Source organism: Petromyzon marinus, chromosome 11 (assembly GCF_048934315.1).
Source record: "Petromyzon marinus isolate PM22_M1 ecotype Great Lakes invasive population chromosome 11, UKy_Petmar_22M1.pri1.0, whole genome shotgun sequence".
NCBI lineage: Eukaryota > Metazoa > Chordata > Hyperoartia > Petromyzontiformes > Petromyzontidae > Petromyzon > Petromyzon marinus.
In genome coordinates, this window is record NC_133677.1 from 5,882,874 (window position 1) to 6,027,052 (window position 144,179).

The following is a 144,179-nucleotide window of genomic DNA, read 5'->3' on the forward strand; positions in this document are numbered from 1 at the left end:
CACCATTAACTCTGGCATTCTGCAAGGATACAACTAAAGCTCTCTTTTTATTTTACCAGGTAAGGCCCACTGAGATGTATAACTCTTTCTCAGAAACGACCTGGCCGCAAATGAAAGCCCAATAAAGTGGCTTTTCTCGTGGAAATGTATAGTAGCCAAATATATACGCATGTTGATTCTACATTTTAGAGGGAAAAACTTAAGGACCCGGAAAAAATCCACAAGGCCACAGAGAGAACAAATACATACACACATCGTAAGGCAAGGCCGTAGCCATGGAATCAACATTGGGGGAGACCAAATCTTCCAGAGGGTCTGGGGATTCCCCCCCCCCCCCCAGAAAAAAATTAAAATTTGAAAACGAATTTTCCTGCCTAAAATATAAAAAAATCACTAACACGTAGGACGGACTTTTATTGTTTACAATAATGTCTAATAGTTTATTGTATTACATTGCTCTGTTTTTTCTTTTTTACCTGTTCTTGTTTCATTGTATGTAATGGCAGAGATTGGGGATTAATAAAGTACAACTATAACCACAATAATATAAACAGAAATCTATTTTATAGCAATATATTGGGAGGACATTTTGAGCATTTTGATTATGGGGGGGGGGGGGGATGTGTCCCACCCCCCCCCCCCCCCCCCCAATATATTATAATTACGGCCTTGTCGTAAGGAACGGTTTGGAACCCACAAACACTTGAATACCGGGCAAGGTAGTTAAGATCTCGCCACCACGACGCACCAGGATGTATTTGGTATCCAGCATTATGTATTCTCTACTTTAACGATTGCTTATTTTTCACTCACAATATGATCCACTCATTTGCAGATGACGGTACACTTCATGTATCAAACCCAATTCAATCACAAGCATAAAGCAGTACACATGTATCTGCCCAACGTGCAGATACTGCACCATCAATCACAAATTCTTGATTGGGGTAACAAAAGAGCTGGTCACAGACAACTAAAAGAAAAACACAGTTAATGATGATATCACATAAGACTAGCAATTCCACTGGTCCTCCCAAATTTAACGATTATATTATTCATAGTAAACCCATTAACCTGCTTGGCACGACCATCTACAGTGAGGGAAAAAAGTATTTGATCCCCTGTTGATTTTGTACGTTTGCCCACTGACAAAGAAATTATCAGTCTATAATTTTAATGGTAGGTTTATTTGAACAGTGAGAGACAGAATAACAACAAGAAAATCCAGAAAAACGCATGTCAAAAATTGTATAAATTGATTTGCATTTTAATGAGGGAAATAAGTATTTGACCCCCTCTCAATCAGAAAGATTTCTGGCTTCCAGGTGTCTTTTATACAGGTAACGAGCTGAGATTAGGAGCACACTCTTAAAGGAAGTGCTCCTAATCTCAGCTTGTTACCTGTATAAGACACCTGTCCACAGAAGCAATCAATCAATCAGATACCAAACTCTCCACCATGGCCAAGACCAAAGAGCTCTCCAAGGATGTCAGGGACAAGATTGTAGACCTACACAAGGCTGGAATGGGCTACAAGACCATTGCCAAGCAGCTTGGTGAGAAGGTGACAACAGTTGGTGCGATTATTCGCAAATTGAAGAAACACAAAATAACTGTCAATCTCCCTCGGCTTGGGGCTCCATGCAAGATCTCACTTCGTGGAGTTGCAATGATCATGAGAACGGTGAGGAATCAGCCCAGAACTACACAGGAGGATCTTGTCAATGATCTCAAGGCAGCTGGGACCATAGTCACCAAGGAAACAATTGATAACACACTACGCCTTGAAGGACTGAAATCCTGCAGTGCCCGCAAGGTCCCCCTGCTCAAGAAAGCGCATATACATGCCCGTCTGAAGTTTGCCAATGAACATCTGAATGATTCAGAGGACAGCTGGGTGAAAGTGTTGTTGTCAGATGAGACCAAAATGGAGCTATTTGGCATCAACTCAACGCGCCGTGTTTGGAGGAGGAGGAATGCTGCCTATGACCCCAAGAACACCATCCCCACCGTAAATGGTGGTGGAAACATTATGCTTTGGGGGTGTTTTTCTGCTAAGGGGACAGGACAACTTCACCGCATCAAAGGGACGATGGACGGGGCCATGTACCGTCAAATCTTGGGTGAGAACCTCCTTCCCTCAGCCAAGGCATTGAAAATGGGTCGTGGATGGGTATTTCAGCATGACAATGACCCAAAACACACGGCCAAGGCAACAAAGTAGTGGCTCAAGAAGAAGCACATTAAGGTCCTGGAGTGGCCTAGCCAGTCTCCAGACCTTAATCCCATAGAAAATCTGTGGAAGGAGCTGAAGGTTCGAGTTGCCAAACGTCAGCCTCGAAACCTTAATGACTTGGAGAAGATCTGCAAAGAGGAGTGGGACAAAATCCCTCCTGAGATGTGTGCAAACCTGGTGACCAACTACAATAAACGTCTGACCTCTGTGATTTCCAACAAGGGTTTTGCCACCAAGTACCAAGTCATGTTTTGCAGAGGGTCAAATTCTTTTTTCCCTCATTAAAATGCAAATCAATTTATAACATTTTTGACATGCGTTTTTCTGGATTTTGTTGTTGTTATTCTGTCTCTCACTGTTCAAATAAACCTACCATTAAAACTATAGACTGATCATTTCTTTGTTAGTGGGCAAACGTACAAAATCAGCAGGCGATCAAATACATTTTTCCCTCACTGTATGTGGATTCTCAAAACCTGTTATTACTGCATTTCTGCCTTTATACTTGGGGCATCTTTTCAGAAGCTTCACCAATGTTAACGTCATTTTCAAAATCACATCATATTGCCAAAGGTTGCTTTTTCAGGCCAAATCGTCACATCGTGGTAACAAGCACTGCTTTAGCAAAAAAAACTGTTTATGGAGAAAGGCAAGTCACCATAGTAAATCCATCAACAATTTAGAAATGCTCCTTGAAGTGGTGCTATGGGAAATACACAAATACAACTGCAGTCTAAATAGGTTCACATAAATACACACTTGTCTAATTATGCACAATTTACTAATTTGGATACTAATGTGAGCAGATATATGGAATTGAATTTGAGTTTTTTTGCACGCACCAAGAAAGTGATATTTTAGACTTATTTATATAAAATGCAATTCATTTTCATGGGGAAAAACAGAATGTGCAACATGAAGCAAAGTACCATTGATGTAACTTTGCAGCGTTGAATATTGTGTCATGCTGACGCTATGCTATATTATTATTGTTAGCAATTCCGCCTCCGATCTGTGTGTTATTCGTAGCTTTGGAACGGAAAGATGATTTTCCTTCCCTGCGATCGAGAATGAGAGATTGCTTTCTATTAGCATAGAAATGACCAAAAGACCACATGGTAAAATACATGACTAATACGGATGCCAAAATTGCAACATGCAGCTGCCGCTATTTTGTTTGGTCAAGCTCAGTTATTTTAATTTGAGTGCCACCAGATTGCATTCGGATTAAACTCCAATTTTAAATAAACCAACGGGTAATTCTCAGAACCATTCTTCCTCGCAGCCTGGATGCTTGTTAGTGTTGTTAGTGTACTGTGAGGGGAGCCTGACAATAGAGACACGGGAGTATACATGATCTGCCTTTGGGTGGGGAGGAAGGTGGATGGGGAGCTGGGTGAGTGGAAGAGTAAAAAGAAAATTGGCATGAAAGATAGAGGTGAACCTCACATTGGGGGGAGTTATGCAGTGGGCTATTGTTGCCATGTCCCCTGCTAAGCACAATTTCTCTGGCCAGGATCAATGTTTTGATCCCACAGGAGCACATTTATACACCCGCTTCGATGTGGTTTGCAGGCTCGACTGGTTATCTGTTCTCTTTGGTTCTATTGGGTAAAGTCACGTAGGCGAAAATTAAATAACAAAAAATCACGACGTTTCGGCCACAACACAAGCGGCCTTCATCAGGTGAAGGGACGAGACTGTCTGGAGGACAGCACTGGAGTGGGAGAAGCCACGCTTAGATCACGACCTTTAAGCTGTGTGAGAAGAAAAACACAAAGCGCCTTGACAAAGGAATTAGCATATAATTTAGCATTGAAATGGCTCATTGAAATAGCTAAGTTAAAGTATACACATCCGCAGAGGTACCCCTTGACAAAGGAATTAGCGTAGAATTTAGCATTGAAATAGCTGAGTGATTAGCTTGTAACTGGTCACAGAAATAGCTATGTTATTTTATTTTCACCTACGTGACTTTACCCAATAGAACCAAAGAGTATGGATCCTACCAGTCACGAAAGCTTTAAATCTAGAATTGGTTATCTGTTGCCATTGCACAAGAGTCACTGGCAATCGGGATTAACCGGCCTGAGAGAGAATTGCAGGTCCACAACGAAGTATGCTGAAAAAAATATATTCTAATATAAGCTTAACGCGTTGTATATAAATTGCTACACTGTGTGAATTGTTGTTCAACTTACCGGCGAGCTGAAACAACAACAACAATAATAATTTGTGCGTTAAAAGCTTGTAAAAGTGACAATATAATTTGTTTGGCCATGTCGGTTGGTGAAGGGTTTCACAACATCGGTTATGTGGGATCGTTACATGGTCTAACCCAAAAATCAATTATGAATCGTGACATAAAATGTTCTCTCTCTGAAGAAATTGAGTATTCTGTGTGGATTTTCTCCTGGCGCTCGACTTTTCTAGCACACAGAAGCGTACGGCACTTACAAATTACACATTTCTCATTCAGTGTCAGTGCAAAGAATACTAATAATAAGACAAACAACGCCTCATTCCCACATTTGTGTCTCCATGTAAAACAAACCATCAGCCACGTGGCCTTCTAAGACTGCGCCTTGGCCACATTGGTTCAATACAAGCAAACCGGAGAGACAAACAAATGACGGTGCTATTTACTTCGAAGTAAACTTGGCCAAACATGCGAAGCGGAAACCTCCTTGAGTCTCAGTGAGGCTCTTTCCAGCAAAACAAAGAAAATGCTATGATTCATAATTTGATTGGTGATGATTCCTTGATGCTTGATAAATTATGCATTTAATTTGTGTGCTATGTAGTACAAGGAAATGTGAAACTTTCAGTGTGCAGAATGCCAACTCCAAGAATATTCTGGGTGAGCGCACTCGCATGCTTAAATATATTTATAACCTCATTGTCAAAAATAATAACGTATTCATTGGAGCTGCAAAATAGTGTAAATGTTGTGAATATAAAACACATTTCCAGTAATGTGGAAAATGTTCAAAGGTTTTGTTATAAGCACATATGACTATCATGTCAATGTGAGTAAATATGTAGTGTTCGATTTTGACTCGGACAACTTTTGTCTTTCTTCGAACACCGCTTTATTTACAACTCTCCGCATGTCCTCAATATTCCACAGTATCCTGGTCGCCACGGCTCGCTCGCCGTGCTTCACTCGACTCGCTCGCCACCTTTGTCTCTCCACTCCCCACTATCACTGCGCTTACTCCACCGCTAACTTCTTCGTCTCCGCTCTCCGCTATCACCGTCACTATGCTCTCTCCACTGCTAACTACTTCGTCTCTGTTCACTGCTATCACAGTCACTACGCTCACTCCACTGCTAACTGCTTCGTCTCTGTTCAGCTCCACTATCGCTACACTCTCTCCACTGCTGGATGCTTCTCTTCTTCAGCTCCGCTATAGCTACGCTGTTTCCAAGCTCCGTCTCCAACTCTGTCTCTCCAACTCTGTCCCTCCAACTCTGACTTCAAGCTCTCCAACTTCAACAACCTTCTGCAAGCTCTCCACCCTTCAACTCCTCGCTGTTGACTCCAACTCCTGCTCTTATGCCCGCTCTCATTACCCCCTCAATTAATTAACCCGCGTCCCAACGGCACTCCGCGTGACCGTACACCTGTTACCTCGCCAGACTTCAAGACGCCCCTCCAGCCTTGGCAACAGCACCAACCAATCACAGCCGTCCGTGGCTCTCCCAGCTTAATTGCCCTAACGTAACCTGTACTGTATTCGCCTTCGCTACAGGCTGACCCAACATAACCCGTAATGACTTTGTTTACATGCAATCACGCAGTTTGCACTACGCACCTTCCTACTCCACTACAAATACAAGCAGTGCTAATTATATACATGTTCTATGGTTTTCTTTGGTTCTTTCGGTAAAGTCACGTAGAATGAGAATTAAATAATAAATTGCTAAATAAAATAACACAATAATATTCTCACGACGCACTGTCCTCCAGTCAGTCTCGTCCCTTCACCTGATGAAGGCCGCTTGTGTTGTGGCCAAAACGTCGTGAGAATATTATTGTGTTATTTTATTTTCTCAATTTATTATTTTATTCTCATTCTACGTGACTTTACCGAAAGAACCAAAGAAGGTGAATCCTTGCAGTCACGAAAGCTTTAAATCGAAATGGTCTTTGGTTCTTTCGGTAAAGTGACGTAGATAGAAAAAATTACAATGAAATAATAAAAATAAAGTGAATATTATTCAATTGCATTGTTATCTTTTTCTATCTACGTGACGTTACCGAAGAACCATAGAATATGTATTTTTTGCAGTCACGAAAGTTTTAAGTCAAGATTATTTATATTTTTTACAATTATTTACCCAGGGAAGTCTCACCGAGTCTCGAGACTTTTGCAGGAGGGTCCTGCCAAGTTTTAGAGTCCAATAGGGGGGCAATGTTGCTACGTGAAATCCCACCTGAGTAATGTTTCAGCAAAGGTGCTCGAAATAAATCCATGGAAAACAGTGGGAGAAAAAACTCCCCGTAGAATCGGAAATCAAAACGAAGGCCCTTCTTTGCCGTGAAGCACAAGAGTCACCGCTGCACCACCTTGCCATCCAAATAATTATCGTCTCGTATTCGGAGTGATAATATAACAACCTGGCAGCGTTCAATAGCCTCTGGCTTTCATGGATATTCCAGAGCATCAGTGTCACTGCTGCTGGGAATATCAACTAAAGCATAATTTTCGGCAGTTATCCCACAATTAACATTTTAAAATTCACGATCATTTCTGCAGGCAACAAATTAGTGGCTTTTCTCTCTCTCTCTCCACATTGCTTTGTTTCTGTGCCCCTTTTTTCAGCGCAGAAAAGACCAATTTTTCTGTCTTTTAATAAATGTGATGAAGTTTTAGTTTTTTGTTGGTGTCTTTTTTTAACTAGTTATTATATATGCAGCATCCCAATGCTGCAAGTAAATAAATAACCATCCACTACTAGCCATGTGCATCACGTGTGCATATTATCCCCATTTATGAATAACCCAGGGGGATCATTCACACCAGACCTTTTGCTCAACCAATGCATTGCTTGAGAATATTAATTGCACATTTTCATGCTGAACAATTTTGAGCAAATTATGTTTCTACAGTCAGTAAACTGTAATAGCCAATTTATGTACAAGTGATATTCAATTAATGCACATTGAGGGCAAATTTATTTTGTGTTAAATAGCATAAACAAGTGGTTTGAGTTCAACAGCTTGAAATATGGGTTTCTGAAAGCCCGTGTTATTATGAAAAAAAGGACACGCTAACGTTAAACAATTTCACCATTTGCCAGTTATAAAAATATTGCATTCAATTAAGAATGACAATTATGTACCCAAGGGAATCCTCACTGAGTCTCTAGACTCTCTTTCAGGGAAGTCCTGTATTGGAATGTTTGGCCAGTACCCTTAATAAATATTTGACATCTGGAAGGAAAACCAGTGTGCCAAGAGAAAGCTTATGCTTACAACACTCAGCACTGCCATCTTCTGACTACACATCGGAGCCCCATGCCTACAACACCTGGCAAGCGCTGGTAGTGGTCACCCATCCAAGGACTAGCCAGGCTCAACTTTGTTTAGCTTCTGAGATTGATTTCATTGAGCACATTCGGTCTGCTTGAACTTCTTTTTCACTGCACGTACCAACCCTCCTAATCGTGCAATGGTGCCAATGTGATTGATATAAGAATTATAAAATGCATTTTTCAATTACACTCATACAAGATGCATCTGGTGTACAATTCCATTACTATCTTTAAAACCTCTCCACTCCCTTCACAACTGTGTGCTCTGACGGTAAAACATGCGTCATTTCCAGCCCCATTCGCCACGTCTGCTCGTCCTTTGATTTCACTGCGAGTCTTCATCTGCATCCTAATATGAAAGGTGCACCTGTAACTCAGCAGTAACCTTCTCAATTTGGTTATTTAAATTAGTAAAAAAAGGGGTCAACATTTTCCCATGCACATGCTATTTGAACCATCTGGCAGGAGCCGTGCAAACAGGGCCTTGTCCTCCCGGTGGGCTGACATTCAACAAAGCATCGCGTGTCTCGGGGCGCTCTGCGCCAAGAGGGTTTAACTGTCGATCCATTTCTTGAAAGAAAGAAAAAAACAGACATTAAATAACGATTGCCTCCATTGAGCAGCGGTAACACTCGCGCCTCACGAGCAAGAAGGCCCTGGGTTCGATTGCCGACTCGGGCGCCTCTCTGTTCCTGCAAGTGTTACCTCTGGGATTCCCAGGATTTTTTCCATAGCAAAAAAAAACACCCATTGTAAATAGTGTTGGCCAAACATCTCAATGCTGAACATTTCCCTTTGCAATTTACTCAATCTGGATGACGCAGTAGCAACATTGCCCGCCAACTGTAAACACTTGGCAGGAACCTCCTGAAAAGGTCTTGAGATTCAGTGAGGCTTTCCTCGGTAAACAAGCGTAATAATAACAACAATAATCATTCATAAATTGAGATTGATTAAACATTTATTTCGGCTACATTATTATCTGAAACACGCACGCAAATATATGAATACATGCATTTACAACATTCTGTTCTGTGTCTCATCAAAATAATGTTCGGGCAATCGGCCTCTCCAGGACAATGGTATCAAGCAGCATTTGTTTAAGCAAGAAAACTCTGGGGTGGTTTTGATCCTCTGAGTCTCATCAGCAGTTAGGATTGTTAACCAAATGCTGCTCGATTAACATGTGTTTATTATTGGCAAGAGCACTCCATGTAAAATATGGGATTATGTTCAACACAAAAGCATTTCTGTTGTACACATATAAGGCTGCTGTTATAATAGGTTCTCTTCGTTTTTTATGACTGCTCTTGCCTTTAAATGAGTGGCATTGAGGAAAAAAAGTATTTTTTGGTTCACATTTCCAAGTCATTTCATACTTATTGCCACCAAGTGCACTATTAAGAGCCCAATAAAGGTAATTAGTCTCGTAAGATTGTTGTTCATAATAAGTCTCGGCCGAAAATGGGTTTGTACCAGCTGCTATGTAGATTATGTCCTGGCAGTTTAATTGCCCCTTCTTTTCAACAACAAAAAAACGTTATTATACTGTGAAAACGGCTCCTTAAAAAGAGTACATTTAACGTCGCATATGCTACTGACATATGTCAATGTTGGTCTTTACTTAACAACACTCAGATTGTCAAATATTGCTAATCATACGACCAACGGGCGGTAGAGAAAACACATCACGCATTCCAACTCTTCATTCATTGCTCTGCTTTTTCCTGTAATGGCCCTACTACATCATTGTTAATAACTTTGCCGTTTGGCAAATAAAATATATGTTTTTAGTACCACGATGTCCAGGAGATGTGTAACTATGAATCTGCTGTTTAAATGGTAAAATTGCCATGGGGCTTTTTGGATTTTCTAATTACATGCATCCTCACAGCTTTCGCTTTGAATTGCTCCGTTGTGGTTGGAACACTTAGTTAGCAGATGGGTACTGCAATGGGCACATTAATGTGGCCACAAGTGCTTCAGATAATGGCCGTTGCCGAACAGTTGGCTATATTAAAAAATACAGCGTGACATTCATAGCGGCACGATTAACCATCAGCCAACACAATGTTTTCAAATCACGTCTCTACTCTCATTTTTTCACTACCTTTAATATCAGATTAAATGAGAACAGTGGTGTGTTTACTGAAAAAAAAATGTTTTCCTGAGCGCAGTGTGCTTGGAATTTCGCTCCTCCAGTGACTCACAGTGTGAGTCAAAGAGGCAGAAATAACTCTGTACTCTTAACCACACAGTTGAGAGCTTTCGGCCAGCCTGCCTGGGAATGGCTTAGGCTAAATGCAAGCTATGCTTCTTGTTTGTAAGTCTTGAAACTGGTTGGAGTCGATTAGGAATTTTCTTTTTTCAAAAGTCCATAAGTATATAAAAGTGAAGGAGTGTATTAATATTAAAAGTACTCTAAAAACCCTTTGTCATTCAATGCCTAACAAATGGCTCCACCACACCATGTCGGTCATGGGGTTGTTTCACTAAACTGCTTCATGCTGATCCGTGTGGGTTGGGGAATGGCGGCATGGGGCATGTACAGACAATCCACTTGCCACTGATGTTAGCCGTAGCCAGGAATCAAATTCGGGTCATATCTGGGTGCTCGGTCCATTGTGTCACTACACCATACAGTAACTACAACAGTGTATATATCAAATCATATTTCGTAAGATTATGACCCATATTCGACATTTTCTAAATGTAGAAGTTATTCTTAAGAGCGAGACTGGTGGTATAGTGGTTGGTGTACTGTGCTCTCAATCCTGGGATCTAAGTTCACCAATTGACTAGTTTGGTGAAGCATGGTCTAACATTCCCTCAACCGTGCTATCCTCCGATTAGCATGGTTGCTACATACGGTGCGAAATAAGTTAAACAAACATACATACATGGCATGGGGAAGGCCTTAATTCTGGATTGACAAAGGACTGAAACATTTCATTATTATTACATGCACAGTTAGAGGTCACATTTTATTCATCGTTACGAAGGTAAATATGGACGACATCAATATTGGTACCATCCAAAACTAATAACCTATACTAGATGATGAAAAGATGCACATTATTACATATTGCTGCAATCTTTTATACTTATATAGGCAATACATATAGTCTGTGTATTCTGCAGTTATGATGGCTTGAAGTAAGTTTAAAAAAAAGTGTGAATATGCTAGGAAGCTTTGAAATGATACACAAAACGCAATATAAATCCATTTCACTGGAAACTACTATCTAAAAAAAATACTTCCATCAAGATTTAATCTGATGCAAATTGTCCTGAAATCTGAAAATGTCACCCTTTCGTGCGATTGCCTTATCTTGACAAATACTAGTTCTTGTAAATCCTTTATACAGTCCCTGCAAAATTGACTTACCAAGCACATTCCTTTTTTTAACATATGATGGATAGTGACCCATGAACAAGATGCAGCAGCATATAATTATCATTTGCAAATTGATGTTCTTTTTTCAACACAAAGACATTTCATTTTGTCCTTTTTGAGAACGCAAGAACAAATTGGAAATTGCGGACACCGGCTTTGACGGGACATTAAGCCATCTCCGCTAAACAACTTCGTTGGTCGAACCCTTCTGTGTGTGTTGTGTGTCAAGGTTGGCAGCACAAAAGGTGTAGATTTCAATGATTGCGGTGCATGGTTTATCTTTTACAAACACAACGGTGGTAACCAAGTCCCAGTTTTTCTCGGGGTGGGAGGGGGGAAGCGGGGAGGGTGGGGCATGACTTCCACTGCCAGCACATTCATACGAGAGCAACGCTTTGGTTGCAGGTCGTGACCTTGCTCTGCTTGGCCATCAAGGAGGCAAGGGGACGAAGCATCGATGCACCTTGCGGTTCCCGCTGCACTCCTTTTGGTTAACCTGTCTGCAGGGGCACATGACATTGAGTCCTGGCATGTTATTCCCTGCAGGAACAAATCTTCCCCGCACTATCGAACTGTTTATCGATCACCTTTGTGGATAACTTGTTACTGTCCAGGGAATCCGAAAGCATTTTGATGTTGTAAACGGGCCCACACATGGTAAGGTCAATGATGCCGGCTATCATTTTTTGCTGTCAAGAAATTACACTTTATTGGCTATAATCTTAGTGATAAATATAATTACTGCATGCAAAAAGGCCAAGACAAAAAAAACACATTGTGATGTGAAATTTAAATGTAATGTCGAACGCATCGACCTGCTACCCAGCATTGCTTTGTTTGAAATGTTGGCATGTTGGATGTGACGTAAGCAGCTAATTTAAAGTCAATAGTGCGATATATGAGTGGCTTTGCTTTCGACGGGTAGATGTTAAAGAGGTTGCATAATCAACAGACCTGTGTGATTAATAAATTATATTATTTATATTCTGAGATAACGGAATGTGTGTTGAAGTGACTGCATAAAATTACTTGAGTATCCTCCAGGCAGCAATTAAAGACAAAACATTTTTACGGCGTAAAGAATCCCAGAAAATCAATTGCCGCTCCTCCAGTGTGTGTGTTTTGTTTTGATTTCACTTCTGGAACATTGACCAATTTATAGATAATGCCTACAACAATGTACTACCAACTTCTGTGCAATTTACCTTGAAAAATCTCGCAGTTCAGATTTTTTTAAATTCGAAATTAGGAACACAAAACAATGCCCGTTCATTGGTGTTGTGTATGCGTACATGCCCATCGTAGGAAATAAAATACTTCAAAAGTCACACATTGAAAATGTAAAATACTAGGTTCAGCTCTATTTAAAGCTTTCGTGACTGCAAGGATTCATCTTCTTTGGTTCTTTCGGTTAACGTCACGTAGAATGAGAATAAAATAATAAAATAACACAATGAAATTCTCACGACGTTTCGGCCACAACACAAGTGGCCTTCTTCAGGTGAAAGGAACAAACCTGTCGGGACGACAGAGCTTCAATGAACGCTGCTAAGATTCGCAGCGTCTTTTAAGCTGGTTGAGAGAAGTGAGGCACCTTGACAAAGGGGTTTATATATCAAACAGGAGAATTTAGCATTGACAGGTTTGTTCCTTTCACCTGAAGAAGACCACTTGTGTTGTGGCCGAAACGTCGTGAGAATTGTATTGTTTTATTTTATTATTTTATTCCCATTCTACGTGACTTTACCGAAAGAACCAAAGAAGATAGGTTCAGCTCATCATTATCAACATCGTCAGCCATGATCAATCCACTGCTAGATGAAGGCTGCCACTTCCTCTCACAATCTCGCGATGTATTTATCCACCAAGTGCATGCGCACACACGAGCTGACGTCGTGATTCCATCTGCTCAGTGGACCAGCTTCCCTGTTCCAATGCTCGGCTACCCACTCCGTCATTGTTTCACTGCTCCTTCTAACGACGTGTCATAGAGTTAATTATGGCAACAGCAACAAAACAACAACAAGCGTTACACATGCATCAAACAGCGGTGGTACACATTGTGCAAAGATGCTGTTACAGTATCGTAGGCTTGGAGTAAATTAATATCGTGCTTGGCAACATTTTGACCTTGTATAAAGGTGTCAGTTTTTGTGCCAGATAAAAGGTTGAAAAACCTATTACTATATCTTGTTACTGGCAAAAGGAGGGCTCATAATGTAAATGCTTACCCCGAGCTCTCAATACTCTTGATGGTGCGCTGTTTTTGAGTTGTACGCCTTTTGGCATCTTCTGGTCCAACACCAATGGGGACTAGGCTCTAAGAAAAGCCGTCTCGGGTGTGGACCAATCAAATTCAAGGACAGTGCATATCATTATCAGAGTTGTCTTTTTTGTTTGCATTTTGACTACTTGTGTTGTGGTTATTGCAAACATGATCCCTTGTATAAAGGTGTCAGTTTTTGTGCCAGATAAAAGGGCGAAAACCTATTACTATAACATTTTGACCGTTTTACATACATATAAAAACACCAGTTTCCACGTCAAAAAATTTTGGCCCACCCCCAAAGGCCTCTTCAAATAGGGCAAAAAAGTGAGGAGACAGTGCCTCACTTTGTCTTTGAAAAATGATGGGGTTTCTAGAGGAAAATAAACAATTTTCACGGAATAGTACACCAATGTCAAATGGCACAGCACACGGTGTCCCTTCCAGTGTCTGTGTTGTCAGTCGTTGGGGGGGGGGAGGAGGCTGCGTGGTGCAAGGCACCGCGTGGCATTTCACACGGGAGGAATAACAACAGCAAACGCTGTGTTCAGCTTTACTGCTCGTGCCGGTTTTCAGATGCAAACAATGGAAGTTATATTTATCGCTGCACGTTTTTGAAAGAAAGAAAGAAAGAAAAGAAACCCAAACGCATTTTAAACATTTTATGGGATAATTTCTAAATGTGCACACCCATACACATTGCTTGGTAATATTATATGTACTCCATAAATATGCCTCTGACAGTTACAGAGCAAAGTCTTCAAAGGTCCAAAACGCCCAGTGGCCAGCAACAAATACCACCGTTAAAGTTGTATGCTTATGAAAATAAAAACGAGTCCTGTACGCGATGTCCATGACGCAGATGTCGTACATAAACACAGAGGCGTGCAGCACAGATTAATTTTTCGCGAAGATTTTATTAATTTCAATATAACACTTCCTTTTTTTTACCTTATAAAATCTGCAGCCATTCTGGGATGTTTCTGTAATCATTAAAACGCAAAAAATGCAATGCCAACAAATATATTCGCCTATCGCTAATTTTTTTAAAGCAATGGTGCTATAGTACACCGCCTAATTTCAAATCCATTTTCCACTCTCACCTCCATTGAATTCACGACGACAGAAGACAGAAATAAGGAAAACGTTGGCCAAAAGTGTGATTTCAGTTTTAAAGTGCAGCATTAAAACGGTAGTTTAAAAGAAAAAAAATGTGCAGAAAGTTTGACTGCCTTGACTCCCAGTAAAACGTTATGTGTGTGTGTGTGATGTGTTTGTACATACTTTGACTTTTGTGCCCAGGAGTGTGATGGTGTTTCAAAATAAAGTTCCTCATGAAAAAAAAATAAAAACGTAAATGTTCAACAGGAAGACTCACATTTTAGTTTAATGAGACATGTCTGCCTGAGATTAAAAACCCATCACAGTCATCATTAACACTGCCTTAAAGATTAAAATACACATATAAATATGAAAATACACGCATCTTCTTGCCCCACGTTTAAGAACTTCTATTGCCCACAACACCAGCCTATTAAATGTTATATTTTATAAGCCAGTATTTTTAATGAATGAGTTTTTTTTTAATCGAGCAACACTCTTAATTTTCTGTGAAAGACGTTGAATTCGTTTTCTCATAAACTTAAATAGTCGTTATTAAAATATCAGTATATTCTTACTCTACGATTTAGGAATGTTCAGTAATGAACTAGAACATTAACTTTAACAGTAAGGAAGGAAAAAAAAGCCCTCTTTGGAAAATGGAGGGTCATATTAAAGTGGGTGATTAATTTGGCCTTGGCACCAGCACACAGCGGGTCTCCTTTTGTGTAACCGGGGTCTTTTGTATCCTCAAGCAATAAAGCAAGACGAGTAGGCCGAGCCTTCCTTCTGATGGGGGTGGAGGGAAAATGTTTCGCGTGTTTTCAACCCACAGCATTGAACTGGGCGTCAGGAAATAACGGTTCAACCAAAAACAACCCTTCAGCCTTAGTAGCAAACACTACACCTTCTGAAAGAACCCTTCCCCCCCCCCCGACCCACCCACAAAAACCCCCACAATGTGAAAATAATGGCATGGATGACTGGCTGGGGTACGTGCAATCTCACACATCACACGCGCGCACCAGCAAGCTTTTAGTTGTTTCGGGGTGATGGGGGGGTGGGTGGTGGTGCTACAGTGGTGAGTGGAGTGGCCCGTTGCTGGGGGTGGGAGCTGATACGGCATGATTGGACCTATTGTCTCTTCCAACGTCTAATTAGAGCGCCTTTTGCTTTGCCACTTTAGCGCCATCTGATTGCATTGTGCGGCCAGGTGCACAGGTGTGAATTGTGATCTGCACGTGGGCGTCCGATTGCCCACCTATTACTCATATTATGTTAAAGCAGCCGCAGAAAGATTACGCTCCTTTTTGTATTATAAACACGGAGCACACAGGTGAGTGAGCGACTCCCTGCGTTATCATGTCTTTTCGTTCACAACCAATATAAGGTGCTTTGAAACTGCTGTGTTCACTCGTATTATTTCCCTTATTAATGATTATGCATGTATTTTGAACTTCATTCGCACCGTACATAGCCAACTGTGCTAATCGGAGGTGCGGGGGAAGGACAACTAAAGACAACAAGCAGTTCTAAAGAAATGGGTCTGTGTGAGTCTATGGGTCTCTGTGGTGAGTCTATGGGTCTCTGTGTGAGACTGCATCTCTGTGTGAGTCTATGGGTCTATGGATCTCTGTGTGAGTCTATATATGTTGAACTTCATTCGCACCGTACGTCGCCAACCATACTGATCGTAGGTGCGGGGCAAGGACAACATACTAAAGACAACAAGCAGTTCTAAAGAAATTACTTTTCAATCTAGATGATTAAAACAAAATCATACTGCCCTCCCGCCCGATCGACCTTGCTATTACTTCTGCTCGCACCGCTAATTGAAGGCAGGGAAAGTGTGCTTTGTATTATCCAGGGCTAAATTTCTCGCCTAATATATTCTGGGGTAAACCCACTCAGGTCCGGCTCCAGCGTCTCTCCAATGGTGGTTTGTGGTGGTGGTGGTGGTGGCAGTGCCGCGGGGTGAAGTTGGGTTGGGCCATTTTTGTCTTTGCCTTAAAGTGCATTATATGCCAGGGCATCTCAGAATGCGTCACATCTCATCTCAAGCATTTGAAAGGGCAGCTATCCACCCTGGAGGCACAAGGTGACTCAGCATGCGGTCTGCAAATGGGCATTACTCTCCCGGTAGGGGAGGATGAGCTCTATGTATAATACCAATGGACTAATTTGCAGGTCATTTTTGAGCTTGCAACATTTTGACCCTGACGAGCCGCCAACAATTGCCTACTGTTGCGAATTATGCCGGTGGATCTTGCACGTCTCCTTTGAAGCGGAGGGCACGTATAATTTACGCTCATTACACCCGCAGTAATAAATCAGGGTTGCCACTGGTTTCGTAAATGTGAGTATCTTCAACAAGCTGTGATCGTGCTATTTAAAGGCCGTGTAACACATTTCAAGAGCGATTTTGGCCAATGCTGGCTGGTATCAACCCTGATTCCAAGTGGGTAGTCCGCAAGGTCCAAGTGAGTTATCTGGGAAGTCTGAGTGGTCACCCCGATCGGAGCCAATTATACTATATCGACCAGAACCGACATTGAAATGTATTACGGAGACATCCACTATATGTTTTAATGGTTACTCTACCAAGCTGGCCATGCCCAATTGTGCCCTCCCATCGTGCCTGAACTCCAATATGGAATTGAGATGAAATCGGGCCCAGTGCATGCCCCATGCACCAGCCATACATTTGATCGTGATTCTGACTGCTTAAAATTGGCCTGGATCGTCGCCTTTCTGGCCAACTGGAATTGACAATACTTAGCAAAGCTTAAGAGTAACCTAAGTTTTTAGCCAATCTGGATTTGGATTCTATTGCACGAATATTTCACGTAAACATCCCTGTGAGAATCATGTTAAGGTAAATGGAGATTTGAATAAGGGAATCGCAAATATAAATATAGAAAAGTCGAAGTTTAGGAATCAAATGTGATTACTGCATAAATCGTCCAGCTGTTTGTAGTCACCACATTTACAAAATCACTTGCATAGCTGTGAATTTTTCTTCAAGAAACTGGGCATTTAAACTACATATCCTTTAAATCTTGGCTTTCGTGACTGCAGGAATTTTTTTTCTAGGTAAAAACCACGGCTACGCGGCGTTCATAACATTAAAGAAAGTGCCCCAGTTACTGTAGATTTGTTTTCTATCAGCTTTAAGAGATGTAAGGATGTTATCTTCATTGGTCACTGTTATTGTTCCCATGATTTTCACTTGCCAAAGATGTATCAGTTTCACTTATTTTGCAGAAAAAACGAGGGTGTAATTTTCAAAGTCAACCAAAAGTTTAGTGCGAGAAAGTGAAATGTCATTAAAAACAAGGTGCTAAATGAGCTATTTCTCTTTGAGCACAATATATTTCTGTTCTGCGATAAATAAATACGTGTAAATAAAAAAAGGTATAAAAAGTTTTCAGGAATCATACATTGAGGATTCTGGCCTCTGTTTCGTTTGATTACTAGAACACACGGGGAACGTAAAAAAATGCAGTGTCTGCAACTTACTTTTGAAAGAGGAAAAAGTACACAGTTGCTTATTTTATGATGTAGAACTTACTGCTGCATACTGTTGTTAGAAAAAAGAAAATATTTTTTTACTGCAGCGTTCCATGAAGGTACATGGCAGTAATGCTAATTGTTAATGGCCATGTGAATGTGCTTCGTCTTGATACTGAATATGTTCACAGCCTGAGCACTTTCAGAGTCGAGGAGCTTAAATTGTTTCGTCGCCAAACATGTGGATAACTGTAGCATATCAAATAAAGTTGGGCACATTTTTTTTTAAATTAAAGATATACGCGGGCAAATTGCCATCAAAGAGATGATTAAGTCACTGCCTCCCTATTTAACATCATGAATTATATTCATTCATTATATGACTTGTGTAATGAGTTCAATCGAGGCGCACACTAGAACTTGGAGGCAACGCGTTTAATTAACAAACATCACAAACTCTTAACACGAACGGGATAACGACATAAGGTGGTAACCCACCTTTCCTACACTTAACTATATACACTTGGGGGAGATGGCTATATACACTCTGGACGGGACAACGACTAAATCGGACCAGGACAGCCAACACGCTGCCTGGTTCACGTGCGCGACGCCCGGAGCCCTAAGACCACAATGACGAAGGTTTCTTCCCAGCCAGGACCAACCCCAGTCCACCCTGGGGCTCGGCTTTTATCCTTGCGGCGTGGCCAGGCCACGCCCTTGGCCACGCCCCTTTTCCAGATCCTTCGCGAGTGTTCAGGACCCACCTCACGTGTTCCTCTCACCCTCACCCACGTCCTCGTTCACGCCTCATCCGGTCACGTGCCCCCTCCTGTTTACCCAGCCTCTGCCCTGGTATGCCCATCCGGTGCCAGGGAGAGGCTCCGCCCATACAGTACAACTCACACGGTACTGTCTCTACACTACGGTGACATCATCAATGACACCACACACACAGTACCACTCACGCGGTACTGTCTCTACACTACAGTGTCATCATCCATGACACCACACACATAGTACCACTCACACGGTACTGTCTCTACACTACGGTGACATCATCAATGACACCACACACACAGTACCACTCACGCGGTACTGTCTCTACACTACAGTGTCATCATCCATGACACCACACACATAGTACCACTCACACGGTACTGTCTCTACACCACGGTGACATCATCAGTGACACCACACACATAGTACCACTCACACGGTACTGTCTCTACACTTCGGTGCCATCATCCATGACACCACACACAAAGTACCACTCACACGGTACTGTCTCTACACTACAGTGTCATCATCCATGACACCACACACATAGTACCACTCACACGGTACTGTCTCTACACCACGGTGACATCATCAGTGACACCACACACATAGTACCACTCACACGGTACTGTCTCTACACTACAGTGTCATCATCCATGACACCACACACATAGTACCACTCACACGGTACTGTCTCTACACCACGGTGACATCATCAGTGACACCACACACATAGTACCACTCACACGGTACTGTCTCTACACTACAGTGCCATCATCCATGACACTACACACACATAGTACCACTCACACGGTACTGTCTCTACACTACAGTGACATCATCAATGACACCACACACACAGTACCACTCACACGGTACTGTCGCTAGACTATAGTGCCATCATCAATGACACCACACACATAGTACCACTCACACGGTGCTGTCGCTAGACTATAGTGCCATCATCAATGACACTACACACAGTACCACTCACACGGTACTGTCGCTACACTACGGTGACATCATCATTGACACCACACACATAGTACCACTCACACGGTACTGTCACTACACTATGGTGACATCATCAATGACACCACACACACAGTACCACTCACACAGTACTGTCGCTAGACTATAGTGCCATCATCAATGACACCACACACATAGTACCACTCACACGGTACTGTCTCTACACTACAGTGTCATCATCAATGACACCACACACATAGTACCACTCACACGGTACTGTCACTACACTACAGTGATATCATCAATGACACCACACACACACAGTACCACTCACACGGTAGTCCCTACACTACAGTGCCATCACCAGTGACACCACACACACAGTACCACTCACACGGTGCTGTCGCTAGACTATAGTGCCATCATCAATGACACCACACACACAGTACCACTCACACGGTACTGTCTCTACATTACAGTGACATCATCAATGACACCACACACATAGTACCACTCACACGGTACTGTCTCTACACTACAGTGTCATCATCCATGACACCACACACATAGTACCACTCACACGGTACTGTCTCTACACCACGGTGACATCATCAGTGACACCACACACATAGTACCACTCACACGGTACTGTCTCTACACTACAGTGTCATCATCCATGACACCACACACATAGTACCACTCACACGGTACTATCTCTACACTATAGTGCCATCATCCATGACACTACACACACATAGTACCACTCACACGGTACTGTCTCTACACTACAGTGACATCATCAATGACACCACACACATAGTACCACTCACACGGTACTGTCACTACACTATGGTGACATCATCAATGACACCACACACACAGTACCACTCACACAGTACTGTCGCTACACTACAGTGACATCATCAATGACACCACACACACAGTACCACTCACACGGTACTGTCTCTACACTACGGTGCCATCATCAATGACACCACACACATAGTACCACTCACACGGTACTGTCGCTACACTACGGTGACATCATCAATTACACTACACACACAGTACCACTCACACAGTACTGTCGCTAGACTATAGTGACATCATCAATTACACCACACACACAGTACCACTCACACGGTGCTGTCGCTAGACTATAGTGCCATCATCAATGACACTACACATGTATAATTACACCCTTTAACTTGCCGCAAATTTTTAGACGTACAAACATTGATAACGAAAATGTAAAATGTTTTATAAATATATATTGTTTTATATATATTTTATTCTTTTATTGCTTCCCTTCAACGTGACTTTACCGAAAGAGCTAAGCATATAAAAATATAGTCTTCATATTGGCGCAACAAGAAAAGTTACTGAAAAGTGGCTCAGTGAGTGAAACCAGTTAGCGCGTGTATCCCATCGAGAATGTTATTTTTAGTTTCCTTTCCAACAAGAAGGCACCACAGAGAGCCGCGACTTCTCCCACCCACATGATATGCAAATTACTTAATACAAGCGTTAACTTCTGCGGATTTGCCTCTGATTTTGAGTGATCCAGACTGCTTGCAGAAAGTGGGCCACCGTGTGATTTCCTGTCTGGGTTACAGAAACCCACCCCCAGTGAACATTTGCGTGCCTTGCACGTGCGTGCAGTATACATAACACTACATATATTTTCTTTAGCGTTAATGGGAACTGTGCATGATGAATGCAACACAATTTCTGGTTTCTGCCACTTTCCTTTGAAATACCCAGGAGGCTTTTGAAGGTTATGGAGTTTTTTTGTCCAGCCATTGACATGTATGGATGGCCCTTGGTAATAACAGTGTTCATAGATTACATAGGTCATTGTCACATGTCTGATGAGTAGTCCTATTATTCAGTGAACAACTTTTTTGCACTGTACTTTCTAAGCAGTATTTTTTTTTTGCCAAATGAAGTTCATCGTCAATCTCAACCATGATTGATCCACTGCTGGACGTTGGCTTCACCACACTGCCGGCATCCCTCACGTTCCTGTGAAGCAATTATTATTCACCCAGCACCTGCGTACGAGTCGATTTCATAACTCCATCACCATGGTGGACACAAACCCTGCCCTGGGGACAATGATTGCTGTTGTATGGTTTCACCTGGGGGCACCCCCAGTGGCAGCTGTCCCTGTGCATTCGTCTGCTGCCAGTAGGTGGCGATGATTTCTGCTGTGTGGTCTAGAGTAGGAATGATCTTCCAGCTATAAAGCATATGCAGCGTCAGATTTGCTGTACTAAAATAGTTTTAAAACGCCCCCTCTAATGTATAAATTATTAATAGCAAAACCAAAATGTACATATATCTTTTTTTATTTAATGTGTTTTAGTCAAAAAAACCCCGCACATGTTGAATGTTTTGTTTCGTAGAGTTTATACACAAAACGATGATCACGTCCATTGCAGTGGACACAGCTTCTACCGCTAACCACCGTCTAGAATTCCACACTCTGCTATACGTAACAATCCTGCCGTAGTCATATTTTCCACCATTAGGATCCAACACTAAACGTGCAACGTCCCTTGGAGGGAACCGCATGCACCGGTAGGTTTGAGGCACGTGCATTGTGGCTGGAATGCCAACCAATTACATCTGTCCACCGGCTACCTTGAGTGCTTTGATGGAACTGTCGACCATAGTGGACATGGTGAGAGACAAGAGGGGGTTAAACTCGTACGTGGTGCGTAACGCACGAAGGAGCACTTCGCCAAATTCACTCCATTGATGAGTCCATACTGCCCTAGATGCTCCCCATAATGCACCATAGAGCTATTAATTATACTTGCCGGTCTCGCCGAGACGTTCAACGCCAGCATAGTAATATTACCATCACTACTTGAATCGGATGTGCGATATGGCAATCAACAGACCCGCCCAGGATATATAATTTTAGACTCGTGTCCAACGTTGCTCTAAACCAAACGCCACAACGCACCTGGTTTGAAGTATGCTGCGCCACTTAGGAGGATTGCAATCGTATGGGTTTGGAAGGATCATTCAACCGAGTGTAAACATTTGACTGCATACAATGTAGCTCAAGGGATCCCTCCAGCTTCTATATCTGGCGATGGTGTTTTCGTACACCCCCATTTTTGGATCTCCTTATACATTCTACTTTTAGTGCTTTGATAGAACTGCCTCCGTAGAGTCTGAGTCTCCAGTCCATTTACCTCCATTAACGTCTATACGGGGTGATCTGATGGAGCAGAAATTCCGTCGTACCTAGCCTGTGTGCTGGCTCCTTCATAGTCTCTTCAACGACAAACATTACCTCTTTCATTTTCATTGCATTCATTTGCCATACCCTCCTCTGTCCTATCCCCCCCCCGCCCCATTTGAAATGTCCCCTTTCTCTTTGTGACAGGGGAAAAAAAACAGTGAGTGCTGTATATTTTCATAGCCTTGTGTCGGTACCATGAAAGTAAATATAGATACATGGCAAGTGTATTTGAATGGGCAGGCTCACTCGCTTTTAGTAGTTGCTGCCATATTGTGTGACCAGTGCATGCTTTTTTAAAGGTGTTTTTGTTTTATCAGACTCCAAACATTGTGGTTTTAAACGTACGGTGATAACTATAATTTGACACCAACATTGTGTGTGTAGGACTCTTGGTTACAGATCACCAGGCCTACCGCTAGGGTCACCAGGTCTACCGCTTTAGCTGGCCCGATGGTGACACATACCTGTGCCGTGGCATAACGCGCAGGGTTTGCAAACAGCGGGTGCATTTGAGGGCGAGCAGGTGCAAGCGTCAAGACATGGAGTACCCGCCAGAGAGGCGCCAACAATTTAGGGAGACAAGCAGTCATCAAGCGGGCGCATTGGGGGACAGGCAGGTGCGAGCGTGGGAACACGGGGTAGACGCCGGAGAGGCGGGAGATGGAGATGATGAGAGTGAGAGCGCGTGCAGGAGGCGCCCCTGAGGCGCCGGCTTAATGGGGGGTAACTGAGGACCCTTAATGAGGAGGGGGATATCAGGGTGTGTGCGGAGCAACACGGGGTGGTTGTTGGTTGCAGCTGAAGGAACGAAGAGGACAAGAGCCGGGGAGAAGAAGGATGGGGCCTCGCCCTCCACACCTCGTCCTCCCAAGCGGTGTTGACTGATCCCCTGCTGGGGGCAAGGACGAGGGTGGAGGTGTCGGGGAAGAGCGACAGGCTAGTGGAGTATAGAGTGACAGGCTAGTGGAGTATAGAGTGACAGGTTAGTGGAGTATAGAGTGACAGGCTGGTGGAGTATAGAGTGACAGACTAGTGGAGCATAGAGTGACAGGCTAGTGGAGTATAGAGTGACAGGTTAGTGGAGTATAGAGTGACAGACTAGTAGAGCATAGAGTAACAGGCTAGTGGAGTATAGAGTGACAGGCTAGTGGAGTATAGAGTGACAGGCTAGTGGATTATAGATTGACAGGCTAGTGGAGTATAGAGTGACAGGCCGGTGGAGTATAGAGTGACAGACTAGTGGAGTATAGAGTGGCAGGCTAGTGGAGTATAGAGTGACAGGCTAGTGGAGTATTAAGTGACAGGCTAGTGGAGTATAGAGTGACAGGCTAGAGGAGTATAGAGTGACAGGCTAGTGGAGTATTAAGTGACAGGCTAGTGGAGTATAGAGTGACAGGCTAGTGGCGTATTAAGTGACAGGCTAGTGGAGTATAGAGTGACAGGCTAGTGGAGTATAGAGTGACAGGCTAGTGGAGTAGAGAGAAACAGGCTAGTGGAGTATAGAGTGACAGGCTAGTGGAGTATAGAGTGACAGGCTAGTGGAGTATGGGGTGACAGACTAGTGAAGTATAGAGTGACAGGCTAGTGGAGTATAGAGTGACAGGCTAGTGGAGTATAGAGTGACAGACTAGTGGGGTATAGAGTGACAGGCTAGTGGAGTGTAGAGTGACAGGCTAGCGGAGTATAGAGTGACAGGCTAGTGGAGTATAGAGTGACAGGCTAGAGGAGTATAGAGTGACAGACTAGTGGAGTATAGAGTGACAGGATAGTGGAGTATTAAGTGACAGACTAGTGGAGTATAGATTGACAGGCTAGTGGAGTATAGAGTGACAGGCTAGTGGAGTATAGAGTGACAGGCTAGTGGAGTATTAATTGACAGACTAGTGGAGTATTGAGTGACAGGCTAGTGGAGAATAGAGTGACAGACTAACGGAGTATAGAGTAACATGCTAGTGGAGTATAGAGTGACAGACTAGTAGAGTATAGAGTAACAGGCTAGTGGAGTATAGAGTGACAGGCTAGTGGAGTATAGAGTGACAGGCTAGTGGATTATAGATTGACAGGCTAGTGGAGTATAGAGTGACAGGCCGGTGGAGTATAGAGTGACAGACTAGTGGAGTATAGAGTGACAGGCTAGAGGAGTATAGAGTGACAGGCTAGTGGAGTATTAAGTGACAGGCTAGTGGAGTATAGAGTGACAGGCTAGTGGAGTATAGAGTGACAGGCTAGTGGAGTATTAAGTGACAGGCTAGTGGAGTATAGAGTGACAGGCTAGTGGAGTATTAAGTGACAGGCTAGTGGAGTATAGAGTGACAGGCTAGTGGAGTAGAGAGAAACAGGCTAGTGGAGTATAGAGTGACAGGCTAGTGGAGTATAGAGTGACAGGCTAGTGGAGTATGGAGTGACAGACTATTGGAGTATAGAGTGACAGGCTAGTGGAGTATAGAGTGACAGGCTAGTGGAGTATAGAGTGACAGACTAGTGGAGTATAGAGTGACAGGCTAGTGGAGTGTAGAGTGACAGGCTAGCGGAGTATAGAGTGACAGGCTAGTAGAGTATTAATTGACAGACTAGTGGAGTATTGAGTGACAGGCTAGTGGAGAATAGAGTGACAGGCTAGTGGAGTATTAATTGACAGACTAGTGGAGTATTGAGTGACAGGCTAGTGGAGAATAGAGTGACAGACTAACGGAGTATAGAGTAACATGCTAGTGGAGTATAGAGTTACAGGCCAGTTGAGTATAGAGTGACAGGCTAGTGCAGTATAGAGTGACAGACTAGTGGAGTATAGAGTGGTAGGCTAGTGGAGTATAGAGTGACAGGCTAGTGGAGTATAGAGTGACAGACTAGTGGAGTATAGAGTGACAGGCTAGTGGAGATTAGAGTGACAGGCTAGTGGAGTATAGAGTGACAGGTTAGTGGAGTATAGAGTGACAGGCTAGTGAAGTATAGAGTGACAGGCTAGTGGAGTATAGATTGACAGGCTAGTGGAGTATAGAGTGACAGACTAGTGGAGTATAGAGTGGCAGACTAGTGGAGTATAGAGTGACAGGCTAGTGGAGGATAGAGTGACAGGCTAGTGGAGTATAAAGTGACAGGCTAGTGGAGAATAGAGTGACAGACTAACGGAGTATAGAGTAACATGCTAGTGGAGTATAGAGTGACAGACTAGTAGAGTATAGAGTAACAGGCTAGTGGAGTATAGAGTGACAGGCTAGTGGAGTATAGAGTGACAGGCTAGTGGATTATAGATTGACAGGCTAGTGGAGTATAGAGTGACAGGCCGGTGGAGTATAGAGTGACAGACTAGTGGAGTATAGAGTGACAGGCTAGAGGAGTATAGAGTGACAGGCTAGTGGAGTATTAAGTGACAGGCTAGTGGAGTATAGAGTGACAGGCTAGAGGAGTATAGAGTGACAGGCTAGTGGAGTATTAAGTGACAGGCTAGTGGAGTATAGAGTGACAGGCTAGTGGAGTATTAAGTGACAGGCTAGTGGAGTATAGAGTGACAGGCTAGTGGAGTATAGAGTGACAGGCTAGTGGAGTAGAGAGAAACAGGCTAGTGGAGTATAGAGTGACAGGCTAGTGGAGTATAGAGTGACAGGCTAGTGGAGTATGGAGTGACAGACTAGTGGAGTATAGAGTGACAGGCTAGTGGAGTATAGAGTGACAGGCTAGTGGAGTATAGAGTGACAGACTAGTGGAGTATAGAGTGACAGGCTAGTGGAGTGTAGAGTGACAGGCTAGCGGAGTATAGAGTGACAGGCTAGTGGAGTATTAATTGACAGACTAGTGGAGTATTGAGTGACAGGCTAGTGGAGAATAGAGTGACAGCCTAGTGGAGTATTAATTGACAGACTAGTGGAGTATTGAGTGACAGGCTAGTGGAGAATAGAGTGACAGACTAACGGAGTATAGAGTAACATGCTAGTGGAGTATAGAGTTACAGGCTAGTTGAGTATAGAGTGACAGGCTAGTGCAGTATAGAGTGACAGGCTAGTGGAGTATAGAGTGGTAGGCTAGTGGAGTATAGAGTGACAGGCTAGTGGAGTATAGAGTGACAGACTAGTGGAGTATAGAGTGACAGGCTAGTGGAGATTAGAGTGACAGGCTAGTGGAGTATAGAGTGACAGGTTAGTGGAGTATAGAGTGACAGGCTAGTGGAGTATAGAGTGACAGGCTAGTGGAGTATAGATTGACAGGCTAGTGGAGTATAGAGTGACAGACTAGTGGAGTATAGAGTGGCAGACTAGTGGAGTATAGAGTGACAGGCTAGTGGAGGATAGAGTGACAGGCTAGTGGAGTATAAAGTGACAGGCTAGTGGAGTATAGAGTGGCAGGCTAGTGGAGTATAGAGTGACAGACTAGTGGAGTATAGAGTGACAGGCTAGCGGAGTATGGAGTGACAGGCTAAAGGAGTATAGAGTGACAGGCTAGTGGAGTATAGAGTGACAGGCTAGTGGAGTATAGAGTGACTGGCTAGTGGAGTATAGAGTAACAGACTAGTGGAGTATAGAGTGACAGACTAGTGTAGTATAGAGTGACAGGTTAGTGGAGTATAGAGTGACAAGCTAGCGGAGTATAGAGTGACAGGCTAGCGGAGTATTGAGTGACAGGCTAGTGGAGTATAGAGTGACAGACTAGTGGAGTATAGAGTGACAGGCTAGTGGAGATTAGAGTGACAGGCTAGTGGAGTATAGAGTGACAGGTTAGTGGAGTATAGAGTGACAGGCTAGTGGAGTATAGAGTGACAGGCTAGTGGAGTATAGATTGACAGGCTAGTGGAGTATAGAGTGACAGACTAGTGGAGTATAGAGTGGCAGACTAGTGGAGTATAGAGTGACAGGCTAGTGGAGGATAGAGTGACAGGCTAGTGGAGTATAAAGTGACAGGCTAGTGGAGTATAGAGTGGCAGGCTAGTGGAGTATAGAGTGACAGACTAGTGGAGTATAGAGTGACAGGCTAGCGGAGTATGGAGTGACAGGCTGAAGGAGTATAGAGTGACAGGCTAGTGGAGTATAGAGTGACAGGCTAGTGGAGTATAGAGTGACTGGCTAGTGGAGTATAGAGTAACAGACTAGTGGAGTATAGAGTGACAGACTAGTGTAGTATAGAGTGACAGGTTAGTGGAGTATAGAGTGACAAGCTAGCGGAGTATAGAGTGACAGGCTAGCGGAGTATTGAGTGACAGGCTAGTGGAGTATGGAGTGACAGACTAGTGGAGTATGGAGTGACAGATTAGTGGAGTATAGAGTGCAGGCTAGTGGAGTAAAGAGTGACAGGCTAGTGGAGTATAGAGTGGCAGGCTAGTGGAGTATAGAGTGACAGGTTAGCGGAGTATAGAGTGACAGGCTAGTGGAGTATAGAGTGACAGACTTTTGGATTATAGAGTGGCAGGCTAGTGGAGTATAGAGTGACAGGCTAGTGTAGTATAGAGTGACAGGCTAGTGGAGTATAGAGTGACAAGCTAGTGGAGTATAGAGTGACAGACTTTTGGATTATAGAGTGACAGGCTAGTGGAGTATAGAGTGACAGGCTAGTGGAGTAGTAAGTGACAGGCTAGTGGAGTATAGAGTGACAGGCCAGTGGAGTATAGAGTGGCAGGCTAGTGGAGTATAGAGTGACAGGCTAGCGGAGTATAGAGTGACAGGCTAGTGGAGTATAGAGTGACAGGCTAGTGGAGTATAGAGTGACAGGCTAGTGGAGTATAGAGTGACAGGCTAGTGGAGTATAGATTTACAGGCTAGTGGAGTATAGAGTGACAGGCTAGTGGAGTATAGAGTGACAGGCTAGTGGAGTATAGAGTGACAGGCTAGTGAAGTATAGAGTGACAGGCTAGTGGAGTATAGATTGACAGGCTAGTGGAGTATAGAGTGACAGGCTAGTGGAGTATAGAGTGACAGGCTAGTGCAGTATAGAGTGCCAGGCTAGTGGAGTATAGAGTGACAGGCTAGCGGAGTATAGAGTGACGGCTAGTGGAGTATAGAGTGACAGGCTAGTGGAATATAGAGTGACAGGCTAGTGGAGTATAGAGTGACAGGCTTTTGGATTATAGAGTGACAGGCTAGTGGAGTATAGAGTGACAGGTTAGTGGAGTATAGAGTGACAGGCTAGTGTAGTGTAGAGTGACAGTCTAGTGGAGTATAGAGTAACATGCTAGTGGAGAAAAGAGTGACAGACTAGTAGAGTATAGAGTAACAGGCTAGTGGAGTATAGAGTGACAGGCTAGTGGAGTATAGAGTGACAGGCTAGTGGATGATAGATTGACAGGCTAGTGGAGTATAGAGTGACAGGCCGGTGGAGTATAGAGTGACAGACTAGTGGAGTATAGAGTGACAGGCTAGAGGAGTATAGAGTGACAGGCTAGTGGAGTATTAAGTGACAGGCTAGTGGAGTATAGAGTGACAGGCTAGAGGAGTATAGAGTGACAGGCTAGTGGAGTATTAAGTGACAGGCTAGTGGAGTATAGAGTGACAGGCTAGTGGAGTATTAAGTGACAGGCTAGTGGAGTATAGAGTGACAGGCTAGTGGAGTATAGAGTGACAGGCTAGTGGAGTAGAGAGAAACAGGCTAGTGGAGTATAGAGTGACAGGCTAGTGGAGTATAGAGTGACAGGCTAGTGGAGTATGGAGTGACAGACTAGTGGAGTATAGAGTGTCAGGCTAGTGGAGTATAGAGTGACAGGCTAGTGGAGTATAGAGTGACAGACTAGTGGAGTATAGAGTGACAGGCTAGTGGAGTGTAGAGTGACAGGCTAGTGGAGTATAGAGTGACAGGCTAGTGGAGTATTAATTGACAGACTAGTGGAGTATTGAGTGACAGGCTAGTGGAGAATAGAGTGACAGGCTAGTGGAGTATTAATTGACAGACTAGTGGAGTATTGAGTGACAGGCTTTTGGATTATAGAGTGACAGGCTAGTGGAGTATAGAGTGACAGGTTAGTGGAGTATAGAGTGACAGGCTAGTGGAGTATAGAGTGACAGGCTAGTGGATTATAGATTGACAGGCTAGTGGAGTATAGAGTGACAGGCCGGTGGAGTATAGAGTGACAGACTAGTGGAGTATAGAGTGACAGGCTAGAGGAGTATAGAGTGACAGGCTAGTGGAGTATTAAGTGACAGGCTAGTGGAGTATAGAGTGACAGGCTAGAGGAGTATAGAGTGACAGGCTAGTGGAGTATTAAGTGACAGGCTAGTGGAGTATAGAGTGACAGGCTAGTGGAGTATTAAGTGACAGGCTAGTGGAGTATAGAGTGACAGGCTAGTGGAGTATAGAGTGACAGGCTAGTGGAGTAGAGAGAAACAGGCTAGTGGAGTATAGAGTGACAGGCTAGTGGAGTATAGAGTGACAGGCTAGTGGAGTATGGAGTGACAGACTAGTGGAGTATAGAGTGTCAGGCTGGTGGAGTATAGAGTGACAGGCTAGTGGAGTATAGAGTGACAGACTAGTGGAGTATAGAGTGACAGGCTAGTGGAGTGTAGAGTGACAGGCTAGTGGAGTATAGAGTGACAGGCTAGTGGAGTATTAATTGACAGACTAGTGGAGTATTGAGTGACAGGCTAGTGGAGAATAGAGTGACAGGCTAGTGGAGTATTAATTGACAGACTAGTGGAGTATTGAGTGACAGGCTAGTGGAGAATAGAGTGACAGACTAACGGAGTATAGAGTAACATGCTAGTGGAGTATAGAGTTACAGGCTAGTTGAGTATAGAGTGACAGGCTAGTGCAGTATAGAGTGACAGGCTAGTGGAGTATAGAGTGGTAGGCTAGTGGAGTATAGAGTGACAGGCTAGTGGAGTATAGAGTGACAGACTAGTGGAGTATAGAGTGACAGGCTAGTGGAGATTAGAGTGACAGGCTAGTGGAGTATAGAGTGACAGGTTAGTGGAGTATAGAGTGACAGGCTAGTGGAGTATAGAGGACAGGCTAGTGGAGTATAGATTGACAGGCTAGTGGAGTATAGAGTGACAGACTAGTGGAGTATAGAGTGGCAGACTAGTGGAGTATAGAGTGACAGGCTAGTGGAGGATAGAGTGACAGGCTAGTGGAGTATAAAGTGACAGGCTAGTGGAGTATAGAGTGGCAGGCTAGTGGAGTATAGAGTGACAGACTAGTGGAGTATAGAGTGACAGGCTAGCGGAGTATGGAGTGACAGGCTAAAGGAGTATAGAGTGACAGGCTAGTGGAGTATAGAGTGACAGGTTAGTGGAGTATAGAGTGACTGGCTAGTGGAGTATAGAGTAACAGACTAGTGGAGTATAGAGTGACAGACTAGTGTAGTATAGAGTGACAGGTTAGTGGAGTATAGAGTGACAAGCTAGCGGAGAATAGAGTGACAGGCTAGCGGAGTATTGAGTGACAGGCTAGTGGAGTATGGAGTGACAGACTAGTGGAGTATGGAGTGACAGATTAGTGGAGTATAGAGTGCAGGCTAGTGGAGTAAAGAGTGACAGGCTAGTGGAGTATAGAGTGACAGGCTAGTGGAGTATAGAGTGACAGGCTAGTGGAGTATAGAGTGACAGGTTAGCGGAGTATAGAGTGACAGGCTAGTGGAGTATAGAGTGACAGACTTTTGGATTATGGAGTGGCAGGCTAGTGGAGTATAGAGTGACAGGCTAGTGTAGTATAGAGTGACAGTCTAGTGGAGTATAGAGTGACAGACTTTTGGATTATAGAGTGACAGGCTAGTGGAGTATAGAGTGACAAGCTAGTGGAGTATAGAGTGACAGACTTTTGGATTATAGAGTGACAGGCTAGTGGAGTATAGAGTGAGAGGCTAGTGGAGTAGTAAGTGACAGGCTAGTGGAGTATAGAGTGACAGGCCAGTGGAGTATAGAGTGGCAGGCTAGTGGAGTATAGAGTGACAGGCTAGCGGAGTATAGAGTGACAGGCTAGTGGAGTATAGAGTGACAGGCTAGTGGAGTATAGATTTACAGGCTAGTGGAGTATAGAGTGACAGGCTAGTGGAGTATAGAGTGACAGGCTAGTGGAGTATAGAGTGACAGGCTAGTGGAGTATAGAGTGACAGGCTAGTGGAGTATAGATTGACAGGCTAGTGGAGTATAGAGTGACAGGCTAGTGGAGTATAGAGTGACAGGCTGGTGGACTATAGAGTGCCAGGCTAGTGGAGTATAGAGTGACAGGCTAGCGGAGTATAGAGTGACAGGCTAGTGGAGTATAGAGTGACAGGCTAGTGGAATATAGAGTGACAGGCTAGTGGAGTATAGAGTGACAGGCTTTTGGATTATAGAGTGACAGGCTAGTGGAGTATAGAGTGACAGGTTAGTGGAGTATAGAGTGACAGGCTAGTGTAGTGTAGAGTGACAGTCTAGTGGAGTATAGAGTGACAGACTTTTGGATTATAGAGTGACAGGTTAGTGGAGTATAGAGTGACAGACTTTTGGAATATAGAGTGACAGGCTAGTGGAGTATAGAGTGACAGGCTAGTGGAGTATAGATTGACAGGCTAGTGGAGTATAGAGTGACAGTCTAGTGGAGTATAGAGTGACAGACTTTTGGATTATAGAGTGACAGGCTAGTGGAGTATAGAGTGACAGTCTTTTGGAATATAGAGTGACAGGCTAGTGGAGTATAGAGTGACAGGCTAGTGGAGTATAGATTGACAGGCTAGTGGAGTATAGAGTGACAGGCTAGCGGAGTATAGAGTGACAGACTAGTGGAGTATAGAGTGACAGGCTAGTGGAGTATAGAGTGACATGCTAGTGGAGTATAGAGTGACAGGCTAGTGGAGTATAGAGTGACAGGCTAGCGGAGTATAGCGTGACAGGCTAGCGGAGTATAGAGTGACGGGCTAGTGGAGTGTAGAGTGACAGGCTAGCGGAGTATAGAGAAACAGGCTAGTGGAGTATAGAGTGACAGGCTAGTGGAGTATAGAGTGACAGACTTTTGGATTATAGAGTGGCAGGCTAGTGGAGTATAGAGTGACAGGCTAGTGTAGTATAGAGTGACAGTCTAGTGGAGTATAGAGTGACAGACTTTTGGATTATAGAGTGACAGGCTAGTGGAGTATAGAGTGACAAGCTAGTGGAGTATAGAGTGACAGACTTTTGGATTATAGAGTGACAGGCTAGTGGAGTATAGAGTGAGAGGCTAGTGGAGTAGTAAGTGACAGGCTAGTGGAGTATAGAGTGACAGGCCAGTGGAGTATAGAGTGGCAGGCTAGTGGAGTATAGAGTGACAGGCTAGCGGAGTATAGAGTGACAGGCTAGTGGAGTATAGAGTGACAGGCTAGTGGAGTATAGATTTACAGGCTAGTGGAGTATAGAGTGACAGGCTAGTGGAGTATAGAGTGACAGGCTAGTGGAGTATAGAGTGACAGGCTAGTGGAGTATAGAGTGACAGGCTAGTGGAGTATAGATTGACAGGCTAGTGGAGTATAGAGTGACAGGCTAGTGGAGTATAGAGTGACAGGCTGGTGGACTATAGAGTGCCAGGCTAGTGGAGTATAGAGTGACAGGCTAGCGGAGTATAGAGTGACAGGCTAGTGGAGTATAGAGTGACAGGCTAGTGGAATATAGAGTGATAGGCTAGTGGAGTATAGAGTGACAGGCTTTTGGATTATAGAGTGACGGGCTAGTGGAGTATAGAGTGACAGGTTAGTGGAGTATAGAGTGACAGGCTAGTGTAGTGTAGAGTGACAGTCTAGTGGAGTATAGAGTGACAGACTTTTGGATTATAGAGTGACAGGTTAGTGGAGTATAGAGTGACAGGCTAGTGGAGTATAGAGTGACAGGCTAGTGGCGTATAGATTTACAGGCTAGTGGAGTATAGAGTGACAGGCTAGTGGAGTATAGAGTGACAGGCTAGTGGAGTATAGAGTGACAGGCTAGTGAAGTATAGAGTGACAGGCTAGTGGAGTATAGATTGACAGGCTAGTGGAGTATAGAGTGACAGGCTAGTGGAGTATAGAGTGACAGGCTAGTGCAGTATAGAGTGCCAGGCTAGTGGAGTATAGAGTGACAGGCTAGCGGAGTATAGAGTGACGGCTAGTGGAGTATAGAGTGACAGGCTAGTGGAATATAGAGTGACAGGCTAGTGGAGTATAGAGTGACAGGCTTTTGGATTATAGAGTGACAGGCTAGTGGAGTATAGAGTGACAGGTTAGTGGAGTATAGAGTGACAGGCTAGTGTAGTGTAGAGTGACAGTCTAGTGGAGTATAGAGTAACATGCTAGTGGAGTATAGAGTGACAGACTAGTAGAGTATAGAGTAACAGGCTAGTGGAGTATAGAGTGACAGGCTAGTGGAGTATAGAGTGACAGGCTAGTGGATTATAGATTGACAGGCTAGTGGAGTATAGAGTGACAGGCCGGTGGAGTATAGAGTGACAGACTAGTGGAGTATAGAGTGACAGGCTAGAGGAGTATAGAGTGACAGGCTAGTGGAGTATTAAGTGACAGGCTAGTGGAGTATAGAGTGACAGGCTAGAGGAGTATAGAGTGACAGGCTAGTGGAGTATTAAGTGACAGGCTAGTGGAGTATAGAGTGACAGGCTAGTGGAGTATTAAGTGACAGGCTAGTGGAGTATAGAGTGACAGGCTAGTGGAGTATAGAGTGACAGGCTAGTGGAGTAGAGAGAAACAGGCTAGTGGAGTATAGAGTGACAGGCTAGTGGAGTATAGAGTGACAGGCTAGTGGAGTATGGAGTGACAGACTAGTGGAGTATAGAGTGTCAGGCTAGTGGAGTATAGAGTGACAGGCTAGTGGAGTATAGAGTGACAGACTAGTGGAGTATAGAGTGACAGGCTAGTGGAGTGTAGAGTGACAGGCTAGTGGAGTATAGAGTGACAGGCTAGTGGAGTATTAATTGACAGACTAGTGGAGTATTGAGTGACAGGCTAGTGGAGAATAGAGTGACAGGCTAGTGGAGTATTAATTGACAGACTAGTGGAGTATTGAGTGACAGGCTTTTGGATTATAGAGTGACAGGCTAGTGGAGTATAGAGTGACAGGTTAGTGGAGTATAGAGTGACAGGCTAGTGTAGTGTAGAGTGACAGGCTTTTGGATTATAGAGTGACAGGCTAGTGGAGTATAGAGTGACAGGTTAGTGGAGTATAGAGTGACAGGCTAGTGTAGTGTAGAGTGACAGTCTAGTGGAGTATAGAGTAACATGCTAGTGGAGTATAGAGTGACAGACTAGTAGAGTATAGAGTGACAGGCTAGTGGAGTATAGAGTGACAGGTTAGTGGAGTATAGAGTGACAGGCTAGTGTAGTGTAGAGTGACAGTCTAGTGGAGTATAGAGTAACATGCTAGTGGAGTATAGAGTGACAGACTAGTAGAGTATAGAGTAACAGGCTAGTGGAGTATAGAGTGACAGGCTAGTGGAGTATAGAGTGACAGGCTAGTGGATTATAGATTGACAGGCTAGTGGAGTATAGAGTGACAGGCCGGTGGAGTATAGAGTGACAGACTAGTGGAGTATAGAGTGACAGGCTAGAGGAGTATAGAGTGACAGGCTAGTGGAGTATTAAGTGACAGGCTAGTGGAGTATAGAGTGACAGGCTAGAGGAGTATAGAGTGACAGGCTAGTGGAGTATTAAGTGACAGGCTAGTGGAGTATAGAGTGACAGGCTAGTGGAGTATTAAGTGACAGGCTAGTGGAGTATAGAGTGACAGGCTAGTGGAGTATAGAGTGACAGGCTAGTGGAGTAGAGAGAAACAGGCTAGTGGAGTATAGAGTGACAGGCTAGTGGAGTATAGAGTGACAGGCTAGTGGAGTATGGAGTGACAGACTAGTGGAGTATAGAGTGTCAGGCTAGTGGAGTATAGAGTGACAGGCTAGTGGAGTATAGAGTGACAGACTAGTGGAGTATAGAGTGACAGGCTAGTGGAGTGTAGAGTGACAGGCTAGTGGAGTATAGAGTGACAGGCTAGTGGAGTATTAATTGACAGACTAGTGGAGTATTGAGTGACAGGCTAGTGGAGAATAGAGTGACAGGCTAGTGGAGTATTAATTGACAGACTAGTGGAGTATTGAGTGACAGGCTAGTGGAGAATAGAGTGACAGACTAACGGAGTATAGAGTAACATGCTAGTGGAGTATAGAGTTACAGGCTAGTTGAGTATAGAGTGACAGGCTAGTGCAGTATAGAGTGACAGGCTAGTGGAGTATAGAGTGGTAGGCTAGTGGAGTATAGAGTGACAGGCTAGTGGAGTATAGAGTGACAGACTAGTGGAGTATAGAGTGACAGGCTAGTGGAGATTAGAGTGACAGGCTAGTGGAGTATAGAGTGACAGGTTAGTGGAGTATAGAGTGACAGGCTAGTGGAGTATAGAGTGACAGGCTAGTGGAGTATAGATTGACCGGCTAGTGGAGTATAGAGTGACAGACTAGTGGAGTATAGAGTGGCAGACTAGTGGAGTATAGAGTGACAGGCTAGTGGAGGATAGAGTGACAGGCTAGTGGAGTATAAAGTGACAGGCTAGTGGAGTATAGAGTGGCAGGCTAGTGGAGTATAGAGTGACAGACTAGTGGAGTATAGAGTGACAGGCTAGCGGAGTATGGAGTGACAGGCTAAAGGAGTATAGAGTGACAGGCTAGTGGAGTATAGAGTGACAGGTTAGTGGAGTATAGAGTGACTGGCTAGTGGAGTATAGAGTAACAGACTAGTGGAGTATAGAGTGACAGACTAGTGTAGTATAGAGTGACAGGTTAGTGGAGTATAGAGTGACAAGCTAGCGGAGAATAGAGTGACAGGCTAGCGGAGTATTGAGTGACAGGCTAGTGGAGTATGGAGTGACAGACTAGTGGAGTATGGAGTGACAGATTAGTGGAGTATAGAGTGCAGGCTAGTGGAGTAAAGAGTGACAGGCTAGTGGAGTATAGAGTGACAGGCTAGTGGAGTATAGAGTGACAGGCTAGTGGAGTATAGAGTGACAGGTTAGCGGAGTATAGAGTGACAGGCTAGTGGAGTATAGAGTGACAGACTTTTGGATTATGGAGTGGCAGGCTAGTGGAGTATAGAGTGACAGGCTAGTGTAGTATAGAGTGACAGTCTAGTGGAGTATAGAGTGACAGACTTTTGGATTATAGAGTGACAGGCTAGTGGAGTATAGAGTGACAAGCTAGTGGAGTATAGAGTGACAGACTTTTGGATTATAGAGTGACAGGCTAGTGGAGTATAGAGTGAGAGGCTAGTGGAGTAGTAAGTGACAGGCTAGTGGAGTATAGAGTGACAGGCCAGTGGAGTATAGAGTGGCAGGCTAGTGGAGTATAGAGTGACAGGCTAGCGGAGTATAGAGTGACAGGCTAGTGGAGTATAGAGTGACAGGCTAGTGGAGTATAGATTTACAGGCTAGTGGAGTATAGAGTGACAGGCTAGTGGAGTATAGAGTGACAGGCTAGTGGAGTATAGAGTGACAGGCTAGTGGAGTATAGAGTGACAGGCTAGTGGAGTATAGATTGACAGGCTAGTGGAGTATAGAGTGACAGGCTAGTGGAGTATAGAGTGACAGGCTGGTGGACTATAGAGTGCCAGGCTAGTGGAGTATAGAGTGACAGGCTAGCGGAGTATAGAGTGACAGGCTAGTGGAGTATAGAGTGACAGGCTAGTGGAATATAGAGTGACAGGCTAGTGGAGTATAGAGTGACAGGCTTTTGGATTATAGAGTGACAGGCTAGTGGAGTATAGAGTGACAGGTTAGTGGAGTATAGAGTGACAGGCTAGTGTAGTGTAGAGTGACAGTCTAGTGGAGTATAGAGTGACAGACTTTTGGATTATAGAGTGACAGGTTAGTGGAGTATAGAGTGACAGACTTTTGGAATATAGAGTGACAGGCTAGTGGAGTATAGAGTGACAGGCTAGTGGAGTATAGATTGACAGGCTAGTGGAGTATAGAGTGACAGTCTAGTGGAGTATAGAGTGACAGACTTTTGGATTATAGAGTGACAGGCTAGTGGAGTATAGAGTGACAGTCTTTTGGAATATAGAGTGACAGGCTAGTGGAGTATAGAGTGACAGGCTAGTGGAGTATAGATTGCCAGGCTAGTGGAGTATAGAGTGACAGGCTAGCGGAGTATAGAGTGACAGACTAGTGGAGTATAGAGTGACAGGCTAGTGGAGTATAGAGTGACATGCTAGTGGAGTATAGAGTGACAGGCTAGTGGAGTATAGAGTGACAGGCTAGCGGAGTATAGCGTGACAGGCTAGCGGAGTATAGAGTGACGGGCTAGTGGAGTGTAGAGTGACAGGCTAGCGGAGTATAGAGAAACAGGCTAGTGGAGTATAGAGTGACAGGCTAGTGGAGTATAGAGTGACAGACTTTTGGATTATAGAGTGGCAGGCTAGTGGAGTATAGAGTGACAGGCTAGTGTAGTATAGAGTGACAGTCTAGTGGAGTATAGAGTGACAGACTTTTGGATTATAGAGTGACAGGCTAGTGGAGTATAGAGTGACAAGCTAGTGGAGTATAGAGTGACAGACTTTTGGATTATAGAGTGACAGGCTAGTGGAGTATAGAGTGAGAGGCTAGTGGAGTAGTAAGTGACAGGCTAGTGGAGTATAGAGTGACAGGCCAGTGGAGTATAGAGTGGCAGGCTAGTGGAGTATAGAGTGACAGGCTAGCGGAGTATAGAGTGACAGGCTAGTGGAGTATAGAGTGACAGGCTAGTGGAGTATAGATTTACAGGCTAGTGGAGTATAGAGTGACAGGCTAGTGGAGTATAGAGTGACAGGCTAGTGGAGTATAGAGTGACAGGCTAGTGGAGTATAGAGTGACAGGCTAGTGGAGTATAGAGTGACAGGCTAGTGGAGTATAGATTGACAGGCTAGTGGAGTATAGAGTGACAGGCTAGTGGAGTATAGAGTGACAGGCTGGTGGACTATAGAGTGCCAGGCTAGTGGAGTATAGAGTGACAGGCTAGCGGAGTATAGAGTGACAGGCTAGTGGAGTATAGAGTGACAGGCTAGTGGAATATAGAGTGATAGGCTAGTGGAGTATAGAGTGACAGGCTTTTGGATTATAGAGTGACGGGCTAGTGGAGTATAGAGTGACAGGTTAGTGGAGTATAGAGTGACAGGCTAGTGTAGTGTAGAGTGACAGTCTAGTGGAGTATAGAGTGACAGACTTTTGGATTATAGAGTGACAGGTTAGTGGAGTATAGAGTGACAGACTTTTGGAATATAGAGTGACAGGCTAGTGGAGTATAGAGTGACAGGCTAGTGGAGTATAGATTGACAGGCTAGTGGAGTATAGAGTGACAGTCTAGTGGAGTATAGAGTGACAGACGTTTGGATTATAGAGTGACAGGCTAGTGGAGTATAGAGTGACAGTCTTTTGGAATATAGAGTGACAGGCTAGTGGAGTATAGAGTGACAGGCTAGTGGAGTATAGATTGACAGGCTAGTGGAGTATAGAGTGACAGGCTAGCGGAGTATAGAGTGACAGACTAGTGGAGTATAGAGTGACAGGCTAGTGGAGTATAGAGTGACAGGCTAGCGGAGTATAGAGTGACAGGCTAGTGGAGTATAGAGTGACAGGCTAGCGGAGTATAGCGTGACAGGCTAGCGGAGTATAGAGCGACGGGCTAGTGGAGTGTAGAGTGACAGGCTAGCGGAGTATAGAGAAACAGGCTAGTGGAGTATAGAGTGACAGGCTAGTGGAGTATAGAGTGACAGACTTTTGGATTATAGAGTGGCAGGCTAGTGGAGTATAGAGTGACAGGCTAGTGTAGTATAGAGTGACAGTCTAGTGGAGTATAGAGTGACAGACTTTTGGATTATAGAGTGACAGGCTAGTGGAGTATAGAGTGACAAGCTAGTGGAGTATAGAGTGACAGACTTTTGGATTATAGAGTGACAGGCTAGTGGAGTATAGAGTGAGAGGCTAGTGGAGTAGTAAGTGACAGGCTAGTGGAGTATAGAGTGACAGGCCAGTGGAGTATAGAGTGGCAGGCTAGTGGAGTATAGAGTGACAGGCTAGCGGAGTATAGAGTGACAGGCTAGTGGAGTATAGAGTGACAGGCTAGTGGAGTATAGATTTACAGGCTAGTGGAGTATAGAGTGACAGGCTAGTGGAGTATAGAGTGACAGGCTAGTGGAGTATAGAGTGACAGGCTAGTGGAATATAGAGTGACAGGCTAGTGGAGTATAGAGTGACAGGCTTTTGGATTATAGAGTGACAGGCTAGTGGAGTATAGAGTGACAGGTTAGTGGAGTATAGAGTGACAGGCTAGTGTAGTGTAGAGTGACAGTCTAGTGGAGTATAGAGTGACAGACTTTTGGATTATAGAGTGACAGGTTAGTGGAGTATAGAGTGACAGACTTTTGGAATATAGAGTGACAGGCTAGTGGAGTATAGAGTGACAGGCTAGTGGAGTATAGATTGACAGGCTAGTGGAGTATAGAGTGACAGTCTAGTGGAGTATAGAGTGACAGACTTTTGGATTATAGAGTGACAGGCTAGTGGAGTATAGAGTGACAGTCTTTTGGAATATAGAGTGACAGGCTAGTGGAGTATAGAGTGACAGGCTAGTGGAGTATAGATTGACAGGCTAGTGGAGTATAGAATGACAGGCTAGCGGAGTATAGAGTGACAGACTAGTGGAGTATAGAGTGACAGGCTAGTGGAGTATAGAGTGACAGGCTAGTGGAGTATAGAGTGACAGGCTAGTGGAGTATAGAGTGACAGGCTAGCGGAGTATAGAGTGACAGGCTAGCGGAGTATAGAGTGACGGGCTAGTGGAGTGTAGAGTGACAGGCTAGCGGAGTATAGAGAAACAGGCTAGTGGAGTATAGAGTGACAGGCTAGTGGAGTATAGAGTAATAGGCCAGTGGAGTATAGAGTGACAGGCTAGTGGAGTATAGAGTGACAGGCTAGTGGAGTATTAATTGACAGGCTAGTGGAGTACAGAGTGACAGACTAGTGGAGTATAGAGTGACAGGCTAGTGGAGTATAGAGTGATAGGCTAGTGGAGTAGCGAGTGACAGGCTAGAGAAATATAGAGTGACAGGCTAGTGGATTATTGAGTGACAGGCTAGTGGAGTATAGAGTGACAGGCTAGTGGAGTATAGAGTGACAGACTTTTGGATTATAGAGTGACAGACTAGTGGATTATAGAGTGACAGGCTAGTGGAGTATAGAGTGACAGGTTAGTGGAGTATAGAGTGACAGGCTAGTGGAGTATAGAGTGTCAGACTAGTGGAGTATAGAGTGACAGGCTTTTGGATTATAGAGTGACAGGCTAGTGGAGTATAGAGTGACAGGTTAGTAGAGTATAGAGTGACAGGCTAGTGTAGTGTAGAGTGACAGTCTAGTGGAGTATAGAGTGACAGACTTTTTGATTATAGAGTGACAGGCTAGTGGAGTATAGAGTGACAGGCTAGTGGAGTATAGAGTGACAGACTAGTGTAGTATAGAGTGACAGGCTAGTGGAGTATAGATTGACAGGCTAGTGGAGTATAGAGTGACAGGCTAGTGGAGTATAGAGTGGCAGGCTAGTGGAGTATAGAGTGACAGGCTAGTGTAGTATAGAGTGACAGGCTAGTGGAGTATAGAGTGACAGACTTTTGAATTATAGAGTGACAGGCTAGTGGAGTATAGAGTGACAGGCTAGTGGAGTATAGATTGACAGGCTAGTGGAGTATAGAGTGACAGGCTAGTGGAGTATAGAGTGACAGGCTGGTGGAGTATAGAGTGCCAGGCTAGTGGAGTATAGAGTGACAGGCTAGCGGAGTATAGAGTGACAGGCTAGTGGAGTATAGAGTGACAGGCTAGTGGAATATAGAGTGACAGGCTAGTGGAGTATAGAGTGACAGGCTTTTGGATTATAGAGTGACAGGCTAGTGGAGTATAGAGTGACAGGTTAGTGGAGTATAGAGTGACAGGCTAGTGGAGTATAGAGTGACAGGCTAGTGGAGTATAGAGTGACAGGCTAGTGGAGTATAGAGTGACAGGCTAGTGGAGTATAGATTGACAGGCTAGTGGAGTATAGAGTGACAGGCTAGTGGAGTATAGAGTGACAGGCTGGTGGACTATAGAGTGCCAGGCTAGTGGAGTATAGAGTGACAGGCTAGCGGAGTATAGAGTGACAGGCTAGTGGAGTATAGAGTGACAGGCTAGTGGAATATAGAGTGATAGGCTAGTGGAGTATAGAGTGACAGGCTTTTGGATTATAGAGTGACAGGCTAGTGGAGTATAGAGTGACAGGTTAGTGGAGTATAGAGTGACAGGCTAGTGTAGTGTAGAGTGACAGTCTAGTGGAGTATAGAGTGACAGACTTTTGGATTATAGAGTGACAGGTTAGTGGAGTATAGAGTGACAGACTTTTGGAATATAGAGTGACAGGCTAGTGGAGTATAGAGTGACAGGCTAGTGGAGTATAGATTGACAGGCTAGTGGAGTATAGAGTGACAGTCTAGTGGAGTATAGAGTGACAGACTTTTGGATTATAGAGTGACAGGCTAGTGGAGTATAGAGTGACAGTCTTTTGGAATATAGAGTGACAGGCTAGTGGAGTATAGAGTGACAGGCTAGTGGAGTATAGATTGACAGGCTAGTGGAGTATAGAGTGACAGGCTAGCGGAGTATAGAGTGACAGACTAGTGGAGTATAGAGTGACAGGCTAGTGGAGTATAGAGTGACAGGCTAGTGGAGTATAGAGTGACAGGCTAGTGGAGTATAGAGTGACAGGCTAGCAGAGTATAGCGTGACAGGCTAGCGGAGTATAGAGTGACGGGCTAGTGGAGTGTAGAGTGACAGGCTAGCGGAGTATAGAGAAACAGGCTAGTGGAGTATAGAGTGACAGGCTAGTGGAGTATAGAGTGACAGACTTTTGGATTATAGAGTGGCAGGCTAGTGGAGTATAGAGTGACAGGCTAGTGTAGTATAGAGTGACAGTCTAGTGGAGTATAGAGTGACAGACTTTTGGATTATAGAGTGACAGGCTAGTGGAGTATAGAGTGACAAGCTAGTGGAGTATAGAGTGACAGACTTTTGGATTATAGAGTGACAGGCTAGTGGAGTATAGAGTGAGAGGCTAGTGGAGTAGTAAGTGACAGGCTAGTGGAGTATAGAGTGACAGGCCAGTGGAGTATAGAGTGGCAGGCTAGTGGAGTATAGAGTGACAGGCTAGCGGAGTATAGAGTGACAGGCTAGTGGAGTATAGAGTGACAGGCTAGTGGAGTATAGATTTACAGGCTAGTGGAGTATAGAGTGACAGGCTAGTGGAGTATAGAGTGACAGGCTAGTGGAGTATAGAGTGACAGGCTAGTGGAGTATAGAGTGACAGGCTAGTGGAGTATAGATTGACAGGCTAGTGGAGTATAGAGTGACAGGCTAGTGGAGTATAGAGTGACAGGCTGGTGGACTATAGAGTGCCAGGCTAGTGGAGTATAGAGTGACAGGCTAGCGGAGTATAGAGTGACAGGCTAGTCAGAATCAGAATCAGAAAGGGTTTTATTCGCCATGTAAGTTCACACCGACACGGAATTTACTTTGGCAGGATGGTGCATACATTCAACATATAGGAATCTAAAATCTTAAATAAGTTTTAAACAAGTCTTACTATAATAAGGGTTAAAAGTCTAACACTAAGGGGCTGAAGTATATAAAATTAAATAAATATCGAATATAAAATAGCTTTAAGATATAATTTAAAAATACAAATAGGGAAACATAGTTAATATCAGCAACGTGTCGTTATGTAGATCAAATGTTAAAAACAGTGTTAGCCCTTGGCCTTGTTTAACAGGCCAGCAGCAGATGGGAAGAAACTGTTTTTATGGCGTGAGGTTTTGGTCCTGATGGACCGAAGCCTTCTGCCGGAGGGGAGTAGCTGAAACAGAGAGTGTCCAGGGTGGGAGAAATCGGCCATAATCTTCCTCGCTCGCCTCATAGACCTTGTCGTGTGCAGGTCCTCGAGGGTCGGTAGATTGCAGGCAATAACCTTCTCAGCAGTGTGGATGATACGCTGCAGTCTGCTCTTGTCCTTGGCAGTGGCAGCAGCGTACCAGACGGTTATGGAGGAGGTGAGGATGGATTCAATGATCGCTGTATAGAATTGCACCATCATTGTCTTTGGCAGGTTGAATTTCTTCAGCTGCCGTAGAAAGTACATCCTCTGTTGAGCTTTCTTGGTGAGGGAGCTGATGTTCAATTCCCACTTGAGGTCCCGGGAGAGAATAGTGCCCAGGAAGCGGAAGGACTCTACAATTTTTACTGGGGAGTCTAACAGGGTGATGGGGGTGAGTGGTGCTGTATTCTTCCTGAAGTCCACAACCATCTCAACTGTCTTTAGAGCATTTAGCTCTAAGTTGTTCTGGCTACACCAGGTCACCAGATTGTCAGCTTCCCACCTATAGTCAGACTCATCCCCACCAGAGATCAGCCCAATGAGGGTGGTGTCATCCGCAAACTTCAATAGTTTGACGGACAGATGATTGGAGGTGCAGCTGTTGGTATACAGGGAGAAGAGCAGAGGGGAAAGGACGCAGCCCTGAGGAGTTCCGGTGCTGATGGACCTGGAGCCAGAGACTTGTGTTCCCAGCTTAACGCACTGCTTCCTGTCAGACAGGAAGTCTGTGATCCATTTACAGGTGGTGTATGGCACGTTCAGCTGGAAGAGCTTGTCCTGAAGCAGGGCAGGGATGATGGTGTTGAAGGCAGAGCTGAAGTCCACAAACAGGATCCTGGCGTAGGATGCTGGGGCGTCCAGATGCTGTAGGGTGAAGTGGAGGGCCATGTTAACTGCATCGTCCACAGACCTGTTGGCTCTGTAGGCAAACTGAAGGGGGTCCAGGAGAGGGTCTGTGATGGCTTTGAGGTGTGCCAGGACCAGGCGCTCAAAAGACTTCATTACCACAGATGTAAGGGCGACCGGTCTGTAATCATTTAGTCCTGTTGGCCTTAGCTTTTTGGGTACAGGGATGATGGTGGAGGACTTGAGACAGGCTGGTACATGGCATGTCTCCAGGGAGGTGTTAAAGATGTTGGTGAACACCGGAGACAGCTGGTCAGCGCAGTGCCTGAGGGTGGCTGGAGAGACAGAGTCCGGCCCGGCTGCTTTGCGTGGATTCTGCCTCTTGAAAAGTCTATTAACTTCTCCCTCCTGAAAGGAGATAGTCGTCTCTGTAGTATTGGTGGGGGATGGGGCCTCTTGGGTTGGAAGGGGTGGTTCAGGACAGTCCAATTGTCTTTCAAATCTACAGTAGAACTCGTTCAGGTCGTTGGCTAGGCGGGAGTCGTTAGTGGTGTGGGGGGCTCTGGGTTTGTAGTTGGTGATCTGCCTGAGCCCTCTCCAGACAGAAGCAGCGTCGTTTGTAGAGAACTGGTGTTTTAGTCTCTCTGAGTACAGTCGTTTAGCCTCTCTCACCGCTTTGCTAAACCTGTTCTTCGACTCCTTGAATCTGTCTCTATCTCCACTCCTAAACGCTTCCTCCTTCTCCAACCTCAACCTTCTGAGCTTTGCTGAGAACCAGGGCTTATTGTTGTTAAAGTTCACCCTGGTACGTGTTGGGATACAGCAGTCCTCACAGAAGCTGATGTAGGACGTCACAGCCTCTGTGAGTTCATCCAGACTATTGGTAGCAGTCGTGAACATATCCCAGTCAGTACAGTCTAAGCACGCCCGCAAATCTTCCACAGCCTCACTGGTCCACTGTTTAGATGTCCTCACAGCAGGTTTACAGAGTTTTAGTTTCTGCCTGTATGCAGGAATCAGGTGGACCATGGCATGGTCAGAGTGTCCTAATGCTGCTCGGGGGACGGCGTGGTAGGCTCTACTGACTGTAGTGTAACAGTGATCCAGAGTGTTCCCTTCTCTGGTTGGGCATTTAATGAATTGTATGTATTTGGGGAGTTCGTGGCTGAGATTACCTTTGTTAAAGTCGCCAAGTACGATAACCAACGAATCTGGATTTGCTCGCTCCACACTCAGAATCTGATCGGCGAGCATGCGTTGGGCCTCTTTAACCTGAGGACAAGGCGGCAAATAAACTCCGACCAAAATGAGCGACGCGAACTCGCGAGGCGAGTAAAACGGTTTACAGGTTATAAAAATTGATTCAAGGAGTGGAGAACAATGTTGCAGAATCACTGTGACATCTACACACCAGCCACTGTTAATGTAAAAACAAATACCACCGCCTTTCGTCTTGCCGGAGAGTGCTATGTCACGATCCGATCTTACAAGATGGAATCCTGCTAGTTGTAGCGAAGTGTCCGGAATCAAATCACACAGCCATGTTTCCGTGAAGCACAATGCAGAAGCTGAAAGAAAGTCTTTGTTTTTTACCATCAGTAGCTGAAGTTCATCCATTTTGTTGTACAGTGAACGTACGTTGGAGAGGAAAAAGCTCGGAAGCACTGTTCGGATCCCGCGTCTGCGTAGCCGTACTAGAGCCCCCGACCGTTTACCCCTTGGGCGGCGTTTCGTTGCTTGAGCAAAGCCTAGCGCGGCATTGACTAGAATGCCTACTAATTCTGCCGCTGGAAGCAGAAAAGTAGGAATTAAATCCACAGGAGTTGTTTCCCTGATATTTAAAAGTTCGTCTCTTGTTAGAGAACTCCGAAAATCTTGGCAAAACACTGAATTGACAGACAAAACAAGACAAAACAGGGCGCACCGACCGGCTGAGGCTACCATCATCAGCGCCATCTTCGCACCAGCACGGGTGTGCTGAACAGCAGGACTCTCTCACCAGCACTGGTGTGTTGAACAGTAGGCCCCTCTCACCAGCATGGGAGTGGTGAACAGCAGGCCCCTCTCACCAACACGGGTGTGATGAACAGTAGGCCTCTCTCACCAGCATGGGAGTGAACAGCAGGCCCCTCTCACCAACACGGGGGTGATGAACAGCACGCCCCTCACACCAGCACGGGTGTGATAGTGGAGTATAGAGTGACAGGCTAGTGGAATATAGAGTGACAGGCTAGTGGAGTATAGAGTGACAGGCTTTTGGATTATAGAGTGACAGGCTAGTGGAGTATAGAGTGACAGGTTAGTGGAGTATAGAGTGACAGGCTAGTGTAGTGTAGAGTGACAGTCTAGTGGAGTATAGAGTGACAGACTTTTGGATTATAGAGTGACAGGTTAGTGGAGTATAGAGTGACAGACTTTTGGAATATAGAGTGACAGGCTAGTGGAGTATAGAGTGACAGGCTAGTGGAGTATAGATTGACAGGCTAGTGGAGTATAGAGTGACAGTCTAGTGGAGTATAGAGTGACAGACTTTTGGATTATAGAGTGACAGGCTAGTGGAGTATAGAGTGACAGTCTTTTGGAATATAGAGTTACAGGCTAGTGGAGTATAGAGTGACAGGCTAGTGGAGTATAGATTGACAGGCTAGTGGAGTATAGAATGACAGGCTAGCGGAGTATAGAGTGACAGACTAGTGGAGTATAGAGTGACAGGCTAGAGGAGTATAGAGTGACAGGCTAGTGGAGTATAGAGTGACAGGCTAGTGGAGTATAGAGTGACAGGCTAGCGGAGTATAGAGTGACAGGCTAGCGGAGTATAGAGTGACGGGCTAGTGGAGTGTAGAGTGACAGGCTAGCGGAGTATAGAGAAACAGGCTAGTGGAGTATAGAGTGACAGGCTAGTGGAGTATAGAGTGACAGGCTAGTGGAGTATAGAGTAATAGGCCAGTGGAGTATAGAGTGACAGGCTAGTGGAGTATTAATTGACAGGCTAGTGGAGTACAGAGTGACAGACTAGTGGAGTATAGAGTGACAGGCTAGTGGAGTATAGAGTGATAGGCTAGTGGAGTAGCGAGTGACAGGCTAGAGAAATATAGAGTGACAGGCTAGTGGATTATTGAGTGACAGGCTAGTGGAGTATAGAGTGACAGGCTAGTGGAGTATAGAGTGACAGACTTGTGGATTATAGAGTGACAGGCTAGTGGATTATAGAGTGACAGGCTAGTGGAGTATAGAGTGACAGGCTAGTGGAGTATAGAGTGACAGGCTAGTGGAGTATAGAGTGTCAGACTAGTGGAGTATAGAGTGACAGGCTTTTGGATTATAGAGTGACAGGCTAGTGGAGTATAGAGTGACAGGTTAGTAGAGTATAGAGTGACAGGCTAGTGTAGTGTAGAGTGACAGTCTAGTGGAGTATAGAGTGACAGACTTTTTGATTATAGAGTGACAGGCTAGTGGAGTATAGAGTGACAGGCTAGTGGAGTATAGAGTGACAGACTAGTGTAGTATAGAGTGACAGGCTAGTGGAGTATAGATTGACAGGCTAGTGGAGTATAGAGTGACAGGCTAGTGGAGTATAGAGTGACAGACTTTTGGATTATAGAGTGACAGGCTAGTGGAGTATAGAGTGACAGGCTAGTGGAGTATAGATTGACAGGCTAGTGGAGTATAGAGTGACAGGCTAGTGGAGTATAGAGTGACAGGCTGGTGGAGTATAGAGTGCCAGGCTAGTGGAGTATAGAGTGACAGGCTAGCGGAGTATAGAGTGACAGGCTAGTGGAGTATAGAGTGACAGGCTAGTGGAATATAGAGTGACAGGCTAGTGGAGTATAGAGTGACAGGCTTTTGGATTATAGAGTGACAGGCTAGTGGAGTATAGAGTGACAGGTTAGTGGAGTATAGAGTGACAGGCTAGTGTAGTGTAGAGTGACAGTCTAGTGGAGTATAGAGTGACAGACTTTTGGATTATAGAGTGACAGGTTAGTGGAGTATAGAGTGACAGACTTTTGGAATATAGAGTGACAGGCTAGTGGAGTATAGAGTGACCGGCTAGTGGAGTATAGATTTACAGGCTAGTGGAGTATAGAGTGACAGTCTAGTGGAGTATAGAGTGACAGACTTTTGGATTATAGAGTGACAGGCTAGTGGAGTATAGAGTGACAGTCTTTTGGAATATAGAGTGACAGGCTAGTGGAGTATAGAGTGACAGGCTAGTGGAGTATAGATTGGCAGGCTAGTGGAGTATAGAGTGACAGGCTAGCGGAGTATAGAGTGACAGACTAGTGGAGTATAGAGTGACAGGCTAGTGGAGTATAGAGTGACAGGCTAGTGGAGTATAGAGTGACAGGCTAGTGGAGTATAGAGTGACAGGCTAGCGGAGTATAGAGTGACAGGCTAGCGGAGTATAGAGTGACGGGCTAGTGGAGTGTAGAGTGACAGGCTAGCGGAGTATAGAGAAACAGGCTAGTGGAGTATAGAGTGACAGGCTAGTGGAGTATAGAGTAATAGGCCAGTGGAGTATAGAGTGACAGGCTAGTGGAGTATTAATTGGCAGGCTAGTGGAGTGCAGAGTGACAGACTAGTGGAGTATAGAGTGACAGGCTAGTGGAGTATAGAGTGATAGGCTAGTGGAGTAGCGAGTGACAGGCTAGAGAAATATAGAGTGACAGGCTAGTGGATTATTGAGTGACAGGCTAGTGGAGTATAGAGTGACAGGCTAGTGGAGTATAGAGTGACAGGCTAGTGGAGTATAGAGTGACAGACTAGTGGAGTATAGAGTGACAGGCTTTGGATTATAGAGTGACAGGCTAGTGGAGTATAGAGTGACAGGTTAGTAGAGTATAGAGTGACAGGCTAGTGTAGTGTAGAATGACAGGCTAGTGGAGTATAGATTGACAGGCTAGTGGAGTATAGAGTGACAGGCTAGTGGAGTATAGAGTGGCAGGCTAGTGGAGTATAGAGTGACAGGCTAGTGTAGTATAGAGTGACAGGCTAGTGGAGTATAGAGTGACAGACTTTTGGATTATAGAGTGACAGGCTAGCGGAGTATAGAGTGATAGGCTAGTGGAGTATGGAGTGACAGACTAGTGGAGTATAGAGTGACAGACTAGTGGAGTATAGAGTGACAGGCTAGTGGAGTATAGAGTGACGGGCTAGTGGAGTATAGAGTGACAGGCTAGTGGAGTATAGAGTGACGGGCTAGTGGAGTGTAGAGTGACAGACTAGTGGAGTATAGAGTGACAGGCTAGTGGAGTATAGAGTGACGGGCTAGTGGAGTGTAGAGTGACAGGCTAGCGGAGTATAGAGTGACAGGTTAGTGGAGTATAGAGAAACAGGCTAGTGGAGTATAGAGTGACAGGCTAGTGGAGTATAGAGTGATAGGCTAGTGGAGTATAGAGTGATAGGCTAGTGGAGTAGCGAGTGACAGGCTAGTGAAATATAGAGTGACAAAATTTTGATTTAAAGCTTTCGTGACTGCAGTAAATCATATTCTTAGTTTTTTCGGTAAAGTCACGTTGAAGAGAAATAACAAAATAATAAAATATATATAAAACAATAAAAAATTCTCACGACGTTTCGACCATAACTCAAACGGTCATCTTCAGGTGTGTTGGTTTGCATAAATTTATTTTTAAACGGCGCATTTATTTATTTATAAAAAAAACGTTAGCGCCACGCGCAGCGATTTGGCAGTTTACCCAGGACTAGTCCATCTATATTCTGAAAAGAGGAGGGGGGAGACGAAATTTTTTATAATGTATGCTGTCTGAAAGCCACTGTAAGCGTGAACAATCAATTAAGAACTGAAATGGTTTATCAAATCTTTCCAATGATTGCTAAGATAGAATCCATCTTTTCGGTTGAAATTGTCTCTGTGCTTGTATATGTGGATAGCCTCATGAACGAATCTCTCATGGAAGCCAGATGGCTTACAAAGAACCTCTGTCTTGGAAAAGTCAATGGCATGTGAGCCGACTGAATTAGAACAATGATCTGCTACGGCCGAGGTGTTGGTCCTACCGTGTTTAAGGTCTGCTTTGTGTTCACGAATGCGTTCCGAGACATGGCGTTTGGTTTCTCCAATGTAACTACTACCACAGAGGCAACTTAGTTTGTAGACACCAGGGTATTGTATGTCCGGAATCACATCTTTTACAGACGGAACCAGATCACGGATTTTATGTAATGTGTTGAAACGGACCTGGATCTTGTGTTCATGCAAACCAACACACCTGAAGATGACCGTTTGAGTTATGGTCGAAACGTCGTGAGAATTTTTTTATTGTTTTATATATATTTTATTATTTTGTTGTTTCTCTTCAACGTGACTTTACCGAAAAATCTAAGAATATAGAGTGACAGGCTAGTGGAGTATAGAGTGACAGGCTAGTGGAGTATAGAGTTACAGACTAGCGGAGTATAGAGTAACAGGCTAGTGGAGTATAGAGTGACAGGCTAGTGTAGTATAGAGTGACAGACTTTTGGATTATAGAGTGACAGGCTAGTGGATTATAGAGTGACAGGCTAGTGGAGTATAGAGTGACAGGCTAGTGGAGTATAGAGTGACAGGCTAGTGGAATATTAAGTGACAGGCTAGTGGAGTATAGAGTGAGAGGCTAGTGGATTATAGAGTGACAGGCTAGTGGAGTATAGAGTGACAGGCTAGTGGAATATTAAGTGACAGGCTAGTGGAGTATAGAGTGAGAGGCTAGTGGAGTATAGAGTGACAGGCTAGTGGAGTATTAAGTGACAGGCTAGTGGAGTATAGAGTGACAGGCTAGTGGAGTATAGATTGACAGGCTAGTGGAGTATAGAGTGACAGACTAGTGGAGTATAGAGTTACAGACTAGCGGAGTATAGAGTAACAGGCTAGTGGAGTATAGAGTGACAGGTTAGCGGAGTATGGAGTGACAGACTTTTGGATTATAGAGTGATAGGCTAGTGGAGTATAGAGTGACAGGCTAGTGGAGTATAGAGTGACGGGCTAGTGGAGTGTAGAGTGACAGACTAGTGGAGTATAGAGTGACAGGCTAGTGGAGTATAGAGTGACGGGCTAGTGGAGTGTAGAGTGACAGGCTAGCGGAGTATAGAGTGACAGGTTAGTGGAGTATAGAGTGACAGGCTAGTGGAGTATTAAGTGACAGGCTAGTGGAGTATAGAGTGACAGGCTAGTGGAGTATAGAGTGACAGACTTTTGGATTATAGAGTGACAGGCTAGCGGAGTATAGAGTGATAGGCTAGTGGAGTATGGAGTGACAGACTAGTGGAGTATAGAGTGACAGACTAGTGGAGTATAGAGTGACAGGCTAGTGGAGTATAGAGTGACAGGCTAGTGTAGTATAGAGTGACAGGCTAGTGGAGTATAGAGTGACAGACTTTTGGATTATAGAGTGACAGGCTAGCGGAGTATAGAGTGATAGGCTAGTGGAGTATGGAGTGACAGACTAGTGGAGTATAGAGTGACAGACTAGTGGAGTATAGAGTGACAGGCTAGTGGAGTATAGAGTGACAGGCTAGTGGAGTATAGAGTGACAGGCTAGTGGAGTATAGAGTGACGGGCTAGTGGAGTGTAGAGTGACAGACTAGTGGAGTATAGAGTGACAGGCTAGTGGAGTATAGAGTGACGGGCTAGTGGAGTGTAGAGTGACAGGCTAGCGGAGTATAGAGTGACAGGTTAGTGGAGTATAGAGAAACAGGCTAGTGGAGTATAGAGTGACAGGCTAGTGGAGTATAGAGTGATAGGCTAGTGGAGTATAGAGTGATAGGCTAGTGGAGTAGCGAGTGACAGGCTAGTGAAATATAGAGTGACAAAATTTTGATTTAAAGCTTTCGTGACTGCAGTAAATCATATTCTTAGTTTTTTCGGTAAAGTCACGTTGAAGAGAAATAACAAAATAATAAAATATATATAAAACATTAAAAAATTCTCACGACGTTTCGACCATAACTCAAACGGTCATCTTCAGGTGTGTTGGTTTGCATAAATTTATTTTTAAACGGCGCATTTATTTATTTATAAAAAAAACGTTAGCGCCACGCGCAGCGATTTGGCAGTTTACCCAGGACTAGTCCATCTATATTCTGAAAAGAGGAGGGGGGAGACGAAATTTTTTATAATGTATGCTGTCTGAAAGCCACTGTAAGCGTGAACAATCAATTAAGAACTGAAATGGTTTATCAAATCTTTCCAATGATTGCTAAGATAGAATCCATCTTTTCGGTTGAAATTGTCTCTGTGCTTGTATATGTGGATAGCCTCATGAACGAATCTCTCATGGAAGCCAGATGGCTTACAAAGAACCTCTGTCTTGGAAAAGTCAATGGCATGTGAGCCGACTGAATTAGAACAATGATCTGCTACGGCCGAGGTGTTGGTCCTACCGTGTTTAAGGTCTGCTTTGTGTTCACGAATGCGTTCCGAGACAAGGCGTTTGGTTTCTCCAATGTAACTACTACCACAGAGGCAACTTAGTTTGTAGACACCAGGGTATTGTATGTCCGGAATCACATCTTTTACAGACGGAACCAGATCACGGATTTTATGTAATGTGTTGAAACGGACCTGGATCTTGTGTTCATGCAAACCAACACACCTGAAGATGACCGTTTGAGTTATGGTCGAAACGTCGTGAGAATTTTTTTATTGTTTTATATATATTTTATTATTTTGTTGTTTCTCTTCAACGTGACTTTACCGAAAAATCTAAGAATATAGAGTGACAGGCTAGTGGAGTATAGAGTGACAGGCTAGTGGAGTATAGAGTTACAGACTAGCGGAGTATAGAGTAACAGGCTAGTGGAGTATAGAGTGACAGGCTAGTGTAGTATAGAGTGACAGACTTTTGGATTATAGAGTGACAGGCTAGTGGATTATAGAGTGACAGGCTAGTGGAGTATAGAGTGACAGGCTAGTGGAGTATAGAGTGACAGGCTAGTGGAATATTAAGTGACAGGCTAGTGGAGTATAGAGTGAGAGGCTAGTGGATTATAGAGTGACAGGCTAGTGGAGTATAGAGTGACAGGCTAGTGGAATATTAAGTGACAGGCTAGTGGAGTATAGAGTGAGAGGCTAGTGGAGTATAGAGTGACAGGCTAGTGGAGTATTAAGTGACAGGCTAGTGGAGTATAGAGTGACAGGCTAGTGGAGTATAGATTGACAGGCTAGTGGAGTATAGAGTGACAGACTAGTGGAGTATAGAGTTACAGACTAGCGGAGTATAGAGTAACAGGCTAGTGGAGTATAGAGTGACAGGTTAGCGGAGTATGGAGTGACAGACTTTTGGATTATAGAGTGATAGGCTAGTGGAGTATAGAGTGACAGGCTAGTGGAGTATAGAGTGACGGGCTAGTGGAGTGTAGAGTGACAGACTAGTGGAGTATAGAGTGACAGGCTAGTGGAGTATAGAGTGACGGGCTAGTGGAGTGTAGAGTGACAGGCTAGCGGAGTATAGAGTGACAGGTTAGTGGAGTATAGAGTGACAGGCTAGTGGAGTATTAAGTGACAGGCTAGTGGAGTATAGAGTGACAGGCTAGTGGAGTATAGAGTGACAGACTTTTGGATTATAGAGTGACAGGCTAGCGGAGTATAGAGTGATAGGCTAGTGGAGTATGGAGTGACAGACTAGTGGAGTATAGAGTGACAGACTAGTGGAGTATAGAGTGACAGGCTAGTGGAGTATAGAGTGACAGGCTAGTGGAGTATAGAGTGACAGGCTAGTGGAGTATAGAGTGACGGGCTAGTGGAGTGTAGAGTGACAGACTAGTGGAGTATAGAGTGACAGGCTAGTGGAGTATAGAGTGACGGGCTAGTGGAGTGTAGAGTGACAGGCTAGCGGAGTATAGAGTGACAGGTTAGTGGAGTATAGAGAAACAGGCTAGTGGAGTATAGAGTGACAGGCTAGTGGAGTATAGAGTGATAGGCTAGTGGAGTATAGAGTGATAGGCTAGTGGAGTAGCGAGTGACAGGCTAGTGAAATATAGAGTGACAAAATTTTGATTTAAAGCTTTCGTGACTGCAGTAAATCATATTCTTAGTTTTTTCGGTAAAGTCACGTTGAAGAGAAATAACAAAATAATAAAATATATATAAAACAATAAAAAATTCTCACGACGTTTCGACCATAACTCAAACGGTCATCTTCAGGTGTGTTGGTTTGCATAAATTTATTTTTAAACGGCGCATTTATTTATTTATAAAAAAAACGTTAGCGCCACGCGCAGCGATTTGGCAGTTTACCCAGGACTAGTCCATCTATATTCTGAAAAGAGGAGGGGGGAGACGAAATTTTTTATAATGTATGCTGTCTGAAAGCCACTGTAAGCGTGAACAATCAATTAAGAACTGAAATGGTTTATCAAATCTTTCCAATGATTGCTAAGATAGAATCCATCTTTTCGGTTGAAATTGTCTCTGTGCTTGTATATGTGGATAGCCTCATGAACGAATCTCTCATGGAAGCCAGATGGCTTACAAAGAACCTCTGTCTTGGAAAAGTCAATGGCATGTGAGCCGACTGAATTAGAACAATGATCTGCTACGGCCGAGGTGTTGGTCCTACCGTGTTTAAGGTCTGCTTGGTGTTCACGAATGCGTTCCGAGACATGGCGTTTGGTTTCTCCAATGTAACTACTACCACAGAGGCAACTTAGTTTGTAGACACCAGGGTATTGTATGTCCGGAATCACATCTTTTACAGACGGAACCAGATCACGGATTTTATGTAATGTGTTGAAACGGACCTGGATCTTGTGTTCATGCAAACCAACACACCTGAAGATGACCGTTTGAGTTATGGTCGAAACGTCGTGAGAATTTTTTTATTGTTTTATATATATTTTATTATTTTGTTGTTTCTCTTCAACGTGACTTTACCGAAAAATCTAAGAATATAGAGTGACAGGCTAGTGGAGTATAGAGTGACAGGCTAGTGGAGTATAGAGTTACAGACTAGCGGAGTATAGAGTAACAGGCTAGTGGAGTATAGAGTGACAGGCTAGTGTAGTATAGAGTGACAGACTTTTGGATTATAGAGTGACAGGCTAGTGGATTATAGAGTGACAGGCTAGTGGAGTATAGAGTGACAGGCTAGTGGAGTATAGAGTGACAGGCTAGTGGAATATTAAGTGACAGGCTAGTGGAGTATAGAGTGAGAGGCTAGTGGATTATAGAGTGACAGGCTAGTGGAGTATAGAGTGACAGGCTAGTGGAATATTAAGTGACAGGCTAGTGGAGTATAGAGTGAGAGGCTAGTGGAGTATAGAGTGACAGGCTAGTGGAGAATTAAGTGACAGGCTAGTGGAGTATAGAGTGACAGGCTAGTGGAGTATAGATTGACAGGCTAGTGGAGTATAGAGTGACAGACTAGTGGAGTATAGAGTTACAGACTAGCGGAGTATAGAGTAACAGGCTAGTGGAGTATAGAGTGACAGGTTAGCGGAGTATGGAGTGACAGACTTTTGGATTATAGAGTGATAGGCTAGTGGAGTATAGAGTGACAGGCTAGTGGATTATAGAGTGACAGGCTAGTGGAGTATAGAGTGACAGGCTAGTGCAGTATAGAGTGACAGACTAGTGTAGTATAGAGTGACAGGCTAGTGGAGTATAGAGTGACAGGCTAGTGCAGTATAGAGTGACAGACTAGTGTAGTATAGAGTGACAGGTTAGTGGAGTATAGAGTGACAAACTAGCGGAGTATAGAGTGACAGGCTAGCGGAGTATTAAGTGACAGGCTAGTGGAGTATGGAGTGACAGACTAGTGGAGTATAGATTGACAGGCTAGTGGAGTATAGAGTGACAGGCTAGTGGAGTATAGAGTGACAGGCTAGTGGAGTATAGAGTGACAGGCTAGTGGAGTATAGAGTGACAGGCTAGTGGAGTATAGAGTGACAGGCTAGTGGAGTATAGAGTGACAGGCTAGTGGAGTATAGAGTGGCAGGCTAGCTGAGTATAGAGTGACAGGCTAGCGGAGTATAGAGTGACAGTCTAGTGGAGTATAGAGTGACAGGCTAGTGGAGTATAGAGTGACAGGCTAGCGGAGTATAGAGTGACAGGCTAGTGGAGTATAGAGTGACCGGCTAGTGGAGTATAGAGTGACAGGCTAGTGGAGTATTAATTGACAGGCTAGTGGAGTACAGAGTGACAGACTAGTGGAGTATAGAGTGACAGGCTAGTGGAGTATAGAGTGACAGGCTAGTGGAGTATAGAGTGATAGGCTAGTGGAGTATAGAGTGACCGGCTAGTGGAGTATAGAGTGACAGGCTAGTGGAGTATTAATTGACAGGCTAGTGGAGTACAGAGTGACAGACTAGTGGAGTATAGAGTGACAGGCTAGTGGAGTATAGAGTGACAGGCTAGTGGAGTATAGAGTGATAGGCTAGTGGAGTATCGAGTGATAGGCTAGTGAACTATAGAGTGACAGGCTAGTGGAGTATTGAGTGACAGGCTAGTGGAGTATAGAGTGACAGGCTAGTGGAGTATAGAGTGACAGGCTAGTGGAGCATAGAGTGACAGGCTAGTGTAGTATAGAGTGAAAGGCTAGTGGAAGTATAGAGTGACAGGCTAGTGGAGGATAGAGTGACAGGCTAGTGGAATATAGAGTGACAGGCTAGTGGAGTATAGAGTGACAGGCTAGTGGAGTATAGAGTGACAGGCTAGTGGAGTATAGAGTGACAGGCTAGTGGAGTATAGAGTGACGGGCTAGTGGAGTGTAGAGTGACAGACTAGTGGAGTATAGAGTGACAGGCTAGTGGAGTATAGAGTGACGGGCTAGTGGAGTGTAGAGTGACAGGCTAGCGGAGTATAGAGCAGTGGTTCTTAACCTTGTTGGAGGTACCGAACCCCACCAGTTTCATATGCGCATTCACCGAACCCCTCTTTAGTGAAAAATAAAATGTGATTTTTTTCAAATTCAAGACGTAGATATGTTTTTTACTGGTACACAAAATGAGCCGTGCATGAACATTACCTTTTTCAAAGAATAAAACCAACACAATGCATAAACTCACAACAAATTACATACCTGGAAATCAATGTGACTTCTGCTGTTGCCTTTGAGAGATCAGTTCAGATATGCGTGGCTTCACCTTGGCAAGTGCCACTCTCATGTCATTTTCACAGCAAAGTCTGTTCCTTTTCTTCGTTTTTATGTCCAGCATCCTCGAAAAGGATTGCTCACAAAGATATGTTGTAACAAATGGTATAAAAAAATCCAGGGCTTTCTTAGCAATAACTGGATACTTGTTCATTTGTCGACACCAAAACGTTGAGAGCGTTGTTGTTCTGAAGAGTTGCTGTTGAACCTGGCTCTGCTGAATTTCAATGATTTCGTCGAGGAATTCATCATTGACATCTGCTGTTTCAACACCAAACGTGAACGGCTGTCTCACCCATGCTGGATATGACTCTCTTGTAGGGAAATATCCGTCGAGAGACTTTGCAAGCTCATCTAAGTGCGTGGCAATTGTTTGCTTCAGTTCCGTGGATACAGAAATATCTCCGATTCCAGACACATCTTCGATCTTACTTGCACAGTCGTCCAGAAGCGGGAAGTTTGCGAAGTTATTGTTCTCTGTTCGTCGTTTCCATAACGGTAGCTTTTTTTGAAAAGCCTTCAGGTGTTCTTCCGCTTCCATGATATTGACTCCACCACCCTGCATCTGCTGATTGAGATGATTGAGAGCTGCGAATATATCAGCCATGTACGTTAAAATGAGAATGAACTCAGGATTTTTGAAGCAATCTGCATGGCAGTGTTGGTGCTCTTGCAAAAACAGGGCTAATTCCACACGCATGGCAAAAACACGATTCAGCACCTGTCCCAGGGATAACCACCGAATATTAGAATGGAGCAGAAGTACCTCAAATTCAGAGCCCATTTCTTTACACAGCTCACTGAAGATGCGGTGCCTCAGAGCACTTTTTCGCACATAGTTCACACATTCCACCACAGTTTTTAATACTTCTGCCATTTTTGGAGGTAAGGTTTTTGTTGCCAACGCATGCCTGTGCAGAATACAATGCGTCACAATGATGTGTGGTGCATCGGCCTTTACTAGCGCACCAAAACCAGACTTTCTTCCCAGCATGACTGGAGCTCCGTCCGTACAAACTGCAGAAACCATATCCCATGAAAGATTGTTATCTCTGAAGAAGTCATCCACAAGCTTCTTCACATCGGCTGCCTTCGTTGTTGTTGTAAGAGGCTTACAAAATAAAAACTCTTCTTTTATCATGTCGTCTTTCACATAGCGTACAAAAACAGCAAGCTGGCTTAGATCAGAAACGTCTGTGGTTTCGTCGAGTTGAAGGCTGAATTTTGCCGGGCTTGAAATCAGATCCGCGACTACTTGAGCCAAGATGTCTTTACTCATGTCTTCTATTCTGTCACTGACGGTGTCATTTGAAAGGGGAATTTGGGATAATTTACCTTCGGCCGCTGTTCCGAGTATCAGATTCGCCATCTTTAATGCAGCTGGTTTCACAAGTGTTTCACCAATGGTGTGTGGCTTGCCCTGCTTTGCGATCAGTTAAGCAACTTCGTACGATGCTGTCAGGATCGGTTTGTTAACAGGTACAAATCCAAGAGCAGGCAGAGTGGCCCTTTCATCGAATCTGGCTCTCTTCACCCTGAATTCAGCAAGTGTTGTGTTCTTGTATTCCCCGTCTCCATGCAGCTTCAAGAAGTGTTCCTTTAGTTTTGCCGGTGCAAGACTAGAGTTGCTCAACTTGGCATTGCAAATCATGCAGATAGAACGCTCACTCCCATCACGTTCCGTGATACATGAGAATCCATGTTGTACATATTCGTCAGACCACTTTCTTCTTTTGCCCGACATAGTTAGTATGGATAAAATATTAAAGAAATCACACGACGTACGACAACAACAGTCACACGTTGACTACTGAGTACGCACTAAATTCCCCGCAGCGCTGATTGGCCAAGCAGTGTAGCATGATCATCTGCAGCCAGTGATGGCCAAGCGGGCCGTGTGTGTCATCACAAATTTACACAATAATTCAAGTGTGTCCGGACCTCCGTGGCGGGGGCTCTGCCGAACCCCTGAGATCGACTCACCGAACCCCTGGGGTTCGATCGAACCCAGGTTAAGAACCACTGGTATAGAGTGACAGGCTAGTGGAGTATAGAGAAACAGGCTAGTGGAGTATAGAGTGACAGGCTAGTGGAGTATAGAGTGATAGGCTAGTGGAGTATAGAGTGATAGGCTAGTGGAGTATAGAGTGATAGGCTAGTGGAGTAGCGAGTGACAGGCTAGTGAAATATAGAGTGACAAAATTTTGATTTAAAGCTTTCGTGACTGCAGTAAATCATATTCTTAGTTTTTTCGGTAAAGTCACGTTGAAGAGAAACAACAAAATAATAAAATATATATAAAACAATAAAAAATTCTCACGACGTTTCGACCATAACTCAAACGGTCATCTTCAGGTGTGTTGGTTTGCATAAATTTATTTTTAAACGGCGCATTTATTTATTTATAAAAAAAAAACGTTAGCGCCACGCGCAGCGATTTGGCAGTTTACCCAGGACTAGTCCATCTATATTCTGAAAAGAGGAGGGGGGAGACGAAATTTTTTATAATGTATGCTGTCTGAAAGCCACTGTAAGCGTGAACAATCAATTAAGAACTGAAATGGTTTATCAAATCTTTCCAATGATTGCTAAGATAGAATCCATCTTTTCGGTTGAAATTGTCTCTGTGCTTGTATATGTGGATAGCCTCATGAACGAATCTCTCATGGAAGCCAGATGGCTTACAAAGAACCTCTGTCTTGGAAAAGTCAATGGCATGTGAGCCGACTGAATTAGAACAATGATCTGCTACGGCCGAGGTGTTGGTCCTACCGTGTTTAAGGTCTGCTTTGTGTTCACGAATGCGGTCCGAGACATGGCGTTTGGTTTCTCCAATGTAACCACTACCACAGAGGCAACTTAGTTTGTAGACACCAGGGTATTGTATGTCCGGAATCACATCTTTTACAGACGGAACCAGATCACGGTTTTTATGTAATGTGTTGAAACGGACCTGGATCTTGTGTTCATGCAAACCAACACACCTGAAGATGACCGTTTGAGTTATGGTCGAAACGTCGTGAGAATTTTTTATTGTTTTATATATATTTTATTATTTTGTTGTTTCTCTTCAACGTGACTTTACCGAAAAATCTAAGAATATAGAGTGACAGGCTAGTGGAGGATTGAGTGACAGGCTAGTGGAGTATAGAGTGACAGGCTAGTGGAGTATAGAGTGACAGACTTTTGGATTATAGAGTGACAGGCTAGTGGAGTATAGAGTGACAGGCTAGTGTAGTATAGAGTGACAGACTTTTTGATTATAGAGTGACAGGCTAGTGGATTATAGAGTGACAGGCTAGTGGAGTATAGAGTGACAGGCTAGTGGAGTATAGAGTGACAGGCTAGTGGAATATTAAGTGACAGGCTAGTGGAGTATAGAGTGAGAGGCTAGTGGATTATAGAGTGACAGGCTAGTGGAGTATAGAGTGACAGGCTAGTGGAATATTAAGTGACAGGCTAGTGGAGTATAGAGTGAGAGGCTAGTGGAGTATAGAGTGACAGGCTAGTGGAGTATTAAGTGACAGGCTAGTGGAGTATAGAGTGACAGGCTAGTGGAGTATAGATTGACAGGCTAGTGGAGTATAGAGTGACAGACTAGTGGAGTATAGAGTTACAGACTAGCGCAGTATAGAGTAACAGGCTAGTGGAGTATAGAGTGACAGGTTAGCGGAGTATGGAGTGACAGACTTTTGGATTATAGAGTGATAGGCTAGTGGAGTATAGAGTGACAGGCTAGTGGATTATAGAGTGACAGGCTAGTGGAGTATAGAGTGACAGGCTAGTGCAGTATAGAGTGACAGACTAGTGTAGTATAGAGTGACAGGTTAGTGGAGTATAGAGTGACAAACTAGCGGAGTATAGAGTGACAGGCTAGCGGAGTATTAAGTGACAGGCTAGTGGAGTATGGAGTGACAGACTAGTGGAGTATAGATTGACAGGCTAGTGGAGTATAGAGTGACAGGCTAGTGGAGTATAGAGTGACAGGCTAGTGGAGTATAGAGTGACAGGCTAGTGGAGTATAGAGTGACAGGCTAGTGGAGTATAGAGTGACAGGCTAGTGGAGTATAGAGTGGCAGGCTAGCTGAGTATAGAGTGACAGGCTAGCGGAGTATAGAGTGACAGGCTAGTGGAGTATAGAGTGACAGGCTAGTGGAGTATAGAGTGACAGGCTAGCGGAGTATAGAGTGACAGGCTAGTGGAGTATAGAGTGACCGGCTAGTGGAGTATAGAGTGACAGGCTAGTGGAGTATTAATCTACAGGCTAGTGGAGTACAGAGTGACAGACTAGTGGAGTATAGAGTGACAGGCTAGTGGAGTATAGAGTGACAGGCTAGTGGAGTATAGAGTGATAGGCTAGTGGAGTATCGAGTGATAGGCTAGTGAACTATAGAGTGACAGGCTAGTGGAGTATTGAGTGACAGGCTAGTGGAGTATAGAGTGACAGGCTAGTGGAGTATAGAGTGACAGGCTAGTGGAGTTTTTAGTGACAAGCTAGTGGAGTATAGAGTGACAGACTAGTGGAGTATAGAGTTACAGACTAGCGGAGTATAGAGTAACAGGCTAGTGGAGTATAGAGTGACAGGTTAGCGGAGTATGGAGTGACAGACTTTTGGATTATAGAGTGATAGGCTAGTGGAGTATAGAGTGACAGGCTAGTGGATTATAGAGTGACAGGCTAGTGGAGTATAGAGTGACAGGCTAGTGCAGCATAGAGTGACAGACTAGTGTAGTATAGAGTGACAGGCTAGTGGAGTATAGAGTGATAAGCTAGTGGAGTATAGAGTGACAGGCTAGTGCAGTATAGAGTGACAGACTAGTGTAGTATAGAGTGACAGGCTAGTGGAGTATAGAGTGACAGGCTAGTGGAGTATAGAGTGACAGGCTAGTGGAGTATAGAGTGACCGGCTAGTGGAGTATAGAGTGACAGGCTAGTGCAGTATAGAGTGACAGACTAGTGTAGTATAGAGTGACAGGTTAGTGGAGTATAGAGTGACAAACTAGCGGAGTATAGAGTGACAGGCTAGCGGAGTATTAAGTGACAGGCTAGTGGAGTATGGAGTGACAGACTAGCGGAGTATAGATTGACAGGCTAGTGGAGTATAGAGTGACAGGCTAGTGGAGTATAGAGTGACAGGCTAGTGGAGTATAGAGTGACAGGCTAGTGGAGTATAGAGTGACAGGCTAGTGGAGTATAGAGTGACAGGCTAGTGGAGTATAGAGTGACAGGCTAGTGGAGTATAGAGTGGCAGGCTAGCTGAGGTATAGAGTGACAGGCTAGCGGAGTATAGAGTGACAGGCTAGTGGAGTATAGAGTGACAGGCTAGTGGAGTATAGAGTGACAGGCTAGCGGAGTATAGAGTGACAGGCTAGTGGAGTATAGAGTGACCGGCTAGTGGAGTATAGAGTGACAGGCTAGTGGAGTATTAATTGACAGGCTAGTGGAGTACAGAGTGACAGACTAGTGGAGTATAGAGTGACAGGCTAGTGGAGTATAGAGTGACAGGCTAGTGGAGTATAGAGTGATAGGCTAGTGGAGTATCGAGTGATAGGCTAGTGAACTATAGAGTGACAGGCTAGTGGAGTATTGAGTGACAGGCTAGTGGAGTATAGAGTGACAGGCTAGTGGAGTATAGAGTGACAGGCTAGTGGCGCATAGAGTGACAGGCTGGTGGAGTATAGAGTGAAAGGCTAGTGGAAGTATAGAGTGACAGGCTAGTGGAGGATAGAGTGACAGGCTAGTGGAATATAGAGTGACAGGCTAGTGGAGTATAGAGTGACAGGCTAGTGGAGTATAGAGTGACAGGCTAGTGGAAGTATAGAGTGACAGGCTAGTGGAGTATAGAGTGACAGGCTAGTGGAGTATAGAGTGACAGGCTAGTGGAGTATAGAGTGACAGGCTTTTGGAGTATAGAGTGACAGGCTAGGGAGTATAGAGTGACAGGCTAGTGGAGTATAGAGTGACAGGCTAGTGGAGTATAGAGTGACAGGCTAGTGGAGTATAGAGTGACAGGCTAGTGGAGTATAGAGTGACAGGCTAGTGGAGTATAGAGTGACAGGCTAGTGGAGTATAGAGTGACAGGCTTTTGGAGTATAGAGTGACAGGCTAGTGGAGTATAGAGTGACAGGCTAGTGGAGTATAGAGTGGCAGGCTAGCGGAGTATCGAGACAGGGAGTTGGGAGCAAGGGTGCGTTGTGTTAGTGTGAGGAGCATCCATACGGGATGCGAAGTAATAAAGTGACACAGGAGAAAAGCTAAAAGTGTCCGTGTGAATACGCCACTACACCTGTAAACCATCACACCTGTATACCAGCATTTGTATTTACATTCGTGAATTATCTAAAAACAGCTTTATATGTAGAGGACCGCAGAGATTGCTGATTGTTGGTGCCGGCTGATCGCTTTGTCTTCCCAATTGTCTGTAGTTCGACACAGCTCTTCGACGTTCTCTCCCTTAAACGAATACTGGAAACGTTACATCTTGAATTCATCGTTACTCAGACCACTGGAACTCCCATTCAGACTACTGAGACCACAGAAAGTACATTAACTTGGACCAATGAGACTTGCTGGGGCCTCTGGGATTACCACTTGGACTATAAAGACTATTAAATGATTCATGCTTGCTCACTCACATGGGTAATTCATGTATACCCACAAAGATACTCACTCATGTGTATACGCATGCAAACACAAATGCTAACTCATACATATGTATGGGGATTTTAACATGTGAATCGCCCATAGAAGAATTGTAATTCCTGCAGCAACTCTCAGTTCTATTAACCAGTGTGGTGAAGTATGGTCAAACATCCACCATGACCTACATGGCATTGTGCATTTAAAATGTAGCCAGCAAGTGGATTGCCAAAGGATTGTAAACAAATTATTGGGTTAGATAAAGTACACAATTACTGGACAGCGGAATTACCACTGATGGCAGCTGATTATGCTTTTTGCGTCTTAGATCCCACTGGCCGCTCATTCTGTGATTCGAGTAGAACACCAGTAATTATTGAGCATTAGGGTTAGATTTCACAAGCAATAGGTCACAGCTTCTTGCTGCATGTGTTACAAGTTTATAGAAACACTGCAGAAAAATCATCTTAGCAATGAACAACAGAGGTGGATGCTTTCATGACAGCATGTGAGCATTTGAACGGCAAACTATTCACGTGTAAAATCATTCACGTTGATGCGTTTTAGCATAAGCCACTACACAGTGGGTGCATTGTAATATGCGCTCAATTATCCACACTTTGTTGCAAACATTTCTAATCTGTTTAAAACAAAGATTTTCAAGAAGAACATGTGCGGAATGCACGTCGGGTGGCCACTCGTTTTGTGTTTTTTTTCAAAAATAAAATGCAAATCAGTGGATGCTTCGCTGTAGTTATGAGTGTGGGTTTATTTTTTTCTTCATTTTTATCGACCACATGAGGTGACGTACAGAATACAGATTCAGCGATCAGCAGGAGGTGAAATGTTGGGATGCATCTAAGCTCATCTTTCTCTCTTACCATTGTAATGTGCATTGGCCTCCCGTCACCCTGTCAACAATGGTCCGCAGAAAATGTTTTGTTTTTCATCAATGCGAAAATCGGAAGTTACATCACTAACACGATGTCGCTCTCTACATGGGTAGATAATGGTAATGATAAGAGAATATGAAAAAGATCCTGCAATTGTCCTTAAAAATCTGAAAGCGCTAAATATTAAATGTTTTCTTCTGAAACTCATCCATACTCTAAATCGATTGTTTAGAATACAGTAGGAGCAATTACACATACACGATACATTCGTGTATTTGTCGACCAATGCGTCTCAAAAAAGATCGTGTTTCATCAGTGTGCTGCTCACCAGCTTTAAGATGTGGATCAGAAACGTGCACTGTTGAAGAAGACCGAACACAAGCTCAAGGGTGCCCAAATAAGTGCGAACAGATGCATGCTTGGGTTTGAAACAAGAAACGGAGAAGAGGGACGCATGGACTTCGAGAACATATGCAGGTTCAGGACGTAATTCGGACTGTTCAAGAAAGTGTAAGTGGGTCTGGGCTGGACCACGACGTCAATGGAAGTGGTGCTGGCCAGTGAGCGAGAGTCACCACTGAGTGACGGCTAAAGGGAGAGAACGCGTCCAAGAGGACGTGCATCCTGGAGATGAAGCGATGAGAGATCGACTCGGGTGCAGGTGCTGTGCGGATTCTTTCGTTCCATTTCAGGACCATGAAAATGTTTAATAGCTTGGGAAGGCTTTCATCCAGCGGTGGATTGGTTGATGGGTTACGATGATGGTTGGTTCCTCTTCAAAACATTGCCGTGCAGAAGTTACACACATTCATATTTGCCTCAAATTCTCACAATATTCCAACAGCATGAAGATCCACGTGTACACTGTGGCAGTAGAATATCACCGCTTATTTGTGTACTATTTTTGTTTCAACGGAGAGTCTTGGTTAATCCGTTAAGCTTCAGGCGTTTCTACTGAGGCCTGATAATTTTCAACCAGTGTAATGGTCACTGTTTTCTCGTGGGCTCCAAGTGCTTGTGTGGTTTAGGCCATATTACTTCAATTGGGTGGCTCTTACAAAGCTCTTAGTTTAATGCAAGATCCCACCATGTGCATTATGAGAACAAAAAGGTAGCTTGACCTGATGCGAGCTTTGTTATGTTTGTTTACGTAGACATTTGAAGGCATTTATTGGTATTTTAAGTAAGATTGGGGTGGAGCACTGGAGCATTGGTTACCACATTCTGCTACGAAGCCGGCGACCTGAGAGTGATTTCCAGCTATGGTTCGCATCAGTGGCTCGTGATATCTGTACACAGCCATAAAATTCTCAACCCCCGCTCCCCCCCCCCCCGTTCAACAGCCCACATTGGACAGTGCGGTCAAGTATGGTCAAACAACCCCCACGATTAATTCGGTGTTGGGGATGTTTTCACTCAGCAGTGGATGACAAAGGCATGCAAGTTATATTTTTGCCTTTTTTTGCTATTTATTGTTATTTTTTACAAGGTTATTTTGGGTATTTCTTCAGGCATAGCAAATTTAATCATTTATTCAGTTACAGTTGACCGAATTACATACATACATACACATATATAGCAGCTATATGCGCTACATTGCACCCTTTATTAATTATTACCAATTATATTTAACATTGCCTCAGGAATTGCAGACTTGATGCAATAATAGCTAGCAACAGAGTATGCCTGCGAAGGGCATATAAGCCACAGCAACATTTGTTAAGTCTCATAAACCCAACACGCTGCATAGGTTGTACAAGATGTAGTTTAATGTACATGATAGGCATATGGGATACATTGTGTATACATAGTAAAACTATACTAATTGCAAATTGAACGAGTGCTCAAAGTTCATAATTGTACATTGTGTCAATAAAGTATCATTAATTTGTTGAAGAATTAATATTAGGCAGCAGTTTTGTGTTAGGTCGTTACAACTACAAAGACAAAGAACCGTCGTGTAGTCTACACATACTGTTGGGGTGCGTGCTGCTGGAGCAAAGCACCTATTGAGACTGGAATGGCCACCTTTGTCTCTCCAGTGCTGATACATTAGACAAGGGTGCAGATAAATGCCAAGTATGTTAGCCGTGGCCTGGAATTAAACCTAGGTCACCGGTTTCACAACGGAGTTTGCTAACCACTCTGCTACCGATCCCCATGCTCACGCATTCACATACTTGGTAGCGTGAATATTTTATCGAATGAACCAAATGCTTCTAAACCTCCACCTGTCCACAAAGGCACACGTCCCACCAAGGTTTGTGAGAGTCCCGGGTCTTCATCAACATCTCATATGTGATTCTTGCAAACGCTTCTGTTATGTGCCGTTGAATGTCACTCGTGTTTCTTGATTTTCTGGTAAACTTTATCTTTCACATAACCTCGAAATTCAATCACGCAGTTCCAGCTCCCGTCTAATTCATCAACATCATTCATCTAAATTATTCTTTGCCGTCACCATCGCTCACAGTCCCATGATGCCACAATCAATCTTGTTCCTGCACAAGAGTTTGATCACATCGTTCCATCTGCCCCGTCGTCTCTCCTCTGAGGTGTCTGCTCTCCTACGGCTGTCATTCCATCACTCACCTCATCCACGAGCCATCATCATCCTTTCAACTGGCACGTCCTGCCCAAAACGACTTACATTTTCTGCAGCAATAGTGATGTCTCTAACTTGCATTGATTGTTTTGTGTGTTGCTCTTTCTGTCTCTTTGGCATAACTTTCACTAATTTATTTATTTGTAGTTTTTTATTATATTTTCTTTTGCCAGAATTCCTGTTCCTGATGTACGTGTCCATAACAAGGAATGTGCACTGGTTGAAAACGCTCTCTTCTTTGGAAACATTATTTTATTTGACCTTTCGAAATTCAGTTTTCCGAAAACAATCGAACCTGTTCTTGCTCCACTTTCTCTTATCATTTGGATCCCGATCTGCCTTCAATAATTGCCTGAAGTATACATATTCTTATTCGTGGTTCTTTCGGTAAAGTCACGTAGAAGGAAAACAATAAAATAATAAAAATATAAAAAATAAAATTCTCACGACGTTTCGACTGCAACACAAGCAACCATCATCAGGTGTGAAAACCACAGCAAGAAAATGTGAAAAAAGTGGCCGTTTTCACACCTGATGATGATTGCTTGTGTTGCATTCTAAACGTCGTGAATTGAATTGTTTTATATTTTTATTATTTTATTGTTTCCATTCTACGTCACTTTACCGAAAGAACCAAGAATATGACTACCTGCAGTCACAAAAGCTTTACATCTAAAATTATATATATTCTGTTGCACTTCCCAGTAATTTCCCTCCGAAGGTACTGGTAATTTTCTTTTGCTAAGCAATTTATGGTACATTACTTTTGTTATGCCCTTATTTAGTTTGAGCCAGACTTAGCAACCTTCCTCATTAAAGTCTTCAACAATTTGCCAAAGTGTGTGTCCTTCCATTGGCTGTTATCATGGCCATCATCAGCAGATCTGAGATGGTTAATATTTATCCATTTATGTTTATGCCTTTATTTCTCCAATTAAATTTTAGGAACAAAAAAAAATCTGATGTCCGCTGTAAGTAGCTTTGGTGAGAGTGTAACTCCTTGCCTGACTCATCTCCTGATATGTTTTTAATCTTCATGACATCCGAGTCTATCTGTTCCATATTAGAAATGGCTATGACAATGTATATATTTATATATAGGCCATAGTTTGTGGGAGCTTAGATGACTGACAATTTTATATTATTGCGGATGTTTTTTTACTAGTGCTGTATACCTCTCCGATTTGTTTTTGGGTTGCACTGCCTGTTTTTACTGCAATGAAGTCTGAAGTTTTGCTCCAACGTAAGGTCCTAAAAAAGCTTGCATCTTCAGATGCTGTGGAAGCTGCCAGCATATGGGAGCGATGTCTCAAACGCCTTGCCGAAAAAAAAACCACATCGGAGCGCTACAACGGCAACAGTTTTTTTTTACACCGTACACTATCAAACGATAACCTTTTAATAATATATTGTATTTTCATGGGCACCATGTGTGATTGTAAAGGGGAAGAAAATTAAATGGGGAGAAAACGGTTGAAGGTGACATAAACGCACGCATTCGTGCTGGGCTTGTGTCTTGCTAATGTTGTGTTTGCGATTTTTCGCATGCGTCCTTGACGGGACTACTTGTTTACTGCTTGCAACGCGCGCGCGTGTGCGCGTGTGTGCATGCGTACATGCACACACACGCACACACACACGCGCATGCATGCGTACATGCACGCGCGGGCACTAATCTGAAAGCGCGGCGTACACGCGGGCTGAGTGCACAGGGCGGCACTCGATGTGAAACGTGAGCGCGCAAGCGACTCGCTCCAGGTGTGCTTGCGCGCGATTGAAATGGATCCCGAGCCGAAGTCGAGTTGCGTAGCGGGAATAAGCAGGGGAGAAGCGGGGCTTTAGCGGCGGGTTATCGCGCAAATAAAATCTTGCGCGCACACACACACACACGGCCAAATGCTCGCGCTCATGCAAGTGCGCACTAAAACGGTGGCCATAAGACGGCGGAACGCAACGCACACACACACGTGCGTGTGTAAGAGAGTGCGTGCATGCGCCGGCAGCGGTGTTTAACCACTTGCAAGGAATTCAGTGACATTGGTGGCAGATAATAATAATTATAAGAAGAATAACAAGAAGAAGAAGATGCACGTATTGCATCTGCAGAATTTCACGAAGGATCATGCGCTCCGATCAACTTGTGTTTGCTCGCAAAATATTGAACGCATATATTTTTTTGCTTGCGTACATGTGTGTTTAACACGTAGGTTTTCGCGACCAATATCATCCATAATACAGGTGGGTTTTTTGGAGTTAGATTGCGTAAATATATAAATGTGTCGTTAAACCCGCCACCACGTCACGTAAACGGAACGTGCCAATTCCTGACTAGTACATGTGTGTACCTGTTTCATTTTCACACGTTTACACATGTGCATGGAAATACAGTCCTTAGTAAAAAAAAAATCCATTCATATTTGTGGCCCAATCCCTTGCTGGTAGATTGGCAGTAATCCCTGATTAAGATTACATCAAAGCAATAAACTACTGATTTGTGTGGGAGAGTGTCATTACGCTGACTTAAACCTTAATAAACCATTGCTCATGCCACCGATTTAGTCATACAGAATATACATTTCTCCACGCACATCTGTATGCTGTGTCACTCTCTTTGCCTGCCCCATTATTTTTTGCATAGCCGCATCCTATGGCGACACGGCTATTGATGATATCTGTGTAAGGCCAGTGCTATCACAGAGCAGCAAACCTATTAAGTTCTGGTCAGAGCGCCCTTGCAACATCTGACGATTTAATACGAAATTAGAGATTGTGCGGCAGCCTTGGATATAAAAGCTGGCTTTCTTCATTGTTTACTAAGCAAACTAAATCATTAAGCCTGCTGATATCCAGACATTTGGCCAGTTCACAATTGTATTTTCTGATGCGTTTCAATTGTATATCAGCTTTATGAATGGGGCTATGTATAACGTACGACCGAATATAATGAATTCGTTTACTGAACTCGGCATAATCAATCAAGCAAATGTTTATCGCCCCAAGTAACCCAACGGCCCAGGTTTTTGTGAAAAACAGTTGTGCATAAAATATCAGTTCGAATTTAAATCCTAATAAGCCTAACAAATTAATTCACGTAAAAAATGCCGACTATCCAATTATATCTTATCAGTATTGATCGTTTAAGATTTCACAACATCTGTTTGTCTACATGTCTTTTATCTCCGTATATCGACATCGCTTGTCTACATCACTTTTGTCATCTGGGTAGATTCAATGAATTGAAAGGGGAAACCAAACCAATTTCCTTTTTTCGCTTCGGGCCAGTAAATGGTCTTGCACCACCACTGCGAATATTAGCTTATCCTGGGCTGTGATGTTGATATTCCTTCACCATACGTAGTCAACCGTGCCAATCGGTGGTGTGGGGGAAGGATAACAAACTAAACACAAAAAGCAGTTCTTAAATAAATTAGTTTTCCTTTTAGATTTAAAAGTGCATAGCTCCAATGGCTTCCTAATATCGGATAGAAGAACGTTCCAGACGGCCGCAGAAGTGCATCTGAAAGTGCTGTGGAGGCAGCGAGGGCTGGTTGATCGCCGCGCAAGTGTCGTGACACTCTCTTCCCTGGGCGTCAAGGTACCATACCCGAGCCAGCCACGAGAAGGCTGTCCAGCAAGTGGATGAATCACCATCTGTTTCCATCTCTACGGGGATAGTGTTGCCTCCTTGCCCACGTGAGTTATCTCCGGATGCTTCAATTACCTCCCACGCGTATAAGCACTCAATCGGCTGAACACATCTTGAAATTAAAACCCAATGCAGCACCCTCCCGAAAAAGAGTCATCCGGCTCGGTGTGGCTCTCCTGCACAAGTAAACTATTAAATTAACCCATCGCCTGATGTCTTGTCTTAAAATGTCTCGCGATACAATCTATGCCATCATATTTTAGCGAAAAGGTGTATTGTTTAAAAATTTGTTTAAAATTACTTAGTCTCCAGTATTGGAAAGGTGGGCAGCTGTTTATAGGAATGTTGATAACCCAAAGGTTGATATTCCTCGATGCATTTTTATAAAGTACGGACTCACATCAAATCATTGTATGATAAGGTATACATGTATTCTGTGGGGGGGGGGGTGATTAATCTTAATATATTTATTTTTCTTTGCCTCGGCTTTTTTATCTCTCACGCTGCTATTTCACGCTTGGTGTTACTTCATAAATATTAATACTCAAATTGGCAACCATTTTTGATACTTTTGATTTAAAGCTTTCGTGACTGCAGGTATTCATATTCTTGGCTCTGAAAAAAAATTCTTGCTGTGGTTTTCACACCTGATGATGATTGCTTGTGTTGCAGTCGAAACGTCGTGAGAATTGTATTGTTTATTTTTTTTATTTTTTTATTGTTTCCCTTCTACGTGACTACCGAAAGAACCAAGAATATACATTTTTGATACATTAACGAAACACAGAAGGAAATGCTTTTTTCCGGAGTTTTCTTTATAACGGTTGTAATTTGTGATTGCACATTAGTGAAGCGTTGTTTGAATATATAAAAAAACAATTTAAGTTAAAAACACACAAATTAGGTGGAAATAAATGGAGATGTATTTGTTAGAGTAGCAACTATGATGAATCCATAAAACGTACATTTTGTTTAACTCTTTAATTTACCAGGTTAAAGCCCACTGAGATATCATCTCTTTTTCAGAGGCGACATGGCCACATGCTATAGCTCATCGCAGTGGCTGATATCATCACGTGTGGGGATGTATCGTCGCAGCCAAATAATCTAAACGCACGTTTCTAAATGTGGAGAGATAAACCGGAGGTACCTTGAGAAACATCCACGCAACCACGGGGGGGAGAGAACACGTGAACTCCACATATTACGGCCCTCCTCCATACCTGGCGAGAGCGATAACATATTTTCACCGTGGTGCCCAGGTATAACAAGGTTGTATTGTGAATCTTTTAAGAAATAATTTACTCCGAGTGTGTTAACTGCATATGACATTATTGATTTGCGCCTCCTCTGCTATAAGGTTGTTTTAGCACTGTGTCTGATTAATAATTGACGTCCTTTGGTAAATCAACTTCTGGATGGAAATAATAAAAAAAATAATGTTGGTCATGGGGCTTGTTTGACCATACTTCACAACGCTGGTGCACATGGGTTCAGACATCACTCTTCGTCGTTGTTAGTTGTGGCTGGGAAGCAAACACAGGTCACTGGGCTTATGAAACATTGTGCTCTCCACTGTGGGTCTTCCTACCCATTCCCTCAAAAGTGCGTTGTAATTTAGACGTGTTTATGTTATTTACCGCTTTGGACACATTGTGCATAATTTGTTGCATACCTTAGAATTTGGTTAAGAGAAAGTGGAGGTATATATGTATAACATAGGAGTGGGTGAAATTTTTTGCCTTTCAAATATATACACGAACACAACTGTTACATGCAGAACATGTGTACCATTATGAAAAAATAAGAATAGGTTTTACCCTTTCTGGAAATAAAACAGGTGTTAAGGGACCGTCCATAAATGACGTCACGCGATTTTGGACAATTTTTAACCACCCCCCCCTCGTCACAAAATAAAACATGCTTCAAATCGCTTTAAACTATTGTCATTGTAGTGCGTATTTAGTGTGCCGCTGCACTCTGATGTTGTAGGAGAACACATTTATTAAAAAGTCCATTTAATTAAGTAGAACGTGTTGTCTATATGTATTTAAAGTTGCGCATTTTGATGTGACGTCACATTTATCCCCCCCCCCCTCCTCGTCACACATCGTCACAAATGTCTGACACCCCCCCCCACCCCAGGTGCGTGACGTCATTTATGGAAGTCCCCTAAGATGTTCAAACACCAAATAAAACCATTTCGCAAGGAGTCGAGTCTGCATCAATCACGCGTACTTCTGGTTAAAATGCCAACAATGTTTGTGTACCATTGCGTCCTGATCTTTAATTTGTGTTGCCTTGATGTCGTACGACAACAACAACAACAACAAAAAACGTGCCAGCGCTAAGAGTAGGACAATTTGTGCAGAATGTCCACGATGATGATATACCAGGGGTATTTTTTTCTTTTTTGTATCTTTACAACTGGAGTGCCGTCCTTTGCAAGCGAGAGGGTCGTGTAAAGTAGCCTGCAAGAAGCGACGGGGCCTTTCCTTGTGGCCAGTGTACATTTTCGCTTTGATGATTCACGGCGGCTTACGTCCGTGCTGCTCCAAGCCGCTCGGCCTGCTGATCGGCAAAGCTGGGGTTCCATGCGAGACAGGCTTACGCTCCTCAGATAGGATGGATTCACTGTTTGCACGCTGTGCACAGGTCTTGCTCCGGGATACCATGAATGTCACAGTTCACGGAGCATGAAGACAAATGCAGGCACTCTCTTTCACCCTGTGGCTCGCGAGCCCCGTACTTAAGGCTGTCAATCAGGCCTACCTGGTAAACCATGGAGACCATACCTATGCCAAGCTTGTCAGAGCCTTTTACAGTTTTGTGCAAACACCATGTTACGCTGCCCTTAAAAATATATTTTTTTCCAGTCGAGTGCATTCTACATGAATAAGCAACATGTGCGGTGCATTGGAGTCACAATGTTGCTGGAAAATGTATGGATTTATTTATTGTTGGTCTCTCTCAATGCAGTCTTTTCCAGTGTCTATACCCATGAGTGCTTTAGTGTCAAGAGTATCCAATTTGAAATCGTGTGCCCCTTCTGCATACAGTCTGTCACCCACCAAAAATATCTAACCATGGCCCGTTCTTGCCATGTGAAATGAATTGCTTTCTAAATGTTTCTCGTTCGATAAGTGAGATTTAACTGTATAAGGGAAACACATTTGGGATACGAGTTTTATATAAAAAGCGCAATGTTACTTTTATTATCAATTTTTTAATTGAATATATATATTTTTGGGAGTTATATTTATGAATGGATGTTACTTATATATACAAAACGTTAAATGTAACATAAATTGCAGAATAGTGTACCTCTGCCTGTATTAATATCTACAAGATAGAGTATATGTTCTTGATGTAGAAAAACATCGTGAATAGTCGTTCTGAATGTTAATTAATTCGTAGAATATTGCTGTGTACAACATGTGTAAAAATAAGAAGCATGACAGGTTAATTAAAATACTTTAATAGAAACAAATTGGTGCCAAATACACTCTAATTGTATACAGCTAGGCTTACAGAAATATTTACTCAACAGTTTGGTATCTGCTCATTTACCATAGTAACCATACAAAACATCATCTCTACGACAACTTAAATGTCACTTACGGTGTGATGAAACAAAATTTCAACAGCTCTCAGAACTAAACCGAAGCCAATAAAGCTATAAAACATTGACACAGAAACATTTAAAGTTCTAAGAGCAAAAAACCAAAACAAACCAGTGAAAAAACGTTTAATGCCTAGACTAAATGTAACTATGTTTGTATTACATTTGGCACATACACATTATTTAAGTTTTTTAAAGATGAGAAATACAAATGTGCCTGCAGGTTTGATACAGCAGATACATTGAACTGTAGTTAATGATAGCTATCATTAACGTTGCGTTCTCAATTAGTGCAGGCTGACTCATTACCACAAATCCTCTTACAACTTAAGGTTTCTCCCATTGAATTATTATTTTGTAATTGATGACCTCACGATAATATGCCCTCCTTTCTCAAACCTTTTCCCCCAGAGGTGTTGCTTACTATGTACAGTACATACACATATTGACTTTGTCATGCAAAATATGCCTTATGAGTTGCCAAAGCTTCTGCTTGTGGAAACTCATGCTGAAGGGGACATGCCACTTTGGCCCATATCCCAATGTTGGAACGTCTAAGTTCATGTTTTAATAGTCAACGAATGTTCACATGGCTTAAGGTGCTTTCCCAATGTTATATATTACACACACACAGCACTCGGTCAGCGGCTCAATAGTACAAATGCTTCAACTTCTAATGCTGCTTGTCTCCAGAAACTTAAAAGAAAACAATTACACAACAACTGTTTTTATCGTACACTGATATTCACTCAAGTGTGTAATGGCTTAAGTGATAACATGACAATACAATACTAAATGCAATGCTTCTCAGGTTAGCACATGTTGTTTGAATAAAAACTGCACTTCAAAGATCTTTAAACAATACCACAATCAGCCTATGCAGTCTAGTTTCGGCATTAATAATATTTGTTATTTTTATCATGTTACTTTTTATATATGTACATGAAACTCAAAATCTAGATGCTCGACGTTTGTCAAACATCAATAAAATATATTCTTTTTCGCCTACGTGTTTGTATTTTACACGATTATTGTACGTGGCTTGCTGTTAGGTGATTGGGACGTCTTGACGATACTTGCTTCAGTTTAACTCTGCGATCCCAATAGATGCTCAAAAGTTTGATCATCTTTACTTGTCCATATAGTCTTGATGGGAACATTCAGCCTCTTCAAATTTCAACAGTATTTTCAGTGTAGGTGCATGGACCTTCCCTTAGGATAGAAACTCACATTGAAACATTACACATTTTCAGGCTTGGGTTGTCCAGGGTTTCATTTTCACTCCACATGTGGTGGGAAACCTGTTGGCCAATGTATTTTCAGGATTCCCACATCAGGCGTGACCAGTACTGCTGATGTGGTGATTTATACTGTTCTGTCATGCATAATTCATTTTTATGACTCCATCTGACTTGGGAAGTCTGGAGTAAAACCACACGAACACATTTTCATCCAAACGGTGGAGTAAAAATTTAACCCAATGCCCTTCCAAAACACCACTTCCTAACAGTCCTAAGGGTAACTTTCGAATGCAATACACATGCAGTATATAAAGCTGGTATTCAGAAACTCATACCAATCAAAATGTTTTAAATTAATACCGTGGTGAAAATAAATGCACTTGTATTGTTGTACCTATTTCAAAACATGGATCAAAATTGGTATTGACGAAATGTTTTGCTTATATTTATTCATGCTAAGGCGACAAGTGGGAGGTGCAGGTGTGAGGTGGATTATAACAGCACATGTCCGTGAGCCTCTAGGGAGGCATTCATCCAGCAGTGGATAATGCTGCATACTCATTTATTTTGGATATTTTTCTTTCCTTCCGTATGTTGTGGAACTTCTTGTTGTCAACCGAAATTATGTTCAATGCCAACATTCTAAGGGTCTTTTGTCAAAGAGATGATGAAATGCTTTTGAAGTTTTTGTTGTTGGTTTGTTTGTTTTGAATGCAGTGGTGCATAGACATAGACACTACAAAGTAAGAAACCAATTATATATATATTTTTTAACGTTCTCCCATAAGGGTTATTGGAAATAAAGATAATGCGCACGTTAGAATGTGTGTATGCACATGTGGGTAAGGGGAGCAGTAGCGCAGTGATTAGAGCAGGGCCCTACGAACTCGGTGGACCTGAGTTCGATTCCCGGCCACGGCTAACATCCGTGATTGATTATCTCAACCGGTCCTGGGCCTCCCCTAGGTTGACTCAGTGCTTGGCGCAATGTGCGAACATCAGTTCCTGGGATAGACAAAGGCAGCTGGGAGATGGTGTTGGCCACATCATCTCCTCGTGCGCTATGCCGGCTTTAATTGGTGCTCACTCGTGGCATTTGCCCCAACAGTCTGCATGGCCGGAGGGGTATAATCTTAGTATGCGTTCACGTACGGTACATACACACGCACTCATCCACTGCTCCGAGCTGCCCTGTTTGATATTGGCACCATCACCCTCTCGTGTACCATTGCCAGCCTTTAATAGGTGCTCGCTAACAGCACTTTACCCAACAGTCTGTACGGATAAGGGGATAAGGGGGGTGGGGTGGGGAAGAGATCATTGTCTTTGTACACACACACACACAACGGTTCTAGAACTCCTGTTTTGCTTTTCCACGCCACTCTTTTGATTTCTCTCGGCTGGATTACCTCTGCTGCTCGGCGATGCCGTGCTGCGACGCAGCCTGCACTATGCCTGGGATGAGGTTGTCGGCAGTGGCGTGCTGCTGCTGCTGCTGCTGCAGGGGCAGGGGCAGAAGCAGCGCGGTACGCGGTGACGGTGCTGACGGGGGCAGCCCCGGCAAGTGCCGGCACGCCTGGGACCCCTGCGTGGAGAGGGCCGCTCCGTGAGCCGACAGCATCGCCTGCGCCGGGTGAATTCCGTGGTCGGCCACCGGAGATTGTGAATAGTAGGACAGCTGCTGGTGCTGCTGCTGCTGCTGCTGGTGCTGCTGGTGGTGCTGCTGCTGTGCGGACTCCTCCGGAGGAGAGGCGGGAATTGGCTCGTATCCAGGCGGAGCACTCAGTGTTTGCAGAGGGATCTGTAACGGCAAATCCGACTGTCAATCAACGCAATGAGTATGACCATATTAGCCCTAGAGACGATTATATGGTGCACTTTATCAAGCCCGGCTGCAGGCAAGGTGCCAGTTTATGAATTTAATCTCAACGCCCGGGCCGTGTACTCTGAAGCTCTGCGGTGTGTTCCTTCACAGGACGACCAATCGTAGAAATAAAATAAAATCAAGGCGAGCTTTAAAGATACAATTGTTGAGCTTGTAAAGTGACCCTAATTAATCTCTCAATATTCTTACATTTGTCATACATCAGTATCATAAAAAAAAAAATTTGCAGGCTTAAGCGAAAGTGAAAAACACATTTAGGTCTCTAAAATAATAATGTGATTTTTTTATGTACAAGAATAAAAATAATCAATGTATTATTGTGTTCAAAAAAATAAGAGCACATTTGCTAGTTTTCCGTCTTATACCTTGTGATGGAGTAAATTACTTTGAAATTGTCTGCAGGGAGCTCATAAAACCAAAGACTATCAAATATCAGCTGTCAATCACTCACAATCGTTATCAACATGTGAATGTGTTTTTCAATACTGATTTTGTGATGTGTTTGATTATAAGTCGAGAAATATAATTTAATATATGCTGGGATTGGTTTGTTCTCACATGGTACATACTTTCCAAGTGCTTCTGCTGTAGAATTCAGAAATGTACGGGATCGTTCTTGGTGCACTAAATATATTCCGTCCGGCTTTTGCGGCATGGTTAATGGTAGCAAAATCATTTCATGTATCATTGCCTGTGGTACATTGTGATTTAAGAAAGGCAGACCACTAAGTACATTTGCCTTATATTAAAGTAGCCAGAAATATGTTGGAAAGCCTTGCATTTTCAAAAATTACCCTTCCGCCGGTGTCCATGTATTGCTAACTGACAAGTTAATATTACTAGTCCAGAATGGGTCATTATACCATCTCTGCGGAATACTTGAGCGTAAAAAAAGAACTGATAAAGTCCATTAACCGAGGCAATTAAAACTCACTTCTACTCCCCTATAAAGTATATATTTAAAGGCACTACATTCTGTGCATCATTTTAAATCGGACAATGTTCTCAATAATGAGCAGGATAATGGAATTTTAATGTCTTCACTTTTCAGAATAAATGAACATGAATTACATTGCAACTAAATAATAATAATTACATACGGCAAGTCTTGAACAGCGCGTGGTACTTGGGATGCAGCAGTTCGGGTAAAACCTTAAATATACGGATGTCTCCCTTGGAAGTGGGGCTCGCTGGCAGCCACTCCTCTGCCACTCTCATGATGATATTGACAGCTGATGAATGCTGCATCTGTTGCTGTTAATTGAGGTTGATCTCGTTGGCCACTTTTGTAAAGCAGACCCGGCTGCACCTTGAGACCATGATTGACTATTCAGTCATTTTGTAACTTTCGTTTGCAATTACCTGGAGGATTGAATTTGGCAAGCCATGCTTTTCTCATTCAAGCAGTGTACACATGCGGGTATGCACAGACATGCACACAGGGGTGAAACGAATGCATGCTGAAATGTTAATACCGTGCATGTTTAATGTAGGATATACATCTTGGGTTATATATTCTTGGTTCTTTCGGTAAAGTCACGTAGAAGGGAAACAATAAAATAAGAAAAATATAAAACAATAAAATATAAAACAATGAAATTGTATCTACGTGACTTTACCGAAAGAACCAAGAATATGAATTCCTGCAGTCACGAAAGCTTTAAATCAAAATCTTGGGTTATAGTTAAAGTATCTTTGCAAGGTTTATTGGAATGCTATAAAGAATGTGAATATTAGGAAATGTTGACTGCATCGTGCATATATACAGTAATTACTGTACAGTATTATAAATGTCATAAATTACAAAGGGGATTTTTTTTTTAAAGGTACAAATATTTTTGACATAAATATCGGAACAGATGTTTTTTGTTTCTTTACACAGCAGGTGTGGTCACCGCAGGTAATGTCAGCTGCATGGAAAATGCTCAATTAAAATATTCAATTGTCCACATTGGTCACACAATGGGGCTGAGAAAACTGTAAACACTAGGATGGCACAAATATGGCGTGCCAGTTAAAGGGCAGATTATCTACATGCCTATGTACACACCGTTGCACAACAAATAATTTACGACCGCTATATCTTCACACGCTTCTCCAACCCACATTGACCATGGGGGTAAAGTTTTGTCAAATAACGCCTATGACCCGCGTGGTACGAGGATCCCGTTATCCAGAATTGTATTGGCTTAACGTGTATATGGTAGTCGAGGCTCAAAAGAAAGCCGTCCCTTGGTGTGGACCAATCAGTTTCAAGGACAATGCATCATATTATCATAGCATGTGTTTTTGTTTGCATTTTGACTGCAGGTATTGTGGTTAATGCAGACATGAATCCTCGTAAAAAGGTTTCAGTTTTGTTGCCAGAAAAAAGGGGAAAAACCCCTATTATTATGATGTCGTTTACTCTAATATTTTCATAGAACCAGAGTCATTGCATTTTAATTCTATAAGACAAAACAACAACACCAGCAGACATACAAAGTGTATAATTACCCCACATTCGTTTGCAATGCTATTGACATTTTATCTAACCTTCGTGCATTGATTCATGCACATTAAAGTAAATATTACTGTAAGTGGAGGTTGGGGGGTGGCTCTGCGTCTGTACAAATCAATTGGCACGTCATGGGCACAGACCTTGTGTGTGTTTTCAATGCAATCTCAAATTTTAGGGGTGATGAGCAGATGCATTCGATTAGACTTTCACTGAGCGAAAATGCATCTGGTTTGTAATTTGTCTCCATTCTCGCCGCTCTGCAGCATGTCTTGCGGCAATTTTGAGACGAGGGAATTCCCAGAAAGGCCACTGTATAATCTGAAGAGGCACCTCCTCAAGTAAACTCGGGAATGCATGATCTTTCACTGGCCAGGTTTGGAAGACACTCTGGAGCGAAGGCAACAGCGAACTGTAAAGGGCACATGCTAATCATAAACCCTCGTGCGCACATCACTGATGCTAAATTCCCAGCCACTGGTAATGTGAAATAATGAGTGCTTGGGACATTCTGCATATCTAAAATTGCTGTAGCTATAGGCTTTCAGGCGTCCAGAGATAATTTACCGTACTTCACGTTCACATAATTATATACGTTGAGCACAATGTTTGCCCTTCCAATTACCTAAACTGTAAATGATTTTGGAAGTCAATTATTTTGAATGAACACAGTCTCATATATGTTATTCTCATTGCATTTTTAATTGGTTCGTTTAATGATATATTGTTTCGAGTCAAATAAGTACCGTTGAACAAACATTGTAAGTGCCTAAACGATTATGTATGTTGAATGTTTCCAAGAACGTTGGCTTTAAGCTTTATAATGACATATCTAGCTACACTAACGCAAAAGCATTAAAACATTAATGCGGAATGCAAAATGACTCATTTACATGCATCATAACCAACTTAAATTCGATGGCTGCTCAAAGGTTTTAAGTGGAATATTAATAAAGCCTGCATGGTTTCACACTTACTACTCTTGTTTAAAAAAAAATTCGCTTCCCTTAACGCATAATTGCATTATTAATACGCGAAAGACCCAAAGAATATTAATACACCCCGTAGGATAGGAGATTGTCAATGTGCAGGTTGCATAAAGTGGGGTAAAGTGTGAGTATTTTCACCTCTTTAAACACTTTTATCCAGCAATATAAAAGCAGGCCAAATTCCCTCTAGAGGAGCTCTCTAGAGGACCCTCTAGCAGATGCCCTTTCACCAGCAGCAGCAGCATGAGCTGGAGCGAGCAATTTCAGACCGGCACCTTTACCTTCAACCTAGTCATCACCACATTGCGCGTTTTCGAATGCGTTTCTGTTGCCACCTGGAACGCCTTTCCTTCCAATATTAGAAGCCACTGGATCTATGAACTTTTAAATCTAGATTGAAAACATTTCTTTAGAACTGCTTGTTATGTTTAGTTTCTTGCGCTTTGCCCGCACCTCCGATTAGCACGGTTGGCTATGGAGAGTGTGAATCAAGTTCAACATACATACGCAGAATCGGACATATGCCTCACATTAGCTCATTGCAACATATTGTTTCTTTTCTTTTTAAATCAGTTTGGAACATCCCCCCATTATGTATCACCTTTGAAATTGTAACCTGATAATGGATTTCAAACTAAATTAAATTCGTATTGCCTCAGGAATATTGCCTATAGATATATGTAAGTTTACACATTACAGTGAGGGAAACAAGTATTTGATCCCCTGCTGATTTTGTACGTATGCCTGCTGACAAAGAAATGCTCAGTCTATAATTTTAATGGTAGGTTTATTTGAACAGTGAGAGACAGAATAACAACAAAAAATCCGGAAAAAAGCATGTCAAAAATTTTATAAATTGATTTTCATTTTAATACAGGTAACGAGCTGAGATTAGGAGCACTCCCTTTAAGAGTGTGTTCCTAATCTCAGCTCGTTACCTGTATAAAATACACCTGGGGGCCAGAAATCTTTCTAATTGAGAGGGGGTCAAATACTTATTTCCCTCATTAAAATGCAAATCAATTTATAACATTTTTGACAAGCGTTTTTCTGGATTTTATTGTTGTTATTCTGTCTCTCACTGTTAAAATCAACCTACCATGAAAATTATAGAATGATAATTTCTTTGTCAGTGGGCAAACGTACAAAATCAGCAGGGGATCAATTACTTTTTTCCCTCACTGTATGTGAACAAGCAACTGTATGAAAATTGTACTGTTATAACTGGATGGGATTATGCCAGAATGACGAAAACTCCGTATTTTCATCAATAATAATAATGCCTTAACAGGGCGAAAATTATAATAGGTGACACTTCAGGAAATGGTCCTTCTTGACCCTTCATCATAGCAGAGGGATTCCATTTAGGGAAGTTTAATTGATAGATGTGTTGAGTTCTTTGCGATTTGTGCTTGTGTACAATGGTCAACATAGTATCATCATGAAATACTATGCCCGAATAGATATATTCTCCGAACCTGTGGAGTCTACGAAAACTCCGCCACAGTTTTATAGCTGATGGATCTAAAAATAAAACTGTCTGTTCCAAGTCGAGTGCACAATCAGTTGTAACGCTCTGTTCTACTCTACTCACTGTCAACCTGCCCCAGCATCCAGCTGCACGATAATGCACAGAACAATAATGACACTTTCATGCTAAAACTGCCTTTGTTCCATCGTAGGGCATTGCAGTAAAAAAAATATCACCATCACAATGGGGTGATTTTTTTGCTAAAACCAAAAAACATGAAAGTGTTTTTATTTTTTACCGATATATCACAATGGCTCATTCACACAGGTTGCAGTGGTGTAATGGTCAGCACGTTGACCTTGCAATTCAGAGGTCGTCGGGTTCGATTAGATCTGTCGGCAAGGCAGATCGAAACAATGGTGCAAGTTTCTCAAATCCCCAGCCTCTGTCCACCCAGCAATGTGATATGGGGGCACCAAGGTACGTCCATCCGCAGGTCGAATGTGGTGGGCTAAAGTGTGGGTGCGTCCAACTCTTCCAACATGTCTGGTCAACACGCATGGAACAGTTGAACAAACGCCCCCACTGCATTTCACTCTCGTGGTGGCATGAGCAAGCAATTGAAGGGGTGTACCATTGCCTTCATTTTATTTAGATGTTGGTATTCTGGGATTGTCACGTATGAAGATGAAGGGTTTTGGCTGTCGTTGCATAACCTTAATTGGAATGACGTCAGCTCCCATACAAAACGGGACCCGCTCCACATTCTATAATACGTGTGGCCCATTGTGCAATAAAACCGCAGCTATTTCGCCACTTTTCTCACGCCACAATTGCGGAACGGCGACAGTGGGCGGTGCGAGGGCTGCGTTAGGGCGAAGTCAGCGATGTTGGAAGCTTCCCACACGCGTGCAGGACACTCTCCACCATCGTGCGTAACCGTGACAATCACCACTTAGTGGCTTTGGTTGTATTTTTTATCGTCCTGATTTTAATTGATGATAATCTGAATTTATAATTGAAAGGATAAAAAAATATACTTGCATTGTTATCATCGTCTTATTTTATCATCACGAATAGTCATTACGATCATCACCATTATCGTCTTCAATATCATTGAAAACATTTTCTTTGGGTCTTTCGGTAAAGTCACGTAAAACAAAAACATGTAAATGTGTAATCCTGCAGTCACGAAAGCTTTAAGTCAAGATCATTGAAAACAGTATCACCATCACCGCTATCATCATCTTTGTAATCTTCAACACCGTCTTCATTTTTGTGGCTTAGTGCTACAATCTGCACTTTTGTGGAGGGCAGAACAAACACCCTCTATAATTGACAAACACATGCACACACACAGTAGCGTGTGTGCATGTGTTTATGTGAGACTTGCTGTTCATTAGCATTTGTGTGTGTGCTACCTGGCCTTTCACTCAATATGAAGCTCTGGGTTTTCTCCGCCAAAGTGATGTGCTCCCTTAGCTATGCTTGCGAAGCATGGACCCCTCTAAAATAACATCTTCCCCGATTTAAAACGTTACGGCTGACCTACCTATCATCCATCTTGGGTTTAATCAGATTGGAATGTATGAGGAGTTCACAGTTCCTTTAAATATCTGGACACAGTCCTATCAGTGAGCTCCTCTGGCAGACAAACGCTTCTTTAACCGGGTCATGTTGCCCGCATTCCCAAACAGCTTTTGTTTGGCCGTATATAGGAGCATAAACAGGTTTGGTATAGGCTAGAGAAAAAACAGACTGATGCAGTACAGGATGATTATTGAGCTGAGTGGACTTGCCGATCACTGCCAGCAGCGTCAAGAGCAGCATTTGTGGAGGAGGCGTGTGAAGAACGCTACTAGGCAGTTGGAGGTAGTTGCCCTCCAACAACAATGGATGGCAGAGGAGCGACACTCAACAACAGTGAGCAGGAGCACCAGCTGGATACAACAAAGCAAGTTGGCACAGCGAGGAGCACGGCCAGTCATCTCAGCCGGTCAACTCATAACAGCTCGATCTGTCCTTTGACCTGCCAATGAGTCTTCAATACTTCACATAGCCTCAACACGCACATAGCCTGGCACAAGCGCCGTGGTGATTGTCACCATGGCTGAGTGGCAAATGGTCGCTGTTGTTGCATGCGAGATCGGTGGGTAGGGTGGAGTAGAAAGGTAGGTGGTAAACTCGGTCCGGTGGCAACATGTTAACTACCTTGCCTGGTATATAGAAGATCGTGGGCTCAATGCCGACCCTGACACGTGTAAATTTGGAGTTTGCATGTTTTCCCCGTGGTCGTGTGGATTTTTCTCCGGGTCCTTTGGTTTTTCCCTCCACATTGAGAGACATGCTGTTTAGAGCATTTTTCTGCTCTAAATTGCCACTGCGTTGAGCTATCATTTGTTGCCAGGTCGCTTCTGAAAAAAAATAACTCTCAGTGGGCCCTACCTGGTAAAAAAAAAAAGTTTCGTTTATAGTTTGATGGAGTGAGCGTGATGACGTCAGGATGCACTTATCCAGCGACTGATTGCCTGGAAGGTTTTTTTTATGATGAGAATCGGCTCCACCCATTCCACCACATACAGAAAAGCAATCGAGCAAGAACTGGACTTGGCAGGATTGGTTTTGCAGAAATTGTGCATAACACTGGAAGGCCACAAAGTGTGAATACAAACACCACACGAATAAAGTGCAAATACATTTTTGATCTATGAGGAAGTGGTCAGGATATTAAAGCACCGTAAATGTATCAAGGATTATTTATAATGTGGCAACCATGGGAAGAAGTATTTATTATTGTAAGGACCAAAATACCATCACCTACATGAATATATATACCATATATCAATATAAATTTAATATAACCCAAGAAGACGATAACATTTAACTATTCAACGGTTTCATGAAGCATTTATCCATGCACCCATTTCCAATTTTGTCTCTTTGCATGACTTTGCTTACTGTTTATAAAACATAAAGTGCTAATTGCAACGAATATTAATGTGAGATACACGGTTGCCAGAAATGTTCACGATACATTATTATTGTTTGAGCTATGATGAATGTTTCACAGAAGATTACATTCCACCCCCCCACCCCCCCCCCCGTAATGCGTTATCTGCCGAGGGATGCAGTATTTCACAAATATCCAGGATACCTTTTTGGAAACCCAGTGCCATTCGTATTGTAAATGAACACCGGTTCGGTAAAAAGGCGATTTCTTGTTCACACACGCAACATTGCAGCGGTCTTATTGTCCAAAAATTCAGTTGGAGGTGCAAGGTCGCTGTTATCTTTCTATGATCAGCATTCCCTGTCAATTCATATCACAAGGTCAAGGAAGATAATGTCCGATTTTAAGTACGAATACTATATTTCGGAAATATATATATTTTCCCAAACGTTGTGCTAAATACTTTGCGACATTTATTAACGATACAGCGTACTAAGAAAATGTAATATTTGGAGACAAACGTGTTTGGGATATTGCATATTAATAGGGCTTGCAGGAGCAGGAATACATTTAAATGTATTAATACAGCCAGCCAGGTGGCTCAGTTGTGAAGCAAGTGGCTCACAATCAGGAGGTTGTGAGTTAAATCCTGGTTGGTGGTTGACTCGGCCCATCTTCCCTGCAGGGTCAATATAATTGTTATTACTTTATGGCAAGTAAACAGTGATTGTCACCGAAGGAATGTGGAAATGGCACCGCTGACTCAGAAGCTGCCATATGGAAATGAGCACTGCATTCATGCTTGTTTGAGCAAGGAAATCACTTTGACTTGTGACTTTTGTATTCATACATCAATTGAGTATAGTTTCTCTCTGATTGCCACTGTGACCCTCTTCTAAAACAATCGGTTTGTTTCAATATTGATTCCTGCAGTGCTTTTCAACAAATGCTGCATTACGTTGCATCAGTTGCTGATTGCAGTCATTGTATTTGTGTCTCAATGCCCTCCCTGTGTTCCCCATACTGCCTTGTGACCTTCAAATGCTTCATTTACTCTTCACCTTTAGTCGTCGCAATTAACATTTAGAGCCCACCACATGTCACTGTCCAGCAGAGCTGATGATACCCGCAGACGTTGCCCGAGATGCCACCACCCATCTCGCTTGGTCGTGTCTCCTCGATGGGGCGACTGTCCGGCCGTTCGCCAGCGTTAGTTCAACCGGAGCTTATCCCACCGCGCGTGTTCGGTACATTTTAGACAATCGGTCCGATTCTTACTGAAACTTCTCTCAGTGTCCACCAAATTTTTGTTTTGTTTTTTTTGTAAGTAGACGGCGCGTCATCTCAAGAAGGCACAACCGCCGTCGTTCGCCTTCAAATGCAAATCAGTACCTTTAGCACGGTGGGGGTAATTAGCACAAACAATGCAGCGGTCAGCCTTGTACGACAATGCAGCTCCCACACAAGCGCGTTCTTATGCTTACCCGCCTGCCGGATCCCCTCGCTTACACATACATGACGCGTTAATGTGTTTATCTGATAACACCCTTTCTTGCTTGTCTCGTCATCAACAGTAGCCATACAACAACAACATGAAATGTTGTATTCTAATGGCGTTTTTTTCCATACCTGTCACTAAAGAGAACCAGTACAGCGCTTATGTGGCTGTCATTGATTGTCTCAATCGCCTGCCAGAGCTTTATTATTTATTTCGCCAAAAGTTGCTTTAGCATTCCTGGGTGGAGCGCTGCCGTAGTGGTTATGGCACTGCGCTGTGAGCCCGGCGACCTGAGTTCGATTACCATCCACAGCTAACATCACTGGTATGTGACATCTGAACTGGTCCTCGGACCACCCCCCCCGCCTCATCAATCTGCAATTGTTAAATGTGGTGAAGTAAGGCCAAACAACTACCGATGACTGACACGGAATGGGGAGGCTTTCATCGAGCGGCGGATTAGCATCTTCATCAATTAATTGTGTGCCATGCCTCCAAATGCAGTACATCTCGAGGCGCCCTGCAGTAGTCTTGCCAAGGGGACCCCTGGTGGCAGCTGGCCTTGTGTTGTACAAAGAGAACGCAGCACTGGCCTGCAAGTGGGCATTAGTTTGACAGTCCGGTGCCATAATGCTCCTATGTGACTTTTCCCAGTTAAGTAATATATAAGTAATTCATATAATTTGGCAAATTTGGACACTAACTCTGGCACACATTGCCTACTCATGTTATGATTTGTTTTTAGCATTCAGATGAAATGCCAAAAGGTTGCATCTTTAAACGAGTCGGCAGTTTCTAGCAATAGAAATGCGCAAGTGTTATGTTAATTCATGTTGGCCTGTATGCGATGAATATTAAATATCCTCTCCTTCCCGTATTAAAATGTGTTGAATGTTGCCTATTGTGGCTTTGGCTTAGTGGACCTGCCTTATGGTATGACAAAGTTAATTTATCAATTTGTAAAAATGGTCCCATGTTTTGTTTTGTTTCACACGATAACTCTTCTTTTCATGCAGGTCATGTCCATGAGAGCTTCAAATTGTAAATTAGTATTCCCAAGAGTTCATTTGGCCAGGGCAATCATAATTTACACATGAGAAGTGGAAGAAGGGGACTAGTGCAAGTAAAGAAATGTGTTTGGGGCAATTGACGTGTGCCAGATTGTGTGCTGAGCATGCACAACAAATGCATATCTAATATTGTGGGAAGGTTTTTTTTCCTACTGGTAATGCATTTTAGCATCTGGAGCACTAAGACAATCACCCTCCCACATTCATTTTAAAACACCCAGTATACCTTTGCAATAAAGAGCCGTGCAATAGATCTTTGAGTAAGTTTCAGCCCACAAAGTGTATACTAATGACCATAATCCAATCTAATTTTTCCCCGTTAGCCGAGTGTGTTTGTCTAGTGTATTTTAATTACTCGATTCCAGGCGCCAAATGAGATTTGGGTCGAGCAAGAACTGCCAATAATGGCCTTGCAGATAAACTGCACACTGGTTAAAATAATCACGTGGCCAGCTAAGGTCATTGCAGTTAATTGCACGGTGACCACGGGAAAGATGTGGAGACTTATTACCTTTCAGAAAGCATGTCTCAAACAAAAAAAACTCGTTGTAGCCATTAGTGCCCAGAATGGTTTAAATGATGTATCTCTGAATGTGATTTGATAACAAAAAAAATTAACAAAGTGTACGTGGAACATAGCTTTTCCACTGACGTTGATTGAAACCCAGAGGCGATTTTAATTACGAGAATAATGATGCCATCGTATGTTCTAAATGAGGTGGCTCTTTGAAAGTGGATAAGTAAACAAAAGTTTTCTTGATGAAATACTCTCTTATGTCAACAGGCGGCTTGACTCGCCCTTTTGTGATCATTAAATTAAAATCACGTGGATATGTTCTTGAACATGTAGTACAGCACACCACCAAAAAGAAATGACATTTATGATTTTTTTTCATATGTTACCAAGTATTAAACAGTAAATATCTAAAACATTTGAGTGCCGCATAAATCATGGTGATATGAGTAGAAACATGATTTCCATAGCTAAGATTACTATATTGTTGGTAATATTTATATATAACTGGTAGTTTATAGCTTCATCTCATTCCACTCCTGGATAAAGGCATCCTATTAGTCAAGGAGGTTGTTTGACCATTTTTTTACCACACTGGTCAGTCCGGGCTGATGGAGGAGAGAGGCTAGGATCGTTTCAAATATTACTCGCCGCTGATATTTGCCTTGCCCGGAAATTGAACTTTGGTAGCGGAGCTGAGAGCACAGTGGTGAAAACCACTGCACCACCGCCCTGCCATTAAACGACAGTTTCCATATCATATTGATTTTGATTATTGTTTTTAAAATTGTAACGGAAATACGACCCTAGCCAACATTTAAATAAACCATTATTTCGTTTTCTTTTTATAGCTATCGTTTGTTACGAGGGAAAAAGGCTTTGTTAGAAACTCAGTAATTGTGAACCCTTGTTGCTTCATTAATTTAATCCCAAGTCAATGATAGTCATTTGTGAAAAGCAAATCTCTCTTTTCATTCCAGACATGACCGGCGCTTTTGTAAAATGCCCGCTTTTAATTAAAAATCTTAAAATGCTACATGCGTGATATAGATATAAACAGTTTTATGCAATTATTATCCATATTTACGGTGCACTAAAAGTGCATTTCTTCCATGATCGCATATTGTATTATTTAGTGAGGTCATTTATGAAGGCAGCGTTTCATAAGCAGGAAAGTTTTGAATCTGTGGCCATAATCATCCATTGCATTCATTTAAATTATATCATCACACTTTTGTTTTCCCCTGTTGCGTATTATGGCTGTGTTTTATCAGCTACAATTATCATACAAAAAAACAGTATTTACAAAAAAGAGCTTTTAGATCTACATTTTCTTTGCATCTGAGCCAGAATCTCATGATTGGCTCCTGCGATTATTTTGCCCACATTCTTCCACAGACCACTTTTGCTGATTGTAATGGCACAAAGCTCATGTAATAATTGGCAGTTCCCTCTAATGTTTACTGCTGGATGTTCAGCACTACCTTGTTTATACATCGTTGTTATACAGCAAAGAAACATCGTTCCGGACTCAAATATATTCCAGTATTTTTAATCCAAACAGATGGATGTTTTAATGTGCCTTGTAGGACAACACAGTGCATCTGCAGCTTTATTTTTTATAGACTGAACGTTTTCGTCTTCATTTGCATCTACCATATACCCAAGTCCAGCATTTCATCCGAATGTATTTATTTATATGGCTAACATTTTAGATTATAAAACTAGGATTGCTAAAATATATATATATGGTACAATGCAACTGGTATTCGCCAAACATTGCAATACTGATAAAATACCTGCAAATTAATCAATTGGGATTACAAGTAGCAACATTTCCCACAACTGCAAAAAAAACTTCCTGGGTATAAAAGCATCATAATAATAAAACATGAATGTGTTACAATCATCATTTTATTGCAGCAGTACCGTGAATATATTTTTAAATTATTCATGATCATCAGCCATTATCGAGCCATGGCTGATGATGTAATGTAATCCTCTATGTGGAGAGTAGAGATGTACGCAGTGTGCGCAGTTGAGCGGGTGCAATTGAGGACAAGCAGGTGTGCGCGTTGAGGCATGAGGTTGGCGCCGGAGAGACGGGAGATGCAGTCGATGATTTGGGATTAATGAGTGCGAGAGGCGCCGTGGAGGCGACAGCTGAAGTGGGGAGCACGCGAGGACTCGGAATGAGGAGGGGGTATATAAGCGTGAGCGTGCGTGAGCAAAGTTGAGTTGTCGGGGACCAAGAGAGAATACGTCTCGCCGCTGCCGCTCGAGCCATCAACGGGACCTCACCCTCGTGCCTTCGCCGGGCGGGTGTTGGCTGAACCCCCCGCCCCGGACAGACGGGTGAGAGTGGGTACGGGGCACCGTAGGAGAGAGTAGGTGAGAGAGGAGAGAGTCGGTGAGGTGTGGAGTAGGTGAGGTGCGGAGTAGACGACAGCAGGTCGTAGGAGAAGCAGGGTGTGTGGTGACAGTGGAAGGCAGTCACAGGAGTGACTACAACGTGTACGAGAGTAGGATTAATAAAGTGTAAACAGGTGACCTGTTACTCCTTGTCAATGTGAGTAATTTCGAGACACTACATATGTAACACCTGCAGAAGCTGATTTCATTACACCATCTCCTCTGTGGTAGTTTTATCGGATACAATTCCATTCCTTGACTGCAACTTACTCAATATTCTTGACCATTAGCCATCATCCCTTCTAGTGACATGTCCTACCCAAGCCCACTTGTAAAAAATATTTTGAATGATTTCAATAATCTGAGTGTTAACAAATCCATGTGTCCCTCTTCCTGTCTACCCATGTAATTCCAAGCATGCATGCTTCTATGCTTGCATTTCAGATACGTTTATCATTAACGAAGACATTTACTATCTGTAGTAGTTGTTTATAGGTAAGTGTGTGTATATATGTCTCTTTGGAGATAATATTTGGCAAGGATTGTTGTGCATGTGCGCTGGATGGCAAGCTCTGAGCCATTGTACGTGCGTGAGTGATATTTCAGAAGTCACCTTTACAGTGCCTTGACATTTTCACATGGTCCAATTCATTTTTTTCCTTTTTAATTTAAAAGTTTTCAGATGCCACAGAAAGTGCCACCCGAGTGATCTAATGCTGATTTTTCACTCCATCCCACTTGAAACCAACTGTCACAGACATTTCTGCAAAAATGAAGCAGTCTGATCTTGTTCTGTCATGGGTATTTTCACCAAATCCCAGGAATCTCCACTATAAGTTTTTATATCTCGCAGGATGAGTATGGGCCATTTACTTCGTACGTGCCATTGCATCTGTAAGCAGAAGTTAAACGCACACCCTGGTGCAACAGCTGTTCACTTATGACATCCATAAAAGAAAGTCAAATAATAAATATGTTTTCTGTTTAGTTTCTTGTCTGTCCCCTGCACTTCCGATTTGTGTGATTGGCTACGTGCAGTGCGAAATAAGTTCAACACACATACAAGTCACTAATTGATTTGAAGCTTTCGTGACTGCAGGAATTACTCTTTCGTTCCTTCGGTAAAGTCACGTAGAAAGAAAATTAATAAATAATAGAGTATATAGATATAGATACACAGAGTATCTATGTTGTGTGTCTCTCGCTGTGTTGTCTCTCTCTGCTTGTGTGTCTGTCTTTGTGTCTCCGTGTCTGTGTTTTGTCTCTCTCTCAAATTTAGTGCTACCTGATGATGGTTGCTTGTGTTGCAATCGAAACGTTGTACTCTATTATTACATTTATTTTCTTTCTACGTGACTTCACCGAAAGAACCAAAGAGTAATACAAGTCCCTGTTTAGCATAAATATTGAACTTTTACATTCGTGGGCTTTTTCAAAAATATATATTAGCCACAATTACATAGGCTGGAGCCTCTCTGCTGTAACATTTTGACTTTATTGAAGTAGCTTAGCTTTGTCAAAGAGAGATACTCTCTTGTTAACATATGTATTTTATTTTTCGAAAACAGAAATATTGAACTTCAATTGGTGGTTAAGCAACATAAAAATGTGGTTTTAAAGTCTGAGTCATTTGTGTCAGGGGTGAGGGGGCAAGATGCTATCCTCGTGCCCTCCCTGCTGCTGCTGCAGTGATGGCATGGACCCCCCCCCCCACCCGAAACAAATACATTTTGAGCTACCAACCACCACTGCACTCTTCATTTCCAACAATTCGGTTCCGCTTGGGCCGGCACCTCTCTCCGGTGGGGTGCCCGGCGCAGCTGCCCCCCACCCTCCCTTCCACTCCACCATGCCCCTGCCCACCATGCCCCTGCCCACCCTGCCCACCACGCCCTGCCCACCCCTCACCCTGCCCACGACTCCCTTGCGACGGTATTGGTTTGTGGGGAGCAGTCGTATGTCGGTTAGTGCGTTGCGCTACGAATCCAAGCGACCCGAGTTTGATTCCCGCCCACAGCCAACACCGGAGATGATTATAATGCTCTGATACGATCCTGGGCCTCCCCTAGGTCGACTCAGCCTCAAAAGAGTACCTGGTGCTGTGTTAAAACATCGCCACTGGAGAAACTAAGGCGGTCGGGCGTGGTGCTGGCCACCCACCCCCTCGTGTGCTGTGCCTGCCTTCATGGGTGCTCGCTCACAGGACTTGCCCCAACAGTCTGTTGAAGCTACTCAGGGAATCGTTGTCTTTGTACTATTTTTGCAAGTGCTATTGTTATTGCAAAATGACTACTGTTACTGCATTCACATTCCCATTGATGTTTTTGGGAAATGTGAATTATTATTACATCGAAGGGTCTTCTCCATATATAAAAGGCAAAGTTGTGATTATGTGTGTCTGTTAAAAAAATGTTTAGCGTACTTCCCGACATGCAACAAACTTGAAAATTGCCATGTGGGTACTTTCCAGACTGTACACCATGCAAAAATTATAAAAATAAACTTTTGTGTTGTTGTTTTTATTTTGGGGGGAGCTCAATAATGCATATATTTTTTTGCACGGCAAGTGAGCTGTGACGTCAAATCTGCCACGTGACCCACGCATGTGGAAGCGTAACGCATTGTAGTGTAGTGGTCCTGGGCCTCCCCTAGGTCGATTCAGCCTTAAACGAGTAACTGGTGTGGTGTGTGAACATTGCCACTGGGGAGACAAAGGCGGCCAGGCGTGGTGAATCCAAGTCCCGGGCGAAGCCGGGTAGTAAAGCTAGTTAGGTATAAATGTCAGCTTGAGGATGCTTTCATCCAGCAGTGGATTGACCATGGCTGCTGATGATGTTTGTTGACACATTCTTAGCTCTTTCGGTAAAATAAAATATATAATATATATAAATATATATAAAACAATACAAATTCTCACGACGTTTCGACCATAACACAAACGGTCGTCATCAGGTGTGAAAAATCAACGGCAAGAAACATTTGAAAGAAGTGGCGGTCCGCATTTATTTATTTTTAAACGCTGTTTGTATTTATTTATTTATAAAAACCGTCAGCGCCACGCGCAGCGATTTGGCAGTTTATTTAGAAGGACGAGTCCATCTATGTTCTGAAAAGAGGAGGGGGGAGACGAAAAATGAATGTATGCTGTCTGAAAGCCACCGTAAGCGTGAACAATCAATTAAGACCTGAAATGGTTAATCAAATCTTTCCAATGATTGCTAAGCCAGAATTCATCTTCTCGGTTGAAATTGTCTCTGTGCTTGTATATGTGGATAGCCTCATGAACGAATCTCTCATGGTAGCCAGATGGCTTACAAAGAACCTCTGTCTTGGAAAAGTCAATGTCATGTGAGCCTACTGAATTATAACAGTGATCTGCCACGGCCGAGGTGTTGGTCCTACCGTGTTTAAGGTCTGCTTTGTGTTCACGAATGCGGTCCGAGACATGGCGTTTGGTTTCTCCAATGTAACTACTACCACAGAGGCAACTTAGTTTGTAGACACCAGGGTACTTACTGTATGTCCGGAATCACATCTTTTACAGACGGAACCAGATCACGGATTCTATGTAACGTATTGAAACGGACCTGGATCGTGTGTTTATTCAAGATTTTGGAGATCTTTTTTGTGATCCCCGCAATGTAGGGTAAAGTGATGGTTTTGAAAGGCTCCTCAAGAGGGTCCTTCTTCATGGTTTGAGTGATAGCTTTGCGGATTGTATAGTCGGAGTAACCATTAGCCTTAAGAGCTTGGTGTACGTTTAGCACGATTATTTTGTACTAGCCTTTTGCCCGTCCAAGGACAGGTGCATTGCAGCAAATCTGAAACTCGCGAGCGAAAATCAGACCGCGACGTGGTATATTCATTGCATCAATTCGTGTGCAATTTGTAAGGGCGCGGTGACACAGACCTATTTCATTTAAAGGTTTATAATCCCTTGTTCATCATGACGTCCTTTTTACTTGTATATGTCTCAACAACAGCGTTACGGAGATCACGTGACGTGAGGGTTCTGCCTGTGACGTGAGGGTTGTGAGTTGACGCCGAGGAGGGGGGAGGAGGCGCCTCGCCCTCCCCCATGTGGAGTGACGTCACCCGCTAATTAATATGCATGGATGGGTGTCCATTTGGAGGACGTCACCTGTTCATGATTATTAATGAAGGGGGCTGTTCGATGTGGAGTGACGTCACCTGCTCATGATTATTAATGAGGGGGAGGGTGCTCCATGTGGAGTGACGTCACCTGCTCATGATTATTAATGAGGGGGGCTGGTCGACGTGGAGTGACGTCACGAGCGTTATGGACAGACATTCCTGGGTGATTATAGTAGGTATGTTGTACACTTCAGTTACAAATACTGAGCATATTGATAAATCGTGCTGCATTATGTGGACTTGTATAATCACATTTGGAAATTCCCCTTCGTACACCAATGTTTGAAATCCCACAAAATGTGTGTTAGAAGTGTTGTGGGGAGTCGTGGCGCAGTGGTTAGTGCACCTCACTGTGACCATGGCTAACATCAGTGACGAGATATTTCTAAACTGGTCCTCTGGGTTTCCCCTAGGTCAACTCAGCCTTAAATAGATAACTGGTATACAAACCATGAAAACTGGAAAGACAAGGCAGTTGGGCGTGGTGCTGCCCAAACTACATTGAGGGAAAAAAGTATTTGATCCCCTGCTGATTTGTATGTTTGCCCACTGACAAAGAAATGATCAGTTTATAATTTTAATGGTAGGTTTATTTGAACAGTGAGAAACAGAATATTAAAAAAAATCCAGAAAAACGCATCTCAAAAATTTTATAAATTGATTTGCATTTTAATGAGGGAAATAAGTATTTGACCCCCTCTCAATCAGAAATATTTCTGGCTCCCAGGTGTCTTTTATACAGGTAACGAGCTGAGATTAGGAGCACACTCTTACAGGGAGTGCTCCTAATCTCAGCTTGTTACCTGTATAAAAGACACCTGTCCACAGAAGCAATCAATCAATCAGATTCCAAACTCTCCACCATGGCCAAGACCAAAGAGCTCGCCAAGGATGTCAGGGACAAGATTGTAGACCTACACAAGGCTGGAATGGGCTACATGACCATTGCCAAGCAGCTTGGTGAGAAGGTGACAACCGTTGGTGCGATTATTAGCAAATGGAAGAAACACAAAATAACTGTCAATCTCCCTCGGCCTGGGGCTCATGCAAGATCTCACCTCGTGGAGTTGCAATGATCATGAGAACGGTGAGGAATCAGCCCAGAACTACACGGATAATCTTGTCAATGATCTCAAGGCAGCTGGGACCATAGTCACCAAGAAAACAATTGGTAACACTACGCCGTGAAGGACTGAAATCCTGCAGCACCCGCATGGTCCCCCTGCTCAAGAAAGCACATATACATGCCCGTCTGAAGTTTGCCAATGAACATCTGAATGATTCAGAGGACAACTGGGTGAAAGCGTTGTGGTCAGATGAGACCAAAATGGAGCTCTTTGGCATCAACTCAACTCGCCGTGTTTGGAGGAGGAGGAATGCTGCCTATGACCCCAAGAACACCATCGCCACAGTCAAACATGGAGGTGGAAACATTATGCTTTGGGGGTGTTTTTCTGCTAAGGGGACAGGACAACTTCACCGCATCAAAGGGACGATGGACGGGGCCATGTACCGTCAAATCTTGGGTGAGAACCTCCTTCCCTCAGCCAGGGCATTGAAAATGGGTCATGGATGGGTATTCCAGTATGACAATGACCCAAACACACGGCCAAGGCAACAAAGGGGTGGCTCAAGAAGAAGCACATTAAGGTCCTGGAGTGGCCTAGCCAGTCTCCAGACCTTAATCCCATAGAAAGTCTGTGGAGGGAGCTGAAGGTTCGAGTTGCCAAACGTCAGCCTCGAAACCTTAATGACTTGGAGAAGATCTGCAAAGAGGAGTGGGACAAAATCCCTCCTGAGATGTGTGCAAACCTGGTGGCCAACTACAAGAAACGTCTGACCTCTGTGATTGCCAACAAGGGTTTTGCCACCAAGTACTAAGTCATGTTTTGCAGAGGGGTCAAATACTTATTTCCCTCATAAAAATGCAAATCAATTCATAACATTTTTGACATGCGTTTTTCTGCATTTTTGTTGTTATTCTGTCTCTCACTGTTCAAATAAACCTACCGTTAAAACTATAGACTGATCATTTCCTTGTCAGTGGGCAAATGTACAAAATCAGCAGGGGATCAAATACTTTTTTTCCCTCACTGTATCTCCTCGTATGCCCTGCCAAACTTAACGGGTACTAACAACACTCTTTATAAACCCTATGAATGGTGATCTTAGTCTTATTTATAAGAGTTACAAAAGAACCGCATGTATTGATACATTGATTCTTCTTAGGAAACCTGGAGAAATTAAATATTGTTTTTTATTCAGATATGTTGTATATAGTGGGTGCACCGCAGCCAATAGAGGCACTATCATTTACTGCAGTGAACAAAAAATGCAGTATATATTGAATCAAATTAGAGCCCTGAATTGTGACAATTCGTTGGCTAGAGGCAGGGGTTTATTATTACATGGATTGTTTCGGTACATACACCATACTTACTTAACGTAACCCTAAAAAAATATGTAAGTAGCCAGCCATATTACTTTATTAAATTCACAATTTAAATGATCATTATTTAGCTTTTCTCAATGAAAGTAGATTTACCTATATATTGTAAATATACAGCGCAACTACGCACATTCAATTCACAGCAGACTGAGTAATAGGCCAATATGTGAAGGTTGGATTTGTGAACATGTAGATAAAATTACATTTACTCCATGCTTAAATAGAGTACTGGACAAAAATGAAACGTAAACAGCTTTAAACATCACGGGGAGTGCATTAGTGTGTGTTATAAGTGCGACAATGTACGCAGATATTCAGAATTTATTGCGACTATAGTTTCGGCAGCCAACAGCCGCCTTGTTCTAGTCTCGGCAGAGGGCTTCTCGCCCCCACTGATGTCCCCCCCGCCCACCACCGATGTGTGCAGAGACTACTGCAGATACTACTATTGAATGTAGGATGTGTAGGCATATGTGCCTACAAAATAAAGTAATATTTTTTTTGGGGGGGTGGGGGGAGTGATTTTTTGTTTGTGATAGTTGGGTCGACAATTGTTGTACATCTGTTGGATCAACTTTTTACCCCCACATCTGGAGGAGTGGGGGTCCACTTTCTACGACTTTTGATTCGGGCCTTCTGAAAGGCTCTAATCATTTAGTTGACGGACAAACGGCTTTCATGATAAGATATCTGTGAAAAGATCAGATTTGGGAACATCCATAGAAAATGGCAGTTACGCTACTGTGCTGGGTGTGGGCTGTTAATTGTCCATTGTGGATATATCGGTCGGATATGCGACGTTGTACCGAACTGCACACATATACGAAGGAGTTACATAAAATAAATAGGAGGACGCTATTCTTAAGAGCAGGGGAGTGAGATGTGGATTTTAGCAAAAAAACTAAAAAAAACACACACACACTGAAGAAAATCAATTTGGGGGAAATTTCAGGGTAACGGCAATGCCGTGCAATCGTTTTATTAGCGAGTTGACTCGATGGCGAAGAATAAATTTTCCTGACGGGCATTCTGAATGCATCGTTTCAAATTCTCCTCTCCCGAGCCTGGCCCACTCGCCACCATTTTAAAGCGAAAAGTCCACATGAGCCATAAATGTCGCTGTAACATTTTGTGCTTTGCACATTGGGTCAAATTACTTGGAATTGCGAGCTAGGTAAAAGTTGTAAATGGAATGGTAGGATGCCTTTTTTGGGGGGGGGGGGCTCAAAGTTTTTTTTTTACCAAGCCCTGTAATTTAGCTGTAGAAATTCTATCTTGTGATGTTTTTTTTCCCTTCACGGAATGACAGATTTGAATTTGTTGATTTATATCATTTCCAAAATTGTATCTGACCATGGAAAGGTTAATGCAATCAGTGATGGTGCCATTTTAAAAAACAAGCTTGGCACGGTGCTTGCTGATTGCCTAAATGCAAATGCAGTTTGGGTCGCTTTTCATGCATATACGGTTTATTTATAAACCCGTTATTTACGAGCATGCTATTTGAGTAATTTTTTTTTGTCACCACTGCTTTTGTATAGAATGAAATGGATGATCTGGTTTTACATGCAACAAGCTGCATCAATTAGAAATATTTAAAGATATTCAAAGAAAAATCCTGGCACTCACTGCAATACATTATTCGTAAGAGTGTATCCTTGCAGCGGGATTAATGATCTTCTAAAACGTAAATGCAATGTAAATGTGCAGCCCTACCAATGCCTGCTCACACGACACATGGTGTAAAAGTCCACATGAAGGCCTATGCCTTCACTAGACGTCTTGCAAAAAGTTCACACTTCACCGCACCATAAATGACGTCATGCGATTTTGGCCGATTTTTCACCCCCCCTCCCCCCCTCGTCACACGGCGTCACAAAAAGTCAGACCCCCCTCAAATATGACGTCACAAAGCTCTCTCCACCCCCCCCCCCCCTCAAAAAAAGCATTACCATTTTGAAAATAAAACATGCTTCAAATCACTTTAAACTATTGTCATTGTAGTGCGTATTTAAGGTGGCGCTGCACTCTGATGTTGTAGGAGTAACACGTATTAAAAAGGAGGCGTTGGAAAGCTGAAATTTAGCATAAAATTCACTTGAAAATATTCAACGTCTAACTAAGACTGCAGATGTTCAGAATATTATATTTGAATTATCTTATAATTATAAAATATTAAAAGTAATTAGAACTATAAAAATACTTGAAACTCTGCAGTAGAAAGAAGCAAAATGGAGAGTACAATTATTACAATCACATTCATTCCACAGAATGAAAAGCCCGGGTAGAATCATAAAAATGAGAATTTTAAATAACAATCATTCCAAATTTTTTTTAAATGTATGCTTCTCCATTTTTCCATAGAGAAGCAAAATGCTCCTTCATGGAATAAATAAAAGGTGACCTAAGTAAATTTAAATAATCAAATAGTTAATAACGAAATTTAATCAAAATTAGTGTTGTTTGAACAATTCTATTGTTTATATTTATTTAAAGTTGCGCATTTTGATGTGACGTCACATTTCTCACACCCCCCCTCCCCCCTCATCACACATCGTCACAAATGTCTGACCCCCCTCCCCCCCCAGGTGTGTGACGTCATTTATGGACGGCCCCTTAGTTACTAATTCAACACACCGGTGTATTGGAGAGTAAACTCACAACATTTAAAATTTGACTACGATGTTGTGCCGATGATTACATGACAAACCTTACTAATTGGTTGTGTTGGGTGGTGGTGGGCTTCACGACGCATTTATATTTATGCGATCTAACCCAAAAATACATTTATCATGGATAATATTGGTCGCGAAAGCCTATGTGTTAAACTGACTAACTGTTGTGTACCCATATATGCTACTGGGTGGACAGAGGCGGTGGGTACTTAAGAGACTTGCAACATCGTTTCATTGGCCACACAAGGGCATTGAACTGCTAATCTCCACATTGCAAGCCCACCATGCTGACCATCACAGCAAATCACCGTATTGGCCGTCTGGAACGCTGTTCCTTCCGATAGGAAGCCACTGGAGCTATGCACTTTTAAATGTCGATTGAAAACGAATTGATTTAGAACTGCTTGTTGTGTTTAGTCTGCTGTCCTTCAACCCGCACCTCCAATTTGTATGGTTGGCCACGTACGGTGCACGATCCAGGTTCGATTTAACACAGTACGTAAAATTCGTGATCTGATGCCATCTTTGAAGGATGTGATCCCCGGCGTCTGCAAGCTAAGTTGTGTCTGCGGCAGTAGTTAAATTGGGGAAACTAAGCGACATGTCTCGGACCGTGTTTGTGAACATAAGGCAGATCTGAAACACAGTAGGACCAATACCTCGGCCGTGGCTGATCATTGTTTTAATGCGGTGGGCTCACACGAAATAGATTTCTCTAAGACGAAGGTACTTTGCAAACTCACTGGCTATCAACAAAGATTCGTTCATGAAGCCATCCATATATACAGACATAGACACAATTTCAACTGAGAAAATGGGTACAAACTCAGCAATCACTGGCAGGACGTTATCAACCAGTTTGTCATAACTGGCTGTAATGTTTCCATTTTAGACCTGGAAGCCCTTTAATTTGTAGAAGCCCACCACCAGGACCATCACTGCCCACTACTACCATCACCACTAGCAGTAGCCCTTTATTGGTGAAAGCCCACCACCAGGACCATCACTGCCCACTACTACCATCACCACAAGCAGTAGCCCTTTACTGGTGAAAGCCCACCACCAGGACCATCACTGTCCACTACTACCATCACCACTAGCAGTAGCCCTTTATTGGTGGAAGCCCGCCACCAGGACCATCACTGCCCACTACTACCATCACCACTAGCAGTAGCCCTTTACTGGTGAAAGCCCACCACCAGGACCATCACTGCCCACCACTACCATCACCACAAGCAGTAGCCCTTTATTGGTGAAAGCCCACCACCAGGACCATCACTGTCCACTACTACCATCACCACTAGCAGTAGCCCTTTATTGGTGGAAGCCCACCACCAGTACAATCGTTACCCACTGCTACCATCACCTCTAGCAGCAACCGTCACCAGTCTGAGTGTGTAAAGCGAGGTGCAATGATTACCTGGCAGCCCTTTAATTGGTGGAAACCCACCACCACCACCACCATCATTGCCCACGACTACCATCACCCTTACACCACCCTACATCACCTTCTAGCACCCCCCTACATACTGGGGCACGCCATTTGTAATGCCGTACATTAACATTAGCTACCCCGCCCATGCTGCTGACACTTGCGCTATGCCCATTTTTAAACCTTTATAAACAGTTTGTCATTAGAAGCCAACCCCCTTTTCCTGATGACGACCACTTGTGTTGTGATCGAAACGTCGTCGTTTTTTGTTATTTCCTTTGAACCTATCTACGTAACTTGAGTAAAAGACCCAAAGAATAGGTGCACAATAAGTTCAACATTGCATAAGCATTTAACTTTTCCATTCGTGGGTTTGTTTAACAATATATATTAGCCAAAATGACATAGGCTAGAGTTTCTGTGCTGTAAAACATTTTATAATTAACCTCAGGTTAATGGTAGTGAACGTGCAGGTACTACAGTGAAAGTATCCATGAGTAATATAACACAAAATCAACCGCAATTATAAAATTAAGGTTAATGGCTCTACATTTTAAGTACATTATCTCCAATTTTCTTTTCCCCCACGAATTCAATCACATTTAAGTCTTAAATTACATGTTTAAGTGGTGTTGCGTCATTTTAAATAGGACAGGTTTTTTTTTTGTTATTTAAAACCACCATCCCAACAGGATTATTTATACTCTTTGGTTTTTTCGGTAAAGTCACGTAGGTAAAAGATAAAATAACATAAGTTGAAAAGAAGAAATGAAACAACAAGTGATTGTAATTTAGTTTTTATTTTATTTTTTTAATTTGTATCTTTTACCTACGTGACTTTACCGAAAAAACCAAAGCGTATGGATCATTGCAGTCACGAAAACTTCAAATCTAGGATTATTTATGCTGAAGACCTGGGTTCTGGAGATGTGGAGAGTTGTTTGCCATGTCCAATTGATTCAAACTGTGTGATGACTACACCATTTGGCTAGGTTGTGTCTTTAGGGCATGGCAAGTCAGAATTCACTGTGACAGAAAAGGCAAGTTATGAAGGAATGCCAATAAACATACAAATGGTATTGGCACGTTAATATTAACATTCTGAGGTCCTGAAATACTATGTATAAAAAGCATGTAGGGTTGCTTCCAGCAGTGCGATGGTTAGCACACTCGCAAACCAGAGGTTGTGATTCAATCACTCTGCGTGGCAGTTGATAGAATGTTTTTTTTTAATCGCCTGCCTTTGTCCGCCCAGCAGTGTAAATTGGTATGTCAGAGTTAGTCGACCGGATAGATCACGTGTTAAGGTGGGGGATGGGAGTGGAGGTACTCCCACCTCGTTCAAGTCTTCTGGTCAGTGTGGAAGAGTAGGACAAGCTTCTAGAGCTCCCTCTAATGCAGTGCTTCTTCACCTTGTACTGCAGCCTTGCACCCCTTTGGTTATCAATCGTGAACATATTTATAATGTTAATAAATAAATCCATAGGTTTGATGAAACACAGTAGTCGTGCTTGTATGCCCCTGCTTAATTTGTGTTTTGGTGATTTACCTTCTAAACAAAATCTGGCATGGCTCTCACCACCAGAGAGGGGATGCATGCCACCCCAGGTTAAGAACCACTCGTCGAATGCATGGCCCGTGTGCCGGCAATGGCATTAGCAAGAAATCGCAGGGCGGTACCTTTACCTTTTTTTTTAGGAAATAAAAATTGGAGCGAATTACACACTTTGTCATTTTCCACCACTTTATGAAACCATATAAGCCATTTACATTGCCATAGTTTAAGCGAAATTATTGCAATATTTGAACTTGTAAACATATCGTTTAAGGTGTAAAATACTTATCTTGGCCCAGAAGCAACAGGGCATTTGTGCTTGGGGCATATTTACAGCACTGAACCAAAATACAGCATACCTAACATTGTGCTTGTGCCTGGTTAGACACGAAGGCTATTATTAACATTAACCATCGCAGATTTGCTGACGACATATTAATTATAATGTCCATTGGGGATGAACTGCAGTAAAAATTCGAAAAAAGAATAAAGCCTCCAAAGTTTGGCTCAGGATAAAAATGAGAAAAGCAATGGTCATGTCCAATATTATTTCTAAACCATTGGAGACATCTGTCAGTGAGCGACCCAACTGGAAAATACAGCAGAGTATGTGTAGAGTATCCTAGTGCAGCTGTTAGAGGCAGACCAAAATACAATTTTAGCCAAAATGAATAGGTGGACAAGAGCAGATTGGAGTGCATTTGTGAAGCTGAACTTGATAAGGGCAAGTAGCATAGCGAAATGCCTTAGAGAAGAGCGTTTGTAAGCAGTGTGCACTTCTTATGATGTATGGTTCAGAAGCACGGTCATTTATGAAACAATAAAAAAACTGAAATGTGAGAAAATAAGTGTGGAGAGATGCACGTTTCGAATACTATTTGGAAGCACAAAGAGGAGCGTGCATTTAAAGAACATCTAATGGACGTCTGTCAAAAATATCTTCATAGCGCCAGTATAAATACATTTTCTGATTCTGAACATCTGCAGATAAAAGACGTAGTTCAAACTGTTAAGAAAAGTAAGTGGACTTGTGCAAGACACGTCGCGAGAACGGATGATGGCCGATGGTTAAGAATACTAATCGAGTGGCAACCAAGAAATAAAACAACGTCCTAGAGGACGCCCACCAAGGAGATGGAGCGATGAAATCAGCTTTTGGGCATGTGCTAGGTGGATTATTACTTCGCAGGTGAATGCATGCAGTATAATGTAGTGGGCAGTGGTGCATTGGACTCTTCTTTACGCGTTAAGGACCTGCAATGTGTCAGAGGCTTTCTCTGAACCCATGGCCTGAAAAACATGTTTTGAGATAATTCAGTGGCTGCATAGATCCTTGCCCCTATAGCCACCTTTAGTTAGTAACTAAAGGTCAATAGTCAAGGTCACGGCATTGTTTACATGTGTGTTCTCATTAGCGCATGCAGCTCCACTTTCTATGATGTTTCAATGTGTCCACTATTTTTGAGTGCCTAATACATTATGTGGTCTCTTGAAGTAAAACAAATGTACACTACTTCGGCGGCTGTTTAAGTGAAACCGGGATTTATTAATGTCATACCTGGCCGTTATTCTACTATGAAACTTCACCCGTGGTATTGTTCTGCGTGACCGTAATTACTGGAACATAACTTCTCATTCTTATTAAGTCCATGGATCCACCTGCAATGACCAGTTTTGCGGTGTTCCATGCGGTTTTCCACGCGGTTACAATATAAATCATTCGATGTTGAACTTAAACGTTCACTTTTGTTCGAGTACTTAGTGTTCCATTTTGTGGATAGTGTGTGCAGCTATGTGGGAGATATCTAAAAACGCACTTCTCTTGCAGGACAAAGTGATTGATTGCTGAAATGAGCAACGAAGCTGTGCTCATCCCCTACATATGGCTCTGAGCCAGAAGTGAAAAAATTCCACATTCCTTTGGAAGGGGCGAGTCTATCCAACCACTGTTGACCTCCCCACAAAAGTGATTACTCATCACATGGACGCCAACCAGGATTTAAGCTCGCAACCTTCCAGCAGCAACCTACGTGCTCTACCACTGTGTTCATATCTTTATAAGATTTCTCGCTCACAAGTAGAATTGCCAAAGTGTTATTTTGAGTGCCAATTGGATGTAAAGCATGTTGTGAATATTCTGTTCTTGACTTCATTGCAGATCATAATTTGACAGCTATAATCAAAACATTTTTCAAACACGTTCGTCTTTATGGACAGCCTGTGGTTGAAAGCTTGTTGATTGGGGTGTTCGTATTTCCAGGGTACATGTACATCAAACTGCCAAATATAATGGTGCAGGATGAGACATTCTCTGAAGAAAATGTTTCCTGGAAATGATATTAACATCATTGTCGAAGTAATTTGAGGCGAGTGAAATAAAATGCATTTGGCACTCAGGCACAACCCGAAGATTTTCACTTGAAACACGTGGCTTCATTTGTAGAAACTTGTTAAGATTGTGTTAAAAATATTTAATTTATTTAGTATAAGATCTGCATGGTATGTTTTGTTGAAAGCTTGAATTTCATTGTAATTATATATTGAAAACGATTGCATTGTTAGTATTGTAAACGTTTTGGTCCGAGATTGCGCGGTTGGGAAACTTTTGAAAGTAAAAAAATCTCACTTAAAAAAAAACTAAGTTGCTGCAATGTCCCCTTTCATCGGCGATATTTTGTGAGGTGCTTACCAATAGGCACTAGCTTCCAGATAGAAAAGTGAGCATCCTTTACTCAGGTAAACTGTATTTTGCAATTAATTTAACCCAAGGGGCTTCGGAAATGCTTGTTTTTCTTTCCACTACACACACACACAAAATGTGAGATACGGTGGCGATGTAACAAAGGACCCTTGGCTGTTGCCGAAGGAACGGTGGGGCCGCTGCGGTTCCTGCTGCTCTTGGCTTCGAGAGATTATGGCAGCGGTCCAAGCGGCGCGGAATGATTGACACACGTGGGCTAAGGGAACAAAATCAATGGGGGGGGGACGTCGCTTGCGGTGGGGGTGGCGACAGGCCTGAATGGAGATCTGGGGTTAATGGAGAAGGGTATAAAGGGAGGAAAAGCAGTGGCCCCCAAGCATCCCACGGGCAATCTTACGAAGAGACGGCTTCATAAATCAAATACCCCGGATGTTTAGGGAATGATTAAATGCACTGTTTACAATTGTACATGAGAGCCTTTAACAAATGCAACTTCTGTCTGCCTGAAGGCAGCCCTGCCCCCGTTGAGAATTAGACCTCTTACAGTAAGCACAGCTTTGGAAGCCAATGTCAATGTCTGCAGGGATGCCTTGAAGCTTGTTTTACAATAGCCGCCACGGCCTAAGGATTCGTGGCAATGCCTGAAAAGGAATCAACGACTGTTGACTAATGACCAACTCGAAGTGCCACCGTATGTCACAAAGATAATGCATGCATGCTCACTGCAATGGCCTTTTAAACGTGATGTTGTTGTTGTTGTACTCCCTGCTTTATTAATGTTTACGTCATTATTTTACATTTAAAACCTATTAACATGTATGATTATTATAAAATGTTGGTACACATTGCACGCAACCTTGGTTAAAGCTTTTAAGAGCTATTAACGATCTTGATTTATATATGTATATAAAAGAGCGCAATGCTTTTTATTCAGGGTTTTACTTTTAAGGGTTGGGTAGCACAAAGTAGTATGTACCATGTTTAAGGATAAAGGCATATTACATGTGCAGAGTATTAAATTATATATTGCAGTGTGCACGTTGCAGTTGCTAATAGAAGATGCATGGCTGCAAAATGCAAATCAGTCCTTGCATCTTTAATGACAGAATATTTTACATTGAGATTTCAGGATGCGATTAACAAGCGGAGTCTGCCAATGACAAAATGTACATCGCCTTTAATCATCCCAATGTTCACCGTGAAACGCAAGTGTTGAACCGAATGGGGATCCTGTTATTGTGTATAATGGTCGGCTCACTGGATATGCAAAACGGAGGTTTTCGGCACTGCAGTTGAAAACGCCGTGCGAGTTTCTCAAATCCCTCACCCCACGACCCCGCAGCTCCTCTGTCCGCCCAACGGATCGCTTGCGGTGGGGTAAAGTGTGAGTCCTTACCACATCCTCCAAGACGTATTGCCAGCGTGGTAGAGTAGGCCACATACCATATTGAGGGGCCCTCTCGAACTTCATCTATTGGAGGCCTTTCTACCAGCAGTGGCGTGAGTAAGCAATTTCCTGGCTGCACATTTACATATTCTACTAAATACTAAAACATAAGTTATGGGATTTGGTGTGAATGCTATTTGCGGGGGTTTTATGCGTTGGCAAAATGGATAAACTATACATAGTAAGTTAACTTTATCTGGTTATATTTGTTGACAAATCTATTCCGAAGTCCTATTTGTGATCAAATAATGAGGTCCAGCCATTTTTTTTTAATCCACTACTGGAAGAAGGCCTTCACATCCCAATATCGGGCATGAGGGTTGTTTGACCATACTTCACTTCGTTGGTCATTGCAGGTTATTAAAGCACGTGAAGATAAAGGAGTCATAAATTGTTGTGCAATGTGTGCATGGCTAATACATATATTTAGTGTGAAATGCCGACTCGGCAGAAAAAGCCAAATTTATGTCAGCATGGCCCACTTTTGTCACCTAAATTATGTGTGGCTTCATGTATGCTTCTAGGCAATTTGCAAAAGTTATTATGCTTTGCATGATAATTTCGGTCAAAGTGTATAGGGTGGAAAGTTCAACGTCTATAACTGCAGGGGGTAGAGAAATGTTTAGGAATTAAAATAAAACCTAAACCTCCACATTTAATTAATTCCTGTGTTACAGACGCCGAAAATCAATAGATTAAAGTGGCATGTTGCCGCATTGCATTTCCTTTCGTTAGCTGAGTGATTGATTGATTTATAAAATATATATTCCTTTCAAGGATTATGGCAATAGTGAGATACACTTTTCAGGGACTTTTTTTTAAGGCATATAGGAAATATGGAAATGTGATGTGGTTCTGGTTGTAAATTTCAGCGTAACTACGAGTGCATAGCAGCCTACTCTTGCAGATAGTTCCGTGAGATGTTAACATGCGCGGGCACGGCCTTAACATCTTTGAATGATGGCACGATTTCTGATTCATTGGTTCCCATGCTGCTGCAGCTGCTGCGGATTGCGTCTCAAATCAAGTGAATCTTGGATTCAGATTAGAGAAGCACCTCTAAGCCCCGTGTGCTGGGACCCTGAGCTGCCTGCGTCTCTTCGCGTTTTTGTATCTGTATTCAGTTAGCGGCGGTGCATGCCCTTGTTCAATTTTCTGTCTATTGCCTTTGTGAAGTGCCAGGCGCACAAATATTTTGGTTCAAATTGCACAAAGAAACTGCATTTGTACCACGTTAGACACTCCCCCCAGGCGAATTTGAAAACAAATACTCTACACTTACACAACTTAAGGCACACAGGCCAGGGCACACCTCACACCCCACAGAACAGAGTGCAACACATTTGCCAATTTCTTAGGGAAGAACACTTGGGTGGCAAAGGTTGCCTGAGAAACCGCTCGGCAAGAAAATGAGCTGCAAACACAAAACACATTTTGTGCCCAGGTGGCGTTGATTGAAATCGCATTTTGCAGCTTGTATCTGAAATCTGCTCACAAAATGTGTGGGGAATTACAAAAGAGCAGAGACATAAAGTATCGGAGTGTGGACGCTGATCGCAGCTGGACCTGATGCAATTTGCAAAAAAAGCACTTTTCAAAAAGTCTTGTCTCTGGAAGGAAATGCAGGCCTGCTGCCCCAGTCCTTAGGGTAATAGTGAACGCTTGGTGTTCAGAGCAACTTGTTTCCAATCTGCCGTTGTGTCTTACTTGTAAACTATTCATTTTAGATCCATTCACGACGAAATGTAGCTTTTAAAAATTATGGCTAACATGTTTTTATTTTATTTATAGTGAACGCTTGGTGTTCAGAGCAACTTGTTTCCAATCTGCCGTTGTGTCTTACTTGTAAACTATTCATTTTAGATCCAGTCACGACGAAATGTAGCTTTTAAAAATGATGGCTAACATGTTTTTATTTTATTTATAGTGAACACTTGGTGTTCAGAGCAACTTGTTTCCAATCTGCCGTTGTGTCTTACTTGTAAACTATTCATTTTAGATCCATTCACGACGAAATGTTACGTTTAAAAATTACGTCCAACATGTTTTATTTTATTTTCATTATTATTTGGCTATAAGAAGGACGCAACTTTTTATCACATCACTTTAGCTGAAACATGGTGACATGTGGCATCGAGTTTAATTTAAAATAATTCTGTAATTGGAATGTATTAACGTAAGTAACTATATTTTCAGATATGTTAGGCCAAGTTTATTACATCCATTCAGGAGCAGAGATTGACAACTGTTTACCAGTCACAAGCAAGTAGAGGTCAAAATGTCACAGTTGGATTGTCCAAAAACTACATGTATGCAGATCTTGTAATGAAATTAAATAAAGGTATTAAAAAAACTAATTTTCCAATGCTAATTTATAACATGCATACTGTTCTTTTTTTAGACATCTGTATTTCCAAATTTAAAAGAAGTAGTGAGACTTTGTAATGACTGCCATTTATACATTTTTATAGAAATCACCTACGGTAATTGGAAAAACACAATAGTTTATTCGTGAACTTGAGCCGTTAATAGCTTTCCATAGATGTCCTTCGTAATTCATATTCCCCATTATTTAGTTGGCTATAGGTGGACTGCATTGCTCTTAAAGATATCCTTGTATTTTACGGTTGTCAATTTTCTAATCAATACAATTTTTACATTTTAATGAAGTTATAAGATTGAACATTAAAATAGGACAAGGAGAATTAATTTTTTGGTTGCAAAAAGAACATTTTTCATTTAATAAATTATTTCCTTTTCAAAACCTCAATTTACCGGTACAAATGGCTTTCGTGAAAACGAAGATTGCCGGTTGATCTAATTATCTCAATTCCAAAAAGAAATTCTACGCTTTTTTGGGGGGGGTGAGTGCCGCGGGGCGGGAGGAATTTACAATACATGTTGTAAGTTCGACGCGTAAAATTATTACACATTTTTTGTGAGAGCAATATTGCATAACGCAACTTAACTTAATTTACACGAAACAATATCCCTTTTGTTTGGCTCGAAAAGTTGTATTTAGCGGCGTTCCACACGAATACAACAACTCTAAAGTCTGTGCAAATTGTGACTTTAAGCTCACTGTCAAGGTGACCACGAGCATAAAAATGAAATAGGTCTGAGGGCTGACAGGGAATTGACGGCAGCTTGTGCGCACCGAGCTCCATTACCTGCACAGTGTCAGTCTGGAAGATTTAACCCTTTCCTTATTCATTTTCGCTTCCGTAGAAACCACGGGAGAGGACCCTTCTGGCTTGATTGCTGGGTTTAGGTACGAGTGGACGCGTCATCTTAAGACCACTGTGGCTCTTCCAGACGGGGCATTGCACGCTCGCGCAAGGTTCCTCTAAGGCGACGCTTGAGCGCACACTTTACCAGCGTCGTGCGTTGTTTCAGGCACGTGTTGGGGGGGAAAGAAGAAGTTCCACCCGAGCTTTAACGAACGCTCGGCAACGCACGCTTTTTCAGTACAAGGCACTGTGAGCTTCGTGGGGGATTAATCAGGGGTTGTGGGCCTTGAGTGTGCAGTCGTTTGATGCCAGGGACATCATTTGTATAGCCGTGGCACGTAAGCGTTAAGTTTTCCTGGTGACATGTAAACACAGAATTCTATTTGCATCTGTATGAAGTCCTGCGGGGTGTTGCTTAAATTATCTAAAATATGCCGGAGTGGCAACGGTTGACGACTGCCCTATGTTAATGGGATGAAATTGGATTTTCAGTATCCACTGCCCATATGGCAACCACTTCTGTTACGTGTCATCTCTGATGGCTTGATTTAATTGGGTTCTGATTACTCTGAGTCAGCATCGTGCACCAAAAGTTAATGAAATAGCTTCTTGGCAGCGATGGTCTGTAGCCATTTTGGTACTTGCCCTCCTTTGTGAAGCAATTTTGCTCTAAAGCTTTAGCAACCATTTTACTAATAGGCCCGCCTGTTTTTAAAGAGGTGTTACCATGCAAATTACAAAGACATAAAATAACAATATAAGGCCATTTAATGTAACTATAATAACCCCCGCATTTTCAACAAATCAATCTGCTTTATTTCCTATCAAAAACTGATAGAAAAAAAAACTGCTTCAGTCAACGTTTTCTTTTACAAACCATAATTTTGCAATCTGAAAACAGGTAAACAAAATATTACGAACTATATTAATATTGTTTATGTATAACTAACCAATCTGATTTATATTCTGTTCAGAACCTTATATAACACAACAACAAAAGCTGCAGTAAGCATCTTTTTTTAACAAACCATCATTCTGTTCTAAATTGAACCGGACCTCAGCCTCAACACAGGTTAGCAAATCGTGACTGGCTGGTTGGGTCATTTGTATTGAATGGTTCCCTTAAGAATGGTTCACCCTGAGGAGCTGTAGACTTAGAGGCAGCAGGCTCTAATGTAGACGGTATTGGTCCCTGACAAGGGATCTCTTAACTTCAGAATTTTCTTGGGTTGCATGTGTTCACAAGCACACAGTTCGACTCATTGTACTACACGGAGGAGAAAAGTTATTTACCTGGTAAAAAAAAAGCAATGGTGTTACTTGATAATGATATAATGGTAATTGTGACATTTATTAGGAATAATGCAATAATATTTTTGTTGCATTTGAAGACCTAAAAGATAAAAACGCATTTTACAATGTATACATGAGTGCATGTTTTCACATGTGTGTGCGGTCGTATGTGTGAGTACATGTGTGCACACGTAATGTGTATTAATATACCGTACGGATTCTCTTCTTTGGTATGTTAATAGGAGAACATTTCACGAAGAAAAACACAGCATAACATACGTATAGTAATTATGTAGGAATGAAATGGAACACATCCGAAACAAAAACCCAGCAGGGAGATGGAGCGATGAAATCTGCTCATGCGTACGTGGTAGGTGGATCATTACATCACAGGACTGTGATACTGAGGATGCTTTGATTCAGCAGTTCATTGATTGTGGCTGCTGATGATGCTGATGAATTCCATAAAGTAAAATCAAAAAGCGCGTGTTAGTCCCGCATACTCTCCTCGGTTATTGCGCGCATAAATTACGTACCCGCGCAGAAATGCGCGTCTTACGTGCGCGCTAGCGCAAATGCGGCGACGCTCACGGCGACCCGCCGCTCGTACCTCGCACTCTTGCATGGCCGACACGATGAAGGCAGAGCAGTGGGTGGTCGTGCCGTTGGCAAGCCCCTCGGTGGCCTCCGAGTTGGTCGGCTTGTAATCCACGTAATACTCGAGCGGGATCGTGGGCTGCGCCGCCCGCTCGTTGCTGGCCCCTCGTCTTCGCCGCTTCTTCTGGCGCCGGTGGTGCGCCAGGGGACCCTGCTGCTGCAGCTGGCGCATGCTCGCCGGGTATCGGCGCCACGAGATGTAGATGACCAGCAGGATGACGAGCACGGACAGGATGAGCGCCACGCAGCCGGCGATCACCTTGTGCAGTGACACGGCCTCCAGGTCGGGGTCCAGCGGCGGTGGCGGAGGGTGCACGGGGAAGTCTGCCGTGGGGTCTGTGGTCAGCACGATAGGTTCCCCCCACTCGATCCTCGACTCGACGACGGGCTTGAGCCAGCCAGTGGGCCGGCTGCCCGGCTTCGGTGCTGGCGCCGTAGGCTCGGCGGTCACCCGGGGTCTCTCGCCGCAAATGTTGTAATTGTCGATGGCCTCCATCACGTTCTCGCCCTCCAGGTGCTTGGGACCCGCGCAAATCATGTTCTTTTCTCTTCGGATGCCGAAGGTGGTGAGCCAGCTGCCCAGCGCGCACAGCTTCCGGTCGCACTCCCAGAGGTTTCCCGAGAGGCTGATGAGGTTGAGGGACTTGAGCGAGCTGAGCACCTCGTGGGTGAGCGTGGTGAACTTGTTGGAGTCGAGGCGCAGCGTCTGTAGGTTTGGCACATACTCGAAGGCGTTCGCTCTCAAGGACTGCAGTTCGTTGCCGGAGAGATCGAGAATCTGCAGGGTGCTCCAGATCCACACCATGCCCTGCGTCATCTCGCTGATCTTGTTTCCCTGCAGGTAGAGGTGCCGCAGGCTCATGAGCCGCGGGAAGTGAGCAAAGTTGACCTTGGAAAATTGATTGTGCTCCATGTGGAGCTCTGTCAGCCTGGTGAGGCCAGCAAAAGCATTTCGCGCCAGGCTCCTCAGCCGGTTGTAGCCAAGGTCCAGAAACTCGAGATTTCTGCAGTCTTGAAAAATCCGTACTGGCATCGTCTTGATGGTGTTGGAACGCAGGTGCAAGCTCTGCAACTTGCGGAGGCCCCTGAACAGATCCGGATCCAGTATCTGCAACTGGTTGTACGACAGGTCCAAATTCCGAAGGTTTGATATTGGCCGGAATGTACCATTGGCCAGATTTGAGATTCTATTGGAACTAAGGATTAGTTCTTTCAATCTGCGTATCCCTTGAAAGGCATGTGCATCGACAGTATGCACGTAATTGTGGTCAAGGTATAGCCATGTCAGTTGCCTAAAGCTGGCAAACTGATTGTAGTTCAACTCTTGCAGGCTGTTGTACCTCAGAGACAAACCGAGCGTGCCTGCGGAGATATTCCGTGGCAGTCCTTTCAGACCCAGTGACTCGCAGTACACGATCTTCACATCACACTTACAGCTTTTGGAACATGCTCCTTCGACTGTTGGGAACGATAATATGAAGGCTGCTGTAAAAATCATCAGTCTTGTTCTTGGGCCACTCAATACCCTGAATAGAATTAAACCTGAAAAAGGAAAAATGCGATGGAGGTAATGAACGATATGCTAAAGCTTTGCGTTCATTTAAAAATGCATTGACAAGTTACACTCACAACTCGGTGGTAAATCCTATGTCTTTTCTGCGATACGTAAAACAAAACTCGATTGTGTCTATGCAATTGTTTATTCGTGCTAGAAATATAAAGGTAAAAATATAGACGTTGAATACAGTAGAAGCATTATTGCAATTGTATGCCTTTTGACTTTTAAAGACCGCATTTGTTCGCCCCGTGCATAATGAGTGCAGTTTGCAGGAAAAGACTTACCCATTGCTGAACACATTGAATTGGCACTTGATTTCAAAATGTGTCGCACGCTGCGTCTAAAACCCACCGTCGATACGTTAATGGACTAACAGCATGACTGACGAGATTATGTTTCCTTCCCTCAAAGGCACTTTTTCCTCAATATAACTGCACAAAAGCGTGCGCCGGACTTCCACATTGAGAACTCGAAGTTGGGTTTCGCTTGCAGAAATCCATACGATCCGCACACGGAGAGAGAGAGAGAGAAACGGGCGTTTTACTGGTCGCTGTGCCCAGGTGTCCCAGCCGACAATTGAAACATCTTCTTTACATCGTCCAAAATCGAGCCTAGATCAGTGGACTGCCGCCGATTCTGATGCTTCACTGTTTTTCCTGCTCCTTCAGAATTCGTGGGCTCTGCGCGAATGCAAAAAAAACAACCCCAACAAATAAATCCCATGCAGTCCCCCCCCCCCCAGTCCCCTTTTGTTTGTCCCCTTAGTTTAATTAACAACGCTCTTTTTTTTGATCAATTAGTTGAAAGGTATGCATCGCGTGGGAAATGATCTATCACTTTTGCTTGCAACGTACAGAACAACAAAAAAAAACCACAACCATTGCATGTCTCTTGCTCACGAGTGTGCTGGCGTCGGTTGTTGTTTGGTCTGCGCTCAATAGCTGCGGCTCTCTCTCTCTCTCGCTCCCTCTCCCCTCCCTTCTCTCCATCCCTCTCTCTCCCTCTCTACCCTCAGCACAGCACGCACGCCCTCCTTCCCTCAACTCTCTCTCTGCTTGACTGATAGAGAAATTCTGATGCAGGGCTGCCCCTGGCGGCTTGGAAGTGTTGCAGTCATGGTCATGTGCACCGGATGACATTAAGCCATTGCCACCGTCGCACATGCGGTAGTTGAGCATTTAGGCATTAAAAAAAAGCCTTCTCGATGGCATTGGCAATATCTCTACAGCCACCCTCCTGTAAGATTCTATCTCTCGGTTTTTTTTTTAATACTCAGCATGAGCGCACGGGGGGTTTAGTAAATCAATGTCTATTTAAAAAAAATAATCCTAAGGAATAATTGCATGAAGTGGCTAGTAATTTTTTTTCACTTTTCTTTCATTAAGCCTTATAAGTGTAATGTCGCATTATCAAAACGATTACTCGTACACACTTAACTATCTCGCGTGATTCATTTTAAAATCATTGTTCGTCCATGTTGTTAGCTCCGAAATACATTTAATGCCTAATAAAATGTCCTATTTGCAGATTTAAAATAAAAAAAAAATGTAAAATGGAATAAATATCAATACGTGACAATATTACTTTGCAGTTATGTTGTTGTTGTTGTTTTAAAGACAACTGTATTGGTGGAAGTGTGCACATTTTTTGGCGCTTTCAGTAAATACTATGCACATTTCACGAAAATAATCATCCATCGTTTACATGAATGTGTATGTGCGCAGTGTTTCAAAAGGCCTGCCTTGTGTACAGCCTGCATTGCATTAGCTTTGTACCTGACATTCAATCAACAAAATGCACTGTAAATTACGACGTGGTTTAAGAGTGTCCAATCGGTGTCCATATCGCTTTGCAGTGAAGGCTGACGGCAGAGCCAATGTTTAGTACTTGCTCTGGTCGCACGGGCAATCGAACAAACCGATGACCCCCGTTATCAATTAACGGCATCGCGTACACATGTGCGAATGTGTTGAGTGTCCACGGTGAACACTAACACGTGACAATGTTCACAGAGAATTGACGTCATGATTATCGTCCGGAAAATTGTTACTGGGGGGAAATGTGAGAGAGTCTTGATATATTTTCAGTTCCCCCCCACCCTCACTTCTTTAAACAAACCTTGACAATAACACTTGACGTGCGTAGGGTTTTACAAACTGAGAAAAGTGGGTTACAAGACATTGATCCCACCACATACAACTGCCCCTTCTGCCCTCCGCACCCCACCGCTCACCCTCTATGCCTCTCCTCCTGCCCCAAGCTCACAGCTCACCCCCCCCCCCGCAACTCTCCTTAAAAAAAAAGAATAGAAATGCAACCAATGCCTGAACTCATGGAATTTGCTGCTTGGCAACATGCCTCTTTCAGAGCGGAGCAAGTTAAAAAAGAGAGCTTTTTGTCCTTCTTGGCCAAGGCTCCCAAAGTGACGGGGCGGTTTTCCCGTCGTCCCGCTGCCTGGGAAACGCTCCTTCCAGCAACAGTTCTTCCGGGCATTTCAATGTGTGTAGAAGCTGTGGGGTGATTAAAATGCATGGCTACCAGTGGCCTTAAGGGGAATGTGTCTGGGCAGGGGATAATTTGTCTTGTGGACTGTACGAGCATTTACGGACAAAAAGATATGACTCTATTACACGCAGGTTGTAAATAAAAGAGGCTTGCACATAGGTGCTGTGTTGCAAGTCGTGCATGGGGAGTTGAGAAGAAAATACAACTTTAGAGGTTTTGGCAGGGAAATGAAATAAGAAAATTACCGCTGAAGTTACAGTACCGTAATCCACAAGACATATTTGTGCTCCGTAAAGGGCATGCCTAAGATTGATTATTCCGTGACCCTGGATGGCGGGAGGACAGATTCTGATAAAGATGTGACGTCTGTGTTTATGCCTTCACCTATGCTATTATGCAATTGCATAATTTAAACAAAGAAATCAAGCGCTGAAGTATAGATTAATGAACATGATGGAAAAAAACGAGCCATCATCAGCCATGGTCAATCAACTGCAGGATGAAGGCTCCCCAAAAAAACCACCGTCAACTCTCATGACGCAAAAATCCACGCCGCCCCTGCACACGAGAATACTTCATTGCTCCGTTTTCTCGGTAGACGTCCTCTTGGACACACGTTCCATTCCTTGCCTGCCACTCTGTGATTATTCTTGACCATAGTCCATCATCCCTACGAGCGACGAGCACGCTGGCTTTGTGTTCCTGTATATTTGCAATTTGACCAAGCGTTCTATAAAAAGCAGAATACTATCACCTAAAGCCGTTATTTACTGTATTCAAATGGAGGGCACGCCAGTTTTCTTGTAAGGCCATCCCACAAAATATGTTTATATGAACATAAAATAAATGTACAAAGTGGGAGGGATTTGAGCAGGAGAGGCTTCATAAGACTCGTACAAACTGGGGCGTACAACTTTTCTCAAACAAACCACGTAAAAAGGGATGAAAAGCCATTTACTGTTATTTTGTTAGAAATAGAAACTGCCACCTTGATAGATGAAAACAAGTGCAATGCTGGTGGGAAGGTAGTTTAGTATGCGGAAAAGCGCAAGCAAATGCTGGAGCACAAGCTGCTGACTGCGGCAATATTGTTGGGCAAATTGCTGCTGGACTGCCTTCTGCCATCTTTCATGGTGTCAGTTGTAATAACTGTTAAAAGAGGGTCCCAGGGTTCTTTTCGTTTCAGGCGAGTTTGCCACTATCAACAACGGTGCAAGCCATTACATTGAGCAGCACTTGTGAAAACTTGGCCTTCATTCATTTATTTGTTGTAGGTGGCTTACAAAAACACTGAAATACATTCTGCCATCACAGTTACTGGGTGGTGGGAAGGAGTTGTGAAGGTTATGTGTTGGTGTTAGCTTTGGTTTTATCATTCTATTTACATACTGTGCGAATGAATATGCAATGAATGCGCTCACTCTCGTGAAAAATTGTGCGTATTGAAAATGTTCAACAAAAATGCGGATGAACGGAACCGTGGGAGACATCCTCCGCGTGACTGGCACGTGCCGCCCATGATCGTAGCGAGTGATCCACGGCTGAGATCTATGGATTGAGAGAGGGACAGGGTAGAGGGAGAGAAATAGGGAGAAGAATGAGTCAACACAAAGAAGAAGGAAAGAAGAAGGACAATGATGTCACGCACTGGGGGAGGGTCATATCAGGAGCAAATCAATGGGAGAGGGAAATTATTTTTCCTATATACCGTGGGTGATCCCTGTGTAAAGGAGTTCCAGCCCAGGTAAGTCTTGAACTTGAATTTTATTACATCTTCAGCACAGCACATAACACATCAGGAAATTACTCCTTGCAGGTGCAACCTCAAACCTTTACTCTCTGCCGCTTTTATCCTCTTCTCCGTCATTTATGGACCTTTCCTAAACTCGCCATCAATCCCTTTCATTTCTTCCAACCGCCTCCCCACCAACCCCTCATTCCCGTCTCTTTGTTTTCCCCGCTCTTAAAATTTTTTTGTCATGACCAATCTGATTTGAACGGTTCTCAACCTCTCAACCAGCTTGTATACCCTACGTCAGCTCAGCTCCCCCCCCCACCCACCCCGTCATAGCTCCTCGCCAATGAGTCGAGTGCGCGACTTAAAATCATGAGCCGTTCGACACGGTGAGTGTATATTTCTCTATTTCTAGGCGTCCCATACTCCTGCGACAAGAACTAAATTGCGCTCTCAAATTTTTGTTGTTGTTACATCAGTCCACGGAAACTTTGGGTCTTTTTTTTTCTAGAAATGGATTTTAATTTGAATGACAGGCCATGAATTATTACGGAAATGTTGCGTCACATTGCCAATTAACCTCTTGTAAAACCGCAGTCATTAAATAAAGATATCATTAATCATCGGCAGATTTTTTTTATAATTTATAAATAATATGACCATCGATCAACAAAGTATAATTCCACTGTTAACTCTGACAGAATCGATAATATCCGACTTGTCAAATAAAGACGTCTTACAAATTATCTGCAATTGCTAACTATTGGCAATGATTGACCCTCATTACATGTCTTGCAATACCAATTTAATTATGGTCATGAACTAAGTATTCACAATCGATTCAATAATGGTCATACAATAAATAAAATGTGATACTTTTTGTTCGCTTTAAAACCACTCGTCGAGATCAGCCGTCAGCCACGCAATTGCTAAGGGCTTCTAATAAAGAACATGATGTAGACAAAAAAAGGAGTTTTGTAAATGCCTCCAGCAAAGCCTCAAGTTGTAAAGAGCATTCACTTCCCAACTGTCCGTCTATCAATTGGTCAGTGGCTGGACTGGTGACCTTCATGTGGCAAAGAGCTGATGCCTTGTGCGTTGTTCACTCATTAATCATGAGCTTATGGCTCACAGTCTATAAGAATGGTGCACTTACTCGGGAAATCCACACCTATGCGCACTAAAATCTCTGTGCTGTGACATTTCGCTCTGATGAATACTCCATTAATAAAATGTTCCAAATAAACCTGTTGGCAGCCTAATTAATTGCTTCCAAGCTTAGTGCTTTAAAACATGTACATGGACATTTGTATTTAATATATTAAGTCTTTAAACTTGGGATACAAACGTTGTGTATTGGTAAAGTATATGAATCATGTAAGCCAAGAGAAAGACATTCAGGGACTATACAATTAGGCTGACTAAAAAATATATGTATTTCAGCTCTTTGACGAATTCGGCAGTAATTGGCTTGTTCGTAAGATGTAAATAACTTGGTTTGCTATGGGATAAAGTTTGAGATAATAGGGGCCACAGTTGTTCTGCTGCAGTAAGAATGAGTTTGAGTGAAATGGTGCATGTAAGAGCACAGAGAAATACGTAATGCTCATTCTGGTGGCATGGAAAAAAGGAATGAATTCCAGAAAAGATCAATTAAACTATTCATCAAGAAATCTGTCTTCTAAAAACACTATATCATTAATATGGCGTAGCCATTGACATGTTTTAATGGGTGTCATTACAGCATGTATGGTGAGTACACTAAGAGTCTATACGCATATGAATCTGTATGCAATCGTAATGTAAGAAAAATGCATATTAACCTGAGAAAGGAAAACAATTATTTATGTTTATATAATTAAGTGCAATTATATCTTCTAATTTACTTTTTGACCATCTTCAGCTGCGTAAAATTTTTATTTATACGTGAACCTTTTCATTTAGGGTTATTATCTGTGCTATGTTTGACTGCACTTAAAAACAAATTTGAACAAACATTGAGTGCATTATTTTCAGGAAAAAAAATTCCAAATAGAATTCTAGAACGAACATATTATTATTTTTACTTCTGAGCGTATAAACATTTCGTTTTTGATGCTCACAAGGTGCTTATCCAGAGAACAACCTCTGCCTTTTGAATGACCGCATATGAAGCTCACAAGGTCAAATAACCAGCTGATCTCATTGCAGGCGCACATACGATGCTTCAGAAATTCAATGAATAGATGGCTCGTAAAAAAAAAATACCTGACAACATTTTACCCATATTATTGGGGTCTGAAGGCTAATTCAATTTCAACCATTATTTAATTTATTTTTGGAGAGCTTTGTTTATTTTTGTTTTCATCACGGTTTTTTTTTTGGTTCGGGTTTTTGTTTGTTGTTCTCCCCTTACTATTTTATTTCATGTTCATCCCGTTCTTGACAGCTCAGCATTCCCTGCACAAAGTGCCACGCGGAGTTTTGACCTCTCACCGAGACTCTGCACTTGCCAAGCAAGAACACCCCCGGCAGAGCTCAAACCCAGCTGACGCTGCTTATCCATGGCAGCGTGGCCCGCCTGACTAATGAGCTCAAAGCTCGCACTGCTCAAGAAGTGTTCTACCTAGCCGGGGAGCTATGTAACATTTCAATTATGGTGTTAAAATGTGCTCTCATTTTTGCAATATTTCAACCACTAGTCACGACGGGGAGAAATGTTACAGTGCGCCGATGACAAATTTGGGTCATGGTAACTTTTATATTTTCCTTAGGCGGGTATCTAGTGGAATCAGTCGGTGGCAAAATGTAAAACTGATAAATGATAATAGATTTGTCTGGTAAATATGTTGTGTGCTGTAGATGGGCTCTCATTTGAAGTTAACAAACAATTGCCCAAACCAGCCATTCCTGATTGCTGTGTGGAATAAACTAATCAAAATCTGGCCTATAACAAAAAAATTCCACTAAATTATAAAATCACTCGCCTTCTTCAATCACGGGTGTCCATTGTGAAAAACTACATTTTTACACTCATTTTGATCGTGTAAAAATACGGGCAAATCTAAAGTGTGTGTGGGGGGGGGGGCAATCAGCGTTTGATTTAAAGCCATAAACAAAGCTAATGCCAATGTCATGTAGTTCTTGATTTCCCTTCAGGGTAACTATGGGTTCACATGCTGGGAATATGGATATATATTTTTTATCTTATAACACAATGTTGAAACACGTTGCATTTACTTTTATTTTCAAAAATCTGTAAAACGTTTCAGCAGGCACCCTTAGTTTGGACGAGTAAGTTATCTTGCAAGTGTAGTGACATAGAATCGGTCACGTAGCAGCATAGTGCTGGCTGTTGGCAGGGAAGGGGATCTGCAGCTTACAGCAGCCCTGACTGACAGCAGGTCACGTGATAGACCAGAGAGGGATCTAGGGGAAAGGTTACGGAAGGGGCGCATCGAGAACCCGCTCGTAGGTTCCAGAAGGGGGGCGTGGCCGGGGGCGGAGCCAGGCCAGGCTGACAGTATAAGAGGGGCCCCGGGAGAGGACCTCGGGGCTGTCGTCGTGTGGAGCGGGATCCCCGTTGTGCTGCTGCTGGAGGCTTCACCATCTCGGCGTCACCAGTCAGGCAGTCTACCAGCTCTCGACTGGGAACTTTAGTTAGTAAGTGTTACTGTCAGGTCGTGTTAATAAACCACAGTGCCTCGTGCTCTTAAGTGTCTCTGAGTCAGTCACTACACAGGTATTGGCCTGAGGCCAACGACTGTACAGCGATCCTCGAACACAAATAATAATGCCACTCTTATTTTCTCTCCTCCCTGGACCAATATTTACCCCCCTCCCCCCCCCCCCCCCATGACAGTGCCTGTCCAGTAAAGTTTCCTTGTTAGGTAATCACCTGGACAATTGTATTTGCTCTGTCTATTTACTTGTAAATAAACTCATCATGAAATATAACGCGACTGAGAGGACGTCCACCAGGGAGGTGGAGTGATGAGATCAACTCGGATGCAGGTGCTACGTGGATTATTACATTGCAAGATTGAGTGATGGTAGTGGCTTGGTGAGGCTTTCATCCAACGGTGGATTCCCCATGGCTGAAGGTGATGAGCTTCATTATGGGGCACAAGAATGGCTGCAGCTCTGCTTCATTCCTATGATGAGGAGCCAACACCCAAATGGCCAAAATATTTGCTGTGCACTGATGTTTGGCAAGTCATATGGGGTCAACCAGCAGGTTACGTGTGGGTGGATACATTGTGGGTTCTCCCACCTCTTTGAGGAAGTCTGGACAGTGCGGAAGTCCAAAATAACCACCAGATGGTGTATCTACAGCTACCTCGAGTAGAGACCCTTCTGCCAGCAGTGGCGTGGACAAAAACATTGCAGGGCTGCAACTTGTCATCGGGGTAGCAGTAATATCCACAGAGCATTATAAGCTTGCGGACATCAGTTTACAAGCGATAATTCAACCACTTTACTAACCTATACTGAGCAGTGTGGTGCAGTATGTTAAAATAACCACCGTGACAACATGGTGTGGGGCGGATTTAATCGGCAGTGGATTTTACAAAGGGTTACAAATTATGAATGTGAATATAATTACGAGTTTTAATCAAGAGTAAGAAAACTTAAATTTTAGTACTTCTTATATTTACAGTACATTGGGGGTTGGCAAAAATAATGTCTGTTTATTCAATTACCCAAAACACGTTTTGGAACATTGTTATAATTCAGACTAGTCATACATTTTTTAACAATGAGCTACATATATACATGATTAGTATTGCACTGTTAAGTGACACCAGATTTGTGCCAAATTCTTGACGAATAAACATTTATGAATAATAGCAAAACCCTTTCTTACCCCAGGCAGCCTCATTGCATTTTTTAAAAGACTATGTGAGGAGTTGTACTGGATTGGGATGTGTGGCAAATTCCATTCATGAGTGTTTGGCTTCGTGTGAGAGGAAACTGGAAAACCTTGAAAGAAAGTAGACGCATATGATTATCTACCACTCACGGCTCTTAAAATGAATAACACACAAATATTTGTACTCACAAACAGCAGGAAGGCAGGACGATCATACTCCTTATCCATGCCATGTGACCACCATGTTACATACTCAATGCCCTCGTGCTTTGCTGCCGTTTGTGAGCACAAGCACAATTGTGTTGTTTTTAGTATTTTATTCCAGCCGGAACAGATTTTCCTGTAAAGATTTGTTTTATCATAATTAACAGAAAAGGTTCGATTTGGCTCATTGCTTTTCAGACGTGGATTAACTGCGCTTGCTTGACTGCCCTCTCCTGGCCACCATGCAGCCCACCAAGTTTGGCAGTTTCATAAGTAATGTGATCCACCAACCCTTGCCTTCAAAATGCTGGATTATAGGCATGTGCCATTACACCCATATTAAATCCAGTAATATTCGCCAGCAGAATCTTCACTCATAATACGCATTTAAACCCGCCAAAAAGTGCGAGAAAATGCATTGAAAGTGGTGCACAAGCACGAATAACACATTTGTCAATTACACTGCCCTAAAATGAAATAAATATATAGAGTATCTCGACTTTGAAGAAGGCCCACTACTCGAAACGTTGCGTGATAATAAATACCATTAGCGTTTTAAATACAATTCATTTATGGATTATTCCAGCAGGAATTGTCGATCTTCAATGGACAATTCCCGCGTTAAATTCTCCATTCAACTGAATTGGATTCAAGGAGTGATCATCCCATAGAATAGTTGTGCAACAAAACTGATTCTTTTGCCGCTCTTTTTATTCTCTTTTGAAGTTAGCTAAGCTTTGCCAATTCCATTTGATCAGAATGACGATTGAGGCTGATTTCACGTGGCTACGTTCGCCATTTAAATGTATGGCTGATGCCGAGTGAATTAAATTGTCCTTTGTAAATTGCAGGCCTAAGGACACTTCAATGGAAGCGAATGGCCAATGCTTGCAATGTCTCAATGGCAATTCTGATTGATAACAACTGACTGGTATTGAGATTGATTACTGAGGCTACCACTGAGACCACAAGATCACTGGAACGATCATTCAGACCACTCGGACTGCCAGAATCACCACCGATACCCTGCCACTGTAACTACCACCAGAACCATCAAATATACCACGAGGACCAACAGAACCACCACTGCGATCTCCTAGAGTACCACTTGGACTACCATTTAGACCACGCGGATCATCAACCAAGCCACGAGGTTGGCCAGGCCCCACTGACCCTCCCCTCTTGTCTGAAATCCATACCAGGTTCAATCAACATTCTGCCCCCACCACGATTCTGCCAATCCCACATTCTTATTCAGACTCATACTTGAAGATAGGAATGGAATCATGATTCCAGATGAAGATTTGTGACAATTTTCCATCTCTAGTTCATATACATTCCTGGTGATGCATTGTGTATTCAGTGCTTGAGATGTTCTTTCGAATTCTGTATGAAGGTTTATTCATTTTAAATGCCGTTAATAGCATGTGTGTTACATGCAAACCAACATTATTTATTTGTATGGCACTTTTAAATCACTTCAGCATTTTAGTCATATGTAATTATAAAACAGCAGTGGCATAGTGGTTATAGCATGGCACTATGAACCAGGTGGCTTGAGTGTGATATCCAGTCACGGCTACCTTCAGTTGCGAGTGATATCTGAATAAGCTCTGCCCCCACCCCCTTCACTAAACCACACCAATGGGTGTGGGTGGTAAAGTATGGTGAAATAAATCCCCGTTAGTGACGAGGCATGAGGATGCATTAATTTGGTAGTGGATTGACAAATGGCTATAAAAATACTCCTAAAAACACATAATTCTCATAGATTATCTTCCTTTAATTAATTATTGCATATTAACCATAATCCATTTTTTGTGGAACCCTTGTAAACAGAGAAGTCATATCAAAACTTACATGACTTCTCTGTTTATGAGGGTTCTGGTCAACGAGTCAATTAAATTACGGTACTCGATACTCTGGTAACGAACACAGGTTTAGCAAAATATCTCACGCCTTGCTGAACACTGTCTAAAGAACACCTATTTCTTGTGGAAAGGTGACTTCTGAAAAATAAAAAGGAAAGAGCAGCAATGGGCTCTCCTTTGTCTCCTGCGATAGCGAATTTGTACATGGAATATTTTTAAACAAAAGCAATAGCTTCAAGCATACTAAAACCCTCTGTTTGGTTTAGATATGTGGATGACACATTGGTGGTCTGGCCACAAGGCAAAGATACACTTAATGAATTTCTAAATCATCTCAACTCGCAAAAGCCGTCCATCCAGTTCACCATGGAAGTGGAAGCTGACATAACTCTCCCATTTCTGGATATTCTGCTCGGGCACAGTTGAAATGGTAAAATAACACACGGCGTTTACCGAGAGAAAATCACACCATCACCCTCCACAGAGATCCTCTCTCATCAAGACGATCATACATCGGGCTAAGAAAGTGTCAGATGGTGACAGTCTGAGAAATGAAATTAAACACGTTAAAGAAGTGCTGCAATTGAACGGTTACAATAATACACAAATCAACAGGGCACTGAAATCAAACCCCAAATCAAATAAAATGATCGTTGAAATTGACCAAGTAATTAAAACTATTATAAATACCGTACATTGTGGGAGTAACTAATAAACTAGCCAGATGTTTGGAAAAACAAAACATCCGAGTCAGATTTGGCAAGGTACATAAAATACAGAAATTGATATCTGGTACAAAAGATGTATTACCGAAGCTATGAACAGAAGGTGTGTACCGGATTAATTGCACATGTGGCAAATGCTATGTTGGGCAAACAAGACAAATGATCAGCACGAGAGATAAAGAACACCAAATAAATATTAAATACACTCAATTAATTTGCATAATGTTAACGTTCTTTGCGAAACTAGTTACGACTGGCCAAAACTAATTAGATAATCTATCGAAATTAAAAGAAATAAAAATAATGTTAACCATTCGGATAGCTATAAACTTAGTGCTGCTTGGAAGGAGATTAATCAAATAATACATTTTTTTAAATGCATGCCTATACAGTTCACCACACTTCAATAGAAATTACCGTTGAACACTAACAGGCACGGCTATTTTAGTGCACACAATCGACAGGAGGTACAAGAACAATGAACTTGCATAATGCACGTGCAGAATGTACGTTGATTACACTGTGTAACACAATTTGTGTTCCTGGGTAGTAAGTGTTATTTCCTAATTGCTTATGCCTAAAAGAGTATAGAAATGTCTATTATTCCCCACAAACTTTGCTTTTTTGAACAGAACAGTGATATTTATAAATGTACCTATTTCAATGAGAAAACGGGCGAATTTGTGTTTTTTCGTTCACATAAAGTCAGAAAATAACATGAATCAAAATTAACATGTATTTATACTAAGGTAATACAAAATGACTATAAAAGATTTAGAAGTGAGTAGTTTTTCGAGATTTACGATGATATTGTAAATCACTTTCACGAATCAGCCCCCAAATGCAGTCTCCCATCATGTTCTCGTTATACTGTCCTTGGTAGCGGCGTTCATCAAAGTCCAGTATATCCTGGTGGAAGCACTCGCCTTGTTCTTCTGAGTATGCTCCCATGTTCTCCTTGAATTTATCAAGATGAGCATCAAGGATATCGACTTTGAGGGACATCCTACAGCCCATTGTGCCATAGTTCTTCACCAGAGTCTCAACCAGCTCCACATAGTTTTCGACCTTATGATTGCCCAGGAAGCCACGAACCACTGCGACAAAGCTGTCCCAAGCCGCTTTCTCCTTACTAGTGAGCTTCTTTGGGAATTCATTGCACTCCAGGATCTTCTTTATCTGTGGTCCGACGAAGACACCGACTTTGACCTTTGCCTCAGACAGCTTAGGGAAGAAGTATTGAAGGTACTTGAAGGCTGCCGACTCCTTATCTACAGCTCTGACAAATGGTTTCATAAGGCCCAATTTGATGTGCAGTGGTGGCATCGGCACCTTCCAGGGGTCCACCAGTGGCTCCCACTTGACGTTGTTCCTCCCCACAGAGAACTCGGTCCGCTGTGGCCAGTCCCGCCTGTGGTAGTGCGCCTTGGTGCCCCTGCTGTCCCAACGGCAAAGATAGCAGGGAAATCTTGACTTAAAGCTTTCGTGACTGCAGGAATTCATATTCTTTGGGTCTTTCAGTAAAGTCACGTTGATAGGTTCAAAGAAAATAACAAAAAATAACAAAAAAAACTCTTACTCTTTGGTTCTTGCAGTAAAGTCACATAGAAAGAAAATAAAATAAATTAAATAATAGAGCACGACATTTCGATTGCAACACAAAAAACTACGATGTTTCGATCGCTTCCTGACGACCGCTTGCGTTGTGATCGAAACGTCGTAGTTTTTTGTTATTTTTTGTTATTTTCTTTGAACCTATCAATGTGACTTTACCGAAAGGCCAGACGAATATAGCAGGGAAACTTGGTAAAACAGGAATACCACCATTTTGGAGTCTCCGATGACCTCACAGCCGTACTCATCATACTTCAAGGCGTCCAGCAAGGTATTGATGCTGTTGTAATCCTCTTTGAGGTGCACCGAGTGAGCCAGGGGAAGAGACAGGTACTTGTTACTATTATGGAACAGCATGGCTTTGAGGCTCCTGGATGAGCTGTCAATGAAGAGGCGCCACTCATTCTGGTTACAGGCGATTCCGATTGCCTCGAACAGACTGGTCACATTTGTGGCAGAAGTAGAGCCCATCTTGACGGGTGAAGAAGCTGCGAAAAGGTTGGTGACGCTTCCTCTGATCTGCGACTTGCACACTTTCATCCAACAAGTTCCACTGCTTGAGCCTCGACGTCAAAAGCTCGGCATTGGACTTGGTGAAACCAAGATCTCTGATCAAGTCGTTGAGGTCTTTTGCTTGGGGTAGTTTGGGTTTCTCTTCTCAGCTCCACCTCTGAAATTGTCATCTGGATCTACAATGTCTTCCTCGCTCTCTGACTTGCTGCTCTCTTCTAAAGACGGCTGCTCTCTCTCTCTCTGGAGGAGTGGGTACGGGGAGCTTGCGGCAGTGTGGCACCGGGGCGATGGATGAAGGAAGGTCCGGATACGTGATGGCAGGTGCATTCTTGCCAGTCCGACGTTTGGAAGGGTCCATCATGCGGAAGTAGCAGTGGCTTGAGCGGTCAGTGGATTCCCACCAAATTATTGCGATAGCGAACTTCGTGGCTCTCTTTTCTCCTCTGTACCATCCTACAAAATTACATTTATTTGACCCATGACTAATGTGTAAGAGATTCTCCTGACATTTTTCATATATGATATATATTTTTTCAATAACATTGAAAATTGTAAAACATTTTAACATTTAAAACTTTTACAATTTTACATTTTTAATACATTTCATAACATAAAATTCCGAGCAACAATTATCCATCTTACCTTCCAGAGCTTTTTTTGCATTGCTCGCAGGTGAAATGAGGTGCCCAGGGTTCGTCTTGATCCCCGACAGGCATGCCGAAATATGCCTTGTAGGCCTCACACATCTTAGCATATCCTTCCACATAGTACTTTTTCGCTCTTGTCTTGATAAATTGACCGCGGACATAGCAAAATGCGTCTGCCAGATGCTTGCAGCCTCTTGATGCCATCTCAGAAAAATGCAGATATGCATCCACTTAGGCAGCTGAACTAAACTGAACTGGTGGGATTAATGCCCCTGTATTTATACTACTATTTATATTACTGGAAAGTTCTAGAATGTTCTAGAAGTTATACCAAGTTTACTCAGCACTGAATCTATCTGCAATGTCCTGGAAAATAGGCAAATTTCAAAATATCACTGTCCTGGTCACAAAAGCAAAGTTTGTGAGGAATAATAGCCGTTTTCTGTACTTTTGAGGCATAAGCAATGAGGAAATAACACTTACTACCCAGGGACAAAAAAATGTGTTACACAGTGTTACCATACAAATAACCCAACCGGCATTGGATACCCAGCCATTTCTATGCATTCACTAATCACCCCCCCCCCACTTCGCGCAAGAAGTTGATCACAAGTGTTGTTGTCATCACATTTAAGGAACGAAACAGGAAGACTTCTCCACAAATCTGACTGTTGCCTGATGAAGCCAGTTGCATTTGCTGGCGAAATGTCGTACTCCGATTGTAAATGTTGTGGCTTTGCTTTCCAACACACCGGTGTGCTGTACTAGTAACGAATTGGCATGTTATGTTTACGTGACAAACCTTACTAATTGGCTATGTCGGGTGGTCGTGGGTTTAACGACACATTTATATACGTACGTGATCTAACCCAAAAAACCCCTATATTATGGATGAAATTGGTCGCGAAAGCCTACGTGTTAATTTGTATATTAAACATGACGTATGTTAATGATTTGTTGTCGTTGTAAAACAAACTCACTTAGTTATAAACCTTGAAATCGTACACACCAGACAGTATGATGACACAGAGAGCTATTATATTGCAATAAGTATTCCCAACGTCCTTTTCACCACCTGCGTAAAAACAAAAAGTTGGTCGATTTCTCTGAAAAGTGTCATTAAAAATGAATCGAGGATAAAATGTTCCGTGTTGCTTACATGGCAAGAATTAATGAGAAAGTTAAACAGCTGTTTCATGTTGTCTTTGGCGTCCTTCTGCACGGAGATAGTTAACCACTAAAGACAAAATAATCACTCGGAAGTTTTCAGGTACATTACTCTTGACGTAGATGTTTTTGGCAACAAGATGACTGGTGCTTGCGTGTACACGACCACTTCAGAACGTGAAGCAATGAGCAACCTGTTGGTGTGAATTATAAGGGCAGCAGAGGCATTTTACTGTGAGAGCCAACCTCTAATCAAGCTGTAAATCAGTCCTGGGAAGAAAAAAAAATGACTCATGCTGTTGACTTTATTTGGTTCCACAGCCATATGCCTTTTCTCTTTTCACAGAAATAAATAATATGGTGGCTGCATTTAATGCACTTCCTAAATCATCGGCTTGAAGCATTGTTGGTCACCAGCTCACTATGTCACCGAATCGGGTGTTTATTTTAGTCCATTGATACTTTCTTCCTGCCAGAGGTTAAAATGTAATGAAATTTAATTTGCATACATACAAAAAAAATACTCTCGGTTCGCCTTTTGGAATTATCAATAACACTGGCTTAAAATAAACATATCGACAATGTTGTGGCTAATGGTCCTTCTTCATAGCACATAAGTAATGCTAAATTTTGATTTAAAGCTGTCGTGACTGCAGGGATTCATATTCTTGGTTCTTTCGGTAAAGTCACGTAGAAGGGAAATTCTCACTATATTTGTATTATTTTATTGTTTCCCTTCTACGTGACTCTACCGAAAGAACCGAGAATATAAGTAATGCTATTATGAAGGGCCATTGTCCAAAACAACGCTTATCAATGAGTGGAATTTTGTTGTTGTTTTTTTTTATTGTTGTTCATTAATTACGCTTGTGCACCATTGCCACCGTGGCATCACCAAAGAGTGTTGTTGACATCGTGGTGTTCTGCACCGCATTTTTTCCGGACAAACGGTGTCGTTTGCGAGATCGTGGGAAGCAAGGGGTGCAGTTAACGCCGTGGAAGTGTAGCGGGTGGCGGCAGGGGTGTGGGGGGTCGCGAATCTCCTGCCTGAGCGAATCGTTAGGTTCCGTGAAGTTTTTTGCAACTTCACTTCTTCACGTATAAGCGGAGTTCCACTGCAGAGTAATTATATTAAATGTCCAGCAACTACCGCAGTGGCTTAGTGACTCAGTGTTGAACCTGCTCTCCGTGTGCTACTGTGCACTTAAACGTTCCGTCATCAACGTAACGAGGATTTATGTCGCCCTGCTTAAGTGAGAAAAAGGTGGACTAAAAATGGAGTGATTTTTGTCCAAACTTTTGTGGGCTTCTCTTAGGCACATCTAAATGTGTTCTGGGAGTTTGGACGCCCACTGTCACTCACAGTAACTGTAACCCTGGTCAACAGTGTTCACTCGCATACTGATTCGTTATACACATATCTACCGTTGTGATTGCATTGAGGTACCATCGATACATACTACAGTCATCGTGTAAAGAAAAAAGAAATACGTTCGTGGGTGTTTGCAGATGAACGTTAACAAATTAAGCAACAGCAATGTACAATGAATGTTAAAATAACAGCTTGCACGCAAATGTAAATATAATTGCATTTACCCGTTTATGAAGTTGGTGTGGATGAGTCACGTGGAGGTTAGCACACTGCGTTGTGATCCACACACCTTGAGTACGAACTATGGACGAGCACAGTCTGAGACCAGCCCCCCACTCCCCCTCACACATTCACATTGACCAAGGTGGTCAAATATGATGAAACAACTCCCATGGATAAGATAGCATTTGGGAGGCCATCATTTGGCAGTGGTTTGACAAAAGGTGGAAAGTTATTATTAATCTGGTTTCAACAAATGTATTTTTTTAAATTATTATTGTGGCCCCATCAAAAAGTATTACAGTAATCGTAAAAACAAGTAATAGACATAATTGATTAGTTTTAGAGGTTACCATGATTAAAAATAAAGCAATAATTAACATCGTCTGACAAAATAGCACGTGAATGTAAATGAAAATACATTTTACCAATTTAAGACGTCAGAAATGCTTGAATACACAGTCTAACGTCTGGTTATTTTCCCTCCAAGATTGATTAATGGGGTAATATATTTGAGCAGTGAGCATGATTGTAGGAGCCTAAAAAAAACTTGCTTAAATGTAGACATCTAAACATTCAAGCGTGTTCACTCACACACGTGTAATGACAGGGTGCCACCTGTCGGCCTGAAGGGGTAATCGCGGTTATGGGTATATTACGTAATGCCTAATGATGAGGGGGGCGTGTCTGGTTTTCAGGTGAAAGGCGGAGTCAGTCGAAGCTCCGGGAACCTGCTTGAAGGTTCTGGAAGGGAGCATGGCCAAAGGCGGGGCTTGGCCGCGCCGGGGTGTATGTAAGGGGGGGCCGAACCAGAGGTTCGGTGCTGTTGCGGGTCCTGGGTCCTGGCTGCGTCGCTGCTCGCTGTCATCTCGCTTCGTCGTCCAGCCACGTGGCCGATCTCCTGCAAGACTCTCATCGTCGCTGCGCTAGTCGGACAGCTGTCTAGTTGGATGGCGACGATGGGGTTGTGTGATAGGGTCGGCTATGTGTAGCTGCGTTACATAAATGTATCGCCCGGTGTGTTCCTAATAAATAAGAAGCCTTCTACTTGACGTGTCTCGGAAGCCGCTCACTACACATGTATCATTCTGTTTATATAATTTCCTTTTCCCTCTGTCTCTCTTTCTCTAAGTTTAATTAGAATTTTGCAAGGGTCTGTTGTGTTTTGCTGCCAAAATGAGACAGCATTCTAATGTTTCTTCCTTACTAGCACTCAGAGCTCTGAGTTTTGTCAAAAAGGCAGTCTGTTTTATATCAAATGTTTCTAACAGTCTCGCATGAACATGACCCTCAGAAATGTGCGAATGCTCCTGAAGCCTTAGGGCTGAACATTCAATGTAACAGCCGCCGCAGGGAAGGCAAGACCTAAGGAACATGAGTTGAGTGCTGATAGGATGGTTGTTATGGATGCAGGATTACATTAGTGGATGTGATGTTATGCTCCGTTCTAACTTCTCATTGAAGTTGTGACCATGTGCCTGTTATATCTGAAAGTTGATCGCCTGATTAGACCACTCACAATGGGAAACGTCAATACCGTGAGGGCTAACACACTGCATATTAACTATTTGTTAGTCGATTGAGCGAAAAACATTTTTTTTAAACGTAATTTGCATCACTCTTTGGTTCTTTCGGTGAAGTCACGTAGAAAGAAAATAAATTAAATAATAGAATACGAAGTTTCAATTGCAACACAAGCAACCGTCATCAGGTAGAACTACATTTGAGAGAGAGACAAAACACAGACACGGAGACACACAGACAGACACAAGCAGAGAGAGACAACACAGACACACAGAGAGAGACACACAACATAGACACACAGAGACCCAATGCCTCTGTGTCGAGACCTTAAATAGAGAGAGAGGGGGTGGGGGCAGAGAGAGAGGTGGGTCTGCTGGGGCAGCTGCTGGAGCAGATAAATTAGCATGTCAATTAATTCACCCCAAAGCGACCCTATGAGAGCCTGGTAAATTTTAGAGAGAGAAATAGTTTGAGAAAACAAAAATTTAGCAAATCTTTAGGGAATGTAATGTAATGTTACACAGAGAGTCGGCTAACACACAGTTAACGCATAGCCTGGTTGATTACGACCTCCAAAGATTGCTAAAATTAGAAGTTAAGTGTGAAATTTGACAGAGACACACAGAGAGAGAGAGAAAACAAATCAAGTTTGTCATACTTTTTCGCGGTCCTGCCTGTCGAGCTCTCCGATGTGTTTGTGGGTTGTACCGCATGTTCGGCAAGATGTCCGACGTTTTATTCCACGTGGAGCGAAACGTCGGACAACATGCTGGACAACATGCGGTATAACCTGCAAACGCACATTGGAGAGAGCAACAATTTGTTCATGTTTTAAATGTCAAAATGCTTACTTTTTAGTTCAGTCTATATGAAAGATGTATGTAAACACTTCAACATTGTGTTATTTTCAATGAGATGTCCCACTTTCAAGTCACACATTCAAAGTAAATGGAACTAATAGTGAGCTTCACTGTGCCGTGATTTGCAAAATAACAGCAAGGTGCAGTTGTTTGACATGAAAGCATTTGACGATGTGCCCAAAACTCAGGCAATCCATAAGCCTTTCATCTTTGAGAGTGCCCCCCCCCCCCCCCATTAAAAAAAATCACAAAAAAGCCATTTGGTTAAGAATTAAAAAATGACAACAGTTATCGATTTAGATGTTTGTATGTATAGTGCATGTGTGTGGGATGATGCTGTTAAAATTAATTGGTTTTCTAAAGTGTTTCAAGCTGTGTATACGGATGATATTTTAACAATAGAGGCTTTCTACTGCTGTGTGAATTTTTGGTGGAATACAAAGTTTAGGTCATGTGTGCATGTACATGCCCCGACTATAATTCACCACACTGGTCAGTGTGGGTTTGGTGAACAAAGCTGTTGAAGTATGGTGCAATACATCAATGGATTCTGTTACGCTGTCCTCCGCTGACAATGTAGTCCCCCCACAGCCGCCTTTGACACCTAATTATACACGGTGGTCAACCACCCATGCACTTTCCGGGCTTAACTGAGCTTTGGTCTGACGAGCTCAGGTGTATCCCGGGCAAATTGGTCATAGGCAGTGTGTGTATGTAAATGTGTGTTGGCCTCAAGTGGGCCACCAAAGACAGTGCCTTGTGAGGGGTGGTACTGCAATAGCGGAGCACAGGTGTCGCTAAGAAGGGGGTCGCGCCAAGTCGTGACGAGAGGGGGCAGGGGGGGGGGCTCCAGTCGGGGGTGAGAGGATCACGTGGTGGGGATCCAGAGTCCCCACGAGGGTTCTGGAAGGGGGGCGGGGGCGTGGCCAGGGGCGGAGCCAGCCAGGCCAGGGGAGCTATCAGCGGGGTCCCGGGAGGGACCGGGGTTCGACCCTGGGAATGAAATCACTGTCCTCGATCCTCGGTCTCCTTGTGTGGACCAGGCAACCCGTTGGCTATCCGGCTCCGGCTATAGAATTGGCTGCGAGTTTCGGTGTAGTTAGCCGTGGTGGTCACCACCCTATGTTGTTATCCTGTTAGAGTTACCCGTTGTGTTAAAAAACAAAAAAAAACGTGTTTCCTCCAAGTACAAATCTGCGCCTAAGTTACGCACTTCAAATGTACAAAAGTAGGTCTGGTTTTACCATTGTTTAATGCACCGCGCTATGAACCCAGTGACCTTGGTTCGATTCCTGGCCACAGCTAACCACAATGGCACATTTATGATTTGGTGCTGGGACTCCCATAGATCGACTCAAGCATAAGTAAGTACTTTTCATGGTTTGTGAACCTCATCACTGAGAGACAAAGTGGCCGGGTTTGGTTCTGGCCACACCACTCACTCGTGCACCGTGCCGGCCTACATAGGTGGCTGTCCCCAAAAGCCTGTGTAGTTCTATGGGAAGTATATCTGCCTTTGTATATCAATATATATCTCCCGAATTTTGTATAGAAACATATGTAGCTCCTGAATGTGTATATAAATACATGTATATACATATAAATATATCTCTCGAATTTTCAGTGCTTTTCTCTGTTTTAAATATGTTGTGAACATATTCTTAGTTTTTTTGTTGTTTCCCTTCAACGTGACTTTACCGAAAAAACTAAGATTATGAATTACTGCAGTCACGAAAGCTTTAAATCAAAATGTTGTGAACAGTTTGGATTCTTTTGCATAGCCCAGATAAGATACGACAGCTGGAAAATATTTTCCCAATATTAAATAGGCAATCAGATTTGAGTATTGCAAAAACTCAAAACATGTCTTGATTCAAAATCAGCAAATTCGCTTAACAGTCTTTCACACGTAGACAGCCCTTTTCATAATCTTATAAAACATTTAATTGGACCACACTCCGTCACGGTATGCATTTGATGTCAAGATTATTTTTCAAAAAAGCCCTTTCCTGGCATTGAACCTACATCAGATACTCACCGGTGGTGCATTATAAAATTGTATGCACATAGACATCGCATTATTTCCGTGCATTTTCGGAATTAATGCAGAGCTTCCATTGCGTAAGAATTACCTTTCTAAAAAAATAACCTTTACCCTGACCCAACATCTGAAAGTGCCACAATGTCATCCGTGATGATACCCCTACAACAATCCAAAGGCAAACTCTATTGCCAACGGAGCACTGCACTCGTTTGCCATCTTGATTTAAAGTAAATACACAGAGTGCAAGAGAGCTGCCAGGGTTCAATGGTGAGCGTACTATACTTGCAATCTAGATGTGGCACGCTCAATTCGATCTCCCGGCACGGCAATTTAAACAATGGGCACGTTAATTAAATACCCCTGCATAAGGCCACCCAGCAGGAAAAAAAGTGGATAGGCCACAGATTGGCAAGTCATCATTTGATGGAGTAAAGTGTGGAGTACTCCCACCTCTTTCTAGATGTCTGCCCATGGTGGAAGAGTAGGCCAAACTCTCCATTAGAGGGTTGCTTAGAGCTCCCTCAAGTGGAGACGTTTTCAATCATCAGCAGATTGAGCAAGAACTTGCCACGCTTAACCTTTTGCTCGCACTCCTTCCGTTGTGGTATATACAAAACGTTAACATTGTGTCAAGTTGGTTTTAACAACACATTTAAAACTGTGCACAAATTCATGCACACGTTTTGACGATGTTTTCAACACTCTGTACTGTATTTTGTTTCTACCTTTATTTAATAATCAGACATTTGTACAGCTTCATGTTGTGTTCATTTTATATACACTGACAAAAAAATGACAAAATGATCCAATTTTTTGTAGTCATTTATACAGCACTGTCAGGAGTATGGCCCAAAAGCCATTGGGAAATCTTTGCGGCAATGGAAATGGCAAACTTGTGTGATTTTTCTCTCTCTGTTGGGAAATCCCTGTGCCTTGTGTCACCAAACCCTGGTTGGGAAATGGCAGGAAACATTGGGAGAACATGACAAAAAAACAGGAATGTGCATGGAAATGAGCTGTGATATTCCCGCGAAATATCGCACCCTCCTTGTTGAGATGTTGGGGGGAGGGGGGGGGGTGGTGTGTTTCAATTTCAATATGTAATCTAAAAAAAACCCACACATTTTTAAATTGGATTATTTGTGGTATGTTAAATGACCTAGCATGGTACCTTCAGGCTGAAAATAAATACAAATCAGCTAATTTATATAACACAAAAGCACTATATTTCAAACGTAAGTGTAGTTTTTTAGTGTTTTCATATTTGCACGTGAGGAAATGAATGCGAGAAAATGTATCTAGCATGAAAAAGTGCCTTGTGGTTTTTTTATGTGTTTAACCTGTGTAAAAATTATTATTGCTAAGTTCATGATGTTGTGCAAAGTGCAAAGTACTGTATCTGTCTCACCTCAGAGACATTAAAGGGGGAAGGTTTCTCAAGGATGTTTCAGGAATAACCACCATATTCCCTAAAATTAAGTGATGCAAATAAATTGTTTAAACTGCTCATTGTGAGGCTTATTATTATTAGACAATTTACTTTATCCGAAACATTAAACAAAATGTTCCAGCCATTCTCAATCCACAAATGGATGAAGGCCTCCCCATGGTTTTTTTTTTGCTTTATCATACTTCACCATACTGGTCAGCGCAGGTTGGCCTTTAAGTGCACCTGGCCTGGCACAGGAGCCGTGGTGACATCACCGTCACTTAGTGGCGAATGGCGGGGATTGGTATTGGGGGGTAGTACCAGTTCAGATATCACTTGCCACTGATGCTCGCCGTGGATGGGAATCAAACTCCGGTATCCTGATTCAGAGCAAAGTGTTGATATCTAAACCATTGCCCCATCCCAAATACATATTTATTTGAATATGTTTCACCAGAAAGGGTCAAAACCTTTTCCCATATTTTGATTTACTGGCATGATAGGTCCCATGATGTAGCTGCTCACCCCGAGCTCTCAATGTCCTGATAGTGGCATTGTCTTTGTGCTGGTCGCCTTTTGGCGTCCTCTGGTCTAACACCATTTGAGACTAGGCTCTAAAGAAAGCTGTCTCTGGTGTGGACCAGACAGTTTCAAAGACAATGCACGCACTCTCAGAGCATGTTTTTGTGTTTGCACGTTCACCACAAGTATGAAGTGTGGTTAATGCAGACAGGATTCCTGGCAAAAGGTTTCTGTTTGGTGTTTTAACATCTTAACACAACTGTTTTATTGCCAGGAAGGATAAAACCTTTTCTTATACGTCTTTGTTGTTTACAAATCCCATGTAACTGATCAGAATTCTGTCCATTTCTCTACAATGGAATGTAACTTCAACTGCACATTTGATAAACACAGACGATGTCAACGCACAGCTTTGTGATGCTAAATAGCCCTTTTCGTGTGCGTGTAGTCGGTCCACCCTGTCCCCCTCTCCTCCCGTTGTGAATCCCTGCGAGGATTGGGGGGGGGGGACAAGTGGGCTAAATACACAGCGTCAACAACGATACAAAAAACACATCAAGTTCGGAGACGGTGAGTAGGGCCTCTGTGTTGTGTTCTATCCTCCGGAGAAGTGGAGTGACTCTACAACAGCTGAGAACCAGAGGTGGGGGGGGGGGCAAGGGGTGGTTGTTAATCGGAAACACTTGACTTCGAAAGTCCTCTTCAGAGGGGAAAATTGCAAATGTGAACAGAATCACCCTCCACGTCACAACATCGCAGCTGAAGTCATCGGCACCATGTCCGCCATGGGGGCATGCCTCGGTACTCCACTCTGAAAGTGGGGCTCTGGGTCCAATCCTTGATCACCATTGCCGTCTCTCGTAGTAGTAGTAGTAATAACGCACCTGGCTCTGCATAGCAACTAGCGGAGTGCACAATCATACGGGCGATTCATCACAGGCGAGCTCACACCGGCTACTACGTATGTTGAACTTCCTTTAGCACTGTATGTAACCAAGTGTGCATCCATCCAGTGCTTTTACGTTACAACTATAGCTCAACCTTCACAGAAGCCACCTATCCACATCCTCACAGGGCTGCCCAGAGATATTGCCCATGGAAATGAAACTTGGCGTCTTATACATGGAATTCCACCTTTTGACACAACTCTTTCAAATCGACACGTCTTCCTACAATTCAGGAGTAGCCACATTTTATTCAGGAATTGCACTCAAGAAGGTGGATGTTGCTCAATGCTTTCTCAGCGTATGCTCTCTCACACGACTTGACCGTACATGCTGTCATTAGCTCTTGGATGTGTTTTCGGATTTTATCGCAGTGTTGTTTGGCACGTGTCAAACATTTCCCTCCACTTGCTTGGAGCTTCTTCGGGAACTGAACTGGAGAAGCTCCCAGCCCCGTGTTGCGAAACGTCAGACATCACGCAGAGGAGCACGCGGTACAACCCCAAAATATGATTGACATTCTAAGCGGTAGCATCCAGTCCATCTGTTTATGAATTAGGCATCACTCAGTCCATATCCTACTCCAATCAAACAACCCTCTTTCCTCCACAACCTTGATGTCTTAATTAACTTAATGAACCATTGCTCTTTATCAAGTCCCCTGAACCACTCATTGCCAGAGTGAGTTTGCGAGCACATAGGAGACGTGGACTTTTCTCCGCCGAAATCTGCTCACACAATAGCCGCATGCACAGTGTTTCACTTCCGCTCAACTTAATCACAGGCTTTAAACAAGCCATCATGCTGTGTTTACGACACACTTACTTGGGACATACTTAAGATGCATGAATCATCTATATTCACCAAATATATATTCAAATTTGCCTTTTTGAGATGTGTGTTTATATATTAAAATGTGTGCAAAAATGTACACAAGCAAACCCGTTTCACGAACTTAACCAAGCATTCATTTGTTACGACATTAATAACACACATTTACAGAGCTGTGGAAATTCACTGCTGGATGGGGGTCTTCCCCCATGCCAGTATTGGTCATGAGGGTTGTTTGACCATACTTCACCACTCTGGTCAGTGCAGATTAGTGACGTTTGGAGGGGGGGAGGCAGGACTGTTTCTGATAGCACTCGGCAATGATGTGAGCCGTACTGCACCTCCTGTTAGCACGGTTGGCTACATACGGTGTTCAATATACATACACATACCGTACATACCGCCAGCCGTGAGCCAAAAATGTAACTCGAGTCACTGTGTTCAGAATGCATTGTACTTACCGATGCACCACTGTTCAAATCATTATTTTTAAAAATATATATTTATCTTCTTTGGTTCTTTCGGTAAAGTCACGTAGAATGAGAATAAAACAATAAATTGATAAAATAAAAGAACACAATAATATTCTCACGACGTTTCCAGACAGTCTCGTCCCTTCACCTGATGAAGGCCGCTTGTGTTGTGGCCGAAACGTCGTGAGAATATTATTGTGTTATTTTATTTTATCAATTTATTATTTTATTCTCATTCTACGTGACTTTACCGAAAGAACCAAAGAAGATTCATCCTTGCAGTCACGAAAGCTTTAAATCGAAAAATATATATTTACTTAAACAAATGGAATACAGGCCATGGTAACATATATTGAACATCTTTAGCACTGTACGTAGCTAACCGTGGTAATTGTAGGTCCGGAAATGACACATGACTTGCTCCAGGAAATATCAATGGCCACTTTACACAAGATTAACTTCGATTGTGACGTGAAACATTAATTTGCCATAAAAAACAATTATACATTGTTGTGGAGCATAATAGACATGGATATGAATAAATAGACTCCCCTCCATCTCTCACTATGGATCAGGTTTGACCTCTCAGGATCTCAAATCAAGATGGAATTATATTCAACACAATAAACACTCAGACGAGTACAAACAAACTAGTAATATATTGTCTGTTAATGCCCCAAACACCTGGAAATTCATGGCTTCAAAATCGTCCTTGATTTCTCTCACATCTAAATCACAGTTGTATGCTAAGCTGTCAATAGTTTATAATAACTTCACTTCCAATTGCATTTGACATACATCCTTGTCTGTTTACATAGTCGTACAATGTTCAGTCTATATCTGTTGATGTGTTTGTAATGCAATTGCAGTGTGATCAGTCTAAAAATAACCTGCCTGAGCAGACTTACATTACAGGAAATATAATAATAAAATAGAATAGTTAGCAATGATTTATGTTCGTGCAATATTTAGATTTGTTATATAACACGGATGTTTTGATGCATTTTTTTCTTTGCTTCATTGTTGCACTGTACTTAATTTCATTTTATTTATTTTTTCTTTCATCGTTTTAGCGACCCAGATCACTTTGTCAAATGAGACCGAGTTCTAACTTGGTGAAAACAAATGAACTTGTCATTGTGGAGACTCGTGGGTAATGACATTCAATAAATTTCTACATGTCTGCTGATGAGACCCAGAAAGTTTGAACTGGATGAGCAGTGGCCCAGTGGTGTATGAACTGTGCATTGGACCTGGTCACCAAAGTTCAATTCTCAGCCACAGCTAATGCCAGAGGGCAAGTGCTTGTCTGAATTGGACCGACCTGCACCCACAAGTACAGTGAAGCATGGCCGACGCAGGCTGTGTCGGCCTTCATCCATTTGTGAACTGAACAATTACTTTAACGTATTATGATTGTAAATTACAGTTACCCTGTTCTGCATATCATTCTCTACACATTTAAAGAACCTAACATACTTAACTCGATTTGGCACCTGTGACATAACCGTCTCAGATGTGATCATTTCCATCTGTTTTCTTTTTGCCAGTTGTTTTTATTTGCTTGTGACCCAAAGACACAGTCATCGGCATTCACAATTAGATCTACTGCAAAAGATTGTGTGAGCCGCAATGCAGCTGCCCTCTTTCAGCCTGATGGCATGACAGCTGTCATTGCTCGTAGCTTTTCACAATATTTGCAATCATGTTTTCTTCCCAGAGCCTTTTGACAGTATATGTTGATGGCAGTATATATATTCGAGTATTTAGCTGCTTAAAATTTCCACATGATAAGCAACGTCGTTGAGCTATCATTTGCGGCCAGGCCACTTTTGAAAGAGAGATATTTAAGTCAGTGGGCCTTAGCGGGTCAAAAATAAATATATAGTTTTAGTTTGATATAAAAACATTATATTGTAAAGATCATGTAAAATAATGCAATATATATGGACAATTCCTGTTCAACGTACAATTACAGAATGTTGCATTTTGTTGAGAGGGTTGTGGTTCGTAATATAGTTTTTATTGGGGTTAGAGTGCATAAATATATAGATGTGTCGTTAAACCCGCCACCACCAGACACAGCCAATTAGTAAGAGTTGTCATGTTAACAGAAAATGCCAATTCGTCACTAGTTACAAGCACACCGGTGTGTGTTGGAGAGTCAATCCACAACATTTACAATCTGAGTACGAAGTTTCACCAGTAATTACAACTAGCTTCATCAGGCGACAGCCAGATTTGTGGATAGATTCTTCTGTTTCGTTCCTTAAATAGAGGGGTAGATGTGAGAATTGTGGTGTCTTCTGGACAAAGGCACATCCACATTTATATCAGTTAAATTTTACATTCGTACTGTGCGGGCTTTTACAAATGTTGCTTTAGAAATAAATAAATGATCGCAAACGTTTCTAGATAACACTTTTAATGCACTTGAAATAACTGAGCATTTAATAGTCTTTTAAATGATGTGGCAAAAAAAGTTTTCTTGACTTTTGACTCCAATCTGCACAATAATGATAAACAAAATATATGTATATAAATATGTTATGCTTTTAGAAACAGTGTCAATAATGTACACTCTGCATTATATATACATTATCTACATATGTATCTAGATATTATCTCCAAAGTGTCATTCATCATCCTTCAAATTTGTTCACATTATGCTAAATATGGGGCTTGAATTATCTGACCACAAACCCTTATGTTTAATGTGAGTGGAAAGCTCTTCATCCAGATGTCCCAATGACGCATTAGAGTGGGCTGCACAGTTGTGAAGCATTTCCTCCCTGTGTGCCTCTGAATTATTTTACAGATGAATAATAACAGATTGAATATACTCTGGACACACTAAATAACACGCTAAAACACAACAATAAAATCTGCCATAAACATCTCAATGTGGTCCATAAAAGAGGTTAAACGATCTAACCAAAAAAAAACTCTATTATGGATGATATTGGTCGCGAAAGCCTATGTGTTAATCTCAATATGAAAATAAATAAATGCTATCATTACATTTTGAAGCCACTTACTGCCGCTATGTAGATGAAAACATGCCTATCCTGTGCCTACAATCATGTGGCTGCAGGAATAATTATCTCAGCAGGTACAGGACAAAAACCACCGTGACATCTGCTAGCAACATGTCACTGTAGGCTGTTTTCTCACCAAGAGAGCGTGTGACTACGCAGACCAAAGCGTATTTGCATGATCTCTCCTTTTTATTT

General features: G+C 42.8%; 1 protein-coding gene and 1 long non-coding RNA gene across 4 annotated transcripts; one reads left to right on the plus strand and one right to left on the minus strand.

The window, feature by feature from the left end:
* Window positions 1–15,638: 15,638 nt before the first annotated feature.
* Window positions 15,639–73,806, plus strand: LOC142924277 (uncharacterized). Of its 3 annotated transcripts, XR_012941464.1 has the most exons (4): window positions 15,639–15,877; window positions 71,544–71,641; window positions 72,621–72,856; window positions 73,740–73,806. It is a non-coding gene; the product is annotated as an uncharacterized LOC142924277 (long non-coding RNA). The 3 variants fall into 3 exon arrangements; XR_012941463.1 differs by having other exon boundaries at window positions 15,640–15,877; window positions 72,621–73,806; XR_012941465.1 differs by lacking the exon at window positions 15,639–15,877 and adding an exon at window positions 15,899–16,112 and having other exon boundaries at window positions 72,621–73,806.
* A 1,250-nt stretch (window positions 73,807–75,056) lies between these two features.
* On the minus strand, window positions 75,057–115,883 carry LOC116941298 (leucine-rich repeat transmembrane neuronal protein 4-like). Its single transcript, XM_032952201.2, has 3 exons — window positions 115,180–115,883; window positions 113,291–114,879; window positions 75,057–78,258 (listed from the first exon to the last, which is right to left on the minus strand). The coding sequence occupies exons 1-3, from the start codon at window positions 115,193–115,195 to the stop codon at window positions 77,863–77,865; spliced, it is 2,001 nt and encodes a 666-aa protein (XP_032808092.1). The 5' UTR covers window positions 115,196–115,883; the 3' UTR covers window positions 75,057–77,862.
* Between the last annotated feature and the right edge of the window lie 28,296 nt (window positions 115,884–144,179).

Coding starts and splice junctions, on each gene's coding strand:
- LOC116941298 (XM_032952201.2), bottom strand. Junction 78,259..113,290: donor CGGCCATGCAAGAGTGCGAG/GTACGAGCGGCG, acceptor TTGCCGTTACAG/ATCCCTCTGCAAACACTGAG.